Below are 144,179 nucleotides of genomic sequence, written 5' to 3' on the forward strand. Positions count from 1 at the left end.
AATGATGACTATTGAGCGAGAGTAGATTATTTCATTTGAATTGGAGCAATATTTTTTCACCGAGTCAAAGGAATGGGTGATTCAACTAATTCTAGCCACCTTCGGCGGGTCATCTCGACCTCATACAGTGAAATCCCATGAGAACGAATACCAATACAACGAAGTTTCCATTTCCACGAAATTAATTTTCAGACTCCATTTAATTTCCATTACATTGGTTGAATTCCATTACAACGAAATTCCCATTACAATGAACAAATTTTACGGTCCCTTGAAGTTCGTTGTAAAGAGATTTCACTGTATTTGCAAAAAAAAAAAGTCATACGTACTTCAACAAATACAGTAACGAAAAGGTTTGTAACTTTCTTGGTTAGATCATTGTTCTTGTTCTCAGATTCAATCTAATGTTAGAAAATTCCCAGCAGAATCTGACATGTTTACTGTTGGAACAAGTTATTATTTGTGCTCTGTCAAAGGATGATTTTCTTAAGAAATAAAATTTCAATTATTGCTGCTTAACTTTCTTTTTTGTTAAAAGTATTAGATTTGTTTCATTTGAATTATGTATTAAATTCTCCGTAAAAAATTCCTTGCAGAATCTTGCATGTTTAAAGTTCGAACAAGTTAGAATTTTTTGCTTTGCTGTGTCAATGGAAGACCTTCTTATGTAATAAAATTACAATAATTGTCACCTAACGTTTTTGTGTTACAAATAGATTTATGTTTATACAGTGAAGCACAGTTTTTACGTTTTTGAAGGGACTATATGAAAAAAGCGTACAAACGAAAAAACGTATAATAGGTATAGGTTAATGTGTATTAGACTTTACTGGGAGCAATTTTAAAAACGTATAAAAGAGAAACGTATAAACGGTGCTTCACTATATATATATATATATATATATATATATATATATATATATATATATATATATATATAATTCGCTATTAAATTTTCTTTAAAATGATATGTACGAGTTTGCTTTTCGCGGAATGTAACATTTTAATACGCATACAAAGTTTTAAACTTTCAAAAGTGTCCACAATTTTGGCAACCACTGTATATAAATTTGAAATTTATCAACTGATTTGAATTTCAGATGAACACACATTTAGAAATAACATTTTTACGCCATCAGAGTCCATAACTATAATTTTAAACACAGCTGAAATTATTACGACAAAGACTTAAAGATATAATGCATTCATTCCTCCCAGCTTGCAATAGCAGAATTATCTACTAAAAGACCTATATATTCATTAGAAAAACTGCATTCCGTTCTGGATTTCTAACAAACCACAGCAACAATTCTAGCCGAACTCCCCCAGCGTGCAAGCTGTTGCCAGCTTTTAAAGGTATCTTACCCTTCTGTTGTGGTGTTGTGGGAAAGGAAGATCCGGAATTTCATAAAATACGCATCATCAGGGGATAGTAGCTGATTTCGAGTAGTCCAGGAAGTTAAGTTTGCTTTTTGGTGTCTGAATCTGATTACTGCACTTTCAGAAGCAACAGGGACAACAAATCAGAGCCTCTGTCTGAAGAACAATTGTTTCTTGCAAGTTGCTTTAACCCTAAAGAAGCAATTCTTGTTTCCTCGTCTAAATGGTAAGTAAAATCACGATCAAAACCTGAACATTTAGCAGCTGTGCTTCGGAATCTCATTGACTGAATTTGGTCGCAGTTATTATTTATGGATTGAAGAAGATAAGTATTTCATTAATACTGTTCGAAACTGTTGAATTTAAATGTAGTCAGCACCTTTGAATGCAAAGTAATAAAAATTGAGAGCGAATGATTATTTACAGGGCTGTGGAGACTGAGTCGAAGAGTGGAAGTCGGACTGATTTTTGGGTAAAGAAGCCGGAGTCTGAGTAGGGAATTGATGGTTTAAAGTTCCGAAGTCGGAGTCGGTCATTTTCCCTCAAAGAGCGCAACTCTGGCAATGTTTGCGAAGTGGAGTCGGAGTTAAAATAGGACTGCTTTTGAGGTAAAGCAGTCGGGGTCGGAGTCGAAGGCTCTAAATTTTCCGGAATCGGAGTTGATCATTTTCGCTCCGACTCCGCAGTCCTGGTTATTTGGCTTTTTTTTTGCAATGTGTGCATAAACTGATAGAATATTGCAGTAATCGTAACTTAGTCATTATTATTTATTTTTTTTAATCCTAAATGATTCAGCTACTTTTAAAAAACAAATATCAAGTTTATGCTTTTTCACAACCAATGTACACCAATTATTTATTTATTTTAGTACACAATTAAGACGCTCTTATTGAAATTAGAGATAAAATAACACTCAGGACACCTAAGTAGTGTCCAATCCCACAACGCTAGTCTCACAGGCAGGGCACAAAGCAAGAGTTTTTACCGCTCGGCCATAAAGGCCAGCTTTCGTTTTGCCAATAAGAGTTTACCAGCTCTGCCCTAACGCTGATCTTTATGCATGCGCTTTGGATTCTACTTACTGCAGGTGGGACTTGACACAAACCATAGTGAAAGGTGCCAGCAACAATTTGAGTTTTTAAAATAATGATACTACACTCCAGAATTTATGTTACGTTACACACATTAATATACTGGTAAACTTACACAATTTTTTTACAGTGCATTAAATGCAAACGTAAATAAAAATAGGAAAATAATCATACTTCAAGTTGTCAAGATTTAATAAAAACAAGACTTACTGAAAATAAGAACATAAAACTAAACTAAAACCAACAAGCATTACATAGCAGTTTTTTACGCCACTTACAGTCAAAATCCAAGTTACATTAGATTCTTAACAATGTTCAAAAATTTGATATTTTAATGTTCACCAAATATTTTAAGAAAAATGGAATTCTTTATAATCCATCTAATCTATCAGACTGTTATGACTTGTAACATAGGCAGAAGCATTTAATTTTACAGAAAATTAGACTCATGTATTGCTTTTTACTTCACCAAAGATTCTTAAAACTGCATATTACTCGTGCTTATGCAATCAACGCAGCATTAATGCTCATGTGCATTGATCGCATTTTCTCAGAATTCGATCCAATTAATTTAAGTTTGATTCAATTAATTAAGTTTTAGATACTCCGAATCAATCCTTGGGTTAGAAACTCATTTTCAAATCGCATGAAATTTTTGTTTATTCGACGAAAAGTTTAATCGGAGCATTTTTTACGAAACCCTTTCCTAAATCATGATGAAAATTTCGTGAAATTTGAAAATGCATTTCTAAGCGTGCAGAAAATTGAACCTCCATTGACAGTTTATCTTACAATGAAAATAAATAAGTTTTTTATTTGGAAAAACCAAACCAGATGATTAAATATTAAGCCATTGAGTTTTCCAGAAAATTTATTCGACAATTCAGAAATATTTTTTCTGTGTTTTCTTCTTAAACTGGGTTCAACAGTGGCTTGACTTTATAATAACAAACCAGTTTTCAATAAACCTTAGATTGGCATTCAATTTTCAATCTTACTGTCTGAAAACGAAACGGTTATATCACGAGCTGTACGTTGATAACAAATTAACTTAGTTAGAAACATCTATCGTTAAACAACTCAAGTTCAGGAAAATTTATCATTTTGAGCAAGGTCACATAACTCAGCTACAAAAAAATTTATAAATAAGTAATTAAAATAAAAAGAAAATAAAAGTAAAAATAGAAAAAGATGAAACGAGTACAAAGGGGCTCTCCATATACATCTGTACCTGAGAGCCAGACTGACGTGAGTTCAAAAATAGCGATTTTGTGTTTATTAGTGTATTGTATGCCTATTCCGCATCCAGTCATGTCAACGTAATTCTTAAAAAATAATCCTTTTCAATTTTTTTACCAGGGTTAAAAGAGAACGCGTCTCATTCTTTGCATGCGGCAGAAAAAAGTTTTTCCTCTATCCTGTAAAATTACCATACGTCCTTCTGGCTCTGAGGTACAGAAATGATGTCACTCTTTTTTTCAACATTCCCCCTCCCCTCTTTGTCACATGTCACGCTATTTTTCACAAGCATATTCTTATAAAACTTGCGTGACGTCACACTGCTTGTTAACCCCTCTCACACCCTTGCTACAAATTGTCACAATTTCATGACAGATTTATCGCTTAAAGAGCGACATTATTTGTGGACAGCCCCAAATATAAATAAATGAATTAGTAAATAAATAAATAAATCTTTATTAATAATAAAGCGGAAAGTCTCTCTGTCTGGATGTCTGTAAGATGTCTGTGACGCGCATAGCGCCTAGATCGTTCTGCCGATTTTCATGAAATTCGGCACAAAGTTAGTTTGTAGCATGAAGGTGTGCACCTCGAAGCGATTTTTCGAAAATTCGATTTTATTCGTTTTCTATTTCAATTTTAAGAATATTTTCCGGAGCAAAATCATCATAAGGTGGACGAGTAAATTACGAAATTATCATGACGTGGAATGGGAGAGCGAATGAACATAGCCAATTGACGAGAAAAAAAATCATCCAATTATTTGTAAATATACAGACGGATTGAATGATCTTTTAATTTTCAACTACGGGCAAAGCCGTGCGAGTACCACTAGTAATAGAATAAAAATAAATAAATAAAAAAAATGTTTGAAAATTCCCTCTTTCTTTTTTCTTCAAATAGTTTTCATGCACAGTTAAAATCAAGTAGATAAACGCTAAATTTCCTACTCACAAAAATATTTCAGCAAAATTTATTTCGCTTCAAACTACTTTATGAGGGGCTGTTCAAAAAAGGATGTTAGGTTTTGAGGACGGAAGGGGCATGAAATTGTGAGTATGTGACAATGGGGAGGGGGAGGAGGTAACAAGAAGTGGGACATCGCGCATTTTTTATAGGAATATGTTTAAGAAAAATAGCGTGACAAAGGGGGAGGAAACAAGGTGAAAAAAGGCACTTTGTGACAACAAGGGGAAGGAGGAGGGTAAAAATGTTGAAAAAAAGTGTGACATCTCTTATGGACAGCCCTTAGAATTAAGCACACTTGAAAAATTATTCCATCTACAAAAACTTTTCCAAAAAAAAAATCAGGACACGTTATTTCTATATGACATTTACATCGTCAAACTACATTTCAAAAAATGTATATGGCCCCTAGCGTGCCAGATTTACTCGAAAAGAAGCTATGTTTAGCTGAGGCAATTTGTAGACATCCCCGGCTGTCGAACTGTCTTTTCCGTAATGGGTCACCGAAAAGATTTCATTTGAAGATTTAAAAATTTTTATATTACTCTTTTCTCCAAAGGCGCATATCTTTCCTGTTGCTCCCTAGAAAAAGAACATAAAAACTTTCGTACTTCTTTTATCTTTGCTATTTCTAAGGTGCAAAAGATGGGATTTCGAACTCCAGAACATCTATATGTATAGATACAGACACGTGCTTTTCCTATAGTTTTTCTTCGAAAAAAAAAAAAAAAGCAGACGAACTAAAAAGGGCATGTTGAAAGAGAACTTAAAATCAATTCTGTCCAAATGGCGAACAGAAATTCAAGTTTGTTCATCTGTTTGTGCTTTATTATGTTTGTTTGTTTCGGATTCCTGGAGTATTTTTGAACCGTAACACGAGGAGAAGAAATTAGGGCTAGGGTAGTGGGAAATTTCTATTTTATTTCTTCATCATGTGCCCTATAAACGAGTTTCCATTTGAGATGGAAGCTAATGGAAGATACTTTCTCTTTTCTTCGCAGTGGCGTTTTAAAATTTATTTTCTGGAATCGTGATAAGCAAAAATCGAATAGGTTGGTTATAAAACTGTGTTTAAGAAGAAATTCGCAACTTATTCTTTCTTCTTGATTATAGAAAACTTATGAGTTCTTGTACAAAAACTAATGCAAAAACGCTCTGTTATATTGCAAGAATGTTTCGTTTAATAGTTTATGGATTTATACCCAACTTTCTTTTTTGAAATTCAGAGGCTATTAATTTGATGATTAAACAATCATGAATGTTTTATAGTTATGCTTTGCAATGAATAGTGTTTTAACTAGCTTAAAGTTTTAATTAAAAGATATTTACTATGCATGTAAAACTTGAAATGCTCTCAATGAGCAATATTTGTTGTTAGCAAAGCAGATATTTCGCATCAAAAGTAAATTTTGTAAAAAAGAAAAAAAAATTACATCGGGCAAAAAAACTGCATCACTCAAAAAAAAAAAAAAATTCGCATTTTGAAGAATTTCTCGACAAATAAGAGATTTCACTTTCTGTAAAAACTTCCTTTTCTAGAAATTTTCTAAATTTCAGAAGGTGTATATATCCTCGAATCTCTCCTCCCTCTTCATGCCAACTGCTAGCCGCTGGACTCCACGGGACTTTTCATACTTAAGTGTACTAAAAATGTTTTGCAATTTAAGCTAATAATAATTTATGGTACTGTTTTAAAAACTTCAGGTTGCATATGGCACCTGAAGCATCGTAGCACCGGTAGCGTCCCTTAAGTGTGCCCTTTGGCTCCCTATGGCACCCTAATAGCACCCTTAAAGATGTCATTTGGTTCCGTATGGTACCATATCGCCGCATCAGAGCAACAGTAACATAACTAATCCCAGAAATAACACTAAGATATCTTCCTGTTGCTCTGAGGCGACGATATATGATATTCTTAAAGGTGCCATAGGTGACAAAATAGCACCCTTAAGGAAGTTCCTCTGGTGTCCAGCGTTTCACCCTAAAGGATGTCATATGCAACCTGCAGTTTTTAGTGTATATAAAATTCATTACAAAATTTTGCATCAATATATCCGAAGGATAACATCCATTGCACTGCTTTTCAAAAAGCAAACACACCACATCAGAAATTAAAACTATGTTCCATAGCCCCATGAAAGGGACGAATGAAAAAACTCCTTTTAATCATTTCTCCGAATTCCCCATGGGTCATAATTAAAAAGGGATCCGTTCTGGTTTCGCAGCGATAGCCCATCGATCACGCATTCGTGAGGTGACGTCAGTTCGAGTTTTCGTGGACTGCAGCTGCCCGTGAGAAAAAATTCGTTTCGGCTCGTGCAACACATTGCGATCTTCACCGCGACGCTTGCATTTCAAAATTGGAAGGAGAGTTTAAAGTATTTTTTCTTTGTTCATTGGCCTTTAATTTCTCTCTCGCAATGAGGTTTCACGATGAGGCTTTTGGTACAGGGGGACTAGGGAGGGTATGGAAAACTAAAACATCTGTCCGAGTAAAATATTCACTGAATTATAAAATTTCTTGAATATAATTTGCAAATGAAGTAAATATTATTCAGGATCTAGGAGCCCTTAAATTCTTTTATTCATCAACATTTGAAAATTCATTCTTTTGTACATAATTGCTTTTATACAGTTTTTCTTTTTGCAACTGTTTCGAGATTTTTAAACGTATGCAATAGTTAAAAGAAAATCTTCGCGACGCTTTCGTTTCATAATTGGAAATAGAGTTTAAAGTGTTTTTTTTCTTTGTGCATTAACCTTTAATTTCTCCGTCACAATGAGGTTTCCCAATGTGAGTTTTAGCACAAAAGGGACTAGGGAGAATATGGAAAACTGAAGTATGTGTGTAAAATAGTCACTAAATATTAAAAAACTTGAATATATTTTGCAAAGGAAATATTAATAATAATGCAAGAGCTCTTAATTTTTGTTTGTTTAATTTTGTTTTGTTAAATTATGTTTTCTTGTAGGTATTTTTGTATAGTTTTGCTTTTTTTAATGAAATATTTAAAAAAAAAAGTTATTTATCCGTAGTCTAGCTATTTGTAATTGTATACATATTATTGCTTGACATTTCAACTACGGATGATTTGACACTGGAACGTCATTCCAGTGCTGTTTTCTTGAAAAAAAAAAAATTCCCCCTTCATATAAAAGTAGTTGCGTTGTTTAGCAATCCGGCTAAAATAAAAGAAAAAAAGTGTAAAATTTACACTCGCTGTGTAGAAAAGAGCAATTTTAGGACTCAAATTTTAAATTTAGACTTTTTTTTTTTTTTAAATTTCGAAAATTCAGTCATTGTTATCAATATGAGTAAAAATTCCAAATTGGGAAAAATTCCGACTTGAACTGAGGATTTTTATAAAGAATGTGAATTCTTGAGCATCAAAGGATCTCTGAAAAATTAGGCAAGAATCCGACGTAAACTGTGAGTTTGTATACGGAAGCTCCTCCCCCCTCCCCACGTGAGCTCCTAAGCACCAAAGATTTTCTGTGCCAAATTTGGCAAAGATCCGACCTAAACTGGATTTGTAAGAAGAAGCATGAGCTAACCATTTTTATATTTATAGATTTTATACTGATTTATTTACAACAACATTAAATGTAAACAAAAGAAGTTGCTTTGCTTTTCATCTTAAACCTTTGTATAAACCTTAGTTTAAAAAAAACATTGATTATTATAAAAACTAGGTTGCTCCATCCCCCGCTCGATTCGCTAGCCAACCCCCAAAGCTTCGGTAAAACAGTTTAATTTAACCGAGATACTCAGCATGCAATGACAGTCACTAAAGGTATGGTAAGTACAACTAATAATGTACAACTCAGTAACATTACACTTTTACTTGTTAAGCGTAATGTAAGTACGCTTAACAAGTAAAAGTGTTGCCTTTCAATTTGACTAATTACTCATAAAAGCTCTCTTTCTTCTTTCTTTAATTTTTTTCCTCTCATTTTTAACATACTCAATAATTCATTAAAATGTTTTTTTTTGGAAAAAAATCCGATTATCCGAATCATCAAATCCCAATTGATTCGCATAGGTGAAGCAACTGTAACCACAATAAAAAGGAAAGAAAGAAAAAAGCTTTCCCACACTGGGAGGAAAAAATCCGTGAGAACGTTGAAACACAAATCAAACGTGATAAAAGTAAACATCTCTTAATAGTTTATACAAAGAAAGCATTTACTAAAGAAACATAAACAAATTACCGTACAATCATCTGCTTCTACAACCATCACATTTAGTTTCAATGATAAAAAAAACTGAGTTTAAACTTACCTACAGCATTGTTGTGAAAATGTCAAAGTGTGACGTTATGCCCAACTGCATTTCAAGCTAGGTGGGATATACGTAAGCTTTTTCCCACGAGATAGAAAGTTCCAGTTAGTTACGGCGGATACTAAAAGAGTTAAGCAGTTCAGTGGTGGTCAGGTCTACTCCCACGCTATTTTTTTATTTACTAGGGCTAACAATCTCTTTGCGATGACTGAGTAAGAGCTATTTGTTGACTATAGGTTATAGTTATTGAATTTGATTCTTAGAAATGTTTTCTTGTTTTCGACGCTTTTGGCAATTTTTTGTATATTATCTACTGTAAAAGCCATTTTTTTCCTTAAAAATTACGATACGAGATCGGTGTTTTTGCGCGCTGAAAATTTTACAAATTTATGCAAATAGATTTGAAAGTTTAAAAAAAAAGTAGTGTGGCTTAATTTTTTGCGATTACGACGCGCTAAAGAAAGTCGCAAAAATTAAGTGTTAAGAACTATTCTCCAACTACTTACAGATTACTGGTACGTATCAGGGATAGCTATTTCTTCTTTGCTTCATTTTCGAATGCATGATTTCCGTATGTCAGTGCATAAACCATTCTGAAACCCCTCTGGATGTCACTGGTGATGGGACAAGCCTTTAAGGATGCAATGCAGTTTTAACAGTGTACAGTAAACTCTTGATTATCTGCAAGCGGCCTTTCACACTTTCACTTTTTTTTTCCAGCGATGGTAAATTGAATGTAGATAAATGCCCACATTTTAACTTAACAAGATCAAAATCTATATTTTAGACATTCCTATTTCTTTTTTCCCCTCCCTTCCATCGATATTAAACTTTTCGAGGTCACCGAAACCTGACTATACTTGAAACCTGATTTTTAGATCTTCACTACTCACTGCTTTATATCTACACTGCTTACTGATTTTCAGATCGGCTCTACTTACTGATTTTTAGATCCGCAGTATGGTGTGTAAGCGAGCTACCAGATCAGTCTTGAAAAATGCCTCTGCCCTGTGCATTTTGGGTCTCACCTAGCCTGATACATTGCATTTAATTTGCTTGCACGATTTGCTCGCGTATATGTGTAATTCGTTTGCATTAAAGAGTGATCTTTTTAAAAAGTTTTACATGCATTTTTATATACTTTGTCGTTTTAGCTATAGTTTACATGTATGCGAGTGTTACTGAAATGTTTAAGCTATTGTATACACTAGTATCGCTTTTACCTAATTTGCTGACTATCCGCGAATTCACTTATCCGTGGTTTGCGTGCCACGCTATTCCGCGATTAATCGAGAGTCTACTGTAGTTAATACTGAATGACGCTTCCAAAAAAAAAAAAGAAATGATTATGTGCACATCACCCCAGTGAAAGAAACAGCGCAACGCTGCACAACGTGCGTCGCCAGGTTCTCGAAAAAGTCTGCAGACTATTTCTTGGGGGCGAAAAAACGATAATAAAATATTTAAAGCAAAAATAGTCTTACATTTCAGCTAATGAAGATTGACTCCGTATTTTCTGAGACATTATTCGTAGAGCTTATTTATATTTTATGATTGTCGGTTTATCTTGCAGAGTATCTTTGGGATTTTTAATTTGCGTAATAGACTGCTAAAAAAATTCTGCTGCTGTTCACACTATGATTTAAAAGTTAGTAGCTTACACTAAGTTATATGACATCTTGCTTCACTTTAATGAAAGAGACATGATTAACATGTGTGAGAAGTGAAGAAATATTCAATCATAAATTTTATATTTTAATCTATGTCATTTTACAATCACTAAAACAGTGATCTATTTTAAACGATTAGAAATAAGGAATAATTTACTCTCTCAAAAATAAAATAAAACCGGAATTAAATGAGCATGTTCTGAGACCAGAGTTAAGGCATTAGGAGAAAAGATTCGCAGAAAAAGCTGAGTGCCAAGACAAAGCGTGTAAAATGAGGTGTCACAGGCTAAAGAAAAGAGAGGTTAATGTGATAAAGGCACGCCACATACACACACAGCAACAGATTTCGTAGCTGACAATGCAAAAGGTTTTGAATAGAAAAAGCAGAAAGAAAATCCCGTGCAGCGCCAACCTTTAACAAAACTTCTTAAATAAGACTGATTAGCCTAAGTGTAACGCCTGTTGGCACAATGACAGAACAGTCCGAAAACCTTTGATCCCAGTCAACGTTAAAGCACCTCTCGGGGCGGGTGTGGCATTGCAAAAATCGAATTTGGGATGAAAATTTTCAATCTGAAATTAGGGATGAAAAGGGGGTACTTCAAAGTTGAGATTTGCTGGATTTCTAATACTCTTTGTTTGCAGAAAGTAAGGGATATTTAACTTTCAGTTGGTAGGCTAAACTTCGTTCCTTTAACCCTTAACTGATGCGGTAGAAATGGACTTCTGCATGCGAACGTTTTGTAATTTTTACAGATATGGTTTTATATTTAAATGTATGTCACTTATAGGTGTACTGTGTTAGTTGTATTTATAAATAAATACAAAAATCATTTCCTATTTTAGTTTTCCAAATTTTGTGGAGTACATGAGGAACATAATGTTGGGGTTACATACACCCCACCTCATCATTTACTTTACCAAAAAAAAAAAATCACCAATTAAGGGCTAAACCTTAGCCTTTATTATTCAGGGAGCTTATAAAGTATTGCACAGATGAAGAAAATGTATTTAAAAAAAAATTCATGTATAACTCTTTTTTTATTAAATTCTTACCTCATCAAGTTTTCTCCCCTCCTAGATACAGTCATAGCAAAAGTGATGTAGGTGGCGCTAACATCGCAAATTAAGAATATTATCTATTAAAGAAAAAACTCAATGCATTCATCTCTGAGAAATTTGTCAAACATTTGATCACTAACATTGACTAATTGAAGGATGATATTTGCGATATTATCGATAACAACAAATATGCTAACAAATACCTAGGGGTACAGCGAAGGGGGGGGGAGAGATTGAGGGTCAACCCATGAGAGCCTTTTGTTTTAACACATGATGCCAATACAGGAACATTTTGACTGCGATAGTACTCGGTGCAAAATTAAATATCATCTGCATCTTCTCAGAACTACGGTAGGAGTACACATTGAAGTGTATTTATCTGGGCTACGAAGTCGGAATCGGAGAGTCGGAATCGGACTGGTTTTCAGGTTAAGGAGTCGAACTGGGAGTCAGGAGTCGAAGGTTTAAAGTTCCGAGAGTTGGAGTCAGTCATTTTCCCTCAAAGTCCGCAACTCTGCTTTTGTACTTGTGGAGTCGGAGTCGAACAGATTTTGTGGTAAAAGAATCGGAGTCAAAGGTTCTAAAATTTCTGGAGTCGGAGTTGAGCAGGAGCCGATCATTTTCCCTCCAACTCCGCAGCCCTGGTATAAGCATGGTAAAAAATTGATGAGATAAGGATCAAAATGAAAAAGGATTAACTATAAATCTGAAGTAGTTTGTTTTGAATAATTTTTCTTTTGCAATGCACGACTTTACAAACACCCTGATTATTTGACACATTCTGGTTTCAGTTTTTATTAGTTGTGCTTTGTGCAAAAGTACACGTTTTCCTTTTTATTATTGAAGGATGGAAAAAATAACAAAACAAACAACTTGTATCACGAAAATACTTCATTACTACGCCCAGTGCTGCAGTTGGGGAAAAACATCTTTGGGGAAACGCGTAATTCTCTCTTTCTATTTTCTGTTTTTATCAAATAGATGTCATGATTGCCGGAATTTTGTAAGAAAGCAGAATCTTATTTTTTATAACTGTAGAGTTATAAAAGAGAGCCCAAAAAGTTACAAAACAGTTTCGGTTGCAGATATAGTTTATTGTGTGGGCTCGAAATTTTAGACCTGGAATCCAATTAGTTTTTGAAATACAATTAGCTGGAAACATCAAAGAAGTTTCCTGAGCTCTGTCAGCTCCATCGATATTGTGCCAGCACGTGTTATTTCGAATAAGAAAAAATGTATTCAATCACATTTAGTCAAATTGGTGTTCCATAGCGTTTTATAAATCGGGATCACAAAATTAGGACCTAACAAGCATCTGTGTTTTTTTTTTCATTGTGTGACTTTTTAAGGAGTTTTTCTCAGACTTCTGTTTTTATCAATACAAGTTTGTTTCTAATCCCTAAGGCCCCTTCTTCTTCTTCTTTTTTTTTTTTTTTTTGCTTAATATAGTTTTGAAATATTTTGCAGACGTTCCATACGCATGTAGAGCAAAAGTTATTATGTATTTAGGTCAAACATGTGAATAGTTTTTTTTTCTTTTTTTCTTTTTAAGAATTCAAATGTATTATTTAGTTTTCTTGATTTTCGAAGTTCATCCATTGACATATTTTCAATTCCATACAAACTTTTTTGGTGTCACTAATTCAAGAAATCTAATTCACTTCAATTCTTGTAAAAATAACTTCAATTTTACAAATATTTTTAAAAACTACGAATAAAAAACTACATCACCAGTGAAGGGATAGTAAAAAACTAAAAACTGCCTCGGCCGTCCCTGAACAAGGTCAAACAAACTTCAACTGCAAGAAGAATACGGGCACGTTGCAAAAAAAAAAAAAAAAAAAAAAAAAAGAAAGAAAGAAAAGTTTCACCCAACAAAAGCAGAGACAACGTCAATGATAAGCAATGATGATGCATCTGTCGCTCGATGAAAATCATCGATAAAGTATTATTTTCAGAAACAATTCCAGACAGGTCAGGGAAATTGAAAAATTAAAAAAATAGCTTTTCAAAAGTAAATAAATACATAAAATAATAAATAAATAATTAAATAAATAAATAAGAATAAATAAAAAAGAATAAATAAATAAACAAAGAAAGAAAGAAAATAGGAATAAATACATAAATAAATACAAATAAAAATCTCTATTTTAAAAGTCGACAGCAATCTTTGATTGTAAAAACTTTAATTTCTCAGAAAAAATATATATTTTTAATTTCTCTTCTTTTTCAGTAATTAGAATCTTGAAACTGTTATTGGATTCTTTTACAAGAATGAGTCTCTATTTAATAAAAAAAAAATCAAAACTTTCTTCGGCTGGCCCTGAATACGGTCAAACGCACCTCAACCGCAAGAAAAATGCGGGCACGATGTTCAAAAGAAACAAAGTTTCACCTAATAATCGAAGCAGAGACAACGTCGATGATAGGCAACATAACGCATCTGTCGCTCGATAAAAAGCATCGATAAAGTATCACTTTCCGAAACAATTCTAGGCAACATGCTAGATCGGAACAACACGCCACGATGCTCAGCCAAGTGCGGAAACAAAAACACTGAAACATAAGGAGGGAAAAAAAGCTCATTAGCAAAAAAAAAAAAAAAAATGAAACCCACCACCTTTCCTCAATGCACGCAATGCTAGTTGTTGGTTTTTGCTAATAGAAGCAACGCGATAAACCCTAATCGCCAACTACACACGACAACTGCTTTTGGCGTTATGCGGGACCTGCATCTCTTGCTGTAACGCACAGTCGGAATATCAACTCAAGGAAAACAAGGCTGAACATCTTTGCAAAAGCAAATTAGCTCTGGAGGTAAGTAATGGAAGCTTTTAAGCTATGATTTTAGTTTAATTATTTATTAATGCTGCTCTATTACTTCCAATCATGCAAACGAGTTGAGCTCTTATGTATGCTAGTATTGCGCAATAGTCCACTGGCAAAACGACGGACTGTATGATTGATAGGTTTTTACGATTGAATAATGACTACTATCTTACGTTTTGGATGTCGGATGACTTCAAATTATCTTAAAATGATTCAAAATTGTACACTATAATTTTAGCCTCGATGGGAAATTTTGTTTTAAGAGTTAAGAAGTTTCAAATATTTTTGTTTTGTATTTATGTTTGGAAGTTCCTAGATTTATAGGGAAGGAATAAATGTTCTGTTATATGCAATTATATAAAGATTTCCATATTTAATGTTGCCATGCTTGCTATTTCTTTTCAAGTACAAGGAATTATTTCGTAATAAGAAAAATAAAATCGGGTGTATGAAAGATTACTGCCCCCCCCCCGGGTAGGGTAGGTTCGCCAGGGAACCGGCACTTAAGCGTAATTTTAAAAATTGTAGTATTTTGTACATGACATTAAAAACGTTTTTATTGATGGAGGAGAATCGGAAGGAATAGAACACCTGTACTTATAAAATCTTAGAATTTATTTCTCTGTGGTGCAATCGGGAATTTCTCAAAGGGGGGGGGGGACAGATCGAAGGTCCACCATTCTCATATTACATTCCCACACGCATATTCTTTTGATTTTATCGATTGTCGGTAGCGAAAATCATTAAAAAAAATACTGAATAATTTCTTTGTATTAGTAAATAAAATAAATTTATTAATAACACATACTTAATTAACACCAGAAAGCACCAGAATGAATTATTTACTTTTCTAATAGTTAAAAATAAAAACAGCGAAGCAAAATCATCTTATGTTCTCATACAGTTCGATTTTGTAGGGGAAGAATTTTTTTTTCATTTATTAAATCTGAAATTATTGTTACCTTTGCTTGGAATTATTTTACGTTTTATATACATTAGGATTATAGTTACTTAAAAAAACTCAAGGACCATGGGAGGGGTCCGGACCCCCGGACCCTCCGCTTGTGTTTCCTCCACTGACTAGATTTTACACGAGACGGAACACCTATAAACTCATGCTTAATGACGAAGTATGGAACTTTTTGTGGTTATAATGGAAAACCTTGTTGAAAAGAGCAATAAAATATTGGTTGTAAAAGAAAATAAAGGAACGTGTGTGAATTAGCTTTAATGAAGGTTTCAAATTCAGCTTGCCCGAAAATGATAATTGTTTATTATGTTTGCAAAGTATGGGTATAGACGGTGATTTAAAATATTTAGAATATTCAGTATATGAGAAAAATGGGAAAGAAAAAGTTTCACTTTCAGTCAAAAGAAACAAAAAAAAGACTTCATTGTCACAGAGAAAAATAGGTTCATGATGAAACTATGCGCAATTAAAATTTTTGGGGGGCACCAGACGAGCACAGTTCTACTTTTCTTTCAATTTTATTTTAAAAAATACAGTATTTGTTAAATTAATTCTTTTCAAATTTTGTCCCACACCTCCCTCACATGAGGGTAGAATAGGATAAGAAATTACAATTTTAAAATATGCAAATAAAGTTACGTTTTCTGTATTTTGGTGTGTTTGTACGTGTTTTACATTTAAGGTAGCTTTTCTCAACCCTTTTTGACCTGTGGTTAAAGGTAATTCGGGAGTTCAAGCTTGTTGCCACAGACCCGTGGACTTGTTAGAGCTTGTCGAAAAAAAATCGTGGACCAGTATTCCCCCTCTCCCCCTTTTTGAATTTATTTTTCTTTTCTTTTTTCTTAAAAAAAAAATCTTGTGTTCGCGACCCGTCAAATACCAGTGAACTTTTTTTACAGACCGGTGAAGCTTTTTTTTTTTTTTTAAATCTTACTTTTTTTCTTTCCTACTTACTTTCCTCGCAAAAAAAAAATCTACTCAGAGACCGTTAAAAACATGTAAAAAAGTTTTGCGGCTAAGGTTTTTTTTTTACCCCACCCCCCTCCTTTTTTTTCAAAGAAATAATAACATATAACTAAATAAATAAAACTTTATCTGATATTAAAGAACTGTTGCAAAAAATACACAAAAATAATAAACACCGCTGAAAAATCATAGAGCATTACGAAAAATTATTCTCAAAATTCACGTAAAAGGCGTCATATAGGATATTATTATCATTATTATGGTGTTTTCTTTCTTCATTTTGTTTTCGCTTCCTCCCTCCCTTTCTCTCTCTTTTATTTTTTTATTTTTATTTTTAAGTAAGCAATTGGAAGGTACCGTGGACGAGTAAAACACCGGTTGAGAATCGCTAGCTGAAGGAATATACTATCGGATTTTTGTGTGCTGCACTCGTGGAGTCTATGTAGTTAGAAGAAGAAAAACTAAAAGAAGAAAACTTTTAAGAAAAACTAAAGAACTTTCATGGTTATGCTTCATTTTTTTTCTTTTTTTTTTCTTCTTTTTGGTATTTTAAAGGTGAAAAAAAATATATCACTGCCCAGCAAAAGAACACGTCAAATCAGTGGACAAATTTAATTCGCGTAGTAAGCAATTAATATTGCCAATTTACCAAAGCATAATTGAAACCATGTTTCTTAAAACAAATAATGAACTGTTCGTTCACAGGGGATACTCATTCACCTATCTTTCTATTTAAAGTACGGCACATCTAATAATCTTCCTTTCTTTTTTCGTTAAAAAACAATAATTTTATTTATTTTTATTTATTTATTTAGTTTTGTCTTATTATGGTTTCATGAGGCATTGACGAAACTGAGATAGAAAGGATCAATTACAGCCTGAAACCTATTTATATACTTTGCATTTTTCCGTTCATGCACTGAAAATCGTTAAGTTTTAGTCTTATTCGTCAGAAGCTCAATTTAATATGAGCGCACATCTGATAGCATGTAGAAAACGTTACTGCATGCAAAGTCCTTTTTGTTAAAAAACCACTTTCCTTTGTCTAAAAAGTTATAAAAAATTTCTTTCACTAACCGGCAAATCAATTTTTGCACGATCAAATATAAAAAGAAATCGAACGTTTTGGCATAGGTGGATAACAATAACAAGGTGGATAGATTGCTTAGAGACAAATCTCGGGACATTAAAAACCAATTGTTGGCGAACTGTGGCGTCGGATCGGGTCTGTAGGAAGAAACTTGTTTCTATGGCTTTTGAAGAAATAGCGAAAATTTTCAGTCTTCAAACTTTTGTAAATATATTTTTATATAATTGCGTGCAGTCACATGAGGGACTTAAAGTAAACAGTTTCGCGGAATGCAAACTTTTGTCGCCAGACTGATTGCACGTTTTTGATAGCGTGGAAGGAAAATTTCAATATAATGAGCCGACTTAATGTTAAGTAAAGAGCTCGGGGGGGAAAGACCACACACAAACTGCCCGTGGCATTTTTAGAAAACTGTCTTTCTTTGCCCGATGCCTCCAAATGTATGGTTGAAATGGTTGAGACGGAGAAGATTCCGCGTTAGTTATCAATCTGTCAATCATCACATGATTTTGCCTAAAAAAATAAAAAGCTACACTATCCGCATCGAAATGTAATTGCTTTCACATAACCCTACCGTGTCGTATATCTTGCATGCATATTCAATTAGATAAGAAAAAAAAAATAGTACCTTTTTTTTTTCGTTTCCTATAGAATTAGCGGAATTTCACAAATCAGCGCTTTCCTCTATTTAACAAGTACCTCTGGGTAAGGAGTTTTCTTTGAATTATGACTTGCCCAAAGGATTATTTAAATATTGATACTAGTGCACGCAGAGTCCGTGTAAAATCAGGTGGGACCGTGGGACGAACATTGCTTTGGGGCCCTTCCTCAAGGGTTGCTACCTCTCCGAATTTGATAATTAATCTTACTGTTTCAGTAAACTTTTTTTTTTTTGGATATAGAGTGTCTTTTTTGGGGGGGGGGGGATATGTAGGGAATCTTGATGACCCACATAATCTTTACTAATAATAAAGCTGAAAGTCTCTCTGTCTGGATCTCTGTCTGTCTGTCAGGATCTCTGTGATGGGCCTAGCCCCTAGACCGTTCTGCCGATTTTCATGAAATTTGGCACATAATTAGTTTATAGCATGGGGGTGTGCACCTCGAAGCGATGTTTCGAAAATTCGATTTTGTTCTTTTTCTATTCCAACTTTAAGAAAATTTTACCGAGCAAATTATCACAATGTGAACGAGCAAATTACCAAATTATAATAAAGTGAAACCGTAACATGGGCAAGCAAATGAACATAGCAAATTGGCGAGAAATTCTTCATAAATTATTTGTAAACATACAGGCGAACCAAATGACCTTTTAAATTTTCAACTACGGGCAAAGCCGTGCGGGTACTACTAGTTATAAATAAAAGTAAATAAAATGGTCATCAGAAATTATTAATTAGAAATTTAAAATATTATCTCATTCAAGTAAAGTGTATAAAGATCTAAAGCAGTTTGTAGTGAATGTGTTTCGTAGAAAATAGCTGATATGATTGGTAGAGTTATATAAATATGTATAAATAAATTATTTATTACAAAACACTAACTAACCTGGCATAATTTACGAGAACAAGAGCATCAATTGATTATTGCTCGACTGCCCGTTTTACATATCATACCTCAAATTAATTTATTTGACCCCCGTTTAAGAACTCCCGTAAAAAGACTTCTTTTTTTCTTTTTGGCGTAATTATATGTCCCAGAAATGATTGTTCGTAGAGTATTAAGTACTACCAATATTTCTTCAGTTTGAATGTTGAAAGTATTAAAAATATTTTTTATTTGTTCAAATTGTTTTATACTTAAGTCACGGGAGTGTTTTGAAACCCTCTTCAAGTGTGGGACTGAGCAGCTGTCCCGTTTTCCTTTGCAGTAATCAGGCACTGAGAGCCTCGTATCAAAGTAATGATATGACTTTTATTAAGTATTTTTGCTGAAATTAGGGAATAAACTGTGCAGAAAAGTCTGAGAGCTGTTTTTAAAATAGCAATCGCCAAATTAGTATGCTTTCCTACTTTGTCTAAATCTCCCCTCAGATGAGCTACTATAAGTTTTATCACAATGACTATTTTCCAAGTCGTTCTTGTATAAGATAGCTTGGAGCAAATCAATACATAACTGATGATTACAACCATGTTCCGAAGGTGCATGTAATCGAGTATATAAAACACTACATGTCTATATTGTTTTTAATTTTTTAATACACTTGACATATATGGCGCAAATTATCATGATCTTTTCAGTTTCAATCATTTTTCAAATACGTCTTGTCTATTTGCATAGTAAACGTGGATATAGCAAGATTTCAAACTATCGGATTTTAACATAACAATATTGCACATTTCTAGTAAAAAAAAAAATTCCGAAAATGATTCTCTATACGTGGAAAAAAAATTATTTAGAAAAAGGCTGCTTAAGACTATATATATATACACTGTCAAAACTACGGGTGCCTTTGACTAACTATTTGGCTCCCTGGGGTGAAAACACCGGGCCTCAGGGTGCAGTAGAGGCTAGGAAGTGTGATTAAGGTGAATGACGCTAATAAATGTGAAAACGGACCTCCTAAATGCATGGGTGAAACGCTGGCGCATGCGCTCTCCGCTCTGACATCATTCAACCACAATCAATGGCGGACGCAAGAATAACTACGCACATGCACTTTCCCATTGAATGAAGTACGAAATTGGATTAAAACTTATAAGTTTCTGCGATTTACTCTTCAAAAATTCGCGTAAGTACATGCATTTGATCATAGTGTAGCTTTTAAGGCTTTCGAACATATTTAAAATTGTTCAAAGGTACGTTGATTCTTCAGTTAGCCGTTATATACATTTGCTATTCCTATCATGCATAAATTTTACCTAAAAATAGCTGTCAGCACCGGATAAGTAACATTTAATAATCAAAACGCTTAAATTAGATGATATTTGAAAAGTTATTTCAACTATTAATTTTGACTATGTGGTTTTACTTGCTTGTATTATCAACAATCTTGTGGATTTTTAACTAAGAGATTCATTGTTAGCAATGTGATGCACTCAGCAAGTGAACGGAAACTCTAATTACGATGATGCAAATAGCAAAAACATAAAAGTACGAAAAAAAAAGGAAAGCGGATTGAGAAAAAAATTTCTTCTCCGTCTCGATTTTTTTTTTTTTTATTTATTATCTCGTGTCTAAGTTAACTAGCTTTCCTCGGCGTTATTGCTTAAAGCGAATGACTGAACTTTTTTCGTCACTCTAGTAATAGTAAGAATGAATAACTCGTTAGAATTTGTTTTGGCTTTTAATTTATCGAAAGACTTTTGTTCTTTTATATTCTTTACGGATATTCAAATGTCGAATCATATATACGTACGTACTAATATGCTGTTCTTTGATTAAAATTTCGAACGTGATGAAAGGTTTTATTTTTCCATGATTGCAACATAATTGAATATTTATTGTTCGTGTAAATGATTTACAAATAGTACCTACGTTCTTCATTTTCGGTACGATCGTGCTACAGTAAATGTCAATAACATATTAAAATTACTGAGCAATCCAAGTGGATGTACGAAAATTAGTGCACGGCAGACAAATTTAAGTCATGAACACTTTTAAACTATGTTCGAAAGTTGAAATGTGATCAAATGCCTTAAAGTACAAGTTTTAATCATTTTCAGAACTATTCAATGTGGAAAATGTACCAAGACTTAGCTTTTTATAACTCAAAACAATAAATAATAATGTATACAATTGTTTACGGAAATGCACACAAAACCGAGGGGGGGGGGGGGTGCTCAGCAACAGAAAACAGAGGGTGCCAATGTTCTGCCATAGGGTTCCGTTTTTCACCGCGGTGCACGCTGGGTGAAGGGTGCCAGTTTTTCGCCCGTGTTAAGGGTGCAATTTCGGCACCGTAAAGAGTGCCGCTGGTGAACAAGCTTTTCACCCTCGAAAAGTGCCAAATGCAACCTGTAGTTTTAACAGTGTATATATATATTTGCAGACCTAGAAAGCATCTTGTAGTCCGTAAAGGCGCTAAAGTCAATAGCACTAGAAAATTTAGAATTCCATTTTCCCACCAGATAGAGGCACCTGGGATCTCCCTTCGCAAAATTACACTGATAATTTAATTTAGCCGAGAGTACCTGAGCTAAGTAGGAACTCCAGGGATCTTAAACATTCCACATTATTTTTCGACATTTACGGTTTTCTGCATCTCAAAAATCTACCGATCGCACACTTGGACCGCAGGTTTAGCTCCCGCTGCTAAAGGCGTACGCAGCCCAAAGTGGGGCAAAAACGCCAAAAAGCGCTTATAAATGGCTTTTTTTTTCTCCCTATATGAGAATTATTCCCAATTGAGAATTAATATATTTGCACAGGCCTACCTCTTAGGCAATCAGAAATGGAATTTCAGAGCCCTTCGTCCACTACAAAGATGAAAGGAGCCTTTAGAAAGTTGTAGAACCATGAGTACGGGAATTTACAAAAATAGCTTTTCAATTTTACAATTTTTTTTCTACAAATCTACTACAATTTTTGTTTCTTATTAAAGGCGGGTATACTTAATTTCTCTTGTGTCCAACGATAGTAATAGACGAAAAAAAATGAGCAATCGAATTTTCAAACCGAAAATCGGTTTTGATCAGCACCGAAAACTTGGGAATTCAAGGTTATATTTTTTAAACACTCTACAAAAAAATGTCCTCTTATGTCCTCTTAGAAATTAATATTAATTAGTCATAAATGGTCTGTAGAAAGACCCTGAAAAGGGATTAGCTGCGTAAATCTGCGAACTTTGGACCCTGAGCCCAAACAAATTGAAAAAAAACTCCATAATAACATGCCTGTGTAAACAAGCTAGCGAGAGTGGTTAAAAAATTTTTTTAAGCGCTTTTTGACGTTTTCGCTCCATTGCGCGGCCTAGGCCTAACCACTATTTAACTTTACGCAAAATAATGTCGCAATAGAATTCAAAAAGTGCCTAGCAGTCGCTTAGACTGTCTTTATTCAAATCTCATGGTTTGAAAAATTTAACAAAGAAACACTTTTAGCATGATAGGTTCCATGTTATTCATAAAACAGGATTTTATTTTGCTCTTTTTCATTGAAAATGTCATAATAATCTCTATGTTACTCTAAAAAATTAGAGGAAGAGTCAGCACACATGCGAAGAAAAAGTTGCTCCCCTATTTTTTTTTAAACAGTGTAATTCAAATTCTCCCACTTTATTATTTAAAATGTTTGAATGGACATCATTTTTATTCGTATAGCATAGTTCATTTTTCACGACATTCACGTTTTTTTTTCGCTATTTTAAGTAGTCACAGCAAAGAACCAAAATACTAATGAACTCCATGATCAGGTAGAATATGAACATTTATGGGAATTGGGTGTGAACAGACTACCTGTTTTTGCGCCCACCCTGAAAAAATATTTTGGATCCGCCCATTCTTCGACTGAAACGAAGAAAATATTGAAATCTGTAAGCAGAGTAATCATACTTCTTATTCTAAAGACAGCGAAAGCTTTGCTTTGTCTTCTCCGAAAGAGTGTATTGTCATCGAAAGTTATAATTCTCGCTATTCTTTGAATTTTTTTTTCCGCGTTTTCATTCCAAAATTTAAAATAATTGTATAAACACATTAAAATAAATGAAACGAAATATATTTAAATACTTACTTTGATTCCTTGAAGAAATATTTTGACTTGAAATACTAAGAGGGTATTTGGTAGGAAAATTCGGAGAATGGTAATTTTTGATTTCTTGGTTAGGGGAGAGTTGAGTGGAATGGGACAGCTGCATTTAAGCCGAAATAAAGCCTAGTATGTCCAAGATGCAGCAGATTAGAATCAAGAAAATGTCTCAAGCATACTAAATACAGTTGTTCATCCAGGGGTGCCCCTTCCCTTCGAGCAAAGGCGCACCCCCCTAAAATCGCGAAGATCCCCCAAAAGCAAGAGCGCCCCTAGAATAAAAAACAGTTCCCCTCAAAACACCCCCTTAAAAATTTCAGTGGCACAGTCTGCGTCATGACCCCCCCCCCCCCCCCCCGTTCATCCCTCCTTCTCATTCCTCCTGCGACTCTCTTCTGTCCCCTGCTCAAGCGATTGTAAACTCAAAACTTTTTTTTTTTTTAGAATAATTATTAAAAAAATATAGATTATTAGCCTTTTGTGTTGAAGCAATAAATTAATTCTTCAGTGAAAAGAAAAACTCAGAATGAAAAAATCTTGTTTAACTCTCCAACTTCTTAATCATCATTTCGAGAAAGGTAAAGGACATATTCTTTACAACGAAAAACTGTTTCTTAAACAGTTTTTCGATGACTCATTTAAAAGCACTGCGAACAGTGCCTTTGGCGCTCTTTAGTGTGGACTTCTTACTACTAATTCATGTTGAACTATAGTTTAGAATTTCTTAATGTTTGCGATGAGCTTTTGTAATTTAAGTTGTATGTGTAACTTTATTTTATTTTGTTTACTTTTCATTATGTATGAGTGCGTTTTTTAATAGATCTTTATCTTATCTATTATCTATCTATCTATCTTAAATGCCGCTAACAACGAAATAAACTACTTTTCCTTACAAAACCTTTCTTGAAAAACTAGTTTGATAAAAAAAAAATTAAAAACTGTCCTTTTTTTAAACATTTTTTCATGTAAAATATTTCTACTTTCGAAATTAAACGAACATAACCTTCCTCGTGATAACATAACCTACTAATGAAAAAAAAAAACCTCCGAAAAGATTCCTCTAATAATTTAAAAACAAAATTCCTGTCCGACTTCCATGTTAGTTGAGACACATGAATTCAGAACTATCTGAAAAAGTAAAAGCTTAACGACATACAACTGTATTCTAGCCTTATTACTTTAGAACCATTTTAACAAAAATCTACATCACATTTTCTTCAACTAAACTTCGTAGGAAATTACAGCACATTGAAGTAACTTTTGAAACTTTAATGCCTCCATTTCAGAAGCATATATTAAGCAAATTCAGAAAACGGGTAGCTTCTTTAAACCCTTATTAGGAAACCAGTTATTTAAGAATGAGCAAGGGGTTGAGGGTAGTGCCAGATTAAGGCATGGACCCACTGGGCAGGCCATGGGCCACTAGCGCAGTCAGAAATGCCTTCTGGGTGGGGAGTAATCAAAAATACCTTCTGGAGTGTTTTTTTTTTTTTTTTTGGATCAAAATTACCTTCTGAAAGGGCTTTTTTGATCAAAACAGCCCTTTCATATGCATAAACTACTATATTAGAATTTGCATTATGTTAAAACCAATGACTCTGGGGGGTGTTTCCTCCCCCCCCCCCCTTGGCTGCGCCACTGCCCAGAGCACAAAAGCTTAAGGGGCACCAGATATGTTGCTAAAGCTTTAAAAAAGTCGAGTCATCGCGCTATAACAAGATAAAAACATTAAATCTAAAAAATAAACTCCTTATGCATGCATGTTTACCGTATATATGATCAAATTTGACCTGGTTGCCGTAACATGTAGGTATCAAAAAATATTTTTTGCTTCAACTATACATTACAAACTGTAAACGGCGTGGAGGTGGAGGGGCAAATAAAGCTCGTGCCCAGTGGCATCAAAAGTCATAGCCAGGCCCACCCCAAAAATGCTTGTCTCCAAACAATAACGTTATTTCTACATTTTCCCCACTATTTTTGAGTTTTGCAAAATTAAAACTCATGTGTGAAACAGGGTTGCCCGGCGGGAGGTCATGAGAGGTCACTGTGACCTACCAAAATTTACCTATTCAGCAAATTTTGTCTGATGATTCGGCAAAATTATCGTCATTCGGCAACATTTGGAGTTCTATTTGGAAATTATCGTCATTCGGGGAAATTTGGAGATCCATTCAGGAAATTGAGAATTTCCATCTCCCCAAAAATTTAGTTTAAGAGCGGCCCTAGTGTGAAAAGAAACCCAAAGTCAAAATTTACAACATGCAAAAAATCAGTAACTTCAGATGACATAGGGCAAATGACTAGTTATGGTCATCCAACCAGCAACGAGTAGGCTTGTCTTGTATATCAAAAGTACATTTTGCTACTAATTAAAACATTTAGGATCTTTCAAATAATGTGCTCATATCTAGTCAATTAAAAGTACGTATTTTAGTTACAAGCACAGTTTTGTAACTAGATGTGCATGTTGTCCAAGTTTTAAAAAGAAAAAGATGAAACTAATTTATTTCCAACACATTACTAAGAAAATAATATCTGTAACTCAGACTCCCAGACTGACGCAAGTCCAAATATTGCCAATTTACAGTTTAATGTACTGTATGTAGAATCATATTCCGCATCGAGCCATGTGAACGTAATTAAAAAAAAAAAATCCTTCGTAATTATTTACCATCATCGATAATAGAGCGCGCGTCCCATCTTTTGCATGCGCCAGCACCAGACAACCTTTTTCCTCTCTCCTATAAAATCGCGATTATGTGACTTACGTTGTTCTGGCTCTGAGGTACAGATATTGTGATCAAACATAAGTTAAATTTTACAGACGATAAATAAACGAGCTCATGGTGACCAAAAGGTTGGCGATATGTCGCCAAGTGTTTGCCAAATTATAGCACCACTTGAGTTTGCATTGATATTAACAATGTTTTCCCCCCATAAAGGTGTAAAAGACCCCCTTAGGAATATCCGAATGCAACCAAAAGGAGAGGTGCACAACTAGACCCCACTAGGAGTCTACGTACAAATTTCAACTTTCTAGGACATACCGTTTTTGAGTTATGCGAGATACCTACACACATACGTACATACATACGTCACGAGAAAACTCGTTGTAATTAATTCGAGGATCGTCAAAATGGATATTTCGGGTGTCTATACGTTCTTAGACATATATCCATATCCAAGTGTGGTCGGGTTAAAAAAGAAAACTCAACATTCATTTGAGGGCGAGCAAAATGGGAATTAAGGCCTAATTTTTGGTCAATTTTTTTCTCGTGAATACAATACTTCCTTTACTTCGTAAAAGGAAGTAAAAATGAAGCAGTTCATGCAGCAATGAGATAGTTCGATTTATTTTATTCTACTATCATTTTTTATTTCTTTCTTTCTTTTTTTTTTTTTTTGTTGTTGTTCAGACGAAGTCATTTCAATTTTAATGCTATCCAAATCAATATGGCAAGACACTTTAAATTTCTGATATAAAAAAAGATTTAAAAGATAAGATTGAAAGAAAAATAAGTGTTTCTTTGTATATAAAACTTTTTTGTATGTTTCGTAAAAAATAATTTAATTCTGCCAGAATTACTATAACGAGGCAAATGAGACCATAACTAGTTAAGCTAGTGTATTTCAACTTAAAAAAAAAAAAAAAAAAAAAAAGAAATCAAACAATATTTGAAAATTACCGAAAATATCAAAGTTGTAAAAGTGCATTTCTAAGTTCTAACGCTGTTAAAATTACTTTTTCCCACGAAATTGAGCTGCAACTTTTGAATCGAAATTAAAAAAAAAACTTAACCCTGCCTATAACCAGGACTGCGGAGTCGGAGGGAAGCCCGCATCCGGGGATTTTAGAGTATTCGACTCCGACTCTTTTTCTTCAAAATTAGTCCAACTCCGATTCCGACTCTTGGAGTTTTAAACCTTCGACTTCCGACTCCGCAACGACTTTTTTACCTCAAAAGCAGCCCGCTTCGACTCGCAGCCCTGCCTTTTACTACACATTTACCCTACATCCTTATTTTAACCTTATTTATGGTTCTGTTAGGGTTCTGCCAAAACCCGCTTCAAAACTTCTTCACTTTTTCTTCCTATTTTAACTATGTGGGAAATTACCGTTTCGTAAAGCAATTGTGATGTTAAAACGACTTAGTTTCAAAACCGTGTATTTACCGAATTCAGAAAACGGAAAGTTTCATTCCTTCAACCCTTTTCCCGAAACCAGACATTTGAGAACGAGCAAAGGGTCGAGGGGCTACACCACAAAAATAGACTCTTGTCTCTCACTGAGCCAAACAATTCTCTTTTGATGAATCAAAAGTTAGTTCTACATTTTCCCCACTTTAATTGCGTAATTGAAACACATTAATGCAATCGAAACCAAAGTCAAAATTCACAAGAAACAACATACAAGAAAAAAAAAATCACGAACTACAGATGACAAATATCCTAATTCCATCAGAATCCGTTTTCGTCACTTGAGCATCGTGGGAAATTAACAACACATTAAACTAGCTTTGAGATTAAAATGACTTAATTTCAGTAGAGTATATTTAGCTCAGAAAACGGGTAGCCTCTTTCTTTCAACCCTTTTTCCGAAAGCAGACATTTGCGAATGAGCAAGGGGTTGAGGGGCCTCCACCACAAAAATGCAGACTCTTGTCTCTAACCGAGACAAACAATTCTCATTTGATGGATTGCTGGGACGGGAAGGGACAACCTTTTAGCCCTCCATGCTGGGCACCCTCATACATATGAGTCAGTACTCGCTTAGCGGTTCCGATCTACGGTTTGTGGCTGGTTTAGGTGCGGAGAGATCAGTAGCAAAGAATGTGCAGAATCTCTTGATCGTTTAATTTTGTTTTAAGTGGTGCTTTCCGGCTGCCGTCATTTGTTCTACTTCAGCTCTCAGGTAATATTTTATAGAAATTTAGTACTCTAAAATCTCGAATTTCCGAAACTTTTCTCGTTTAACCGAAGTCAGTTTCCTTGAAATTATTTATTATTATTATTATTATTGTTATATTATTATTATTATTGTATATTATTATTATTGTTATATTATTATTATTATATTATTATTATTATTGTATATTATTATTATTGTTATATTATTATTATTATTGTTATTATTATTATTACTGTTGTTATTATTATTAATAATTGTTGTTAATATTATTATTGTTGTTGTTATTATTGTTGTTAATATTATTATTGCTGTTCTTATTATTGTTATTGTTATTATTATTATTATTATTATTTTAAAAATAAAGAATATCGATTTAAAGTCACCACATTAATTACATGCTTATGCTTAAAATTACATAATAAAATGCAAAGTCAATAGTATTATGATTAACACAATCAAAATAGTTATATTATGTCTTGCTAAAGTTGCAGCATTATCTAATTTGTATGACATTTTTTGGATAAATTTATTGCTTGTAATTATAGCAACGTAATTTAAAAGATAGAAGTTATTTTGTGAATGAGAAGGGGAAAAGGGGGCACATGTGAACAATTTTTTTCATTTCTTTATTTTTCAAAAAATATTATCAATTTCTCAACGTAAAAGTGTCTCTATCATTAAATAAACTTTTCTTTGGGTGATTTTTTTTGGGATTTTTTAGAAAATTATTTCTTTACTTTATGGTATTTAAAAAAAAAACGTCAGCAGTTGGTGACATGTCCCCCTAGTGGGGGGCGTATGTTAACATGCCTGAGGCACATATGAACACGGGTAAAAATGCAAGAGAAACATCATATTTTAACGGAAAATTCTTCAATATGAAACATGCATCTAAATAACAAATACGTTGAAGGGTTTGTAACCTATACTGCGTCAATTTCAACTGTACAGTTATTGCTCCATTAAGAAATTATTTTTTCATGAATATATAACTGCTAGCTCAGGGGGGACCATCCTCCTCTCCAAGTTCAATGGCGCAAATGCCTCCCCCCCCCAAAAAAAAAATCTCAACATTATTTCCCTTTTTTTTATTTAAAGCTCTCTTTTTTAATTTATTTATTTAAAAAAAAAACATTATTTATTTATTTATTTTTTTAAATGGTTTATTTATTTATTTATTTATTTTATTTTTTAAATTACTAGTTACTATCATTATGTTCTTAGAAAAGTTCTGACTTTTAATGACACACACACACTAAATAAATAAATGAAATAAAATATAAACAGAATAAAATAAAATAAACAAATAATTTAAATTAAAAATAACTTAATAAGTAAATTTAAATAAATACATTAAAAAAATTAAAAAATCCCCCCAACAAATTTTGATGGTGCAACTTGCGCCATAATCCCCCCCTCTGCGCACCCCTGTGCTCGCTGTCAAATTCTAAAGTCTCGAAGCTTGTTCTGATCACCGCATAGATTAGAAAAAACTTATATGACTGCATAATGTATTATCCTTTGCATTACATAATACATACCTTACATAATACAAAGAATTGTTCATTAATGTAAGGGGTTATTCTATATATATTTTGCTTTTAAACTTCATACATTGTTTGATAATGTATTTTGAAATGTTTTAGTTTTCAATTAAGTGAAAATATTTTGTGTATTTTTATTTCTTGTAAGTATTATATAACACTAAATTATTGATCAACTCATCAATAACAAAAAAAAAAAAAAAATAAATAATAATAAACATAAATAAGTATTTAATAGTATCTATTACAATTAACAAACTGATTATAGGAAAATAATAATAATAAATATTTACACATTTTCAACACTTACAATATCCTTCGCTAATAATAATATTACGGAGAGCGGCAATGGGAACTGTTCACTTGTACCCCTAGATGTTGTGTTCACAAGTAACCCATCGTCAACTAGAGAGCTAACTCATAAAAATAAAGAGTTTAATTTAAATTAAAAAATTAAACATTGTCATAAATTTACTTGAATGTTCACACAATGGTTTGTAATGCCCAGATTTAGATTAGTAGTTAGTTTTAAAAATGTTTTCACGCGAGGAAGACAGTGATAAAATTGCCACCACAGATACATAAAATGGCTCATTGCTCTAAATATTTGTCCAAGAGGTACAACTGGTACTGTCCTTATTTGAGATTTTTTTCAGTATTTTTGTTTGAAGTGATCTTAGTAAAACATACCGTGTTCACATGTGCCCCATATGTTCACATGAGCCCCCTTTTCCCCTACATGTGTTTTAACACCGAGTCAAATTTTCTGGGATCATCCGACAGCCATGTTCTTTTATCCGGTATTTTTGATTTGTTGAAGGTGGCTCAGCCCCGATCACTTCGATTAATCAAAATTCTACTGCGTTAAAAATCATGTATAATTTTAAAGCATAAACTACAATCTTTACTAATAATAAAGCTGAAAGTCTGGATGTCTGTGACGCGCAAAGCGCCTAGACCGTTTGGCCGATTTTCATGAAATTTGGCACAAAATTTGTTTGTAGCACCGGGGGGGGGGGGGTGCACCACGAAACGATTTTTCGAAAATTCGATTCTTTTCTGCTTCTATTCCAATTTTAAGAAAATTTTACCGAACAAATTATCATAACATGGACGAGTAAATTACCATAACATGGGCGAGAAAATTAACATAGCATATTGGCGAGAAAGTCATCATTCATTATTTGTCAATATACAGGCGAACCAAATAATCTTTTAATTTTCTATTACGGGCAAAGCCGTGCGGGAACCACTAGTACATGAATATTTTGGCACTAGTAATTATTAATATACTTTAAACGTTGATCAAATTCGGAGGTAAATACAAATAGTACACATTTATTTGATTTTGCACACCTCCTTTTCTTTAAAGAGTTTACATGCACTACAGGTTCTCCATACTTCATATTATATAACACCGAGTCAAACTTTCTAGAGTCTTTTGACAACGTTTATAAATTACTCTCTTTTGTCCGACATTTTCGATTTTGCCAGTTTCGATCACTTCGATTAATTGAGGTTCTATTGGATTAAAAATCATGCATAATTTTACGCATCAATTACAGTATAGAAATATTTTGGCAAAAGAAATTATCAACGTGTTTTAAATTGTGATAGAATTCGAAGATAGACACAAATAAACACATTTTACTATCTTTTCTCCCCTCCTTTTTCTTGAAAGTATTTACATGCACTATGGGTTCTTTTCATGGCTTCATGTTACAGCTCAGACGTTGAGTCTTCGACTGACACGAAACTGAAAGAAATGTCATACTTTTGTATAATTGGGTTTGGGTTTCCTACGTCAAAATAAATTTAAAATATCATATGTAAGGGAATGTGAGGCAAAGTGAAATTGTGAAATATTTACATTGCTTTTAGCGCCATCTATATAGTAATACATGTATTTTAACTAAGCTGCAATCAGGGGAGTGCACAAGGAGGGGGGAGAAAGGACACCTGTTGGCCCGGGCCTGAGCTTGAAGGGGGCCCAATATTTTTAAAACTAGGCGTGAAATATAGGGGTAAACAATATGGAGGGGATCCCGGATAAGTCATTTGTGACGGGCCCCAAAATTTCTGTGCACGCCCTTGGCAGTAACACATGTAGTCTATTCCAGTCAAGAAAAAATTACTTCTGAAAATCAAAGAATATAATAATATCAGCAATTTTCAAAAATTATTTTTGTTATTATTAAACGACAAAGTCCATATTATTAACATTTTAACCATTAATTGAGACCTACAAATAGTCAATGCAGTATTTATTTGTTTAATATAAGCTTATTTGTATTTTAAGTGCTTTTTACAGTTAGTCAAGTGCATGCGGGGCAAAGTAGGTGGGGAAAAGTGAAATAGTTCATTTCATTCATATATTCAATCTTTTATCAAATTACTTACGTATTTATTTATAAATTATTTTATTTACATTTCTTCATTTAAAAATTACCTTATTTATTCATTCAATCTTTTGTTTTCTTATTCATTCATTATTTTATTTAATGATTTATTTTTCTCATTTATTAACTAATTTATTTTTTTTTAAATTCATTTATTGTTTCATTTCATTTTCATTTGTTCACTCATTTACTCATTTATTTGATTAAAACTATCTTTAATATTCGAAAATAAAATATTTCATTAGAAAAATATTTTATTTTTCCCTGTGCCCCATTTCCACTTTCCTTTTGAGATACAAATTTAAAGCGAAAAATAAAAAATAATATTTCAATGCATTATAATGCGTTTTATTATAAAATTTATTGTTCTTCCTTTGTGCACCGTAATTTTCAGAACAAATTTCCCACTTGTTCATTAAAAAAAAAAAAAAAAAGTAATCTTAACTAGTTCACTTTGCCCTACGTTCCCCTAAATTAAATAAATTTTTTATGTGACGATGCGATCAAAACATTTCGAAAAACATTAACTATCTGGCTGATAACTTTCACAAGTTACTTCCATATTAATTTTTTCAAAAGATTTTTTTTTTTTTTTTAAGTCTATAAAAAGTCGAAAGTGCGTTTTAGAACGTTTTTGTACACGGAAATAATAAGAATCTATCACACGTTACTAATGTCGTTAATTAACTTCCAGTTAATATTCAAAATATTCAAGTAGACTTGCACCCACGAGAAATGTGCCTAAATGTATACATGAAAATTAATGTACAAATAAAATATAATGAAAAAAAAAAAGGATGAAATAGTATAAAATGGCTCGATTGACCGTTGGTCAATGAACTACTAAGTTAAATTTTATGATGAACCGAAACGATTTGGTCTCGAACCAGTGGAGCACCAAGAGTTGCGATGCTTTTTTTTTTTCGCCAAAGTATTTGAAAAGTAAATGATCCCTAAGAATAGCTGTAATCTAACTCATATAACATGAGCAAGGGTTAAACGATGTTACATCTAAGAAGCGTTGACTCATTGGTTTAAAAAGCATTACGCTTTTTGAAAGCATTCGCAGAAAAAAAGTTGATCAAATACAAAAATTTTTCGCCTTTCATTAAATAAATATTTGGTTTCTCATTTGAAAGCCAAGGATGAACGTAATAAGCGCTAGACTAGATAGAACGTAATGGACAGTATTCACCTGACGTCACTGCGGGTAAAAACCCTCACTGCAGTGCATTGTGGGAACTGTAGCAGACGAAAATCCGGCATACAGCGTATAACACTTGCTTTTGTGTGGCTTATAAACTCTTCTTTCTATTTAAAAATGAGAGGTTTTTTTACGTTTTTAACTAAGAAACGTTGTAAAAGAATGATGAACGATTCATTTGATACGAAATACTCTCTTTATTATCGTATTTGAATGGGTTTAAGCCTCTTTGGTTCCTTATCAGAAACATGGTGAAAACTCGAATTCACTTTTTATTTTTCCCTTTTCTCGGCATTTTCCATGCATTCGTAAGTCTTTTTAAGCCCTAAACATGTTCATCATGCGCATGAAGTCCAGAAATCCTTAAATAAAACGAGTTTTTTTTAGCACTACTGACACTACGTAATTGGTCAAAATACCCGCAGACGGACAGCTGATGGGACCGTTGCCAAACCGTGAATAAGGTCCATTCTATTCTATTCTATTCAAGAGTCACAACTGACTTCAACTGTATTTATGTCGAGGACTGCATACTAAGTGCCTTGCCTCCATTATTTTATATACCGATGGATGGCAGCACCATCACCAGATCGAACAGTTAGTGAGAATTTTGAACTAGTCCAGGAGCTAATAGCTACCTAGTACTAGCACCCCCCAAAGGTATCGTTTCACTTGGAGGACATTGAGACCACGAGCATATTTAACGTCGCCCAGTAGAACGTAATAGCGCTTTCTATCAGTCATGGATTTGTGATGCCAACAATAATTCGATTCCAGAGTAAAATCTGTAAATAAATAAGTACACCCAAACCTGTTTTTGTGCCTTTTTTTTTTTTTTTTTTTTTTTTTTTTTTTGTGCGGTATATGAAAATTTCAATCAGATTGAGACTCTATTGACAAAATTATTTTTAAAACGAATGCGAGGTAGTTCTTCAAGTGACGACATAAGCACCCCGATGGAAAGTCACTGTAAACCTCCCAAAAAATTCCTTATTCGGGAAATTTTGTTCGACTGCTCGGTAAAATTATCTTGATTTAAATTTACTTCGATTTGTTTTAAAGATAAACAATTCCTAGTTATTTTGTAAGTTTTTGGATATTTTCTACGTGAGACATTTTTCGTGTGGTCCCCATCCACCGCATAAAAAATATATATTTTTAACTGTGTTGCGGAAACAACTTTTTATAGCTATTCATGAAGTTTCGAACATTTTATTATTTTTTTTAATGCGATCCCTATCCACTGCAGAAAAACAAGTGTGAGTGTACATATAAAAAAAGTAAATAACATAAATAAAAATCAGCAGGTTAATACAATTAATTTATTGATACAAGAACATGCACCTGTTTTACGTGACACTAAGCTTAAAATTTCTTTAGATTTTAATTACGTATGCAAAAGTGCAAAAAAGAAAAAAAAAAAGGAAGAAAAAGTCACGTGAGTGATAGACAATTTGTTAATCCTAGGTCATTTGATACATCTGCACCGCAGAGCCAGAAGAACGTAAGTCACATTATGATAATTTTACAGGAGAGAGGAAAAACTTTTTTGCGACGCATGCAAAGGATGGAACGTGCGCTCTTTTAACCCTGGTAAAAAATTAAAAAGGATTTTTAAGAATCACGTTCACATGTTACGATGTGGAATGGGTTTCTAATACACACAATGCACTAATAAACAGAAAATCGCAATTTTTGAACTTGCGTCCGTCTGGCTCTGAGATTTGGAAGTTAAATTTTTCAGATTTACGAGAAATGAGTAAAGTGAACTGTCGAGACAACTTTTCGCTGCTCATGAAATCCGAATAACTGTAGATTATGTAATGCTATTCAAAACTAGCGCAGCCAGAAGTACCTTCTGGAGGGTTTTTTGTTTTTGATCAAAAATACCTTCTGAAGGGAATTTTTTGATCAAAAATGCCTTCCAAGGCCCTTTCATATGCATAAATAACTGTATTAGAATTTGCATTTATGTTAAAACCAATGGCTCTGGGACGGGGGGGGGGTATGCTTTCATCTGCCTCCCCCCCCCCCCTTGCTGCGCCAATGCTATTCAAGTAAAATCAATCAAAGCATCCAAATAAAACGAATAATCGAAAACAGCTGCTACGGTCTTCTGACAAACTAAATGTTTAATAAAACCATTTGTAACACTTAATTAGTACCAATTAGTGCCCCATATCAAATGAAAAATTAAAAACAGTTGCTGCGGTCTATTGAAAAATACAAGATATTAAAAACCTCTGTGATATTCGGTTAACCAAAATTTAAAGCATCAAAAGCATCAAATCAAACAATAATCGAAACAGTTCGTGCAGTCTACTTAAAAGCCTACTGGACATTAAAGCTCTGCCTAGTCTGATGGAAGAGAGTAAGAGGAGAGAAACTCATCGCGCGACAACCCTTTTGAAGGAGAAACTCATTATCCACAAAGATAAAAATCGCCCTCATTCGTCATCTGGGGATTTCTCCTTTTGTCCACCCCTGACCAGTGGTCTGTACTCACGCCTTCCGCCACCCTTGGTCGACTCCACCCATTCTACCCCTACTGTTAGGGTTACTGCAGATGTGTTTATCCAAGCATCATTTGGTGAAAAGGTATGCAAATTATCGAAATGTGTTTACAAACGAATTTTTTTTAAAATGAATTTGAAGAGTATAGCTCTGATAAGTTGAGCTATGACCTTGACAGTGTTTATCTCTTTCGGGGTGAAGGTAGTTGGAGCTGAATTGAGTTAGGTTACTTTCGTACTAGTTTTGCAGCAGAATTAAAACTCAGATCTGCGCCAATTGCACGTTCCTTTTTCACCGAACACCAATAGCGTAACTATGGGGTCTAGCGCCGTTGACGAACTAAAGAAATTGCGCCCTCCCCCCCATGGTCGCATACGTGGGAAGTCATCGGAGGTCATTGTGATCCCCCCCCCCCCCCCCAATTATTTTTTTTTTGGAAAATTTTGATGAATTGATTCGACAACTAGGAGGCAGCATTGTAATTTCTTTTCTTATTTTCTTTTTTAGAATTGTTTTCAATGATGCCCAATGTTCCTTCTCAGTAGATGTTATTGCATGTGTATATGTATATACATATACCACCTCTAGTTCTTTTTCTTGCGAGTTGTTTTTATGATTTTTTTAAGCCTTTTTCAAATTATTTGATTAAAAAAAAAACCTACAAAAAATAAAATAAAAATTAATTAGTCGAAATGTCGCCCCCTGGCTGCTGCGCCCCTGGCGAGAGCCAGTCCTGCGAACCCCAGATACGCTACCTGCTGAAACCCCCCTCCCCCTGAAAGGTAAACATTGTCGAGGTTATAGCTCAACTTATCGAAGCTACACTATTACGTAAAAATACAATAGAACTTCGATTAACAAGTCTGATTGGGACTGGATTTCCTTCGCGTAATCGAAAATTACGGATGAAAGAGATGAATTAAAAATAACTATTCAGAGACCTCTAAAAACGTTAAATCTGGGTTAAAACAAATATACATTTACATAATAGTTACTAAATGTGATGCAGTACATCTTCGTTGGACACGGGGGCTACATTCCAGTCCATTAAAATGCCGCATAAATTAAGACTTAATAGTAGTGTTGAAATAGGGGTTGGGTTTCACGAATAATAAAAACAATTTCGTTCTAGTGTTGGATAAATATTTAATAAGTTTAATGTGTACTTCATTCGATACATATGCAAAGCTTGAATAAAGAAAATATGAATTAATTTCATGTTTGTAAAAAAAAGAGCTGTTTGTGATAGTCAAATATGAATGATATTGTTGTCGATATGTATGAATGAATGCAGAGAGATCTGAAAGGGTCATTGGAATAAAGGCAAGAGTGCCAAAATAGTGTCAACAGACCCTATAAACCCTTGTTAGAATTTGGACAAAAATCCCCCCAAAAAATAGACAACAGAATCTCACCGCTCCCCAAAAAATCATTACTTGAATGAGCACAACAGTCCTTAAAAATCCCCATGGCAACAGTAACGACAACAGTCCCTAAAAATTCCCATTAGAATGATAACAATAGTCCACCAAACTCTACATTAGAAAAAGAAAAACACTTCCTAAAAATCACTATTATGATTAACACATCCGTTTCAAACAATTCCTGTTAAAATAAGGGTCACAGTTTTCAAATAACATCAACGGGTCATTTAAAAACATCTGAATAAGGAAAATAGTTCCAAAAATCCCTTTCAAAATGAGAAGAAAAAAAAGAAACAAAAAAAAAAAAAAAAAAAAAACACACATCAATATTCTCTATTAATCCCCAACAGAATTGTAACAATAGCTTCAAAAAAATCCTTTTTGAAAGAGTTCTCAAAAAATCTTTATTAGAATAACGATGTCAGTCCCTCGAAATTAATATAAGCATCAACCATTTTTAAACAACGTTACCGGGATATCAAAAAGTCCCGATTGGATTAAGGCAAATAGCAAAATTTTTCATTTTAATACTGCTGAACTCTTTGATTTTCTTCTGCCGTCAGTACAAAGAAATTAAGAAATTGAGAGGAAATAACCAAAAGGAAAAATTTTAATCCCCCCCCCCCCCCCACGATTGCAAGAAAAGCTTCAAAGCAAAAATTTTATTTATTCACTCTTGCAGAGGTGGGTCATGGCACAGACTGAGCGATTGATTTTTTTTGTGGGGGGGGGGGGGGATGTTTTCTTTCTTTTGGGGGTAACTTGCTTCTTTAGGGGGAATCGCGATATTTAGGAGCGTGCGCCCTTGCACTTAGGGGGTGGACACCCCTGCACTCTTGAGAAAAAAAAAAGTGGCACCAGATATTTCTTCTCAATGACTTGGCGCAAATTCTAGCAGACGATAAATTTACAATTTAAAAATTGGTTTTGCTTACTTAAAAATGCTTATAACTATTTTCCTGGTCAATTTAATCACTTGGAGTTTTCAAATCCGAATGAAAAAAATCCCCTATAGGGGTATTTTTAAGTGCTTTCGAACGAGACTAAAATCAAGACAATCCGGTAACTATTTCGGGTTGAAGGAGACATTAAGCCATTTTTTGGTTCTAAAATTCAAATTCGAACGGTTCTGTACTTTTTAATTTTTCACCCCCTCCCCTCCTCCGACCCTTCCTAGGTGCCTCAGTATCTCCCTACCAAATTAGGCCGAGATTCGCCGTAAACTGTAGATTTGTAAGAGGAACATGCACGCATACACACATGCATAGTCTGTTTTATTTATATGGATTGTGACAATAAATTTCTGTCGCGACAAAGGCATTGAACTTTCTAAAACTAAAAACTTCAAAGTCCCAATTTTCTACAAGAATGATTTTGACGCAGCAAGATTGATTTACCAGGAAACATGAGGCTAGATATTTGCGCGTCAACCGTCAATTTAACCGTTTAAAGTACGGAAGAGATCAATACTCGTGTTTATCTTACTAACAAGCACATCATTCAATTCATTCCGGAAGTAAATTAAAGAGAGAAAAAAATTAATCTACTTCACTATTCATTTTTCTATTCTGAAAGGATTTAAAACTTAACCTGGGCACCTCGTACTATTGAAAAAAGCAAGGGGGGGGGGGGATCTATCATTCTGAGCAAAACTTTAAGTGAGATTTTTTAAAACAGAAGTGAGAGGTTTTTTTTTTTTTTTTTTGCATAAATTGTTTGAACATTTTTAACAAAGTACAGTGAAATCCCGTTTCAACTAGTACCAATACAACGAAACACCCGTTTAAAAGAAATAAATTTTCAGTCCCGATTTAATTTCCATTACATTGATGAATTTCATTATTACGAAATTTTCATTACAACGAACAAAATTTCAGCCCCTTAGAGTTCGTTGTAACGGGATTTCACTGTATTTGCATATTATGAGCACAAACTCATTTAACAAACATATCATCGAATAAGAACATTTCATTTGTTTGCTATAGAATAAATATACTATATCTTAGTATTTTAGAGGTATCAACTAAGTTTTTAAAGAAAAATTAGCATTAAAATCTCTTAACACTCGCTACAGAGGCAAGATTTTTTTTCAATTTTTAAATCAACCATTTGCTACGTGAATATGCTAATAAAGTACTCTCAATTGTTATAAAAAAAATTTTCCATGTCTTTAAAATTAAAAAGAAGTCCAAAAATGGCGATTTTTCCGATGAAATCATTTTGGTGCAGCTTAACGCAAAATGTATGATAAAATATGTTTTATTTGATGTAACTAAAAGGGGAAGATAAATTCAAAGTTACAAAAGGTATTTAAGACGTTCAGTTAACTTAAAGAATAAAGATATTCTTTATTTTTTATTCCTGCTTCTTTGTAATTCCTAGATTCTTTCTTCTGTTCATTCGTAATAAGATGGAAATTCAAAATTATCGTAAGCCATTTCATTTACATTGGATATCTTCTTAAAAGAAATGCAGTGAAATCCCGTTACAACGAACTTCAAGGGACCAAATTTTTTTTCGTTGTAACGAAACTTCGTTGTGATAGAATTCAAGCAATGTAATGGAAGTTGAATCGGAACTGAGAATTAATTTCGTTTAAACTCATATTTCGTTGCATTGGTATTCGTTGACACGAGATTTCTCCATGAAATACAGAAAAAAATCCGAGATGAGAAATTTCGTGATCTTTTTGGCGTATGTCTGCTAAATGGTGATCAGCGGAAATAGCCCATTTAGGGATTTTTATTGAAGGGGATTTTCGAAAAAGCTATGGATATCGCGCAATCCCGCACACTAGTGCGAACCCTATGAGCACCATTATCACACATAAAAACTTGAATTACTAGGCAATCATTCATGTAAATAAACAAGAATCAAACAAGAAACACAGTCTCCAAACTGCAATAAATAATACCTCGGGATCCACTATGTGTAGAATTGTTTTTTAATGAGTGAGAATTAAAGACATTAATCGCAACACGTAATATTTGACCCTGCAAAACTTAGTTGTTGTTGTTGTCGGTTCCTATAGTAAATAAATACCATGAAAAGGTTTGGTGCCATTGCCTCCATCGAGGTTGGATATCTTCTTTTTACATATAAAACAACCCAAGAAAGATATACAGCACAAAGAGAGGAAATAACACCCAGGGCACCGGTGGGAATCGAACCCACTACCTCCGGCATTTGAAGCGAAGATTCTACTGCAGAGCCACGGAAGCCCCTTCAAAACTTAGTGCTGAAGATATAAAACTTTCTCTTATAGTTTTGAAATTTTCGGACAGATTTGCGACAGTTCATTGGATATTATTTATTCACTTATTTTCTCACACAGCTTTACTCAGAGACCTAACTAGACTATAACTTTTGATTTTTATTAATATGTTCTTCATTAAAAAGAAGCTTTAATGTTGGCGTTTTTTTTTTTTTTTTTTTGTATTTATTCTTTAGAAACGTACCTGTGTCTACAATAACTTATAGTAGAAGTGAATATTTTCCATCAAGGACTTCTCTTTAAAAAATAAGCACATATTCTTGAAGGTTAAAGTTTTGAAATCCTATGCTCTTTTACGGATTCCCCCCCCCCCTTCTTCCACTTTTTTTTAACTATATATATATATATATATATATATATATATATATATATATATATATATATATATATATATATATATATATATATACTTGTTGTTTGAGCACCCCACTGATTGCCAAAACTCGGCACCACTGTATGCGATACTGCACGAATACAACTCTACAATATTCATTCAGGGCTGTAGGTGAGGGGGGGGGGGGTTTAAGGGTTCAAACCTCCACTAAAAAAACTCAAAACTGTTCCAAAAATCCTTTTGAATATATATATATATATATATATATATATATATATATATTTTTTTTTTTTTTTTTTTTTTTTTGAGAGAGAGAGAGAGAAATATTACTGAACCCCGATTTTACGTTTCTCAAGGGACTGGGTTAAAAAACGTAAAATATGGGAAATACATAGCAGCAAAACTGATGGGATCCGATGAAAAAACGTTAAATGCAGGGAAAACGTAGGTTCGGGGGAACGTAAAATCGGGGTTCCACTGTATTATCATTTGCAAAATGAAATTATTGTTGTTAAAAAATTGTAAAAACTCTTGCTGCATCTCTGTCTTCTTGTGAGAAACGTCAGTTGTTTTATGAGCCATCAGATTGAAGCAATTTTGGCCTTTTCACAAATGTAAATTTCGCGATTTTTCATTAATAGAGTTCTGTATTGTTAAATTTCTGAAGTGGACTTTAGATGTTTTTGATTACGGCATCGTCAAAAGAAATTCTAAATCTTAATAAAAAAATTTCCATCACTGTCATTGTAACTCATTCTCATTCATCACTTTTCGAAAATCATGAGCCCCTCTGAGTGAAATTTCTTGAATTTTTTGCAAATTTTTTTTTTCTATATTAGATTAAAATTTTAGTTATGCAAGATGGAGCGTTCTCGGGACCTGTGAAATGTCGAATTGTTGTTCAGGTGATCGAAAATTGAAGTTGCTCAACCTGCACATTTGCTTTGCTGCAAGTCACACGTCCGGTAGTTCGCGTACAGGAGATGAGCTTCCGTGTTCAAGTAGAGATTGAAACTGAAATCTTCCTTAGAGGAAATCAAGACGCCTATCCATGATTCTTCAAACTTAGCTAGTTTAAACAACAAAAATCACTTACGCTAATTATCTTTTCCTACAGTTAATGTAACAAATATCACGAGTTGAAGATTTAGTTCAAAATGTACTGTCAAACTATTCTTCAGAGACCATTTATATTACCGCTTGTGAACTTCTCAATTTTTAAACGAAGAAAAAACTTCTATATAGTCGTAAAATTGAAGTTAAAAATAAATAATTAAAACATAGAGTAGTGTAAAATCAAAGAAAAAGAAACGAGACTCTAAAACAGTCAATGGATGATCAAATTGATGCGTTCTAAAAGGAATAAAATGATTTGGTTACCGATTTTTTCATTCATATATGCACCTGTATTTTTGTATCTAAATATATAACTATTAGCAAAACCAAAATTTACCTTTTACGAAAGGGTTGTTCAAATACAAAAAAAAAAGTACAAAAATTGGTAGTTGTGCTAAAATTAAGACTTTTGGAAAGAGAGGACCAGAAGTATAGGTTTTGACACAGCTGTTCAATGTGTCTGTTCAGACTACAGTTGCCTATACAACATAGTTGCCTCCCCCCCTCAACTCCCTTCGGTTCACCCCTGTCTATAACAATACTTATGTAAAATATGGTTACCTATCGATAACTCGAAGCCCCAAGGGACCAGTTAATACCTTCGAGTTATTGGTAGTTTGAATTATGGGAAGTTCCCATAGCCTTCTTAATAGCTTGGGACCCATTGAAAACTCTGAGATATAGGAATATTCGAGTTTTAGGCATCGAGTTATCGAGAGTTGACTACACAGTGGCGTTCCTGGCCCTACTGTGACCCGGCCATTAACTTGCGGAGATCGCCCCCTCCCCCCCCCCCACCTCCACTGTTTGAAAAAAAAAGTTTGATGTTTTATGTATACATAAAGTTCGTACAATTTTCAGAGACCTTTTTGTGGGGTAGCGAAAATTTGAATTAAAAGACAAGAATAAATTACGAATCACGAATGCATTTTGTATAAAATTTGGTCCATGGCGCACATGTAATCGCCCCTCCCCGCAATATTGTGCTCTATTTTCGCGGTAATTTGTTAGGTTAAACATAATTTAAGATATATTAGGGGAAAATGTTCGTATTTATGTATTTTAAACTTTTTTATAAACCATTCAATCCATTTGGGTGTGGACCCCCCCCCCCCGCCCCGCGAAGGGATGCCACCCAGCCACCCTCCTCGCCCTAACTCCCGTAGTGACGCTACTAGTACATAGTATGTGAGAAAATTATAAGATGAAAATGATGCAAATCTAGAAAATACCTGAACGCAACCTAGGAAGAAGTTATAACGCTTTCAATAAATCACTACAAGGAAGCTGAAGAGCATCCCAAACCATTTCCCCTAATCCCCCCATATTGACTTAACAGATATATCAAAGATAAAGAAGCCAATTATGGTAACCCCAAACGCAATCCTACACAACCAAACCAACCCATCCCTAAGCGCACGAGAGAACACGTGCGTAACCACCGTTCGCATCCTAACTCTCTCACTCAGACACTTTATTTCTATTCCCTCAAAACAGGTCCCGGCGCCTCATCATTGGCCTGACGCTCACCACGTGACGGGGGTGGTCACTGGTGGCATGGGACAGCATGATCCAGGAGCTCTACACTCGTCTAACAAATCTGCACCTAATCAAACTAGAGACCACTACTTCCTCGTCATGCCGACCGACAGGTCCTCTTCACCTTATACCGATACCAGTCGCTTCGCTGGACGAAAGGATTGCGACTCTGAAGATCCTCCTCGGATCATAGTTGATGATGACTCGAGGACCCTGGATGAAAGCTGTTTCCAAGACAAAAAGATGAGGGAAGAGGAGAAAGAGATCTTCTGTCTTTCCAGGAGTTTGTACCCGGATGGGAGCAGTTCCAACTCTTTTCCTTCAACCCCACAAAATTATTTCATACCTGTAAAATCGCACAGCCCCAGCCATGGATCCGCACCGGATTTCTCAGTATCTTTTAAGCATCTATTTCAGCGTTCTACTGGAACCCCAGCCTTTGATCCTTCGCAATTCTCAAGCAGTAAGGAAGGAAACACTGACAAGAACCCTGTTTCCGATAACGTGGATGTGTCTTCGCACCCCCCAAGAGACTTATCAGTGAACTGTACACAAAAGACTATCTATCCTTGGATGGTTGACACCAAGAATGTCAAGAAGTGTAACAAATCCCGAGTTCCAACCGGAGAAAGGAAACTAGGTCCCGGTAAGTTTGAAGATTTTTTCCTCTATTATTGGATTGAATCAATTGAAAGTATGCATCTAATTGATATTTCTGAAATCAATTAGAGTAGTATCATTTTCCGTTTATTCAACAGTGCCTAAAAATTTAATACAGCTAAGTATTCGCGTAGTTTATCACGAGTCTTATTTCATAAAAAATGTAAAATAATTTTAATTATGTATAATGGATTCGTGAATGAAATTTAATAATGTGTTCATATGTGTAAATATTTAGTTTGAAAAAAAAAATAAAAATCAGTTACGGAATCTGTATGGAATGTATAAAACTAAACTGATTCCAAAATATATAGAAGGTAATTATTTAAGCATGGCTCTATACTTTTCCATGCCTGTAAAAATAAATAAAAAAAAAACCGCATTTTTCAATAACTGATTTTTATTTATTTATTTTTTAATTGATTCACTATTCTTTGTTGTATATCACAGCCGATATAGAATAAATTTGCCTTCACAGAAGCAAAACTTAACAAAAGAAAGGCTCTTGTAATATTAAGTTTTGAAATTTATGCATATATTTAAAAAATATTTCCATTACTTTATACTACTTAGATCATCAATTTCCATTCACTGTACAATTTTTCGGGTAACATTTATATTTTTTTTCGTAATAAATTGAAAAATTTTAGTGTCGTTAAAATTTAAGTTTGAGGGATTATATAGATTTAAAATTGAATGAATAATGGATATTCTATCGTCTCTAATATGTAGCAAACAAGAAGCATATAATATTATTAAAAATATGCATCATTTTGCAAAAATTATTGAAATTAATTTGAAATGTACTTCTTTCAATAGCAATTATTTGTTACAAATTAATTTTGCTTAGAAAGCTTACTTTTCAAATACAGTGAAATCCTGTTTCAATGAATACCATTACAACGGAATATCCGTTTTAACGAAATAACTTTTGAGCCACGATTTAATTTCCATGACATTGCTTGAATTCTATTAATAAGAAATTTTCGCTACAACGAACAAAATTTCGGGCCCCGACAGTTTGTTGTAAAGGGGTTTCACTATAAATACTTTTTAAAATAAAACTACATATACTTGTGAACACGCCCTAGAGGTTATGCTTCTTAAATTCATAATTTTCTTATAAATTTGTAATTTGATTGAGTTTTTAGCAAAGATGAGATAGTAAAATTTGATATCTAAGGGCTTTTAACGAATTACACGGAAAAATTAGCTTTGGTGAAAGAAATACCATGAATTCTTACATTAGAATGATTAGATGAATATTTTGAGTACATACCCTTATTTGAAAATATGGTCTGTGGTTATAAAAAAGAGCTCATGCAAATGGAAAAGTAATTCCTTCTTGGAGACTAAAAACTTAAATTGTAATAATAACGTCTAAAAGGAATGCAAAAATATAATATGAAAGTAGCGTGAGGTGATAAGAAAACTCTTTGCATAAAATAGTATTTAAAAATTTAAAGATATTTTATGTTTTTTTTTTGAGGGACAGAAAGCTTAAATTGCATTAACAATAACAGAATGGAATGTGAAAAGATAAACAAAAACACGCAACGAAAATTTCTGACATAATGGACGCACTGCTGTAGCTGTAAAAAAATGTTTTTGGGGGAGCTCATCTTGGGGTTTGGGGGGTGGGGTCAACGGCCTCACAAAAAGAAAAGTTGGTTGGAAACCAAGTTAAAAAAAAAAAAAATCGAGGAGTACGGCGTCCCCCCCTTCCCCTCCAACTACAGCACTGGTGGAGAAAACTATTTTAAATACTTTCACCTTTTAATTTGTATGCATAATATTTTTGTAACATGGTATACAGCACTTCAAAACTTAACGTAACTGCAAAATACTTCTGTCCTAATTACTTTCATTGCATTTGGAAATTTCACTCACATCGCACGAAAAAAAATATACGTTGAAAAACAAAAATGTGCAAAGTACATGTATAGAAAAAGCATATATGCCACTTATATGAATAATATTAATAATTGTAATATTGCTGACAAATATTAAATGGGGATATTTAATTTAAAAAAAATAGAAATCAGTTATTAAATCTGTATGGAATGTGTGAAACGTAAAATCTAATCCCAAAATGGATAAAAGGTGGTACTTTAGGCATGGCTCTATACTTTTCCATACTTGCAGAAAATAACGCATTTACAAACCCTGATTTTTATTTATTTTTTAACTGACAATTTTTGTTGAATATCACAGCCAATATTACTGATAGTATTATTCAATACTGATATTTAATGAAAATAGTAATATCAGTCATAGAATTTGTATAAAATGTATAAAACTGAATCTCATTGGAATGCGGATAAAATTCGGATAATTAAGCTTGGCTCCATATTTTTCTATACCAGTAGAAAAAAAACCCTATAACTGTATTTTATTATTTTTAAAAATTAACAATCGGTATTGAATATTATAGTTACTGATGTCAATAATAGACTGTAATATTCACCAATGGTACTTAATTAGAAAAATATTAAAAAGCAGTCGCTAAATCTGATTGAAATGTATGAAAACCTGATCGGAATATGTGGATGAAATTGGATAATTTAGGCTTGGATTGATGTTTCTCAATACCTTCAGAAAAGACGTATTTCCTATAAATAATTTTTATTTATTTATTTTAGTTAACTATTGAATTGAATACCGCAGTTAGAATTAAATAATTTAATAGTAATAATGAATTCAATATTTAATACTGATATTTCATAAAAAATAATAAAAATTAGTCATACAATCTGTATGAAATGCATGAAATTCAGTCTGATCAGACTATGGATAAAAGGTGATAATTTAGGCATTATTCTAAATTTTTCAGTATCTGTAGACAAGTAGAAAAATGCAAAACCTATCAGAAGTTGCCTTTCAATTTTCAAAAGTCTTTTAAAATTTCACATTTTTTAAAAATATTGTTATAGAAACTCATATATTATAAAATCATAAAGTTTTTGCTTTACACTACGGATCGAATCAAGATAAAAGAAAAAAAAAAAAACTTTTTTGAGATTCAAACTCTTTAAGTTCAAGTTAACAATAGATTTAATTACCTAAAAATTTCAAAACATTGATGAAGTTTGCGAAGCGCTCTAAAAAGAGCAAATGTTTATTTCAAAATACGGACTAGCTCACCAATTTTTTCCTTCCGTTTGTAGCGCAATTTACAGTTGTAATTCAAAAAAGTATGACAGGAATATAAAACTAATGTTCGGCGGAGGGGGATGCAGGAACGAATCCAGAAATTTTTGTAAGGAGGGGTCAAATGCCAATCTTTCCAAGGGTAATGACAATCGCCCTCATATGTTAAGAATCACACGCCCCAAATGAGACCAAAACTCTTTCAAATCCACTCCCTCCCCCCAAAAATTTTCAATGACGCAACCTACACTATGGGCTCATATTCCTTCAAATATTTATCAAAAGTCTACTTCTTTAGCTGGTCACGTTATTCTAAGCTTTGAATATATGAGATTACAGTTATAAAATAGTAAAAAAATCAAGCACAACACAAGCACACACATACGGGATTTAAAGTGGAAGAAAGCTCTGAACAACGCTAAGCTCATTAGAGATTATTGTTTTTTTGAAAATGAACAAAAAACTCAAACTAACAATAGCTCAGTAATCGGATATAGCCAGTGCTTTAAATTATGACGCGTTGAGAAAAAATACCTTACTGATACAGAACCAAGCAAAACAAAAAAAAAAAAAAGATTAGCACTGATTCCATGTACTATTTTTTCGGATCTAAAAAATTAAAGTTTAATAATAACCATAATAAAATTCTTCTGACTGGGTAGTCGGCTGGTCCTTTGAACCTCCCCTGAATCCACCCTTGGGGGGGGGGATGAAAGTAGGGGTCCTGAGATGAGAAAATGTGTGATCGGTGTGTCTGTCGCACCTTCAATTCCGGCGAAAATAATCTAGGTAAAAGTGCGATTTAAAAAAAATCCTGTTCGAAAGATATCGGCAAAAACACATCATTCTTCCATCACTCTATTTATTTGTTTTAAATAGTTTTCAAAAGTTAGAAAAAGGGTCAAGGTATTAACACCTAAGGATGAACTATACAAATTCAGATGCAACAGTTGTAGATTTACCTTGAAAAGACATCTAAAAAATGTTGACCTTTTAAACTAAAATTTTGTGAAAAAGTTTTTTCTCGAAAAGTTTAAGTTGCATACCAAATTAAATTGCATATATATATATATATATATATATATATATATATATATATATATATATATATATATATATATATATATATTTTAATGAGCAACTTTACAATTCTGTATCTCCCATTTCCAACATTTTAAAATACTGCCGGCAATTTAGAAAGAGTGCTTTAAACAAATTTCAAATATTTATTACTCATCAGTTATGAATGATGGATTGGAAAAAATATGCATATACAAATATATATATATATATATATATATATGTCAAAGTGTAAGGTTTTAGCAAGTTTCATGAAAACTTAATATAGTCCGGTTAATGCCTAGGTTAATTTGATATGAAATGTCCCTTGAGAAAAAGAAGTATTTCACTAAAGATATACAAACATGTTGAAATTAAATGTGGTGCATCATCACATTTAGTTTCAACAATAAACCGGCTGAATTTAAACATACAGTGGCTCCCAAAAGTATTCGCACACCTACGACTTTCAACGAAATAGGCCCCAATCCATTGGTTAGATTTAATATTTCGGAATAGGTATTTAATTATAAGATCTATGATCAATTTTTAACAAAACTACATGAAAAGTTTTTAAAAAATATTAAAAAATATTTTTTTAAAAATCAAAAATCAAAAAGTGCCGGAAATTTTATCTCACAAAAGTCTTCGTACACTTTATAAAATATATATATATTATTGAATAATCTAACTTTTGATTAAGTTATTAATTAGTAGAATATCATACAGTATTCATAACACCTTTTAAACGTCTGGGAACAGATTTAATTCTTTTTCTTTCTTTTTTTTGCGTAATTTCTGAGTAAGTGTTCAACCACACTTCGAGCCTTACTGTTTTTAGCTCGATTTTCGTTTTAAAGCCCTATTTTCGTAATCTAGCCTCCAGATATCTCTAAATACGTTACATTAAATTAAAATCTGGAGATTAAGGGGGTATTTTCTAAACTTTAGGACAATTTTCGAGGCACTAGACGCAAACGTTGAAAACCGTGTGCTTCTTATCGGTATCTTGATAAAAAACAAAGTTGTTTCCAATAACCAAATTTTTGGCTAAGAGTTCAAAATTGTTTTTTAAAATATTTAAAGGAACAGCATGATTCATTATTTCATCAAAAAATTACAAATTACCAAGTCCCGATGCTGATATGCACCCTCACACTATAACACCTCCACCGTCCTGATTATCTGATCCAAATAAGTTCTTAAAATTAAGTTCCAAATTTTTTCTTCTACTTACAGTTATACAACAATTGATCCAAAAATGTTGAATTAATTTTTATCTGTAAGTAAGACGTGATTCTAAAACGATTTTAGCTTATTTATCATTAATTTTGTGACGAAAAGCATAAGCTTTCTGTTTTTCGCACGACCAAGAAAACTTCTGCGGGAAGAGGTCCCAGTTAATCCAGCTAATCAGAGAACTTGGCGAACAATTTTAGACGAAAACTAAATGTAAAATGTTTCATTTAACTCTGCAGAAACTTTTACAGCACTCAAATGTGTATTTTTCATGAATTTTTTAACTTTAAATCTCATATCACGTTTTGCCAACTTTGCCGGTTGACCTTTTCTTCCCTTGTTTTCGGTCCGATTCCTTTCTTTAAAGCATTTTATCAAGCACTTTACTATACACTGTTAAAACTACAGGATGCATTCGGCACCTTTCAGGGGAGAAACGCTTGTTCACCGGCGGCACCCAATACGGAGCCGAAATCGTACCTCTAAATAGGGTGAAAAACAGGCACCTTTTAAAACTAGACAGCCGGAGTGAAAAAAAGGAACCTTCGGAGAGAGAAATGGCACCTTTACTATAGATCCTTCTCTCCCCTCCCCCGTATTGTGTGCGTTTTTGAATACAGTTGTGTATTTTTTTTTCTTTTTTTAAGTTTTGTTTTGATTTATGATATTCTACGTTTTGGACATTTTCACATTGAACTCGGTATTGGGAATGATTAAAACATGTAATTACAGCATTTGATCATATTTCAGAGCTTTCAACATAGTTAAGAAGTGCTCATAGCTTTAATTCATCTGATCGTGCTCTAACTCAGTGTTTCTCAACCTCTTTTGACCACCGGAAGCGGTAAAAGCAAATGAAAAACTTTGCGGACCGGTGAAATCTTTATCGTTTTCTTAAAAATTCATAAAATAAATAATATGAATAATAACTCTGGGGCCGTTAAAAAACATGTGAAAAAATTCAGGGTTCTGATGGTTTTTTTTTAACAAAAAGTAATGTTAAAAATTAATAAAACAATAAATATCTACCCCTCCACTTGGTATCAAAGATCTGTCACAAATACGGTATAATTTAAAAACGAGTAATTATTTAAAACATGTGAGAAATTATACATTTACTAAAACATGACGTTATTCCGAAAATGAAGCATAGCTGTACTAATGGATTATTTACATGATGAGCCAAAAATATTCAGGGATATTACAATTACGGAAGAACAAAATCGTTTCATAAACGTTAATCAAGAATAACAAAATAAAATGCACATAAAGTTTTTCAACCAGTTAAATAAAAAACCAAAAGGAATTTCTAACGCTATCGAGCATCAACCGCTAACAGGAAATCAGAAAATGATTCTAACACTTGAATGAGAAAGCCAAAAGAAAAAGAGCTAGACTGAGAGAGATTTTTTTTTTCTCGCTAGCTTTCTGTTATAATTACGAAGCGCAAGAAACATTTTTATTAAGGTTCTTTTGGTGATTAATAAAAGCTGCTTATCGAGTATTCAAGAAAGTAATGACAGATATTTTTAGTAGCGTTTTGAATGATTTAAATTTCACGATAGTAACGGTAAACGAGAACTAGAAGACTAACGGTTACTGAAAAGCAATAAATGCACTTTTAAACACTTAACTATGTTTGAAAGCCCTAAAAGATACAAAGTGATCAAAAGCTGTACTTACTTGTAATTTCGGATAATTAATCCTAGAAAAGTTGTGTTTTAATCCAATAGTGAACTTCATTCAATGTGAGAGACACACAAACGCAATCATTATTTGTCCGCCATATTGAGGTGGTTGAATGTATGTCTAAGGCAAAAAGCGCATGCGCAATGAGTCTTTCTGCGATTGCATGCTGTTTTGGCTCCTCTGCTCTACACTGTAAAAAAAATTCGGAAACGTTTCTGAGTATATCGTGCAGCTGCGGTTCATGAAATTTTCAAAAACGTTTCTGAGTATTTCGGAATCCTCTTTCTGTAATGTCCGGAAACGTGTCTGAGTATTTCGGAATCCTCTTTCTGTAATGTCCAGAAACGTGTCTGAGTATTTCGGAATCCTCTTTCTATAATTTCCAGAAATGTTTCTGAGTATTTTGGAATCCTCTTTCTGTAATTTTCAGAAACGTTTCTGAGTATTTCGGAATCCTCTTTCCGTAATTTCCAGAAATGTTTCTGAGTATTCTGTGCAGCTGTGGTTCATGAAAGTTTCGAAAACGTTTCCGAGTATTTCGGAATTCTCCAAACAATTTTCAAAAACGTTTCTGAGAATTTCGGAATCCTTTTTCCGTGATTTTTTCTAAAAAATAATTCTTTTTTAATAGTATTGCATGCCATATCAGTTTCAATTCTTTCATATCTAAGAGCAATGAAACAAGCAATTTTAGAATCATTCGTGGATTTTTTTTTCTGAATTTCTAATGACAAATAGCATGGTTAACAGCATAACATATGCACAGTTATAAATTTTTGAAAATTTATGAAATAATATAGTAGTTTCATTCATAATCACAAAATCGTCGGGGGAGGGAAGGGGAGTACTTTCTCAGAAGTGGGATTGTTTGTTAAACAATATTAAACTTCAGTTTTTCTCTCAATATTTTCAAGACAAAATTATCAACATATTGTATTTTTAATGCAGAACTTAAAAACATATCTTGTATCAAACTTGATAGCTTTTATTTTCGGATAAAATTTGACAAAACTTACCTACACTTTTCGTTCCGAAATTCGTTCACGTCAAGTCAATTTCTTTGACGAACAAAGTGTACCGAAAAGTACCAACAGAGAAATTGATGAATTTAAATATGACACCAAAGTCCCCCTGCTGGAACCATTCGGGTTTATTCCTCTGTTCTTGCCCTTTTCCAGTTTATCACAAATATAGATACTTAATCAAAATAGGTTACTGATTTAGAGTGTGCGCAAAATGCATTATATATTTTATTTATTAAAACATTGAACGCTATCACATGCTTATTCCATTTCATATATACGAGAGTTCCCTCCCCCCCCCCCACACCATAAGAGTGATGGTGCACCCATAAAATGATATAAAGCGCCCCCCACCTTAAAAAAAGCAACCTCTTGAAAATGTCAATGGCACAATCTTTTAAAACGATGACATGAAATAATATTACTTTTTATTTCAGCATGTAAATGCAGCTGTTCCATTTTTGCCACTGACTCATTCCTCCTGACTGTCCTACATTAAACTAGTATATCCACGAAGGAAATGTTATTTTCGGAACTAATGTCAAGGAATTTTTTAATTGTTAACCACATTTAACAAAATGAATAAGCAGATGAATTAATTTCATAACTATGTTCTTACTAATAGATAACATGGTCATTTTCTAATGGTATAAATATTTTTAAATGAATGAATAAGTTATAATAAAAAAAGATAAATTATACCGGCACATTTTTTGTGAAGCATATTACAATACTAGAAAATATTTGCATTACCATATTTCTAATGAATTAAACAATTGATTTTTTTTCTTTTTGAACCAAAATGTATGTACATCCAAGTATTTCGAAATAACTTTTCTGTGATTGCTTCTCAAATATAAATCTTACTTCTTTTGCGTAATTAATCAGTTTCAGTTGGTTACAACAAATAGTACACCGCGCACATAGGTATGTAGGATAACTTTAAATTAATTCGATAAACCCAAAAACAGTTACAATTGGAGCCTCATCAAATGCAAATCAACAAAAATATAAATGTATATAACAACATGTTTTAAAATATTCATTAATACTTACAAGTGAACATAAGCAAAAGAAAATCTAAGTACCTCCATTACAACTGAATAAGTAATCCAAAGGGTTTCGTTTCATTAAGTATAAACACGGGTGTTAAAACTATTCACGCTTGAACACACAATATATATCTAATTATGGTCGCATTGGAAATTGTAAAGAAGCAAATGGTTATTAACTAACTTAATAGCTGCGTACATCGTCTAAAAAATCAAGGGCAGTCCAAAATGCAAAGGCGTAAAATTAGTTTCGACACATTTTACTACTCTCTAGACATGAAATACCAAGCAATCCAATGCTACACAGTTGCTGACTGCAGCAACCATAGATAAGAAAAAAAGAAGTTCTCGTTATTTCCGACTCATTGGCGCCTGTGTTGGAAGGATGAAATAGGTTTCGAAGCGTTGCGTCATCACTTCCGCTTCTAGATATCTTGAAATAACAAAAAGCTTTCTGAATATTGAGGAGTTCGCTATTGGATGAAGGATTCCTACTATTTCGGAAACGTTTCCGATATATCCAGAAACGTTTCCGAAATTTGTTACAGTGTATTTTCTGGCCTGCATTGCTCCTTCAGGCACTATGCTTTCACCTTAGAGGGAATATTTTCACTCGTCTGGAACCCCTGGTTATAACAGTGTACAAACAAATAAATTAACTAATTCAGAGACATTTCAAACCAATTTACCACTACTGTGGGGGAAAAAAATCAAATTTTGAATGGTGTTTGTGGTTTTTTACGAATACCAGCCGTTTTACAGTAATAAACACAATATTAAGGAATAAATAGACAAAAAAATTAAAGCCGAATGACTTATAAGGGTCAACACAATGAAAAAATATAAATAAAACGGCATGTGATCATTTTAATCATGCATTTATTCGAAAATATTTGAGTGTACGATGACTTTTGTGGCGTGTTATTTCTCTGTCTCTTCGTTTTCTGACCCATTTCAAAAAGAAGATCCGTCAATATTTTGAAAAAACCAATGGGTTGCATTGAGAATGACATAGAAATCATGTGAAAAAATATTGGAATTCATATTCGAATTCAGTTTTGAGTTATTTTGGTTTTACTAAAAAATTTCAAAGTGTACGAACACTTTTGGGAGCCACTGGTATATATCAGCACTGTAGTGAAGGTTTCGTGTAGCGTTATGCCTAATTGAATTTCAAGCCAAGCGGTCTATACTGAGAAAAAGGTTTTTTCTTCGAAACCGAAAAATCCAGTCATTGTTACGGCTGAACAGTTAAATACTGACACTGAACAATTAGATATTTCCACTGAGGAATTATTTCCACGCGTTATTATTATTATTATTATTATTATTTATTATTATTTTATTTTACTTTATTATTTTACGGAGATAATCAAATCTCACATTGAAAAGCACACATTTTCTTCAACATTTTTCACATTTTAAAGATTTTCGTGTGTGTGTGAGTTTTTCCCCCAAACTGTACTTAAAAATATATATATTTAACAATTTCAAAAAAATAAATAAATAAAATAATAATTTGAATTTTGACATCTTGAATTTAAATTATGTTTTTCGCAATCACGAGTGTGTGTGTGTATGTAGGCGTGTGTGGGGAGTATGTGTGTTTGTTTGTAGGGGGTATGTGTGTGTAGGCATGTGTGTTTGTGTCTGCGTGCAGGTGTGTGGGTAGTTGTGTGTATGAGCGTTTGTGTGTGTGGGGGGGGGGGGGGAATGTGTATGTGTGTGTAGGCAAATGTGTTTGTGTCTGTGTGCAGGCATGAGTGTGTGGGTAGTTGTGTGTAGGTGTGTGTGTGTAGGTGTCTGTATGTGTGTGTATGTGTTTGTGTATGTATGTGTGTGTAGTTGTATGTATGTGTGTGTGTACGTGCGTGTATGTATGTGTGTGTGTACGTGCGTGTATGTATGTGTGTGTGTACGTGCGTGTATGTATGCGTGTAAGTGTAGGATATTGACGCAACCTGGAGACTTTGCTCGCTAGAGGAGCAGCATCGTGAGGCGGCCGGTTGACAGGGGTGCTGCAGAGGGTGCTGGTGGGAAAACAAAATGATAGCACATCAAAACAGTCAAATGAAAGCAATGAGCAATCGTGATTGCTCAAAAAAAAAATTAAAAATGTATCTAAAATTGTAATTTTATGAAACTTTATCGCTTTTGCGAAACCTCAAGATGGAACGCAATATTTTTTATATTTTTCAAACTTTACACCGAAAGGTAGTGGTGGCTTTGGGGGTGGAGGGGGGGGGGGGCAACCGCCACCTCACTCTTTTTATGGTTTATTGATTTATTTTATTTTTCAATTTAGGAATCAAACCTAGAAATTATAAAAAAAAAGCAGAAATGTCAAAATTTTTATAACATAATTATTTGTTTACTTTGTATATCTGATTACAAAACATTGTTTAGCACAAGCAGTAACTTTTAGTTTAAGTATTCATTGTTTAGATATTAGTAAATCAATCGTTTTACTTAAAAACAGGCCATACTTGTTCAATGAAATTATTACCAAGTTAATTACCTGGGGTAAGTCTAATTCATGTCTAAGTGTTTCTTCGGAGAAAGTTATTGTGTACAAAATTCATCAAAATCTTAATAAAAACGTGAGTTAAGTTGCTAGATTTATATCAATTTCCACTCATCTGTTCTCAAAACCAGCCTTAACAAAATTTTGTACTTGTTGCTCTTTCCTTTTTGTTTTGCTACCACGAAAGTACTATGACTTTTATCTGCAGCTTCTTTTTTTTTTTGTTTTTTTTTCCCCTTCTCCCCCCCCCCCCAAACTTTTCAGTCCCAATCGCCGACTCTGCCGAAAGACAACTTTTCCACGCTATCGTAAATTAAAATTCAAAACTTAATTTTTTCGTTCCATCCTAGTGGGCATGCTGAAGTTTATGGGTGTCACTCCCGTACGAGTGACGCCCGAAGCGGGTAACACCTCACCACTCACCACTCACTTATAGCTACAAAACTTCTTAGGGTTCATAATAGTCTTTACATGCATAAGTCTTGCTGGGATTTTCCAATCCGTGAAAATGCTCCATGACTTTTATAAAGGAGTGAAATTCCTTTTGAAGGAGTGGAATATGTAGCCATAAAAGTTAAAACCATCAATTCAAAAAAATAAATAAACAAATAAGTAAAAAAATAAAAATAAATAAATTAATAAAAAATAAAAAACGAGGTTTCTAATGATGAAGTAAAAAAGACATTGAAGAAAGAGATGATCACTATGTTGATTTTTAACATTTACAATGTTCGGAATTTGCATTTGAAAATTTTTGCATTCAAAAAATAGTAGTTTTCTTGTATAAATTTTTATTTAAAATACAAGGCATGAAAATGCTCTTCATTACATTTTTGGTGCTTATTTCTGATTTTCAATGCGTGGTATACGCTTGCAGAAATGTTAGAAAATATTTCTGCATGTAGGGCAAAGTGAAAATACACTAGGGCAAGGTGAAATAACGGGGCAAAGTGAAATGGTGAAATATTTACTCTGTTTTTAGCTTTACCAATCCGGCAATATTTTAAATATGTAGTAAGATATGTAGTCTATTCCAGTCAGGGAAAAGTTTTCAAAGCACAGGATAGTGCAAGCAATTTTCAAAAATTTATACTGATATTGTAATATTTTGTTGTAAGTCGAAAACGGTTTTTGTTATTATAAAATGACAAAGTTTTTGTTTTTAACATTTTTTGTTAATATTTTTGAGACTTACTAATGTTCGGTACAGTATTCATTTAATTAAACTTAATGACAGTTTAAATTTAAATTGTATGGAAAAGTGTCATTCTGTCACCTAATTGAAAAACTTCGAAAACAATTTGATGATTTTAACTTTTATTTAATTAATTAATAATGAAAAATTACATCATTTAAAATTCTTTTTTATACAAACTTTAACAAACTTTTAAAAAAATATCTAGAATTTCTAAAAAAAAACATTTTCATCTTTCATAACAATTCTGAATTTTTTACACTACAACCTATTATGAATCACTTTTATATAGCCTCAAGCAGAACTACGCTTTAAACTATACACATAATGTTTTTATCTAAAATGTGTTGTTAATTTACAATCCTTTTGTGCTCGGGAACAGAAATTACAATAAAAATTTTTAAATAAAGAAATAGATCCGACTTCAAAAACTGCTGCTGGAAATTGCTCTAAAATGTAAAAAATGATTTCATTTCTTTGAACAACATCTATAGTCCTTTTTGAACATAATTTTTGAAGTCGGTGCAAAAATGATAGGGAAAATGATGTGTCACCATTTCTTATTTACATTTTTCATGAAAATTAGTCAAAATTTAAACAAAACAATTATATTGATACACAAATATATGCGAATTCTATTCAAGAACCTAGGTCTATTAAAATTTACATTTGTAATTGAATTATGTTTAAGTATGATTTTATCGGCTGCTTTTGCGCCGAATTCAAAAATTATATTCAAAAAGGACTACAGATGTTGTTCAAAGAATGAAATTATTTTTTACTTTTTAGAGCAATTTCCAGCTGTAGTTTTTGAAGTCGGTTCTATTTTATCATTTTAAAAATTTTATTTCTTTCTCTTTAATGTAAATATATTTATTTCAAAAATAGTATGTCACCATCACTAAACTTCACCCTATATTTCATACAAATCCTGAATATAAAGAATTTTAAACGACTGGCACTAAAAACTAATCTTAATAACAAATACCAGAGATTAAGAGGTCCACACTACCGTTGGCAAATAAAGGGCAGTAACTGCAATTTATTTATTTTTTGTTTATTATACAGTGGCTCCCAAAAGTGTTCGTACACCTACGACTTTCAGCGAAATTGGCCCCTATCCGTTGGTTAGAATTAATATTTCGGAACAGGTATTTAATTATAAGATCTATGATCAGTTTTTAACAAAACTACATGAAAAGTTTTTAGAAAATGTTAAAACTTAATTTTTTAAAAGTAAAAAACCAAAAATGTGCCGGAAATTTTATCTCACAAAAGCCTTCGTACACTTTAAAAAATGTCTATATATTATTGAATAATCTAACTTTTTTTTAAGTTATTATTTAGCAGAATAGTATGCAGTATCAACAACACCTTTTAAATGCCTGGGAATAAATTTCATTCTTTTTCCTTTCTTTTTTTGCGTAATTTCTAAGTAAGTGTTCAACAATACTTTGAGTCTTACTGTTTCTAGCTCAATTTTCGTTTCAAAGCCGTATTTTCGTAATCTAGCCTCCAAATATCTAAATATGTTGCATTAAGTTCAAATCTGGAGATTGAGGGGGTATTTTCTAAACTTTAGGACAATTTTCGGGGCACTAGACGCAAACGTTGGATACCGTGTGCTTCTTATCGTTATCTTGATAAAAAACAAAGTTGTTTCCAATAACCAAATTTTTGGCTAAGAGTTCAAAATTGGGCTTTAAAATATTTAAAGGAACGGCATGATTCATTATTTCGTCAAAACATTCCAAACTACCAAGTCCTGATGCTGATATGCACCCTCACACTATAACACCTCCACCGTCCTGATTAACTGATCCAACTAAGTTCTTAGGATTAAGTTCCAAATTTTTTCTTCTACTTACAATTATACAACAATTTAACCAAAAATGTTGAATTCATTTTCATCTGTAAGTAAGACGTAATTGTAAAACATTTTAAGCATATTTATCATTGATTTTGTGACGAAAAGCGTAAGCTTTCTGTTTTTCGCACGACCTAGAAAATTTCAGCGGGAATAGATCCTATTTAATCCAGCCAATCACAGAACTTGGTGAACAATTTTAGGTGAAAATTGAATGTAAATATTTTCATTTAACTCTGCAGAAACATTTACAGCACTCAAATGTGTATTTTTCATAATATTTTTAATTTTAAATCTTCGATCACGCTTTGTTAACTTTGCCAGTTGACCTTTTCTTACCTTGTTTTCGGTTCGATTCTTTTCTTTAAAGCATTTAATCTAGCACTTTACTATGGAATGGTATAAATTATCTAATTTGAAAACATTTTAAACCAATTTACCGCTACCGTGAGGAAAAAAAAAATCAAATTTCGAATGGTGTTTGTTGTTTTTTACGAATATCAGCCATTTTAAAGTAATAAGCACAATATTAAGGAATAAACAAACAAAAAGTTAAAGCCAAATGACTTTTAAGGGTCAACACAATGCAAAAATATTAAATAAACGGCAAATTATACTTATTATCATGAATTTATTCGAAAATATTTGAGTGTTCGATGACTTTTGTGGCGTGTTAGTTCTCTGTCTCTTTCTTTTTTTGACTCAGTTCAAAAAGAAAATCCGTCAATATTTTAAAAAAAACTACTCTGTTGTATTTAGAATGACATAGGAATGATGTGAAAAAATATTGGACTTCATATTCGAATTCAGTTTCGCGTTATTTTGGATTTACTAAAAAATTTCAAGGTGTACGAACAATTTTGGGAGCCACTGTATATATATATATATATATATATATATATATATATATATATATTTGCATTTTGTCATCTATTGTACGTTAGCTTTGTTGGACAAACTAACTTATTTGGTTTCCGCTGAAAAAAACGTCTAATTCCAACATTTCCTAATGTTAGTACTGAATTCAACACACATTTCTTCAAATATCTCGAAAACCCATTTCTGCAGACACTGCCGTTTATCAGCCCACGGCAGTACACACGAGAGACATACAGGTCTGAAGTTCATTCATCGTGAGTTTTTATTTATTTTTTATTTTTTTGTAATACCCAACTCAGCATCAAAAAATCTGTGAGTGAACAACAAATCACCCCCCTTTTCCTACCCTTAGGGTAGAAATTTTTTTTTTTTCCAAATCTATATGGGACCAACTTCAGGGCATACCCTTTCCAATTAAAAAAGAATTATCAAAATCAGACTGTTCTGTAAAAAGCTATACGGTGGTCATACATAAAAAAAATAATAATATATATATATATTATATATATATTGTATTTATTTATTTGTTTGTATACGGGTCGACTTGAGAACCTCCTCCGCTTTTCCGTCAGTTAAAAAAGAGTCACAAATGAAGATAAAGTGGGGAAAAGTTATAAAGTTCCTTTCCTCGTGTTTCAAGCCATTACATTAATTAATAACTACATATCACTTTCACATTTGTATCTTGTTTATTCAATTAAATTATCTATGATCTAGAAACGAGAAGACTTTAGCCTAAGTGGCATGTTTATATACAATTTCGTTTTTAGGAAAAGTTTTATCTTATTGAAGACTTCATAATGTTCTTAATTTATTAATATTTTTAATTTGACAAAAGAATTTTAAAAACCTATAACCAAATAAATCAAGCGCACTAAATGCATTCTAAATCGTTAGTTAATTACTTTCACCCCAAACTACCTCTAAAATATTGGACACAAATGACAAAACAATAGTTTTATTCCAACAGGTGAAAAATTTTCTTTCGGTAAACAGTTTTTTTTTTTAAACATACTTTTAATTTCTTAAACGATAACTAGGTAGCCAGAAATGACATTAAATAATACATGAATTTTTTAAGATAAAACAAGACTCAATCCCTACAAAATATGCTACTTCATTTAAAAGTTTCTTTTCTGCAGAGAAGAACGTTCGTCGAACAATGAAATCTATTTTATAGCCAATTAGTGTTACCTATAGAACTTCATTACTCTTTTATTTTTTACATGGGATAGTATTTACGCAAAACCTGGGGACACACACAAAATGATGTGGATAACAGAATGTTAATGTATGAATAATGTCAAGAATATTGATATGTTACATATAGACAGTTATACTATAACATAATGCATATTATTTACTTTTATAACACTTTCATAGTATAATAAATTTGCTGAAAAGTTGACAAATGTATGTTGAGGACAGGGGACAGAAGTGTCTTTTCTCCTATATTTCATTAAAAAAATAAATAATTAACTCAAAATATGGCTGATACACATTTTTAATGCTCTTTGCGAGTACTTTAAATAAAACATGCCTTTAAATGATTAAAAAAAAAAAACTTAACTGAAAGGTATAGCATTAGGGGGCAAAAATTAACGAATTGAAAAAATAAATCATACACACACACATGAACACACTTAGAACGACAGAATGGGAAAGTGGGGCAAAACCGTACAGGTGGGTCAAATTGATCCTTTTCGTTTTTACGTAATTATCTGACGAAAAGAAAATCAATTGTTAAAATAACTGCTATAGAAACAGTTGAAGCAGTATTTAATACCTGTCTACCATTTAGCTTAGAAGTATATATCGCTCGTTTGGAAGACGAGTGCCCCAATAAGAAATTTTTAATTTTCTTTTTTTTTTTCGCTTAAAGGTCTTCAAAGGATGTTATCTTCTTTGGAAAATAATAGCAGCTTTTTTTTTTGTTCTAATATTAATCACTGGAGAGCACAGCAAGCTTACTTTTCTTAATGCAAATTGCCTGAAGAGTTCAACTTCAAACGCTTCTCCTGAAAAATTTCATTTCTTCGTATTGTGGCACTCTTCTTCCAAATGAGCGATATATATATTTTTTAACTTTTTTTCTGACTTTAAGGTGATACAGATCTGCTTTTGTATCAGAAAGACTAGTACTTTTGAATGCAGAAAGTAAATACATTAATTCACAGTATCTAGTATTATATTTTAGCTTAGTAGTGAAATTCCACGTTTTTTGCATTGTTTCCCTTGGTTATAATAGGCAAAATAATTAATAAAAATAACAATACACATCAACACTCTAGAATTACGCAGACTAATACTTATCTCAGAAATATCATGTGTGTCCACCTGGGGGGGGGGGGGTCATGGCGCAGACTGCGCCATTGAAAATTTTAGGGGGGGGGTGTTTTGAGGGGTGTTTTTGTCATTTTCAGGTTGGGCTCTTGCATTGGGGGGGGGGGGGGGGTTCTTCGCGATATTTAGGGGGTGCGCCCTTGCTCTTAGGGGTGGACACCCCTCGAAATATCTCTAAATATCTATTAATTTCGCGCCAAAGCTTAGAAGTGCGGTTTTTGCTTCACTTTCCCCCTCATTTATTTATTTTACTATATCCATGTTCAGCAGTAAGGGAACATCTGATGAATAGCATCGAGTTTACGTGCGTGCTACACGAAATCTAATTAGCTCAACCTCACAAAAATACTAGAACTTATTAACAGCCAAATATTTTATAAATTCCCAAAATTTCAGGCTTAAATTATCTGAAATCTTTGCCTAAACACGGCAATAAGTCTCACAAAGCTGAACCCCTATTTGGAGCACATTTTGGAAGATTCTATGGACTTGGATCTTGGAATTTATGAAAAAGTTGTGTTCTGCGCACGAGGTCAAAAACTTTGATAATTTATTGGACCAATATCATAAACAACTCTTTAAAAAATCAGAACTACCGTATTTGACGCAAGGTCTGATGGATATGGTTACTGGACTAAAACGCTGTCAGTAAAAAATCAATACATAATTCAAACTATTTAAGACTGAGTGGTTTGAACTAATAAAAATCGCGGTAGAAATTTTTTTTTTTTTTTTGGGGGGGGGGGGGGGGGGGGGGGTAGGGATGCTCCAATAACCATATTGGCCGATTACCGATTACCGATTTGATAGGCTGTTGGTAATCGGCTATGGTCAATAATCGGCAGAGTCGATTCATAATCATTTTCTCAAAATAATTTCAGAATTCCATCCAATTTCTTTGGTCAATTCTCATATTATTGATAGTAAAATTACATTATGTTAACTAGACATGGACATTAAAAAAATATTAGGTGGGATCTTTTGGTCAGTGGACTAATTTAGGAGCATTTTTAATTTAAATTTATTTTTTAATTATTATACTTTTATTCTTTACAAAAATTATAAGGCTTTCTAAAAGCACTGTGCTAAAGGAGAAAAGTATCGACACATGAAAAATGTCAAATCACTACATGCATATGCATATTTTTTCAATTGTTCAATTAAAAAATTATAATTTGAAATGTAAGTTGTAAAGTGTATGATGTAATCATATGTATAGTTAAAACAAAATAACTGGGGGGGGGAGGAACGTTGTGTTATCACACATTTGTTTATTTCTGTTACATTTGTATCCTTCAAAAGTTAAATACTTTTGAAGGATATTATTAATAACATAAAAACAAAACGTAGCTGTAAGGCAAGTGATGTAAAAAGAGTGTAGGGATAAATATTGACTTCATATGGATATTGACGAATATCATATTCTTATTTTCGTCCCCTAGCATGAGTGGAGTAAAAAAAAATTGATACAGGGTATCCTATGAGCCAAAAATGCATTTTGAGTGGACCTCTTCTATCCATAGAGCAAGGAAAACACAAACTACAGAAATTATCCTAGTCAGTGTTTGACGCCAAATAAAAAATACCCGTGTGTATAATTAGCTTTAATATATGAAACCAGTTCTATAAGTTCAGTCTGCTGTTTGCCGAATAATAAAAAAAGAAATCAAGAAGTGAATTCGGAGTGAAAAAGAGAACACAGAAAATGTTCTTCGAGGACATGGCGGATATATTTCGAAGAAATGCTCAAGATCAGATAAGTTCTTGGAAAGAAATCCATACGGTGCTGGCTTATAAGTGCGGAAGTTTTCTTCAACATTTAATTACAGAAAAGCCTGGTAGAGAGTTAAATAATTATAGCTTTGACCACTAGCTTTAATTACTGTTGAAAGGAGAATGACTTTATTATAAGTTATCTAAACACTTTTTTTTAACCGTGTATAGAGGGCAGTAAAAGCTCGGTTGAAATCATTGCATCTAAATGGTTAAGATGAGTCAGTTATATAATTAACTCTTTAAAGGTCTTCTGAAAGCATAACGGTCATTTTGTGTGAGGAGAGTTAATTTTATATCTCATTGTAACACACATTTTTATTTTATTTATTTATTTATTTATTTTTATTTATTTATTTATTTATTTATTTTTATTTATTTATTTTATTTATTTATTTATTTATTTATTTATTTTGAAAAAAACAAAGACGTTTCTGCGTATAAGGATAAAATGCGATGAAAACCAAAGAAAAAAGATGCTTGAAAACTGATCGCGTTTAAGCATTTTCAGTGCATTAGGATAGTGATACCTCATACCTACGTTTTCAAAGACTAAAGTTAGAAATCCTTTATCACACGTGGTCATTTTGTGTGGGGAGGGTTAGTTTTATATCTCAGGATAAAACATCTTTTTCTTTAAAGAACTTCCTTCACATATTAGAATCAAAAGTGATGAGTATCAAAGAAAAAATATGTTCAAAACGGATTATGTTTGAACATTTTCAGTGTATTAGGGTACTTATGCCTCATACCTATGTTTTTGGAGAGGACTGAAATTAGAAATTTGATGTCACTCACGCGCATACTCACACATTAAAGAGTTCAATCCTAAGGGAAAAAGCCACTCGATTATTAAAGTTAACAAAACAAAAATTATGCATCCTTTTAAACTGATAAAAACACATCTCAGAAACATATCAAGAAATATAATACATAAAGTACGGGAAAGTAAAAGGATTTATGTTATTATATGTACTGTACAATAAAACAAATGACTAGATAAACTCAATCAAATATACTTATTCATTTAATTCACATTAAATTTACTGTTAAATTGGAATTAATGTGGAAATAAAGCTAGCATAGCAAGTGGCAATAAAGGCGATAAAAACAGATGGCAACCTAGTATCCCATATTCGATGCTTTACTTTACAGATAAAGTTCTCTAAAATGTTCTTAAAAAGACAGAACGCGTTTTGAGTTTGCAAAAAAATGGTAAAATCATTTACTTCAAAATTTACTGGAAACGTTGGTGACATTTTCGACCGAAAAAGCCAAATGTCATTAGTACTTTGATTATAGCATTAGTATATTAATCAAACACTTCAAAATCAACTGACTAAAACAGAGGTAGGTAACCCGTCGATTGACCGGTTGATCTTGAACCCGTTTGGAGTCAATAGCGACAACGTTCTGGACCGTGTTTTTTTCTCAGATCAACTTGAATAAAAGTTATTTTCTGGAAAAAAAAGGACTCAACTTCTTTATCAAAAATTATTTGAATACTTTTCAAAGCTGTTTTGTAATCGCTGGAAGAACCCTAAATTTTAAATTCCTTTAAAAACTTCTCTTTTTGCCTTTTGTTCTTGAAAAATCTCTACAAAAGTTACTATGGATTACAAATAAAATTTGCATGGATGTTTTACAAAATTTTAAAGTGGGAAAACGTTGTCTTGAACGGGACGTTGCCAGTTACCAAAAAAGAGGATCCTCCCTACCCCCCCCCCCCCAGACAAGTCGATCTTAGTGTCCGCCAAACTTGGGAAGTAGATCGGCAGTTAATTTAGGTTGCCTACCGCTGGGCTGAAATATGCACGAAGCAAAGCTTTTTTTAAAAGAAACGCATCCTAGGTATATTTGAGCTGAAAAAAGAAAGAAAATTTTCCCACATTCCAGGGGACACACAAAAGATATCCTACGCTATTGTGATGCACCAATGAAGTCATGACTTCAAACTAAGTATGGGTTGCAGCAATACGTTATCTCTCAGTTTTCTATCACTGCAAACGGATGTCTCAAATCACCTTCATGCACTGGATTCTAATAATACCTTGCCTTTTTTTCTTCTTCTTCAGGAAAAGAGGGGGAAATTACGCACTTGTTTGTAACAAAAAAATTTATACTCCATAAGGTGATTCGTTTTTAATTTATAGGCGCAATCCTGAAGGTCAGCTACGAAAGTTGAGTAATTTTGCCGGGACTTCCACAAAAAAAGAAAATTGAAAATCAAGGCTAAAAAGCAGAAGATTTAGGCATGAATAACTCTGATATCCGTGGATTTCTTTTATTTAAGTACTACTTGCAGTAATCTAAGGTTTCGGAAAAGCCCATCCATCTTTCTTGTATCACTCCCCTTTAGTAGCCCAGTTCCAAAAGCATCCTTCTCTTATTGCAATATGATCACGCAATAAAGGAAAAGTTTTTGGATCCTCCTTGACCTTGAAGATTCACAATTGTAGGGTATTTTAATTACACACAGTATTTGGAAACGGTCTAAAATGAGTTTATAACAGCTATATTTTTTGATCGAGAGGTTTCATTTCTCTGTTACGCGCTTTCATTTTTCATCATAACTCCATGATTTTGTCAAATAATCATAAAGTAATTTCAACTAATGATTAGCTTATCATAATTTTTTTGTGGGTAAAAATCCAGAACTTATTTGCTATTAAACTGCACTTAAACAAGGGGGAGGGGAGGGACGAACTTGTATAAAATGAAAAAAATATAAGAAATGTCAACTGGTAGAGGATTTTACCCACTTATCTTACCACCCTTCATCAAACACAAGGTCAGTTTCTAGGCCACCTGTGCCGCCATTTTGGGCTGCAGATTATGAGACGGCAAATTTTGTCTTGTCATACTCTATAAAAGTCATATTTAAAGATTTAAAAAAAAAAAAAAAAAAAAAAAAAAACATTTTTTTTAACACTGCAACAGTTTCTCCCAGATCAATTATCCAAAATATCTTGATTTTTCTATAAATTTCCCAGGTGCTCCTTATATTTAATTCAATTCAACATTTGTAAAAAGATGATTTTCGGTGTAAAAAAAGGGGTCCTTATCAAGAAAATAGTACAAATCATGTCTGGCGCTGTTGAATTTTGTTTATCAAATTAAATAATTTCCACCAGTTAAAATTTTTAAATTGATTCTTCACTTATTTGTATATAATAAAGTATTAATAGTTAGCACACAAGTAATTTATGAACATTTTAAAAATTTTTTGCCCCCTTAACACAGTGGTTGAATAAACATTTAAAAATTTATTTTAATCATAAAGCAAAGTTACATTTGCAGAACAAGCATAAAAAGAAATAATGTTCCTAAAACTGCTATTTTGTTTGAGATTTCCAGCAGAGAAAAACTTTTAAAAACAAATTATTAATGCAAATGTAAGAGAATGGACATTTAACATATTCAAATTAACTACAAGAGAGAGAAAAAAAGACCCACATTGTTTGTTGAACGTATAATTCAGTGTAGCTAACTGTAGCCATAAAAGTTATTCTACACTGCTAAAACTGTGGGTTGCATGAGTTACTTTTCAGGGTAAAACGTTGTTGCACTAGTGGCACCTTCTCAAGGGGGCTATTTAGCTCCCTAAGGCACTTTTAAAGGTGCCATTGGATGCCGTATGGTACCCTAGGACATCCTTGGAGATGCTCATGAAGTTCCATTAGGCACCCTTAAAGTGCCTTTGGGATTTAAATGGCACCCTTAAGTAAATGTCGTTGATGCTATAGAATTTTACCGTAGAAGGTGCCATATGTAACCTGCAGTTTTAACAGTTTACAATCTTCTTTAAAATGTTACGCGATACATTGTCATTGTTTATTCAATTTTTTAAATGGCTGTAACAGAAAAGGATAATGCGAGACATAGAAAATGTTAAGACATTGATAAAAATAACAATTTTTCCCCTTCAAGTTGTTTTTGATTTTTCTTTTTACGTAAAAGATACAATTTAACTGTTAATTTATACTGCTGTTGCATTCCAGCGCAATTTTAAACCACACTCTAACACCTAATGATTTGAAGCTGGGTCGCTAACATTCTCCTTGTAGCAGTAAATAACATTAGAATTTCATGAAAAAAAATAGGATTAATTGATGGGAATAATTAAAAGTGATTAACAAAAATCCGAAGTCTCGGACACGATCAGTGCCATTTTCCCAAGAATGAACCATAGACAAATGCAATCCGAGCGTAAATAAAAAAGAACAATAAACTGCATTTTCTCTTCTGTTGAGGAAATGTTGAAAAAAAAATCCAAGGTACTTTTGGTCACGTCGGCATCTTCCCAAACGAGAACTACCTCTCTATTTCATTCAAAACATTAAGTTACATCAAATTACAAACTTTTCTATTTTTCAATTTACCTATGAGGTAAATGTTTTATTTTTGGAAAGTGCTCGTCTCCCAAACTAGCCAACCGTTTGATCATCCAACCGTGGAGTCCAAGCGGAGCACCAGCTGTATCCCTTCTTCAGCCGATTTTTTGTCTTGGCCTTCGTTTTAGCCGTTTGCTCCCAAATACATCATTCATATACAGTCAGGATGCGCTGGCAAACGAGCACCAGATTGTTCTGTTGGGGGCGGGGAAGGCCCTCGAATTTTGTGACATCCGGTATTCGACTTTTTTTGTTTACGTCTGCGGGATGCATTTCTACGTGACGCTAAATATAGGAGGATGCACACATAATTATACATTGAAGGAGAGTTACACCTGATGAGAAGTTCTAAGTTCCTTGTCATTCACGCAAACGAAATGATATGTTGAAGGAGAGGTAGGGGAACGTGGGTGTAGAGTGAAATAATTAGGATAACTCGGTAATTTACCTTTTTCAACGTTAGCAATTGGACATTCGTTGTGAAAATTACAGTATATAAACAACAAAGAAGGAACAATGTTTTCAATTTGCATGAAAATATTATTTTACATTTTTGTCAGGAAATTTGAACCTTATTTTTTCTTTTTTTTTTTAATCAACATTTTCGCTTCAAAAACATGGGGCAAAGTAAAAAGTTTATTTTTTTTTTACACTGAAATATTTTTTATTTCATTCTTAAAAATATTTTTCTATCAAATGAGTTTACAAAAAAAGAAAAAAAAACTCGATTGAATTGATAAATGAATAAATAATGAAATAATAAACAAATAAATAGACAATTTATTAATAACAATATGAAAAAAAATGGTGAATAAGCTAGAAAATGAACAAGAAAATAAGTGAATTAATGAGTAAATAAGTACATTATTAAAAGAAGGAATGATTATGAATTTATGGATAAATGATTATACGTAAGTGATGTAACAAAGGGATGATTAAATAAATGAAGAAATGAACTATTTCACTTTGCCCCCGTGCACTTGGCAAATAGTATCTAACATTCAAAACCAAAACAGACCAAATAATAACTAAGCAAGTACTATTTCACGGGACATCAGTCGATCTCAATTAATCCTTAAAATGCTAATTGCAAAAACTTAATCATTTTATATTTAAGAAAATTAATTTTGAAAAATCAGAAGGCATTGCAATATGGATAGTAAATTTTATTTGAAAAATCATCAAAACCAATCTTTATTTTATAGAAGTTCGTATTGCAATTTTGTTCCCTCATTTTTCAGCATAAAATCAGAGTATAAGACACACTCCTATAAGCCCTTTGTTCGAAAAAAAAAATATAATAATAATCATGTTGTAATTTTTTTCCCCAAGTATTGGAAGCGTTGTATTTTACATAGTCAGAGTAGCATCGCAAATCTTCTATAAAGAATCTTCCTGTATTATTCAACATACGTTTATACATATATAATTAAAATGAACTTAAATATGCTTATACAATAATAGCATTAACGAATATTTATATTTCTGGGGATGCACTGCTCCCATCATTTTTTACTTTATCAAGAAGTGATAAGCAATGGAGCCGGTGCAAACACAGAAATATACATAGTATGTACATTAATGCTACTTTATAAGCATATCACATTATAATGCTACCTTTCCCTCCAGATAAAAATATTTGCTTTAAAACTGTCGAAAACTGGAAAAAAAATAATAATAAAAAAATAAATAAAATTAATAAATAAAATGAATAAAATAAAAATAAAAGGGGGGGGAACGGTGGAATCAGCAAGAATTATTCAGAAGTCTTATGAAGGATTTTTTTTTTTTTTTTTTGTTTTGCCGCACAATGTTATGAATCTGCTTTTTTTACCGAATGTTTTCAGTTTAAAAAATATACTACCTTTTCCTTTCACAAGTATATACTATTATTTAAACTTTCTGAATGGGAAAACTTCTCTGTGTAAAAGTTTCTATAAGTAGAGAAAGAAAAGTGAAAGTGTGCAGCAGAAAAACAAAAATGAGTTCAGCATTTCTTGGGTAAGGGCATGATTGAGACAGTTTCGGTTTCATTGATGGAAGATCATTAAATGCAATTCCCTGTTTTCTTCTCATTTTTCAAGGTCCTATAAAATGAGACGTAAAAAGCGTGTTTTAGGGCTGGAAACCATTTAGCAAGGGGACGGCAATGTGGGCATGGGGAAGGCATAACTATTAAGTCTTTCGTCAGTACTATTAAAGAGTAAATCCAAAACAAAAGCAGGATGGAGAATAACCACGACCGGTTTAGCTCGCAGTCTCGTTAGTTTAATGGGGAGAAAAAAGGGAATTTTTGAAAATAAACATCACTGGAGTTTGGGTGAACAATCAAAGTTTTTCTTTGTAATTACCTTTTGAAAAGGCAAGGGAAAAAAAACTTTCTAAAAGAGTGGAAGGCGTTTTTATTCCTATTTCTGTCTGAAGTATGGCACGCGCTTTGCACGTATTGTCGTAATTGCGCTTCCAATGCGATTTATTTTTAGTCTTCTAAGCAATTAGGGCTGTGGAATGGAGTTGAAGAGTCGGAGTCGTACTGATTTCGAGGCAACGGAGTAGGAGTCGGAAGTTGAAGGTTTAAAATTTCAAGAGTCGGAGTTGGTTATTTCCCCTCTAAGTACACAACTCTATCAGTGCTTGCGGAGTCGGAGTAGAACTGATTATGAGATAAAAGAGTCGGAGCCAGCTGCTCTAAAATTCTCGGAGTTGGATGCGGCAATTTTTCCCCCAACTCCGCAGTCTTGTAAGCAATGCGGTATGAGTATCCTTCAAATGATGTAAGTTTACCACCGCGTTGCAATTTCACAAAGTCTATTGCCATTTTTGCAATCCGCGCACTATCCTTGTGATAAACATGCGTAACACTGAACACCACGTGCTGATGAAGGGGTGAGTTTCAAGGGGTCACAAAGCTAATGGGAATAGTGTCTCTCTTTAAACTTAAAGTCAGGGAAAGATAATCCCTATACTTTCCCCTTCCAACTCTGTAGGGAGATCAATGAAGTTGTGATGGTACTTAGCCTGTCTATCATCTATATGGTAATTTATTGGTACGGCGATTTGTAAGAATCACGGGTGGCGATTGTAGTGACTTTTAACTTTTCATTCCTTTTCCCCCTTCCTGATTAGTAAATGTACCTATTTTTGTTTCATTCGGATTATTCCTTCAAGCTACAGACATCTCCATATAGAACCTATTTTACAACCACCTGGTATATTAGTTGTTGAAATCTTTTGAAACATAACACCAAACAATTTGAAAGAATGAAATTCTCATCATTTTTGCATCATTGTGCGGTTTTTTTAAATGCATAAAAGAGAAACTTATTTTCATTAAAAAAGTTTCAAATTTAAAACAGATAGGGTAAACCGGGGCACGTTTACGCATGGGGCATGTTTACGCAGTGCCCTTTTTTTCAAAACGAATTATAGCTGGAGGACCAACAGTCATAATAGATTGATACTACTCCCTAGCAAATATCTTCATAAATTTTTGAGCATCAGTCGAGCTTCGGTCTAGCATGCAGAAAGAATAATCTGTTTTTTACCAAGTCGAGTAAATTTTGAGTTGAACGTTTTGAAGTTATTTGTGAATAAAGAAGAATGAACAAAGAAGAATGAATAAGAAAGAACAAATATATAAAAATTAGCTGAATTTTATGATTTTTTGAGAATTGTATTTGTATGAACTATTTTTTTTTTTTTTTTTTTTTTTTCACCTTAAAAAATAAATCTAAACTTGGCGACGGGGCAAGTTTACGCGTTGACGTCTGAGCACCTTTATACGCACGTTCTTACTGTATCTTACTTCTAAACGTGCCCTGATGCTTTTTTCACTCCGAACTCTCTCAAAACCTTTTAGTATTTTCAGGCTATTTAATTTTTAAAATCACCAGTTAATTTTTAATATAGTTAAAAAAATATTCTTATTGCTTACAATCATGTAGTACTACTGTCTTTCTGCCCGTTCAGCTTTTACTTTATACACTATTCAGTCTGTAATAAATTTGCTTTATTTTAACGATGGTAAGACATTATGTTCAGAACACTAGCAGAACCACGTTAGCTGTCAAAATAAATATGCGTAAACGTGCCCCGTGTCCGGGGTAAGCTTACGCAATCGACTTGGACTCAAAAATAATTTTTTTAACGGTTAAAAACACAAACTGAGCAATAACTGAATATACCACTTTTGACTCCATTAACTGCTTCATTAAACCGCAATGTCTAAAATTTCCTAAGTTGAAACATAAAATTTAGAAAATTCATTATTAAAAATCCGCGTAAACGTGCAGCGGTCTACCCTATCTTTTAAATAATTTGAAATCAAAGCCAGTTAACAAGGGGGTGAAGCATATGTTAGCAAATGGATAGGGGAAAGATTATTTAGTCCTAGATAAACTTCTTGATCAACTAATTCCTGACCAACAGCTTTTTTTCCCCTTCATTGGAATAAAATAAAATAGGGAAAAAAAGCCTCACATTCTGAAATGTAAATACCTTCTTCACTTTTTGTTGAATAAGTGGAGCACATTTTTGTAATATTTTTAAAGAAGTAGGGAAATGCGGGTCTACCTTCTCCGCAGAATATTCTTTTTCATTGATTGATTGGTCATGATTATGAGCAGGGCTGCGGAGCCGGAGTCGTAGCAGAAGAGTCGGAGTCGGACTGATTTTGGAGTAAAGGAGTCGAAGGTTTAAAATTTCAAGAGTCGCGGAGCCGGTCATTTCCTCTCAAGTCCGTAACTCTGCCAGTGTTTTCGGAGTAAGAGACGGAGTCGAAGTTGAATAGTCGGAGTCGAAATGATTTTGGAGTAAAGGAGTCGAAGGTTTAAACTTTCAAGAGACGGAGTCGGTCATTTCCCCCTCTCCCCCCAAAGTCCGCAACTCTGCCAGTGCTTTCGGAGTCAGAGTCGGACTGATTATTTTGGGGTAAAGGAGTCGGAGTCGAAGACTCTAAAATTGTGGGTGTTGGTTATTTTTCATCTGACTCCACAGCCCTGCTTATGATATCGATTAATGATTGGCATTGACTGGTTATACTTATAAGAATGATTAATGATTAATTGGTTATACTTGTGAGTAAAAGCAAACGTATCTTGGCTGATAATTCAAACGACTTGAACCCCGTAACTTTTTTTCACAATGTAGCAGAAGAAGAGGATCGTAAGAAAAATTTCTGAGTAGTAGAAGGAAGAGAATTATTATTTCTCGGGTCAAAGATGAAACACGTTTCCGAAGTAGAAAGTGTACGGGGAAGTAGAAAGTGGAAAGACCAAATCTTCAAAAGCAAAGGCCAAGGGTAATTTGACCGAAGACGAGTTGAGATGAATGCATTTATAATTTTACGCCTCTTTTTGCAGCTTTTAGCTTTTTGTGGTCGCCTCTGAAAGCCTTTGAAAAGCAGGAAACAGGTGCATTTTCAAGCTAATAATGTACTGGTATGTAATCGGAGATTAAAAATAATAATAGATTATTTGAGTCATTTTTTTTCCTTTTCTTTTTTGAGGGCAAGACTTAAGGGTCTTTTTTTCCCGTAATTCAATGCGGATTTAAATGCAACAGGTTTAAACAAAGATTAAGAAACGCTCGCCTACATTATTAAATATTTTGGAAAATGTTATAACAACTAATGCACCCAAACTAATAAATTATCATTGCATTGTGACTTTTTTTTTTCAACTTGCATCAAAGAAATCATTCCGACCTGAAAATGTTATATGTGTTTGTAAATGTTTGTAAATGCATTGAAAATGTTACAAATGCGATGCGTCAAATCTGGAGGGATTCTGGGATCAGCTCACACGTGTTGGTAAAAAAAAATGTTTTTCGAAGAAAAAAAAAAATTCATACGTATTTATGTATGAGGATGAACTGGTAACGAAACGAATCAATGCAGGCCGTTCTCACTGGGACTGGCCTTTATTATTTAAAATATTCAGCTGCATGTTCCTACAAGCATAGCGTTAAGAACCCTGAAAAATCTTAAACCAATAATTTCTTTCTTAATGTTTCTTTCGGTTTAATGAAAGCATGATGTAACTCTGTAGTAAAAATAAACGATTCTGCTAAACTGAGTGAAACTTTTAATAATAAATTAAAAAGAGATAAAATCAGTTTTATTTTGGGATTTGATCTCATTTTTAACATATAAAATTTTAGAAATCCCAGTTTTTAATACTTATAAAAACGGCATAAAAACTAAACGTATTTTTTTCGTTAGTTTTATTACATACTATAGAGAATATTCAAATTTTTTCCAGTAAATGACTTGCATTCTTATATATTTACAAATTGACAATAAAAACTAAATATTTTTCACATTTGATTACGTATCAAGTATTAATTTTGTACAGACAAATTCCATTCAAAACTTGTACATGTCAGGTTTTAAAAAAAATTTTAACATAGAAATTGCATTTTGAATTCACACGGGATATATCTATATATTAATGTTTTGCTCCTGCGGTATTAGCTAGAAAAATTTGCCCCAATCCTTTGTCCCATCTCCCAAATGTAAATAAAAAGATGTGGTTCCTCAGGAGTGCCCATTCCCTTCCCCTCTCCCGAGGACGATGATACACCCGTCAAACGCTACGGAGACCTCCAAAAACTAGATTAATTCCCTCTAAAATTACCCCCCTCACCTCTAAAGAATTCAACGGAGCAATCTCTGCCACAAAGCCCTTCTCGGCTTCCTTACTTTTTTGTTTTGCACAAAATACACCCAAACCTGTTTTTGTGCGGGGTTTTTCGTGCGATTTCTTTTTGCGCGATTTCTTTTTGTGCGATTCTTTTTTGTGTGCGCGGTATATGAAAATTATTTATAAAACGAGCGGAAATTATTCTTAAAACGAGTGCGAGGTAGTATCTTCAAGTGACGGCAGGGGCATTCCGATAGGAAGTCACTGTGACCTCCCAAAAGTTCCCTTATTCGGGAAATTTTTCGGGAGTCGGCAAAATTATCATCATTTGGTTTTATTTTGATTTCGTTTAAGTATATCATTTTGGGTTATTTTCTACGTGAGGCTTTTTTTATGCGGTTCCTCTCCACCGCATTTATTATTTTCTTTCTTTTAATTGTGTTGCGAAAACATTTTTTATAGCTACTCGTGAAGTTTCGAACAATTTTTTGTGATGCGATTTTTTTATGCGGTCCCTATCCAGGGCCGCGTCGTCCCTATGTGCAAGGTCGTGCGGCGCACGACCGCGTCAGAGACAATAAGGCGTCGAGCTCAAAAAGCCAGAGTTGAAAAAAGTGCTTTGGACAATGTATTTGTTTTAGAATGTTGAATGCAATGCCTTTTCGACGATTCCGTATTTTATAATAATTGTTTTTTCTAGAAAAGATTTTAGTTTCAGATTTTAAAAGGTGGAATCTCTCTTCATTATTATACTTTTGGGTGGTTGAGGGACTCTATTATCAGCAGTTTTTCGAGACTGAAGTTCCAAAAGTATTTTTAAGATAATTTTCGATGAATTTAAGGAGCTCTCTACCGGAAATGTTTCGGAACTGAAGTTTCAAAAACACAATTGCGAGCCATTTTTGATGACGTTAGGAAAAGGGATGAGGTTTGGAACTCTCCTCTCCCGAATTTTGAAATTGGGCACTAAAAACAGAATTTCGTAGTTAGGGAGAGAAAAGGTTCTGGGGCTTGCAACATTTTGCAAAATTGAGTTTTAGAAACGCGATTTTGAACCATCTTTGGTAACGTTAGAGGAACGCATAAAGTTTAAGCACCTCCCTCTGCTATTTTTTCAAAAGTGCAGTTCCAGAAATGCAATTTTAATTGTTGTTCGATGATGTTAGAGAGAGAGAGAATTCCGAGACTCTCATCTGTAATTTTTTCAAAATTTATTTTCTAAAAACGCAATTTCGCTCCTCTCTTGAAGAATTCTTAAATACGCCCATTGATTATACTTTAATTTTAAAATATAATCAGTGTCTTGTTGTCATGTTTGAGCAGGCATAAAAGTTAGATTAATTATTCATCAATTAGAGATTAGAGAGGCATTTATAGCGGCGTTAACTTTGATGTTTAAAATAGCGTCTTTTTTCAGAACGGATTAGAAAATCAGAGGAGCTACTGAACTCGAAAGAACTTCGAGATAGTAAGTAAAAACGTAGATTATATTCCAAAATGAAATATTAACACATTGTTTCTTTTAAATAAATTAAATGCTAAACGTATTTTTTCCCACATGATACTTGTCTACAAAACCTCACTCCAGGTGCAAACTATATATTCCCTGAACATCACAGAGTAAAGGCACTCAAAAGACATTTGCACGACGACGCCGATCAGGCTTGGCGCGGGCCTGTCGCTATCCACCTCATAAAAACGGGTTTGGGTGTATGCGTAATCTGATCCTCTCAGAGATTGCAGTACCATATGTAAACTGCCTTTATTATTGTCAAAAAAAAAAAAAAAAAAAAAAAGAAAGAAAGAAAGAAAGAAAATTATCTCTGCTGCAGCAACTATGGGAAACGGAAACACATGAAGCTTGTTAAGTTTTAGCTACATGTACATTTCTGTTCATATGTCCGTGTGACAATGAGTATCAACGGCGGGAAAAATCCACGATTTGGGAAAAAAAAAACGTAAATGCTTCATAACTGACATCTTACCAGAAGACAGAACCACCTCCAACACAGACCACCAAAATGATAATGTCAGCAAAAGTGGGACAGAGAAAAAGTCAATTCGCTTATCAGCTGGGTGGAGGCAAAGACGCAAGAAAAGAAAAGTGACACAAAAAGAGGAATACATTTCTTGTCAGCAGCTTGTCGGGATTGACACTCCTTTTCCGCATCACAAGCATATTTTTAGACCGAAGTCTCTTGGATAACGCTATCTGATTGGAGCAACGTGGAAAAGGACACGCTGAAAATGCGGTAATGCTACTTCTTTAGAAGAAAACACAATAAGCAGAAAATACTGGATATGGGAGGGGGGGGGGGGGGTGATTAAAAGTCAATTGAGCATTCAGTTAAAATTAAAATTGGCGAATGATCACGTAAAAACTGAATCCTCCGTTCTCTTTTTTTTCTTCTTTATTTTTAAAATTTTTATTTGAAAGTTGTCAAAATAACTTCACTCAAAATATTGATAACAATCTTATTGCGATTTAGAAGGGAAAAAGAAGCTTTATTCGCAATACACTTTTTCTTATTCTTAAGGATGTACTAAAATCAAAAGACAAAGGGTTTTACTAAAGATTGCCCATCCTCATTTGGCGACCCCCCCCCCCTTCTCTTAAAATGCAACGGAGCACCCTGCTTAAGAGAATGCCACCCCAAAATGAGAAACCCTGTAACATTTCCCCTCCTTTTAAAAATGTTAATGGTGCAGTCTGCCCCATGTCCCCGCTGTTTATTAATCTTATTTCAAATACTTATTACCACTAACCTTTATTACTTCTTTTAAATAGTACTGACTTATTAGTGCTACGATATAGACAAGTGTTATCAGTTTGAATATTTAAACATTTTCCCAGATAGTCAAATATTGTACGTTGGAACCAACGGAATTCGTTCTTGCATAGAAGATGATAAATTTGTCAAGGGTTTTAAAAAACGGAAACTATATTAAAAAAAATCTCATCTTATATGATTTTTTATTATTGTGGTTTATTAGAATTTACTATTTTTCTTTCTTTAAATTTTTGATGGTTTAATTCTTAAAATTTTCTTTTCATATTGTCAATCATTGTGACTTTTCGAGGTGAATTTTTCGTTTAGATTGAAGAAACTGCACTGAATGTGAGGTTTAATACTTACGCTTGTTGTCAAGCTTCAGAAATGATACAGACTAACGTTTGAAAAGTGGGCAAATTCCCCCGTATGTGAATAAATAAATAAATAAAAATGAAACCTTTAAAAATTTAAAGGAAGAGAAACGAGAAATAGATGTCTTCGTCGTCAAATATCATTTCTGAAACTTGCCTATACGAGTTTTTACGTATAGAAGAATTGCACTGAATTAAATGTTTAACCCTTACGTTTTTTAACAGCGGGCAAATTTACACCGTACATAGCAAGTCACCCAGGTTAACGGTAATACAAAATTTAAGCAAGGAGATAGATGCTTCGCTTTATTTTACGCTAAACCAGATTTTTATTGCATTTCTTATCATTAAAATCAATCGTTAATGAAAAAGAAAGTTAGCGGATTACGACCAGGGCTGCGGAGTCGGACAGATTTTGGGGTAAAGGAGTCGGGGTTGGGAGTTGAAGATTTTAGATTTCCAGAGTCGGAGTCATTTCCCCTCTAAGTCCGCAACTCTGCCAGTGCTTGCGGAGCTGGAATTGGACTGGTTTTAAAGGAAAGCAGTCGGAGTCAGAATAGAAGATTCTGAAATTCCCGGCGTCTGAATCGGTCATTTCCCCTCCGACACTGTTGCACGGCCGCAGAGAGCAAAGCCGGGTCCTTCGTCAGTTATGTCGCCGACCCCATCCCGCCCTCCCCCCCCCCAAAAAAAAAGAAAAAAAGAGAAAAAAAAAAGAAACGGGGGAAAAGAAAAAAAAATGGAGGGAAAAGAAGAAAAAGGGGGGAAAAAGAAATCTTTACGTTTTGTCTTATTCGGAGTCCCCCCCCTTTTTTCTTTCTTTCTTCCTTCCCTTGTTTTCTTTCTATCGTTCTTTTTTTTTTTTGCGTCAATATCGCCGGCCCCCTTCCAAGACCCGGGCCCCTAGTTTCCAACTAGGCTGACAGGGCCTCTCGTCGAGCCCTGATTACAACAAACATCATTTCGGCGCGATCTCTTTGTATTGGATATGAATTAAAAGAACCGCTGCTGCATTTCCCCCACTCCAGAGTGATTCACGGGTCTTTCCATGTGATGTCATCGTTCTCCCGCTAAAGCTCCACCCCATAGGGAGAAGTGTGTTGATGTGCGGTGACGCGTTGTTTAGATGGTCACCTGATAGATTCGCTTTCAATGGAGTCGTTTCAAACGCGCGCAGCAAGAACTCGTGTCAGATGTCAATCTTGGTTAGAGATACGAAAGCGAATCAATGTCAGAGGGTGGAGCGAAAATTGATTTTTCCCCCTCAGACGTCAATCATTGAAATCATCATAATTTATGTGAAAGCAATAATTTAATGCGCTTTGTTAAAAGTATTCTAGCTTCTAGTTATTTTTTTCAAAGGGTTAATTGTTTTTGTTTTGTAATTCGAGTTGTATTTCCTTCATCAATGCAAATTTTGAGTGATTTCAAGCAAAACCTCGCTTTAAGGATTATCATGCGATTGTTTTTACCGTTTTGCCTTAAAATTTCAAACACACAATATTTCTTTCCTCTATTCTTCAAAAACTAGAAATCACAGTTTTCGTCTAGCAAGTATTGCTGAATTTACAACGTTAAAAAAATAATCAGTTGAAAAAGCGCATAAAAAAGCAGCCTAATTTGCTATAAAAAAAAAAGAAAGAAATTGATTTAGCTTTTTGGAAAACATCATAATAAATCTTATATTTATTTCTCAAGGATGTTTTCTTCTTCTTCTTTTTTTTTTTTTTTTTTTTTTTTCGTGACTACGCCATAACTTCCTTAATACTCGTATTTCACCAAACTTCATAAGTAAGGCAACATTTTAAAGACGCTTTCCCCCGCTATCGGCAAAAATGGGTAGTTCACACGTCGGCTGTTTTCTTGATTACTACACATAAAAATTACACATTGAAAAAAAAAAAAGAAAGAAAAAAACAGATTTTTAAAGGAATTTTTCAATTTTTATTAAGTTGAAAGTTAAATTTTTTGATAATCAATTGAAAAATCATTAAAAAAATTCTGTTTTTTCTTCACTTGTCTAGAAAAAAATAAATAAATAAAAGAAACTTATAGAAACGTGGGAGAAAAATGGGAAATTAAGAGATGGCCGCCTGGTCACACATAATCGATCACTTACCGGGAAATATCGAAGTAAAACCAATGCGATTTGCGATGCGTTATCTCGTTTATCTCGCATTTAATTACGAAGAAACGGTACACTTACTATGTTAACTAATCGCTGACTGCTTGGAGTGCATTTAATTGCGATTGCTTCGAACGGATCAGTTAGCTTCATTAATGTTATGACACAGAACGTATTTATACACAGAACGTTTAATGACACAGAACGTTTAATATATGACACAGAACGAATTTTTAAAAAAAATACTATGCATCTGGACTTTTGCTTTCAAGTAACATTTATTAGTCATAGGTTAATGAGCCGAATGATTGTTACAAAAGAGGAGCGGTCACCTCGCACTCCTATTATACCCAATGTCACAGTTATCGCACATTCAATTTCCTTATAATGGTCAACACTTTCTTCTCCCTCTCAAGTTCGATGACTATCATCTTTATTTTTTGCTTCGCGTAATCAATGAAGTTATGTTCTATTTTCTTTAAATTTTTAAATCATCCAATGAACCACATTAGTTATAAGGATGCAATTATATATTTCTTAAGCCTTCAGTTACACCACAGGCGGCTCGTACGGAGGGGGGGGGCGGAGGTAACTGCCCCCTCACTTCTAAGAGTAAAGGGGACTTGCCTCCTCACTTTTCAGATTTTGTTTTATTTTACGAAAGTAAAAACTAAAAATTCAGAATAAATGGACTTTTCTCATCCTATTTCATAAAAATGGAACTTTAAAATGGAAGGGGAAAGTTGTTGGTGGCTATCCTGTCCCGAGTTTTAAAACAGTGTCCTTTTTCTTAAAAGTTATTTAATCAGTAATATCAAGAGCCAGTAATATAACCCATTTTAACCAAAAAAAAACCAGCCTCAGGGGCCACGCCCCTAACCCCTCACTTCGTTTGACCCCTCCCCCACCCCCTCTTTTGGTGCACTAGCTGATGCCTATGAATTACACAATTAAAAACTCAGAGGTGAGCATGCACTGTTACACCAGTGGTACACTCTTAAGGTAATATCTGGCCCTTATGCTACAGTTATTGTTGCCATTTGTGGTCATAAAGTGACATAAGGATGCCATACAGAGTCAAAATGGCACCTTTTAAGAAGTGCCGCTGGTGCCACAAGCGTTTGACCCTAAAGTGCCACACGCAATCCTCAGTTTTAACAGTGTATCCTATATTGGAAATGCGTTGTTATGATTCAGATAGAATTGCATGCATTGCTCCATTAACTATTCTGCGCTTCTAGTTTTTTTCAACTCAGTTTCTGCTTTTTAGTTCAGCTTCTTCAGTATAGGATCTTGAAGAATGCATTGGAATTTCTATTAAAAGCAAATAAGTTAGACAGACCAGTGAAAGAATGCCACCAATAACTGAACACTGTGTTTTTTCTTTCTTTAATTTTATAAATGAGGTTTGAAAAGTTTTTTCTTAGATGAATTGACAACCGTAACTTCTTTCTGTGCACTTTCCAAAATAAAAATGTTTAGAAAATGCTGTGGTTTGTCCACTGGTTGGTAGGTTTACTGAGTTAGTGTCCTTCAAACCCCGGAAGCACTGACGCAGAATCGTAAAAGTTCACCCATTTTGTTTAATGATAAAATATATCATTCAAAATGTGTTTATTGTCGAGTGCCAAATGTTATTTTTTTAACAATGTTAAGAATTTTTGAGCATGGAATTTCGCTTAAGTGTTTATTCACTTGTCGGTCTACCCTACATCAATATTGTCTGTAACTTCACCTTTCAATATTTTCTTGTAATTTCGATGTTTTAACTGTAAGTGATTTAGATTTTGGGGAGCTAAAAATAATGTAATGCTTTTTTTTTATTTTGGATAAAACTTGTTCAAGGCTTAAATTTTAAAATCAGTTATAGTTAACTTTCAGTTTTCTGCTATAGTCCTATATTAAAAATTTATAAGGTAATAAGGTATAACTGCGATAAGTCCAGTTCATAACTTAATAATGATAAAAGAACAATAGTATTGATAGACATTCGATATATTTTTAGCAGGGGCGCCCCGAACCTAAATTTTTGGTTAGGGTAAAAATTCTCAATTAACCGAATGAAGCATTGAATTTTGCCGAATGATTTAACAAGAGAAAGTGCATAAGAACATATACCTACATCATATGAGGCAGTGAGAAGCAAAGGGATGTAAGTGGACATTTTCAAGATTTGAGTAAAACGCGTTTTACAGATAACATCCTAGGTCGGTTTTTATTGAATATTTTTTCTAAGTCATTCTGTACAGCAGCACCTACCAGGTTTACTAGTACTATCTCTTGCCCCAAGACAGAGGAGATGTACCCCTACTATTTTTACTGGTTATCTCTAAATTTTTAATTTTGGCATTTACATCCCTTTGCTTCTCACTGGCTCATATGTAAAGAGATATTAGACATCACTAAAAATAATTTTAAAAAAGAAAAGAAAAAAAAAACATCAAAAAAATGCACTACTGTCTCCAAATTTTCCGCACCGCCAGTCAATGCCGAATAAGAATGTTTTGGGAGGTCACAATGACCTCCCATCTGAACTTCCCTGATTTTCAGCTTTTGCATATACAGTCGGACCTCCATATATCGAAGTAGCAAATTGCCGGAAAAAAATTCGATGTATAGAAATTTCGATATATAGAAACTATCTTATTTTATCGTACAAATCTCATAAAACACTAAAATTAAAGCAAATTTTCGTGTTATGAAACCCAATTTTCTAATTTATACGAGCATCAGATGAAATGAAAGTTGATAATTGAAAAATTAACAAAAATTACATTTTTGCGCAGTCATACATCTTTATTCTTCGGCAATTAACTTGATTCGCAACATTAGGGTTGCTTCGTTTTGACAGTGTAATCGAGCGAAAAATAAAAAATCAATCTACTTAACTTGAATGATTTTTACTGAAGCTAAAAAGACTAGAAATCATAATCAACAGACAAAAGGAATAACTTGAAACTGATTTTACAGTGTTACTGGTTACAACTTAGATTTTAAATAAACTTGAGGGAATTTAAGGACTCCAGAACGGAACAATGACCTATTTAGACACCTCTCGACCCCAGATTCCTTATGAGTTTCGCAGCAACCTTTAGTGAACGCAATTTTCTCCCCTAATTTTCATTTTTCATGAGACAAACAGCCTGAAGTTGAATCAAAATCTACGAATGTCTCGAAATTTTTTTCGATATATAGAGATTTTTTTTCGATATATAGAAACAATTTTTCTCTGTAATGGACATAATAATTTGCTGGGATTTCGATATATAGAAAATTTCGATATGTAGAAGTTCGATATATGGAGGTTCGACTGTAGTTTCAAATTTTTTTCTATTCTTTTTATGGATCGACAAGTTCGTTACCATTCAAATCCGATACCACTGACATTGACTCCACCAATACTACACTGAATAACAAAATGAACTTTATAACAAACAGTGTCAAATTTTACTCGGTTCAATTTTTGGCTTCTCAACGTATCGCTTTCAGAGCAGCATGAGTTGATAAATGAACACAACAGATTCGGTGGATAAACAATTAGCAGAACAAGAGTCATTTAATCAAGCATGTTCTTAAAGTTCCCCTCCCGCTTAGTTCACCCATTTGTCCTTTCACATTTCCCCGGAAATAATTCTCAAGCAGAGCGCTGAAAGATAAATATTTATCTCAGCCAAGCAGAAATAAAGATCATTTTGTCTTGCCCAGTTTTTCCCAGCGCTATCTCCAGCATCATAGTCAAAGAGGAGCTAGCGCGCGTGATTAATAGTCGTGGCGATTATCGCCGCTGGGTAAACAGTTATTGTTCGGCTTGAGACATCATCGTGACGATGAGTCCTCGCTCAACTCTGTCTTCATCACTTTCCGCACGCTCCCCATGTGGATTCGAAGCACCAACACGTGCCTTTGGCTTCCTTGGCGATTTTCGACGTCACCTTTGATGCATTGGTATTAGTTAAGAACAATCTGAGCCGGCGTGTCAGACATTGTTGTCCACTTTGTTGATTTAAACTCTTCACTTACAGTCTGAATGCCTTGGAAGGGGTTGGATCTAATGCTCTCGGCAGTGCAGTCCCATGTGTCCCTGGACATGGACACCTTAATTATAGGGGGCCAAAATAGCATCGATTTCTGTCTTTCTCTCCCCTTTTCTTTGTGTGTGTGGTTTCTCTCTTCTTCTTTTGCATTCTCACCTTATAACCACTGGCGGCTGGTACAGGTGGGGCAAAAGGCGCAACTAAACATCCTCACATAAGGGGCTTTGCTCCTCCACTTTTCAGTTCAAAACTAACAATCCGTCAAAAAATGATGAAACTGATCCATCCAATTGCTTAAGGACTTAAACTCTTGAATTGACTTACTAAGTGTTGGTTTTTCTTTTTTCTTTTTTTAGTTATTATTTCATAAAAAGTAAAATGGAGTTTTAATTTGAAATAAAAGATACTACTACTGTCCACCCAACCCGATTTTTGAAGTGGCGACCGAAAGTTTTTAGAGGTCATTAAATCAGTAATAACATTAAACTTCAACTCATGAAAAAAAGTTAGCTATAGGGGCACCGTCCATCTAACCTGCGCCCTCACACACCTCTTTTGACCCCCTCTCCCCCCCCCCCGCCCTTCCCCGTGAGAAATGAGTAACCATCCTGAAATCAATTTGGAAACTTTCTGAAAAAATCAGAGATCTTCTCAATCACAGTCAGGCGTGTTTCTGGAATAACGCAGGAACCTTCAGTGAAAGCTTGTACTATATGCCTATGGTAATAGCTTGGCACCTTCCTGAATTACCGGGAAAGCTTCTAAAGCAAATATGACCGAAGCTAAGACGGAACTGCAAGCAATTACTCCAAAGTAAAAATATCCGGAGCAGCACTTCGCTTTTGAGTGGAGCTCAGTCAATCCGGAGGAACCGTAACTAAACTGAAGGAGAAGCACTTAATAAAGTCAAATTTTTTTTAACACTTGTAGCTAAAAATGTTTTTCAGTGCAGTGTAAAATCGTCATTCATTGAACTTGTTGCGATTTAGGAAACTTTTTCGCAGAAAAATTTGTTTTTAACAGGGAACTGTTGTAAACCCAAGAAATCCTGGAACGTTACCCGAAAGTAATCAGTGATGTTTCGATTTTTCTAAGTGTAATTTTATTAAAATGACGAGGCGTTAATATGATTCGTGGACTAACATCACTAGAATTGAGAAGATATCAGATTTAAATCCACGATTTGCCTACGTTGTTGGGAGAAGTGACTAGTGTGTTGAATTTTGTATTTTACCAGTAAACAAGCTACCTGATCTCAAACAAAGTCATCGTTGATGTTTGCCCATTAAGATGAATCCATCTTTATAAATTCTAATATTCACTACACATATAATAGACACATAGCAAGAAATTCATTGTTGGCGTAGATTTATTTAGCGCTAAATGCCAAGACCGGTAACCCGTAAAACAGCTGTCTGTCATATGAATTTCAGTATTCTTTTTCGATCTCAGCTTGGACGTTGACACTTTATCTTTCGGCAGATCTTTTAGAGGACGTTTAAACATCTCCCGCGCTTCCCTTTCGTCGGATCATTTTCAAAGGATATTTATGATATGGTTCAAGAGAAGGATCGCCAATTAAAAGAGATTTTAAATGTCGATGAAATTTCGATGGAGGGAGAATGATGTTTTAGATTTTTGATAATGTTTAAAAAAAAAAAAAAAACAAAGTTGGGTTTCGATTACAGTGAATTGACTGATTAGATTAAAAAGCTTAATTATATAAATGTGATAAGCTATGATTTTATATTCACTTCGAGTAATTGATAGCAGTAAAAAATTTAAGTTCTAATCATAAAATTCCGGCCATTGTTGAGGGTTGGGAACTTTTTTCCGACAATCAAATACCATGTTATGTAAAGAACTATAAGCCCTTTACAATAATGCTAAAAAACAAGGTACATTAACTGCTAACACTGCTGCAGCTCAATTAGGATATCAATTTAAAAGTAATTAATTCACTCTTGGCGAAATTTCTTAAATTGCCATATAAGTTCCGTTAAATCCCTTTAGTTAATGTTTAGTTACGGTTCCGCTCAAGAAGGGAAACCCCCCTTAGAAAATCCCAGTAGTTGATACGAATGTTTACGTCTCTAAATAACGAGGGGGCAGGGGATAGGGTTACAGACAGACATGCGCAGTTTTTATTAGTATAAAATGTCTGAATTTTTAGAATAAAAAAAAAAAAGAAGAGGTCTAAATTTAAAGTTTGAGCTATAAAATGGCTCTTTTTTACAGGTGGATGGGAAGTTTTACACTATTTTTGCTTCCTTTTATTTAAACCTGATTGTTGAACATGCGTCACTTGACACAACTTTTATTTTCGGGGTAGACAGTGCATCACCAGGCAGCGCAGCAAGTTTAAAATGATTTTAGTCAAAAATTCATACAATGATGAAAGAAAACGGAATAAGGTTCAGCACATACACGTATGATCTCTTAGGCAAAGGAAAACAAAAATACAAATAAATAAAATAAAATAAATAATAATAATAATAATTAAAAAGATAAAATGAAATAAAATAGAATAGCTTATTGCACGCTTTAAAATTAAATACAGATATGTCATGTACGGCACAAAATCTCGGTTTTATAGTGGCATTGCCCTTTTGAAGACGAACTTCAATAGTAAAAGCTGGAATAGTTCCGTTGTAAACTTCCAAAAGCATAGGGTCAAGCAGAGCGGCTAAATGATCGCGAGAAAAACTTTCACCGTGAACATTACTTTGTTCAAACTTTACAAACACAATTCAAACATCACATAAGTCTTTAAACTCCAACCAACTATGAAATATTTGACTATGGGCAATGAAGCATCGAGTAATGTTACCTAGAGCACAGTTCAGTAGAAAACAGTTGAAGGAATAACCCCGTATATTGTTTATATTGATCAGAGTTTCAGATTCAGTATTTTGAAACTCCGATCGTGAGATCATTGACTATGAGCTGTGAAGCTTTGAAAAACGTTTCAGTCTGCAACCTAGCCCACCACTAAAAAAAAAAAAAATGAAAGAATTTTTGTTAAGCAAGAGCTGTTTTGAACTATTAAATGAAACGGCACTAAAACGACCATAAATTTCCTGTGTGTCAATGGCTTTTAAAACTTGTCAGGCAAGCGTGTCAGCTTCCAAAGTTGGAGCTCCCATGCGCAAATCTTAATGACTTTTAGGGGGCGGACGTAAATCAAAAGCTATATGCTTTTCTATGCTTGAGCTTGCACACCAAAACCTTCCTTATGAGGAAGAAAATAAATAAATAAATATAAATAAATGAAGTTTTCTTGCATAGCGAGAAAAAAAAATAGGGGAATTAGAGTTTGAAAGGATGTTATTCAGTACTTTCATTTTGAACTTTTTAAAATTGATATAAATTCATTTTATGTAACTGATATTTAGACGACATTTAGGATTAGCCTGAGATATAAATTCGTCTCAAATGAAAGTTTTTTCTAGAAACCGTATGATTTCAGCATTCAAATAAAGCTTCCAACATAAATCATTTGGTGCTAAACATGTGCCATTTAAGCACCACAATTATGCATTTCAATCGAAAGAAAGTTTTCCGCCAATTGATTACTGTGAATGTTTATTAATGTTAAAGCTCCTGTTATTGTACTGATGAAGAAATGATGTTTCACCCGGACACATCTTCTGCAATAATATTTTGAAGTACGTAGAGTATTTAAAGAAAACCAGGTTAAGGAGACTGAGCATTGCAACTGAAGTATTAGGTTTTAAAAAACGTACGTCATAAACGTAAGATGTCTTGTATTTTCAAAACGAACAAAGTAAAAATTTGTTCTTTCTCAAAAAAAACAAAAAACAAAAAAAAAAAAACTTGCATTTGCGGACCGTTAAAGACATGTTTTTTCTTTTTTTTGTTTTACTGGCCGGTGACTTTTTTTTTCTTTTCTTTTTTTTTTCATTTCTCTCTCTCTCTTTTTTTTTTTTTTTGCAAAGGGGGGAAAAATGGATTCGAGGATCGTTAAATAGTTATGAAAAAAATTGATGTGATTGAGGATTTTTCTTTCTTTTTTATAAAATATAATAATAAATCAACTAATAAATATATAAATAAAACTTTCCTTGGTATTAAAAACTGTTGTGCTGTTACAAAAAATTTAAATGTTAAGAATAAGATCAACAGCTGTTGTAATAATTATACCGAAATAATAAACATTGCGGGAAAATCATAAAAAAGTACGAAAGGGAATCACAAAGGTCACGTAAAAATATCGTACAGGATGTAATTTGAATTGTGGCGTTGAGTGAGATTTCCTTGAGTCCAGCGATTCTTCCTTGAGTAAGGAAGAATCGCTGCTCCAGATGAGACGGTGCGTATAAAACCAGTATTAATAAAAAAAAATATGCATTTTGTCAGGTCTTTAAAAACAACTTTCTTCTCAGTTATAGAAGCACTATCTAACATGCAGACGAGAAAGGTATTTGTTTTGTCTAGTTTCTTACAGAAGTTGCATAAGCTTAGCTTTTCAGAGGCACCAAGTACTTGATGACAACGAGTTTCAAAAAACACAAATACATTCGCTCTACTAATTACGCGGTTTGAAACTGCACGAATTTCGAGCAATTCCTTTGAAAATAATAAAATACAACTGCTATTTGGTATAAAACTGTTTCCTAATATGTCGTATGATAAAATAGAAGCTATCATCAAAGGCAAAACTTTTCAGAATAATAAGGGGGTACACTTGAAACGAAATACCGTTGTTGTGAGTCTCGAACAGCACGGTTTCTGAGAATACGGAGCCAATTAAGGGAGTTAGTTGTTTGGGGGATTGCCTGTATTCTTTTGGCGACGCTGCATATTTTTGATATTTTCTCATTTTGCGCTTCATGCGTGAAGAACAGTGATTATTACTTCTTTTCGTTTTCAATGCTCGTGAATGGCAAGCATCTTATTTTCAACAGGTTTGGTTTTTTTAGGGGGGAAGGGGACAGATGATGATGTATTTTTAAATATGTCCTTGCGCAGCCAGTTATTTCCTGAGTATGAGTGAGTGTTTGTGGGGGGGGGGGGGGCATCAAAAGCCAGAATTGTTTCTATCGTGGGGGTTGGTAATAAGTCTTTTTATGAATGTATATAACCACCATGGTGGAAAAAGCAAAAGAGTTGCGTAAAGTATACAAGCAAGCGAGGTAAAAGAAGCTGCGGTGATACTCGGTTTCTTTGAATTATATGTATTAGCGGTGGAGATGAATACATATTTTTGAGTAGTAAATCTGGAAATAGAGGTAACTTACATTAATGGATGGTATGAAAAGTACAGAGGCTACAAAACTTGAAAAGTTTTTAAGAAAAACTAATATATGCATATAGACTCCCACCCCCTCCAATTGCAACACTAAGCAGAAGCGGCCCCATTTTTAACAATACAAACACTATGTGTGCTTATATATATATATATATATATATATATATATATATATATGTACATTAAACAGAAAACCCGTAAAGTTGGTCACCTGTCTAAGTAGTCTAAGTTGAGTACTAAAGTACGACACCGCAAGTGGTCAACGCACACAGGTTTCACTGTATATAACTGTTCATTAAGTAAATATTTCTATGCTAAATGAAATATTTATAGTTGAACACTAGTCAAATTACAGAATTCATGCAGTTTGCGCTATCATACATTATTAACTGAATGCTCTGCGACACAACTTAAACTGTAATCAAGTCAAAGCAGTTCAAGTGAACTGTTCCATGTTCATATGGTTCTTGTCAACTGTACTTCTGTCCATACGGATCAACTTAACTGTACTCACGTCAAATAAATTTAAGTTAACTGTGCCTATGTTCATATGGTTCATGTTAATTATACACATGTCCATACAACTCAAGTTAACTGTACTCATGGTCATGTTCATATAGTTCAGATTAGCTCAACTCATCTCAAGGTCGCCGAGAGCCAACGCGGGCCCTTGTCAGTTTGATCACCGGGCCCACTCAACTTCATAACACATTAAAAACTTATACTACTTCGATTCCTAGTCCCCCCCCCCCCCCAAGGCCAGGCCTCTATACTAAGTTCATGGAAAAGATGGAAAGGAAAAAATTTGCCATTTAGAGTCCTTAATCACATGTTTGGCTTGGACAAGAACAAACGGTGGGCGAGTGAGAGTACTATCGGTTAACCTTTTTTTTTAATTCCAGATAAAATCCCGAAAAGTGGCCATACTGGCAAACCTTCTGTAAACCTGTTTGTTTATTTTCGGTCTACCTTTTCCACGAACAGAGTGTAGGCTGACTTACTGACATGGTCCCTCGTCGGCCCTGACTCATGTTAGCAGGGTTCCATTAGTGCGATGCTACATGTGGACAAGATGTCCTATCAACACCGGATGAACTTTGCGCCACTAGACGGCGTCGGCCACTAGACGGCCACTTGGCATCGTAGATGTAAAATTCCGAAGCAAATGCATTTTTACGACACATGCACCCACAGTTTTCGAGAAAAATGCGAGAGAAACATCTGACGTTATACGTTATATGACGAAAAGTATTGGGACACTTTCAAAAATTCACATTTCTACGGATTTCTCAAGAAATAAAAGACCAATAGCTCTGTAATATTTTTTACATAAAAAGTATACTCTAGCTGTCATTTTCTAATAACAATTAAGTCCGCTATTCATATAGGGGACCAGCAACAAATTGAGGAAACAAAAAAAGGTTTTTGATCATTTTTCATTGTAAATAGCTGGGAATAAGCAACAAATTTCAGAAATAAGTTATAAATCTTTCAAAAATTTATTATCTTTAAAGTATCTCTAATACCCACGGAGATATAAGCATTTCTTTCAAAATGCAATTTTTTAAAGGGTTTTCGGCTCATATCACGCAGAGTTTTCCGTCAAATGTTACTAAACTGTAAGAATTTTTGACAGCATATTAGAGAAACATACTAATAAAATTTAAAGTTAAAATACTGAAAATTTAATGAAATATGAACGTTTAAAGCAACTAATTTTTCACCGCGCATGTGCGAAAGATAGCAATTTATAACGTTTGTAACCCAAAGCTCAGATATATCCTACATCTCATAAAAAATTTCACCTTGATATCTTTAAAATCTAAAAAGTTATCAGCGATCTAAAAATCCAAATTTCTATACTTCTTGGATAGGCGACGAATGGTAAGGGGTCGTTGGCAAACTGGCAACACTTTCCTGCTATCGTTGCAGAGTGCTTCATGATAAGAACGGATTATTTGCGAACGATCCCTCACGATTCGTCGTCTCGCCAAGAATTATTAAAATTCGGCTCATTAGATCGCTGATAACTTTTCAGATTTTAAAGATATCAATGTGGAATTTTTTAATGAGATGTAGGATATATATGGGCTTCCGATTACGAATATTATAAATTGCTATCTTTCGCGCATGTGCAGTGAAAAATTAATCGCTTTAAACGTTCATATTTCATTATATTTTTAATATTTTAACTTCAAATTATATTATTTTGTCTCTCTAATATGCTGTCAAATATTGTGAAAGTTTAGTAACATTTGACGGAAAACTGTGCGTGATATGAGCCGAAAACTTTCAAAAAAAAAATTTGCATTTTTGAAAGAAATGCTTATATCTCTTTGGGTATAAGAGATATTTTCACGCACATATAAAAAAAAATTCTCGATAGGTTTTAAACTCATTTCTGAAATGTATAGCTTATTCCCAGCTATTACAATGAAAAATGATCAAAAACCTTTTTTTTCCCTCAATTTGTTGTTCGTCCCCTAAATGAATAGTAGACTTAATTTTTGTTGTAAAATGGCGGCTGGAGTATACTTTTTATGTGAAAAAAATTGCAGAGCAATTGGTCTTTTATTTTGCGAGAAATCCGTAAAAATGTGAATTTTTGAAAGTGTCCCAACACTTTTGGTCATATAGTGTATCCAGCATACGAAAAAAAAAGTTTAATTCAAACATAAACATCGGTATTTGTTTAAGTTAATATAAGAAGATTTTCAAAATATTTATTGCTCGTACAGAGGTATACCATGGAATGGTTCATTCCACTCGTTTTTTACTTAGACTGGATATGTCGTCATACTTTTTTATGCATTCCGAGTGAACAATCCAACGGTGCAGAGTTTATTTAGTGTTGATTGAACGTCCTAGATATACCAGGGCTGTGGAGTTGGAGGGAAAATACCATATTCTGACTCCTAGAATTTTAGCGTGTTCGATTTCGACTTCTTTACCCTAAAATCAGATTCCAGAACCCCGACACTGACTCTGCAGATATGCAGATTCATAGTGAAAATGATCGACTCCGACAATTGCAATTTGTCTTCAACTCCCGATTCCGACTCGGCAGCCGTGGTATGTACTCGATATTTCAAACAGATATTCCTCATTTCATCAAAAAGGTAAGACCTGCAACACTACTTTTTAAAGGCATTAATATCAAGCTTTCTGTTATAACTAGTCTTTGAAGAACATCGTGCAGACGGATATCATATTTCAGTACTCGTAAGCTAAACTCTATGGGGCAAATGTCTTCGAAGAGAGAATCAACGCTTCTATTTTATCGGTAAGTAAATGTATATACATATTTTTTGAAAATTTATCTATATCTTTCAGTGCTCATAAAATTAATTTTGCAACCATGATTTTTAATTTAAATATATACAGTGAAACTCAAATTTTACATCCCCCTGCGAATCTACTTCTTCCCACACTTAATGTTTTTTTATCGGTTCTCACCATCCGTATGCATTTTCCGTTTTTTTTTTCTTTTTTTTTTAACACAATCCCTTGAGAAACATAAAATCGGGGTTTCATTCTAGTTACATAATATGTTTTATTCGTTACATATGTGTTTTATTATGTAACGTATTATATGTGAATAAAACATATTACGTGTAGTTATATAATATGTTTTTTTCGTTACAAAAATGCATTTTGCGCGAAAGTTTTTGTTCCCCTAAAGAAACAGTCAAAACACTTGTTTATCTTTATTTCAAATTCATTATTTTATTTTTTAAATGATATACTTCTGCCATCCAGTAACTCTGTTCATCTGTAATCTCTTAAAATTTGGGCAGTATTTCACTGGATTTATCTGTAACAAGTGAAACAAAAAAGAAAAAAAGAGAAAATATTGCTTTCCCAATTACGAACAAAGAAGGTATAATTACAGTTTAAATTTTTATAAGGATAAAATTTTTTAAAGAGATGCAGTAATAAATTAGCTTAACGAAAAATAAGTATGCTTTTAAATTATTGTCAATCGTCTTGTTCTGAATTGCGTTTAGAAATTAATCAAATAGCTATATTTTCAATTATTTAATTGAAATGTTTGCACTGTTATTTTGTTACGAACGTAATAAGGAAAATTTTATAGGATATAGATTGAAAAATAAAGTTACATTGCACTGATTACTGAAAATTTAAAAAATCCTAAACACTATAAACTTTTAACTTTTCATGTTCATAACCCGTTGCTGTTCTTGCTGTAGGCTGAATTGCCATCAAGATGTTTTATTATTACATGAATTCCGAAACAAAAATGAAAACTATATGATTGATTGCTCGCAGCCACGGTCGGGCTCAAAATTTAGTTTCGCAATTTTTCCCTACTGAGAACTATTTTACGTCATGATTTCCTAAAATATCGGGATTTCCATCTTCAAGACGGAATGTTTGTGAGCTACATTCCTTTTAAATTAAATTTAAAATTTCATACTGTATATATTTAAAAGGAAAAAATTTTTTTTATCCAGATTCGTCGTTTCTAATTTTTCCAAAAGAGTGCACACAATGTAAATTCTAACCAAAAACAACTACCACACCAAAACAAAAAATAATTTCAAAGTCGGGGGGGGGGGAGCAGTTGACTCTCTTGAGCCCCCTAAATGATGGGCTTGATTCTAAGTTTTATATTCTTAGCACAGTTCCTCTGGACTTTTCATGCCTCAAATATCGCTACAAAAATAATAAATGAAAAAGTACTACTTCTGAAACGACAGCAAAAAACAACACAATCCGAACATTTTAGTAGATTGTCATATTCAAGGACATTTTTCGAGAAATGGGATTTTTAGACGGCTAAACATGTTATTTCATTTCAGATATTTTTCTTTCTTTTTTTATATATTTTTTTGATAACCTTTTATTGACAATAACTTAATTTGAGTTAATTTGAATAATAACCCCAAATTAAAGGAAATGATTTGGGAAGGACCACTGACACTGGAATAAAATTAACACATAAAAAATTCAAAATTCACAGTGACAGCTTCCTTGTATCGTCAATACAACGTGGAGCAGATTGCGACTCCGATTGCGTGAAGTGAAAAAGACAGAAAAGAAAGTTCTTAAAGATAGTTTTTTGAGTTTCGCTTATCTGTCACTTAACACGTTCTTCAACTAAATTGTGCTATTGATGTCACAGAGAAAAAAAAAGTCTTTGAAATTAACTCAATCTTTAAAAAAAAAAAAAAATAAATAAATTACAATGGAAATTTCCTCCATTTTGATCAAAGTTGTTGAATTGTCGCATTGCAATATACTGAAAAAAAAAAGAGTTAAATTAACTTTCCCTTCGGGACTAATAAAAAGAAAAAAACCTCTCTGATGCTGGGACGCTACATTCTTTCTCGCAAATATTTCTGCTGCTTCATCTCAAACAAAAGCCATTTTAATCTCTGACCTTTAAAGGTGTCATTTGGTTTCATGTGGCAGCCTGTAACATCTTTAAGGTGCCATTTGGCTCCTTCTGGCATCCTTAAGTCTGGCATTTGATGCCCTATGACACCGTTAAGGAGGTGCCGCTCGCCTGAAAGTGCTAGACAGAGGGGTGCCCATTCCCCCTAAGAGCAAGGGCGCACCCCCCTAAATGTCAGGAAGACCCCCCCCAAAAGGAAAAAAATAAATACCCCTAAAAATTCAATGGCGCAACCTGCGCCATGACCCCCCCCCCCCCCCCAGGTGGGCATCCTTGGTGCCAGATGCAGCCCGCTGTTTCTATAGAAAAGTAAATATTTCTTCTTCTTAAGGAAAAAAAAAGAACATTTCAACCCTCTATATTCTTTCTACTGATGCTCAGAAACTACACACTCTCTAGCAAATATTTCTGCCCCTTCATAAACCGCTTATGACTGGCTTTACGTAGAGCGCTGACTATTATTTAGGTAAGTCAAGTGCAAAAATTAGTACCCATGACGTCAAGACTATTTAAGCAAGTAAGTTACTTCTGCAGGTAGAAATCAAGCGAAAAACTTTTTTTTTTTTTTGTTTATTAGCCTCAATCCTTTTTGACACGGACGGTAAGAATGGACTCTTTTACAACTATCATTGCATCTGATCAACCTTTACCGATAGAAACAGCAATGAATTATAAAACATGTAAAAACAACGTCATTTTCGAAGAGGACACATAATAACTTTTTTCAGAATAAGTCTGCTGCTCAACAGTTAACGACTTTCATCTTTTTTTTTGAATCAGTAGCTGCTTCACTTTTTCTCGAAAATGTGTGAAAGAGAAGGAGGGTTTTGGTCATTTGACTGAAGTAAAATTAATCAATAAAATTAGCCGCTGCTTAAGCATTATCAAACTTATTTTGATTCCAGATTGCTCGAAAATTTCTTTTTAATGGTTTATAATAACTTTTATTAAATTTTATCTATTATTCATTATTTATTTTTAAAAAAAATACAAAAGAGTTGTACTAAAATGAACAAACAAAACAATAATAACTAATGATAATGTAATAATATATCTAACTAATAATAATAGGTAGCATTAACAATCCTTAAATTCAGTCCGTTTATTCTTGTATGATCCGTTCAGGATATAATTAAGTACAATTATTTCCTGTAGAGATGGCAATGCTGGTAGCTCACTACAGAGATTTAAAATTAGTGGTTACCATTTTCAGCACTTCGCTACCTATGATTTTTAATCACTGTAACGAGCTGCCAGTATTGCCGTTTATAGAAAATTCTTGCAGTTAATAAAAACCTGAACAGAGGATACAAGAAATTCTGATTACGATTCAAAAGATTATTAATGTTGCATATATTATTATTATTTTTTTATATTGGAAAAATTCTTTTATATTTGTAAAAATGTAAATAATGGATGAAATGAAGTAAATGTTTTTAAAAATCATAAAAAGAATTGTTCAAGCAATTGGTCATCAAATGAAGGTTGACTTATACGTAAGCATCGGACTTATTTTATTGCCTTGAGACAGTTATTTTCAAAATAAAAAAAAAGGGTAGCATATTTACTTATTTAAATTGCAAGAAGAACGAAAAATAACCTGAAACTGAGTAGTTCAAATACTAACAGCAATACCAATGATCTTGATGATGATAATAATAACAATAAGTATAATAATATATTTATGAGAAGCATAAGATAATCATATTAGGATTCTATGAAAGTATTGGGGAGGGGGGCGGAGAGATTGCTATATTGCTGGAAAAATATCCTAACTCTAATCATCACAATTTTTTCATCTGATATTTTTTTGATATGAAGTTATTCTATACACATAAATCCACAAACACACATACACACACTTATGCATATTATGCATTGATTATGTAAACTTAAGAAACTATGTGTGTATGAGTATATGCACGCACATATTTTTACCGTAATCATTTAAAATGCTTGTACTTAGTTCAGTACTATTAACGGTTTTTCTTTTATTTTACAGGTAATGTCATTCGAATTGTAGAAGAAAAAAATAAGCAAACAAGTTTCTGAAAAGAAAAAAAAATCTTACCAGTGCAAGTTTAAAGCCTAGTTTACAACTATTACCAATCTGGAAGAAAATGACAAGGCTTCTTTCAATGAAAAATTTTCCATCAAACTCCTATCCAATCTTTATTACAACACTAGAAAACCGTAGAAGACTTTCTCAGGACACTACAGTCGAAGAAAATGGAACTATATTTAGCTGATCTGTATATTTTATTTCATCAGGAAATAATATTTAATACTTATCGAAGTGGCATTAATATTTTCTCGAAAGCAATATCGAAATATTTTGCCCTACAGCTTAAGAAAAGTTCTTTTAGCATAATAAAAACTAAAGTAAAATAAAGCTACAAATATTTACCTTTGATTAAGTTGCGGAGGAGCCATCCATTTTTACACGCTCAAGTAGATCACTTTTACTCAAGTAGATAAGTATTTGCAATACTGATCAGTAAGATCAGTATTGCAAACTGTTTACCGTAAGCGTCAAGGAAGTAGTAAATGAAGATGTTACTCTATCAAACTCAAAGGTTTTAACTAAATATGTTTCTCTTCAAGATTTAGTGTAATCCAAAGATTTCAAAATACCTTTTTTTGGCTCGAAAGCTCTTTATTGGGAAATCAGAGAAGTGATTCACCAACAGCAAATCATAATCAAACAGCAACGAGAGGGATCGCATGAAAACTGGATCTTTATTGCCATCATCCAAGTGAAATCCAGAGCCTCCCATGTACTCCGTGTGATGTGTCTGAATCCAAGCATTTAGCTGAGAACAGAGATTCATGGCCAAAACTAATACTTTGAAGTAAATAGCATGAAATTTGATTCAGTAAATTTCAACTTATATTTTAAAAGACAGTTAAATTTTCAAATTTTTGAAAAGTATTTTGTATGAAGCAGACATGTAAGTTTAAAAGCACGAAATATCATTGAAAAATGTATTTAAAAATATGACTCAAACCATCTCCTATTTTTCTGACTCTTGTTCATACGATCAAGACAAGAATTATTGTGTCTAACAAAAACTTCAAGCGATATTTATTCCTTTAACTTCAGGAAAAACAAGTAGAAAAAAAGATAACGTTATAAATAAATAAACAAATGGCATTAAAACTCAAAAAAAGATCTGAACTGTTGACTTTATTGGGAACTCAGAAAAACGATTCACCTACTGCAAAGCATAATCAAACAGCAACGAGAGAGATGGCAGGAAAACTGGATCTTTATTGCCATCATCAAAGTGAAACACCGAGCTTCCCATGATCCGCGTGATGTGTCTGACTACAAGCATTTAGCTGAGAACAGAGATTCATGGCCAAATTTCCAGGGCATTAAGTGAAAGCCTATCTGCCAAGCAGTCACGCCTCCGACCACCAGATAAATCAATTCCCAGAGATTTACAACGGGGAGCCCGCTCTTTCAGAGAGTGGTTAACAGGTAGTTGCGACCTCTTATCGCTACAAATGGTTCCACTGTCTTAATGACAAATATTCCAAGATATATTTTTTTCACTTCGCTTACGATGCGATGTTTGAGAATTACTATACTGTTGCAGCGCTCGTTTTATTTTAGAAGTGGACTTGCGAGGATCGTTACTGACTAGTTAATCTTAAATCGTACATATTAACTTGCACACCAGACGAGCCTTTTATTATGTAGTAGTAACAGTAGTTAAATAATTAATATAATTATTCAAAAAGTAATAATCAAATTTATATACTGATAAAACTGTTGGTTGCATATGGCATATTTTAGGGTGAAATGTTATAGCACCAGCACCAAGTCCGCAAGGGTACCATTTGGCTTCCTACAGCACCCCATAGCACCCTATAAAGATGGCATTTAGTTTCGTATGGCACCTTTGGAGATGCCGTAGGTTACCATACTCCACCCTTAGAGTGCCAAAGGGAGCTAAATGCACACTTAAGGAATTGCCTCTGATGTGTTACAACGTTTCACCTTAAAAGGTGCCACATGCAACCTGCAGTTTTAACGGTGTTGAGCTTACTTTTACTTGCATATTAAATACATAAATAACTTTTGATTTTCAGTGATGTTTTTGAAATGAAATAATATCGGAGAAAGGGGTAAATTCTATTTGAGAGTGTCTTAACAAAAATGACTCCCTATGCCCCAAAAGGGATAACTTGGGAGGAGAAGGAAGAGAATGGAAAAAGAATTTTTTTTTTTTTTTTAAAAAGGACCAAATAAGTGATTACAAAGGCTTTATTAAAAACGTTGTGTTGGCTTAAACAAAAGAAATTATAATTAATACAATTTTCCATGTTTTAGATCTTAGTTTAAAGACAAGAAACAATCAACTTCGTTTGCTCAAGGACGAGTCAGAAAAAGACAAAACAAGTCATAAATGAAATTTTACAAGCATACTGATGTTAAGTGCTGTGAATCGTTAGCACTAATGAAAAAATAGCTACCAGATTCAAAGTGCAAGCATGCTTTGTGCCGTGGGCAGATAAACGGCAGTATCTGCAGAAATGAGTTTTCGAGGCATTTGAAAAAACGCGTTTCGGATTCAATACTAACAATAGGGAAGAGTTGGAATTAGACGTTTTTTCTCGCTTCTTTTCAGCGGAAACCAAATAGATGACCGGAATGAAACAAAAAAAAAAAAAAAAAAGAAAGAAAATTTCGCAGTTACTGCTCTTTAACCTGCCCACGGCAGCAGTGGCGCACTCAGGATATTTTCCTGGGAGGGGCTAGAATTTTTTTTAGGAACTCTGATATGTGAGTAAAGAGGTAAAATTAGTGTTTTTTCTACCTGTCCCAGATTTATGAATTTATGTAGATTTGTTTTAGAAATTTCGTATCAATAATGTTTTATTACTCAGTTTTTATTTTAATTGTGTAGCAACTTTATAAAATTTTAAGGAAGAATAAATTGCGCTCTCCTGTTCTCAGTGCCTTCTCTCTCTATTTATCGAACCACTTCTACAAAATCAGTTTAAATTTGCAAATCATAAAAGACACACACCGACTTAATTATGCTCAAATTAAGAAAAAACACTGAATAAAGAAAGCTGCAACAAATGCTTTCTTTTTAAAAAAAGAGGCTGACTTTTTTGTGGAGAGAAAAGTCGAGTGTTAGGAAAAGAGTTTTACAACAGCCGTATTTTAAGAGGAGTATTTTTCAAATATTTTGTAAAATCCCCAAAATTATAGGCCAAAAGACGCAGTTTTAGCCTTTCTTTTTGGTCTGGTCAAGGAGGTTATGGCCATTTCTGAATTTCATCTGATCTCTGGGAGGGGCTTAAGCCCCTTCGCCCCCTCTGTGGGTGCGCCACTGCACGGCAGTGTTACTTAAATATGTTTAATTGTTACTTCATTTACCTTCGCTTATGGGAATCAGCTTCTTCCCTGTATTTTAAATGCAGTAATATTGCTATTAACAAAAGCCCTTATCATCGTAAAATCGACGCAATGCATTCTTTTTCTTTTTAAATCTGAAAAGAGGAAAAGAAACCAGATAGTTAAGGTTCCTCATTTTTGATAATTATAACTAACTTAATCCAGTAGACAAACTAACAACACATATAATAAAGTCAGGAAACAAGGTATTAATTTTAACATGGCAAATCACGGTATAACTTTCTTAAAATATTTTAACAAAATAGAGGGATAGAGATCGATTTCAATTTATTTTATTGCTTTATTACCCACTGCTTCAGTGAATAGCATCCCCAGATGGACGGTTATCAGCTCAGTTGGTAAGAGCACCCGAGAGGCAAGAAAATGTAGTTTTTGAATGACTGATTTTCCTCAGCTGTATTCTGAACTAAATATTAATATAATCTTAACCCCTTGGGGGCAGGATCTTAAAGCACAGTTGTGTTGCGTTACTGTATTAAAAAAAAAAATCATACGGTTATTTAACTCTAACATTGATAGCAGTTATGCTTAGCTTGAAGGTAAAAGTTCCGGTTACACAGTTTTTAAAACATTTTTCATAAGCTTCTTTTAGCCTTAATTCTAGTTATTGGTTCTTCAGGTTTAAAAAGCAATTGTTCATTTTTTAATGAATCCGTTAGAAGCGGCAATTTCAACTCAACGCTTCTTTTTTAAAAATCTCCATCCTTACGGAAATTGGTGAATACGTAAGGAAGTTTCATTTTTGTCGTTAACGGTCGCTAACCGTCTTATTATATGGCTCCATCCTCTTTGCTATGACTTAAAATTTTAACAGTAAAATATTTTATGAAATATAAACATGACATATGCGAATATTTAATTTCACCTAGATAATCATTCATGCCGAACTTAAGGTGTTCCGGTCACTCAGTTTTTTTTATACTTTTTAAAAACTTCTTTTAGCCTTAATTCCCGTTATTGGTACTCGTTCAAGTTTAAAAGGCAACTCTTCATTTTTTAATGAATCCCCAAGAAACAGCAGTTTCAACTCGACGCTTCTTTTGTGACAATCCTCGTCAAAAACGGAAATTAGTGAATATGGGAAGTTTCATTTTTATCATCGACGGCCGCTCATCGTCTTATTATGAGGTTCCATCCTATTTTATATGACTTAAAATTTTAACATAAAAATATTTCATGAAATATTTATCTGCCACATACGAATATTCAACTCTATCAAGGATAGCATTCATGTTTTGAAGGTACAAGTTTCGGTCACACATTTTTTTTTTTTTTTTCATACTTTGAAAAACCTTCTTTTAGTCTTAATTCCCATTATTGGTACTAGTTCAAGTTTAAAAAGCAACTGTTCATTTTTTAATGAATCCGCAAGAAGCGGCAGTTCCAACTCGGCGCTTATTTTGTGACAATCCTCTTCATTAACGGAAATTGGTGAATACGCAGGGAAGTTCCATTTTTATCATTAACGGTCGCTCACCGTCTTATTAGAAGGTTCGATCCTCTTCTTCCGATCATCAGGAATGAAAGAAAGCCAAAGAAAGACTCAGAAAAAAAAGAAGATAGAAAGAAAAAAATCCAGCTACCATAGCTCATTCCGCAATACTAATTGATCCCTGTATGGGTAAAGCATGTTGTTCAGGTGCAGCAACTATTGAGCTCTTCTAATTATCCGACCGAGATAAGACAAGAAACCTTTAAGAAAAGGAGGGGGTGCCGAAGACAACTTAATTAGTACTCTCAGCAGAGCTTTAATCAGCGGATGCACCGCTCTCATTAAAATCGGACGGGCCCCAAATCTAAATACGCGCAGCGCCGATACAAGTTTGCTTGGCTGGGAAACTTTCCCTTTTAATTGATAAGGCGTTCATTAATAAAAGACTTTTAAAGGAAGCCGACTTTCTCTGCTTTCTTGGCCTAATTACGCGGCTTAGCTTCTTTTTCTGTTTTAATCAATTCTGGCTTGGTCTAATATTTTGTTTTGGATAATCGAAATGCCGGGTTATTAACAGTTTTGTAAACCAAGTAATAAGGGAGAGCCACGGGGATTCAATAATTGGCAAGAGACCATTTGTTGAACGCAAAATTAAAATCAAACTCCTCGTGACTTCAGATTAAAGTTCAACTGAAAAGTTGGGTATGGTAATTTGGGAGGACTTTAACCAGTATGGATCTGCGCTATTAAAACATCTCGAAGAATGTAATTAAAATGCTTTCTATATATTACTCCAGCGAGAATTTTCTTAAGAACTTAATATGGGAACATATTTACTTGATGGCTTTGTTCAGAGTTATATCTTGATTATTAAAATATTTTTGTTCATATGAAGGAATTAAGCGAGCTTTCGAGTAGAAAAGAGAAAAAATATCAATTCCATGTATAAATTAAAATAGTTTTCTCAAGTACTGTATTGTTTGAAAAGTTTGTTTCCTCTTAGGTAATTTTATTTGAAGTTTTAAGATAAACGTCTATATCCTTTTCAATTTTCTAATTAATGGGGCTATAGCAGCATACGTCATACGTCTCTTTAAAGAACGTCCCATCATTCATTGTTAGAAAAAATCATGAAAAATTAGAGCAACATTAAAAACTAGTATGTTGTGGCCATCACGAAACTTTCTTCTATATCTTTCTTGTGAATTCTGATCAATCCCTATGCTTGAAAAGAATGCAATATTCCCAGCAAAAAAAAAAAAAAAAACTTGACGACCGTCCGAATTCCTGAATTCCCGCAAAAGCAAAGCAAAGAACGACTTGAAAGTTATTTTAAAAGCCTTGCTTGAATTAATTAGATGTTTTATTTGTTAACAAACATAAAATGGCAACAGTTATTAATTTTAAATCATTGCGATAACATTTCCGATTATCTCCCGAAAATTAAAATCACGTGAAATAAGCAGACGAGAATATTGTAATTTATCTTTCTTATTGTTGCATTCATAAAGCTATTTTTATTAACACAAAAAAAAAATCAGACTCCCATGGAGCGATTGGCGCCAAAATTGAAACAACGCCTATTTACAAATAGATTCACATTTATTCCAAATTTCATCCAGAACGTAGCATTACTTCTTGAGAAATGGCACTCACAATGAAAAAAAAGAACATTCGATTGCGCCACCCCCTTTTCAGCTTTTGACACCAAAATAAAATCAGCTCTTATACCCACTAAGGTCTACTTGCCGATAAATTTTTCTTTTATTCCGTTAATTATTTCTTGAGATACAGCAGTCACAATTGACGACAAAAAACGTTCTATAGCTCAACCCCCGTTTGAGTTATTGCCACCAAAATTGAATCAGCACCTGTTCCTGTTAATGGCAACATATGGTCCAAATTTTGTTTGATTCCGCCAGTTACTTCCTGAGGAATAGCAAGCACGCGTAACTCAAAAAACGTCCCATTGCTCCACCCCCCTTGGAGGAATTCGCGCCAAAAACCAATGGGCACAAGTTCACATAGGGGCACATATGTGTACCAAATTTCGTTCGATTTCGTGCGGTAGTTTTTGCTGTAGAGCGGCCACAAAAAACTGGTCACACACAGACGTGACACACACACATACACACATACATACACACACACATACATACACACACACAGACAGACAGACATTTTCCAAAAATAGTCGAAATGGACTCAGCACACCTCAAAACGTTCGAATCCGTCAAAATTCGAAATTCGAAAATTTGCACGAATCCAATACTTTCTTCTATATATTAGATATAGAAGAAAGTAATTAATGTAATGTCATCAGTCATCAATAAAGTGTGGCGACAATACGCAGTCGAGTTTGAGAGCGAAAAACATCAGTTAAATTTAAACAAAAATAATTTCCTAAAGTATTGAACAATGATTGGGGAAACTCGTTTTAGCAAAGTTCGACCGATTAATAATAGTATAGTAAAAGTTAATCTGCTTCAAAAAAAAAAAAAAAAAAAACCCGCAAATGAAAGTACAGACAAAAAATTTGTCAAAACATTCAAAAAATAAATAAGTGTTAGCGTTATCTATAACTGGCTCAGACAGTTCTATGTGACAAACCTTTCGATTTGCCAATGGAGCATATGAAATCATGAAAACAGCTTTGGAAAAATCAAATCAACTTTCACCCATAAATTATGTAATTTAATATTTCCATTTCACTCATAAATTATAAGTTTATGCTTTAAGTAAATATTAGGTAGTACAATGAGCAAATGATCTTCACAAAAATTTCCAGCTAAACTATGTGGAAAATTAAAGAATCTAAAGCTTCTGAAATTAGGTTTGAGGTCTGTTCTTGATCACTTAGAACATCCAATGAGCGTACTTATCGATCATAACCTTGTATATTAGCATTTAAGGAAGCCACTTTTGGTCAAAACAGAAAAAAAAAAAAAGACTTCAGTGTCTACATCAAAGTATAACCCAAAAAGATAAATACAGACATGAGCATGGTCAAATTTTATTGATACCAGCATAACACTTCTGTTTACAATCGTGAGTAACTCTCTGTCCGAAAGTTACTCACGGTTTAAAGGGAAAACTTTTTTTTTAAACACGTTAAAGCAAAAACAACTGGTCACGTTGACTGGTTTTGCATCATCAAAAGCAGAGGCGGATTAACTGGTTTGGTGCTCGTCGCAATGTCTTTTAGATGGTTTCTTAAAAATAAGCCCCCCTCCAAGAAGAAAAAACTACGAAAAATATTGTTTCTGTTCTTTTTTTGGTTCCTCTTTGGAGCCCCAATGTCATTGGGGCCCCTCGCAATTGCTACATGGTAAATCCCCCACTCACAAGCATGAACTCAAGACTACAGATTAAATTCGAACAGTAGCTTCAGAGTTATTGTATTATATAATGATTATATAAGTTGAGGTATGACTTTGACAATGTTTACCTCTTTTTGGGGTACTAGAGAAGGGGGATAAGCACGGAGTTGAGCTGGGTTACTTTTGAAGATGTTCTTTGAAAGCATTCTAAGTCAATTCGTGCTGATACTACGTCCCTTTTTAACTGAATGCCTCAAAAAAAGTTAAACACTACCAAAATTATAGCTCAACGCATCAGAGCCCCATTATATAGTGTTTCTAGATTATTTTGCAAAATAAAGAGTAAGTATAACCTGCAGCATCGGCACTTCTGCAGCTTTTGATTAAATGTACAAAAAAATATGAACTGGTGCAAATTTAACCTACATACTTCAAAGTCACCCTAAATGACTATTTGGTTTCATTCATAGCTCCCATATTTTATATACAAACCATAATTCGTTTAATAAATATCATGCAAAGACACAAAAATTCAAATACACACACACACACACACACACACACACACACACACATAAATATATGATTCAGGTTCTACAACGAACAAACATCCGTAAAAGCTTTAATAAAATTTACAGCTTTGAAAGTGAAAAGCTTCAGTGTGTAGTTCATCCCTTCGCTTAGTGGTGCCATAATTCCAGGTTTCAACATTCTAAAGTTCATTATTCGCAAAACTTTTAAGTCGCGGCATACAAAAGGCTCTTCTCGTGCAAGAGACACTGAAAAGGTACCATTTCACATAAGAATAAATAAATAAATAAAAGCCTCCTTTTCCCTGCTTATAAAACTCTTTCTAAATAACAAAAACTCTTCCAGTTTCATTGCAGGGAAGGCTGGGCTTTTTAGATCCGGAACACTGATGGAAAATTTCCAATCGCTAAAGATGCGATTTAAACCCTATTGGTTAGCTTCGAAAAGTCAAGCGAATATTTAAATTCCCTACGTCAAGCATCACAACTGAAAGAGAAACTCTTTTCCAAGAGCTTCTTATTTCCCAGTAATCATTAAAATTCCCCTTTGCTCGTGTCTCCCGATTTGCATATTCAAGAACAAAGACGAGTTAAGTAGACAGCTGGGAGTTAAAGACTAAGATCCTATCCTTTTACCAGCAGCTTTCATTTGTAGCTCTGGAATTCGACGAGAGCTCCAGCTTACTTGGAGTTCGTCTTTTTTTCACCTTTCCCCACTCTTAAAGCTGCCATCCCCCCTAAGGGATTTATGCAGTACTTTAAGAAAAGAAGAACTGAAGATTGGAATATTCTAGCTTTACAAGGACTTTCAGTTTTCTTTGGCATTTTAAGATGGGCCTGCTCGTCGGTGTCTTCGGGGAACTGTTTCTGGGACAAAATTTAAGAACACTGGCATAAATATGGTACGGCAGAGTTCAGATATTAAATTCATTTCATCTACAATATATATCGAACTCTTTCTTTGGTTATATTTTTAAGCAATTATATGAAACTATAATTTGCATATTTGAAATATTTTTTTTCGGAACAATACTACATTTTTCTGGTGGATTAGGGAGCTCATTCAACTCAATTTTGTTCTATTCGATCGAATTACGTCTACTAGTAGCGCAGCTGGAAATTTTCTTGTAAGTGGGGCAAAGGAAACTTCTGGCTTCGCGATTGGTAGATGCAACTGATCGTATTTAATTCGATCGAATTCTGTTAGAGTTGAATGAGCCCCTAAAACTCGTTCACTACGAAGATCAAAGTGTTGTTACACCTTGAACATATATTCTACAACCTTAAAAGCAAACTTTAGTGGTAACTGTCAACTATTGATAAAACTTCGACAAATAGTACTCGTTGTTGCACTTTGAAAACTTAAAATATTTAGCAGAAAAAGCTGGTTTTTATTTGAATATGGATTTCAGTTTACGAGGATATTTTTAGGTTCACTTTTAATGCGCCCCTGTAAACTGTGATCATTTACAGTGTTAATGAACGACTTTAACTCTTTTCCTGGTCTTTTAGCTTTGGAGGGAGTCAAAAACAAACATTTACCAAGATGTCTCTGGATACAGTTAAAAAAAATAAAAAAAACACATAAATATGACGATCCTTTGTTTTTTGAATGAGAAATGATTATCTACTATTGGCTTTTCAAAGCGATATTTTTTCTGAATTGTTTTCTAGCATAATTTGATTTACCCTTATAATAATTTTTCATATAAACATGTAAGACTTTGCTGTGATTTTCTGATAGCCCATGCTATTTATCGGCCTTCATAACATATCTAACCTAAACAGTCTGAATTCAGTCTCATTTGTAAAAGTTCCCGTAAAACTTTTGAAAAGCATAGGAGCTTAGCTCTCGTGAGCTCTAACGCAAATTAAGCTATATATATAGTTAGAATTCCGCAATCTGACTTGCAAAAAACGAAAAAGAAAAAAAAAAATCATAAAAATCTTTCCGAAAGCTATAAAGACCTTTTTAACATTAGATCCTTCAATCGCATGTATACAATGATTATAAAACTGAATTAAAAAGTAGTCAGACGAAAGAAAGTGATAATTGTTTTATAGAACTAAGTTTTAAAATAAAACTATTATTACTTTGTATAAGTATTTGATTTATCGTATTCGGTTTTATTTTAAATTTTGAACATAAGAGGTAATAAATGATTATAGAATTCAAACTTTTGGAACAGATATATTAACTTCCAACACATTTCTCCCAAATATACATAAAAACGCAAAATTATTTTCTTTTCTCACATATTTCTAGTTCTTCCATTAAGAAGCTCAATGAAAAGAATCAAATTTACATTTCTATCAACATTAAAATTTAGGATAAACAGACAAAATCATTCAATAGCCTCCATCATAATAGCTCAATGTCTGCTGTTCATTAAAACAGCGAATATTATTTCATCACTTGATATCATGTAAAGCCAGAGCACCAACTTTTGAAATCGGCCATTTGCGAAAGTTTGGGGGGAAGGGGGTCATCGCTGATAACATTACGGAAGGGGATGGGGGGAAGGGGGTCATAGCCGATAACATTACGGAAGGGGAAGGAGGGGAGGAGTCTCCAGATAAAATCTACTCTTTTCATAGAAATTAAACTCGAAAATAAATCGCTAGGGAGGATCAATCGTTTTATGAATAAAAACATGAAGCAAAAATAAAAAATGGCGAAAATTGCGAAAGTTTGGCAAAATTTTATGCACCCTGGTGATAGGTTCGAAGAACTTGTTACACTCCTTCATTAAAGCCCGGTCAAACATTAAATGCGCGAAAAAAACTCAATTATTTGCATGGGAAAGTTATTAAATCAAGTATTAAAAGTTGAAGGAAATGCCTTTCTCCAACAAGAAGTAAATTATAAATGAAGCGGCAATTTTTCTTTCGTTTTTTCTCCTTCGCTTAATAAATTCATTGACAGGAATAAAACGAACTAAATGTCACCTAGATTGATATGTATTTTGGAGAAAGCTCCTTTTTTTTCTTCTCTTTTCTTCCTCTTCGCCGGCTTCCTATTTGATTCGCGCGAAGCATGAAAAAATATCAATCCCCAAATTTACATTTTAAACATATTAAACACAGTAATCCAAATATGACTGTGGTCCATTTGGAGCGGCGGGGAAGTATGCATAAAACATGTCTAAGGAAAAGAAAAGGGACATAGAATTATCCTTGAATGGAAGATGCAGGTATTAGTCTGATATATGCACACGAGAAGTCGGATTGCATAGAACGAAGGGGAGAGAGAAGTACCGTCAAATGATGTGGATTCACCGTTTTTGCTGATTCCATTTTCTCCATTTGAACAAAAACTTGCTGGGATGATTTATATTTGATAAGACACGCTGGATTTACTTTTCCTTTTATTTTGCTCCGTTCCCCCACTTTTTTTTTTTCCTTCTTCGGGGCCTGCTTTTTCTCCTGTCGGAGAATTTTCGATCTTAGTTATAATATTATCTGGCCCGTCTCCAGTTTATTCAAATTTGGCGTGTTACGCTATGATGAATACGAGGTCCATTCTTCAATTTCAAGCACTGTGTTTCAAATGCAAATCAGGTGGGTTGATATTTGAATGCGGCACGCACTTTGTTTACGATTCACTGCTTCGTCGCTCCATCCTCCTCCTCCCCCCTTTCGAACCCGCCAACATTCTTAACATTCGGAAAGACAATCTCTCCCATCCGCCAGTTGGCTTTCGGGCCCGAACAGTCGTTTATGCAATTCGAACAAGTCGCTCGACCCACGGACACCCCAACAAAGACGCGGCTTTTATAAATGATCGGAGATTATTCTTCAACCGCGACTTCGAAAAGAAATTTAATTTTAGAATATCATCTTCAGACAGCTTCGCCAAGTTTTATTTTTTCATTGCTTGCTTCTTAACCAAAGCCCAATTCCCCTTTTAGTTTAGCAATCGACTTATATATTCAAATCAATTTTTTAGTTATTGTTTGTTTTCAGTTTAAACCTTCTCAATTTTTATTAGACATCTCTTAATTTTAGTTAATTTGCAAACAGTCTCTAATTTCATCATTTTGCAATCACTTTCAATTTTCTTCATTCATCAATTTTGGAGATTATTCTTCAACCGCGACTTGTAGAAGAAATTTAATTTTTGACTATCATTTTGTTTTGCTAGCTTCTTAACCAAAGCCTGATTTCCCGCCTAGTAATCGATTTATAAATTCAAATCATTTTTTTAAAATATAGATATGTTGTTTTTTTTTTTTTTTTTTCATTTTGAACCTTCTCAATTTTCATTAGACATTTATTAATTTTAATAATTTTCAAACATTCTTTAATTTTATCATTTTGCAAACACTTTCAATTTTCTCCATTCACCAATTTTGGAGATTATTCTTCAACCGCGACTTGTAGAAGAAATTTAATTTTAGACTATCATTTTGCATTGCTAGCTTCTTAAAAAAGCCCGATTTCCCCTTTAGCAATCCACTTACATATTCGAATCATTTTTTTATATTGATATTGATTGTTTTCATTTTAAACCTTCTCAATTTTCATTAGACATCTCCTAATATTAATAATTTGAAAATATTCTCTAATTTCATCACTTTGTAGACACTTTCAATTTACTTCCTTCATTCATCAATTTTGGAAATTACTCTTCAACCGCGACTTGCAGAAGAAATTTAATTTTAGGCTATCATTTTGCATTGCTAGCTTCTTAACCGAAGCCCGATTTTCCGTTTAGTAATCGACACACATATTCAAATCATTTTTTTAAATATAGATATTGTTTGTTTTCATTTTAAACCTTCTCAATTTTCATTAGACATCTCCTAATATTAATAATTTGAAAACATTCTCTAATTTCATCACTTTGTAGATACTTTCAATTTACTTCATTAGTCAATTTCGGAGATTATTCTTCTACCGTGACTTCTAGAAGAAATTTAAAATTTTAGACATCATTTCTCATTGTTAGCTTCTTAACCAAAGCCCGATTTTCCGTTTAGCAATCAACTTATATATTGAAATTATTTTTTTACAGTTATTGTTTGTTTTCATTTTAAACTTTCTCAATTTTCATTAGACATCTTCTAATTTTTACGATTTGCAAACATTCTCTAATTTCATCATTTTGTATACACTTTCACTTTTCTTCATTCATCATCAATTTCATAGATATTCTCTACTTTGAAACTGCTAATGGATTTTCTCTATTCTTGACATTTTCATAGACATTCTCATCGTAAATAAATCCATAAAATACTTCCATTAACCACTAACGATTCCCGCTTGATTCCGGGGTGAAATATACAGAAAACTTCGAAGAATTGAGCGGAAAATGAGAGAAAATAGTGCAACGAAAGTTCTCGCAACCGCTGGGTTAAAAACTCCATAGTGATAATTTTTATTAGACTCTCCGTTTTCAAATTTTTACATAAAATCTCTATTTTTTTCATTTTTATAAGTATTTTTCATTTCTATCACTATTTGGAGTTTACACTCTCAGAAATGCATAGCTCAATTTTGAGGTTTCTTCAATCGTTAGACAAATTTCATCATCTACGACGCTTCTTCCTCCACTGGGTCCGAATCTCAATGTCTAATCTCACGAAACATTCGTCAATTTTGACGAAAAGTGGACTTGGAGCAATTTTTATTAAGCCTGTTCGTCAAATATGACGAAAATTCCGTAAGTTTGAGCATGCGTTTCTGAGAGTAGGGGAATGTGGGGCAAAGTGAAATGGTTAAGATGACTGAGTATTTTCAAAGGGAAAAAATTGGAAACTTGTTTTGAAAGTTACAGTACACAAAGAAAGAACATTTTATTTTACTATAAAACATGCGTTTGAAACAGTATTTTTTGTTTTTAGCAGTTAATTTGAGTCTTCAACAAAAAGTAGAAAATTTTCACTTTTTTTTTCATGGGGAAAAGTGCAAAATAAAATATTTTTTCATATTGAATATTTTCTATTCGATTTTTAACAATTTTTTGATTAAAAGAATCAGTAAATAAAAGGTTGAATGAATAAATGAAAAGATAATGAAATAATAAACGAATAATTTAATGAATAAATCAATTAATATATGAAGAAAAATAAATGTGCGAGTAAAAGAATGAATGAATAAGAAAAAAGTGGATGAATGAATGAATAAATGAGTGAATAACTAAATGAAGGGTTGTAAACGAACTGATTAAAAAATGAAAACATTAGTAATTTATATTAAATGATCGAGTGAGCAAATGAAACAACTATTTCACTTTGCCCCGCATATGCTAGGTCTAATTGTGCAGTTTATTTAAAAATCAAATAATCTTAATATTAACTACATTAATACTGCATTGAATATTAGGAGGTCTCAATTAATATTTAAAATGTTAATATAACAAGAACTTTATCATTTTATAGTTACAAAAATATTTTTTGACTTACAACAAAATATTGCAATATGAGTACCAATTTTTTAAAATTGCCTATATTACCAAATGCTTTAATCTTCGGCGGTATTTTTTCCCTGACTGGAATAGACTACATATGGTACTACATAATTAAAATAATACCAACTAGGTGGAGCTAAAAGCAGAGTAAATATTTCACCATTTCACTTTGTGCGTGTCCCATATGTTTCCCTACATATATTCATCATTTCGTCATTATATGTATAATAGGAGTTAAAGGCAATTGCATATGCTGATATGCAATAACTTCTTTTGCTGTTAGTACTCAAATGCATAAAACAAGCATTTAGATAAATTAATCTTATGCCGCAGTTTTAGATTTTGTTTTTCAACTTAAGTAAATTCTAAACAAATCATTTTATTTTTCACAAAGGAAGAAAAATCGGCGACTCGTAGAAAGCGATTTCGTGAAAATGAATACTACCCCTTTTCGGTAGCCAAGAGGGAAATAAAAAGCGTGTCCAGGATGAAGAGAATCACGAGAAGACCCTGAATTACTACTCCAGTAATTTTTTTGAGTAATTTTTCGACACGTTTGACTCACTGAGCGACTGAATTCTTGAGTTGCGAGATTATAATGTCATTCGTTAAATTATTTGAATTTCACGTATAAATATATTTGAATCAGTATCAGTACACTCCTATAGCGTTCAATTTTCGATCATGGAAGACATTTGACTTCTTATCCAATTTATTGTGAAAAAAGAGAAAAGGTTGGAGCGCGATAAACTAAAACATTTCAGTATACAATAATTGCCCAAAAGCAACTGCAAAAGTTGAAAGGATATTTGCACCTATTATTGAAAAGGTGCAAATATCCTTTGCTAGAACTAGATAAAACCTGAATAATACATTGTGATGTATCATAGTAAAAATATTTCATGTGTATATTTTTTTATTTTTTGTGATAATTATTATTTAAATTTATATTTATCCTTTCAATAACAAAGTGCAAAAACAAAAATTTCAATCAATTTTTATTCAGAAGTAACAACTTTTCTCTACATAAGCAAAGGATTATTAGTGTATACAGTAAAACCTGTGAAGTTGACCACCCTTGTAAGCTGACAACCTGTCTAAGTTGACCGCTATATTCAGGCACAGAATTAGATCTATATCATACAATTCAACCTCTAAGTTGACCACTTGTTTAAGTTGACCACTAAAGTTGTGCAAACCAAGTGGTCAACTTACACAGGCTTCACTGTACTATTTTATTTTCACTGCATATTTTGGATATTTTTAACGCGTAAACTACATGCATATTTTGATGAATTTTTGATCTATACTTCGGGTTCAACTCATATGATTTTTTTAAATAGAAATTCCATATTTTTAACAGCTATATTAGGCAATGTTCATTATTTTTTTATTATTATAGCCATTATCCGTTTTAACTGAATTATTTTTCAGGCTTAATAGTCGGATTCTATTCAGGTCGCTGAAAAAGCTGATCTTGAATTTTTCTGTGGCTCTTCACAATCAATGACACTAGTCTATCTCATCTAACTATTTTAACTCTATCTCATCTCACTCTTTAGAAATGCATCGCTCACTTTCGAGGACTCTTTAATCGTTTGACAAATTTCGTCATCTATGACGATTCTTTCCTCGCTGAATCAAAAACGCAGGCTTAAAGTTCACGGAGTTTTTGGTCAATTTGACGAAAAGTTTCATCGGAGCATTTTCCATTAAGACTCTTCGTCAAATACGATGAAAATTCCGTAAGATTTAAAGACGCATTTCTGAGAGTGTAGATTCTAACTCATTTGTGTTCTGAAAAAGTCTGGGAGAGTTTGAAATGTTAGCCAGAATTATTACGGATGGACCATCGCCTCCTGGCGGAGTCTCCATAATTATGTTAGCGACGAAAACCCTGAAAGCCTTAATTCATATGTTTCCATTACATCAATTCTTATGGACTTCCTAAAGTAGCACTAATCACATTCTGCATAAATTATAGCCTTTCTTTTTAACCTAAAGATAAGTTATTACAATTACACACACTTTCACTTTGGAAGCATTATAAAGCTTAATACCATCATCACAGGTTTTATTTCAATCATGAAGTAACAATCAAATCGCAAAATATTGAATCTTATAAGTGTATCCTCAAATCTCACGAAATTTTCATCTTATTTGACGAAAAGGCTTTATGAAAAATGCTCCTAATTAACTTTCTATCGCATTAAGTCAACTTTTCGTCAAATGGACGAGCATTTTGAGAAATTGGAGCATCTCTTCGAATTTTAACTCTCTAAATTCTTCAAAAAATGGCGAAAAACAATAATTTGTTGAGTTTTCCTCGAATCTGTATGAAAAAACTGAACTGTAGTTGCCTAATACTTATAGCATTCACCCCATGGTATATTTTAGCTTTAAACGAAGTAAAATCTTTCAGTAAATTACCACCCATTAGCCAGGGCTAAAGCAGAAATACGTGAAATACACCACCAGCTCAGTCATTTCCAGCCGAGGACTGCAGTTTCGTGCTTATTAGCACTCATCAGCCCGGCATAGGAAAGTGACTGAACTGGAGATGGAAAACCTCTTAAGGATGCCAAGAGTGCGAAACAAACTGGTAGCTAATATAGAATTAGTAGACCAGACGAGTGACCGAAGCAATGGTTCGGTTCAACTCGAAGATTGAACGCGAGGCCTCGCTCACTTTCCTATGCCGGGCTGATGAGTGCTAATAAGCACGAAACTGCAGTCCGCGGCTGGAAATGACTGAGCTGGTGGTGTATTTCACGTATTTCTGCTTTAGCCCTGGCTATTGGGCGGTAATTTACTGAATATACCTTGCCTCGCGTTCAATCTTCGAGTTGAACCGAACCATTGCTTCGGTCACTCGTCTGGTCTGCTAATTCTATATTAGCTACCAGTTTGTTTCGCACTCTTAGTTTCCTTAAGAGGTTTTCCATCTCCAGCTCAGTCACTTTCCTATGCCGGGCTGATGAGTGCTAATAAGCACGAAACTGCAGTCCTCGGCTGGATATGACTGAGCTGGTGGTGTATTTCACGAAGTAAAATCTTGTTACAACGAATGCCAATGCAACGAATTATCCGTTTCAACGAAATACATTTTCAGTTTCAGTTCCAATTTCACTTATACTACATTGCTTTAATTCCATTACAATGCAAATCCCATTACAACGAACAAAATTTACGGTTCCTTGAAGTTCGTTGTAACTGCATTTCACTGTATTAACCAATAATATTTTGCTGGGATAGCTCAAACTATGTTCTTTTCAAAAGGTAAAGTAATTGTATGCAAAAACACTAATTTCATTTATTTTTTCTTTTTCCTAGGAGATCTACCCCCAAAACGAGCTAGAACAGCCTACACAAGTACTCAGCTTGTGGAGCTGGAAAAAGAGTTCCACTTCAGTCGCTACTTATGCAGGCCAAGGAGAATAGAAATGGCAGAAATGCTGAACCTCACCGAGCGACAAATCAAAATATGGTTCCAAAACAGGCGCATGAAGTACAAGAAGGAAATGAAGGCGAAGGGATATCCAGTCTTAGAAAAAAAAGTTTTCAATCCTGTCATTCAAATTCCAAAATCTTCACCAGCAGTGATGCGATCGGTTTCTCCAGCCATTACTTCTAGTTACAATTTTGTGCCACCCGGTGCAGCAAATCCTCGCTTTGAGTGTAAATCTCCATCGTCCTATGAACCAAATTCAACTTCGAGTTCCTGTATGAATTCACGTTCGATTCAGTCTCATTCCAGCCCTTTGTTGGATTCTTCTGATGCATTAGCCGTTAACCATCCGTCCATGACATCCACTCCTGTCAGCAAAGCATACACCCCAGCCAGTACCCCACAGAGTATTAAAAACGAAAATGGATATTCAGAAGAATATATGCTAAATCGTCCTATTGCATTGCAAGACGCTTTATATGATACTGATTCGGAAAAGAAGCTACCTATATCTTCACCACCAGCATCACCTACTCAGTCCCACTGTCCAAGTTTGATTACTCCACCTTCACCAGTTTCACTATCCCCCATAGATTTCTATTTGGCAGAACATGCTCCTGGTTTTTTCTATAGTCAAGGTACTCATCCAAAGATAAAAAGCGCTATGTATTCCGATATGGTGTCGAGATTCGCGGCGGCGACACAACATTCCGGCTGGAACGAGACCAATATGCACATGCAATTCCAGAACAACTTACCAAGCTCGGTGAATCTCTTTTCCATGAATTACAATACTCCCAACAGCGCTCGAACTATAGTGAACAATTCTATGAACAGTATGTATCAACCGGCCATGCATTCTGGATCCTATTATTACCCTCCCTCACAGCAAATAATTAATAACAATCAAGCTACTCATGATTGGTGCATCTCGCAAGAAGCAAACAGAGGTCAGAGATTTCCTCCTAATTTTTTATCCCCATAAGTTTCTCAAATGTAAGGTCTTAGCCGGATTTTCTCATTTAAGTTTGAAAGTTCAAAGGATAACAAGTATTTTTGTCATTTAAATTTAAAAATCCAACTTAACATCAGTATGTCATAAATGGTGCTGGAAGATTGCAACTTAGAATAACATCTGTTGGACAACTTTGGTTTATCATCTAAGCAAGAAATAAGTGACTATGCTCAACATAATCTGCCTACGGAACTTATTACAAATCGTGCCTTTAAAAAAGAACGAATCGGGTAAAAAATTGCCTTAAAAGCTACCTAAAACCTGCCTAAACAATTGTCTAACATCCATGGAATGCCTTAAGAAGAAACAAAAACTTATGGGCATAAATTAGTAAAAATAATGTAATTTTAGTCTGTATCAAAATGGTAGAATTTTTACTTGCCATATGAATACGCAGGTATAAGTTTTAAATGAAAGCAAACAAAGCAATAACATCATGCCTTTTGAAAGTTGCTGAAAATTCTTTGGCCAGTGAAGTTAATTATTTAGTTTTAAAATACTTTACGATTCAGATTGATGATAAACTGGACAGTCTGTTAGGTGAAACAAACTGCAAGTATGCACATTTATTTTACATATGTGAAGGGTCCACTGGAAAAATGATTTAAGTCCGCTTTTTGATGAAATCGTTGTTTTATGATTTATTCATTCATTTTATAACATAAATGACTATTTTAACGAAATCAATTTTTGTAATTGAACCAATTGTATCAAAAAAAAAAAAAAATCCTTTTGAAATTTTCATTTTAATTAGTAAGTAAACTTACATTTTTGTTTTATTTGAAATCGGGATGGACTTTAACTTGTTTTTCCAATGACTCCTCGAAATATTCTGAACGTCTGCCCTGCTGTTTTGTTTAAAGGAAAAAGACTGTAAAAGAAAAAAATTGACACTTTCTTCATTTCAGAGATCAGATTTCAAAAGTTTCGAAAAACGGACAAAATGATGAGACTTATGTATTGACTGCTGGAAAAACAAATTATTTAAGTGTTTTTACAAAACTTCAAATAATGCTACAACAAAATCTACATACAGCCGAATTAGCGTGTAAATGAACTGTGGGACTTAATCGATGAAGTCTTCTTTTCTTTACAAAATCCTTTCAATTCAACTGAATTGTTTAAGTGTATTCGATTAATTGAAGTGTATTCATTGTTTTTTGTTTATGTAGCTATTTTTGTGGTGTTATTTTTCAAAACATTACATTTTTTCGGAAAATATTTTTTAAATAACTAATTATTTATGTTGTGTATCATGCATAATCATTTTTAGGCAGTCTTTTATGCCACATTTTTCAAATACATGCTTTTTTTATTCATGTTTACTAGTCTTTAATGGATTTGTATTTGTTGAAAAGGCATAACAGTTCGGTTTCCGTTTTGTATATTGCAATCATAGGTCAGAATAACACTTTAGAACGCAATTTCTTCAGTTCACTAGCTGTTCGAACATAATGACAGAACGCAACCATAGATAAGAATAAATAGAGCAGAGTTATATATAACAAAAGAAAGCCAAGAGAAAAGAAGAAATTAAAATAGACTACAACAAAATGCTTCAAACATCCATTGAAAATAACAATAAATAGAATATCCAACATAAATTAAACTTTGAAAATTAATCGAAAGTGTTTTCCCTTTTTTTTTTAAATTTTCCTTAGTTTTTAACATCAGTGAACTATTTGAAAAAGTTATTACTCTTAAGAGAGTTAATGATGTTATGAATAATTAATATGTTTTTAAACAAAAAATAATTAGATTCATGATATTATGGTATATGTATTACCTACATAATAACCTCAACTTATATGCAAATTGAGACACTTGAACCAAAATCAACCCGATTAAAAAAAACTCAGTTTAGATTAAACCAACAAAAATCTATAAAAGTCGACTTCAAATGAAAACAGATGAGATTCACGGTCAAGCCCTACTTCAAATTCATCATCATTGTTGAAACAAATTTTGGACGTTGATGACAAGGCACCATTTTGAGGTACTTCACATTGTAAGACTCACGTGTGACCCATGGAGGTTAAAATTGCCATCTGTGGGCGCATATGGTTATGTGTCCTTGGGTACAAAGGTACGCCATGTTGGTTTTGCAAGCCAGTGACATCGACACGACCACAGTTTTACAACATTACAAATCAGAAACATAACCTTCAAAATATAGGGAATCATGATACCTACAACAAAAATAAACGAGCTGATGTGTGCATCACATGACTTCCTTTTACTACAGTTTAATGTCATTTTCTCATTATTGGCAGTTTTAATGTGATTCAATAGTTTACTCTCTAAATGTCACTAACAGTGGCCAAATTGAAACCAGATTAAAAAAAAAAATAAAAAAATAATAAAAAAAAATCGCCAAATTTGTCGCAAAGTTGGCGACAAAACTTAACGACCAAAAGACTGGCGATATATCGCCGAGTGTCCGCCAAATTATAACACCACTTAAAATTATATCGAAATTAACAATCATTTCCCCATAAAAAGGGGCAAAAGACCCCCTTTGCAGCATCCGAATGCAACCAAAAAAGGAGGTGCACAACTACACCCCACTAGGAGTCTACGTACCAAATTTCAACTTTCTGGGATATTCCGTTCTTGAGTTATGCGACACACATACGCACATACATACGTACATACAGACGTCACGAGAAAACTCGTCGTAATTAACTCGGGGATCGTCAGAATGGATATTTCGGGTGTCTGTACGTTCCTAGGCATATATCCACGTGTGATCGGGTTGAAAAATAAACTCAAAATTCATTCGGGGGTGAGCACAATGGAAATTAAGGCCGACTTTTGAGTGAAATTTTTTTCGCGAATACAATACTTCCTTTTTTGTAAAAGGAAGTAATAATACAACCCACGACGGACGAAAAAAAAAAAATTGTTCAATGTTTGTTTTTACTTAGATCCTACTAAAACCGAAAAAATGTGATAGAATCTTAAATGTACGTTTGTTGGCGTTGAAACTTCCTGGGGTACTGGAGAGGGATTGTGACACACACGTTAAACCCCAAATAGGATCTCTCTCGACGATACCCGGAATTTCCTGAACAACGTCTGTAGGTACAACCGTCCGTGGATACAGCAGCTTCCCCTATTGTAAAAGTAAGCAGACAAGAACAAAACGAAAAAGAATAGAATGAATTAAATCATAATAAAAAATAGTATAATTCTGAAAGGTAACTAAAATAAAAGAGAGCAAGGTAAAATAAAATATAATATACAGTGGCTCCCCCAAAAGTGTTCGTACATCTTGAAATTTTGAAGTAAAACCAAAATTAAGCGAAACTAAATTCGAATAGGAAGTCCAGTTTTTTTTTTTTTTTTTTTTCACACCATTCCTCTGTCATTCTGAATAAAACCAAATAGTTTTTTTTTTTAATATTGCCAGACTTGATTCTTGAAATTTTTCAAAAAACGAAGAGACAGAGAAAAAATATGCCACAAAAGTCATCGTACACGGAAATATTTTAGAATAAATTCATGATTTAAATTATCATACCTCGTTTTTTTTATTTTATTTTTTTTAATTATAATTTTTGCATTGTGATGATACTGTTAAGTCATTTCGCTTTTATTATTTATTTATTCCCTAATATTCTGATTATCAATTTAAAATGGCAGGTATACGTAAAAAGCAACAAACACGATTCGAAATTTGATTTTTTCACCTCACAGCAGCCGTAAATTGGTTTGACATGTCTCTAAATTAGTTAATTTATGCCATTCTATAGTGAAGTGCTTGATAAAATGCTTTAAAGACAAGAATCGGATCGAAAACAAGGTAAGAAAAGGTCAACTGGCAAAGTTAACAAAGCGTGATCGGAGATTTACAGTTAAAAAATTATGAAAAATACACATTTGAGTGCTGAAAAAATTTCTGCAGAGTTGAATTAAACATTTTACGTTTAATTTTCGCCTAAAATTATTCGCCAAGTTCTCTGATTAACTGAATTAAATGGGACCTCTTCCCGCAGAAATTTTCTTGTTCGTGCGGAAAACAGAAAGTTTACGCTTTCGTCGTAAAATCAATGATAAATAAGCTGAAAACGTTTTGGAAAAAAGTCTTACTTATAGATGAAAAAAAATTGAAGATTTTGGGTTAAATTGTTGTATAATTGTAAATAGAAGAAAAAATGAGGAATTTAATCTTAAGAACTTAGTTGGATCAGTTAATCTTGACGGTGAAGGTGTTCTTGTGTGGGGGTGCATATCAGTATCAGGACTTGGAAGTTCGGAATTTTTTGATGAAATAATGAATAATGCTGTTCATTTAAATATTTTAAATAAACAATTTCAAACTATTAGCGCAAAATTTGGTAATCGGAAACAACTTTGTTCTTTTAATTTTTTATCAAGATAACGATAAGAAGCACACGTTTGCGTTTGGTGCCTCAAAAATTGTCCTTAAGCTTAGAAATATCTCCTCAATCGCGAGATTTAAACTTAACGGAAAATACTTGGAGATATCTGGTGGCTAGATGACGAAAATACACCATTGAAACGAAAAGCGAACTAGAAACAGTAAGACTCGAAGTGTGGTTGAACACTTACTCAGAAATTGCACAAAAAAAGAAAGAAAAAACAATGAAATCTATTCCCAGACGTTTAAAGCTGTTGTTGATACTGCATGATATTCTACTAAATAATAACTTTGTAAAAAGACAATTTACTAATTTTTTGACATTTTTTCAAAGTGTACGAAGACTTTTGTGAGATCTATTTTCTGGCACTTTTCGATCAATGATTTCTTAAAAATCAAGCTTTATTATGTTATTAAAAATTTTCATGTAGTTTTGTTGAAAATGGATCATAGATCTTATAATTAAATACCATTCCAAAATATTAATTTTAACGAATGGATGATGGCGTATTTCATTGAAAATCGTAAGTGTACGAACACTTTTGGGAGCCACTGTATATATTTACATTGAAATAAAACAAAATGCATTAGAATGGAAGGAAATATAATAAAAATTAATAGAAAATAGTGTAATATAACATGATTAAGCAGGCAAATATAAAATAATACAGAATAAAAAATAAAAATAAAACATAAAACTAAAATAGAGTGACTGAAAGGCAATCAAGGAAAATAAAACAGAGAAGCACATAATAAAATACAACATAATAGAACATGATGAAATCAAACAAAAGATATTAGAACAAAAGGAAATACTATAATAAAAGCAAATATATACTCTTGTAAAGTGTAACTAAATATATATATATATATATATATATATATATATATATATATATATATATATATATATATATATATATATATATATATATATATATATATATATATATATATATATATATATATATATATAGTAATGAAACTAAACGGGCTAAAAATAAAAGAGAATAAAAATAAATAAATCATAGTAAAGAATGAAATGACTTGAAGGAAACGAAAGAAAATAAAATAAAGTAGCAAAAAACAAAATATCATATAAATGAAATAAAAACTCAGTATATTATATTAAAATGAAAAAAAAACCAATGTAGTAAACTATACTAAAATAGAATAAAATTAAGAATAATAAAGCGCATTTGAATGAAATTAAAATAATAATAATTTTAGCATTGAACGAATAGATAATGAGTAATTTCTCCTTGGGGGAAAAAAAAAAAACACTATCGTCTAGTTCGAAAAATATATCCTACTGTACGAACTCCAATGTTACTTTACGAGGCAGGTTTCGTTCCAGTTTATTTTATTTATTTATTAAAAGTATTGCACACTACAGAAAGAATCCAGTTACTGTGGTAACAATATAAAAATAGCAATTAAAACAAATTATACATTTAAAATAATAAAACATAAAGACTTGAAATTGTAAAATGACAAGTTAAAAATAACTAAATCACGACAATAAATGTTAAAAAGTTTGCAAAATTTAAAAAGACAAACATTATCAACATAATTTCATCTGTTAAAAATTTTTAAAACAAGAACGACTCTTAAGAGTCCTACTTCGGACAGCAAGTAGGCAAGTTATATAGCTCAGTGATTTCAGCAAGAAATCATGGATTTTTATCGTTTAGCTCTCAATGATGTGCAATTAAATATTACTCTAAAAGATTAGCATTTAGTAAAACTATAAGCATCTTCGTCGTTATGTAAACGAGCTGATGTGCATCACATAACTTCCTTTGTAGTCGGGGGGCTACGGGGGAAAAACTGCAAATTGTGATAAAATTATGAAACTCGGCATGCTTATAGACATTGTATAAACGAAGATTTTAGGAAGGGGAGGCATTCCAAAATCCCCCCCCCCAAACCCCCCTGACGGAAATTTTTGGTCCAAAACCTAAAACGGCGATTCTTTTTAAATTTTCGTTATTATAATTTTTTAAACATTGGTTGTGTCATTCCATGGATGTTTATTGCATTTTTTTACTATTTAAAACTCCAAAAAATGTCTAATTTCAGAAATAACTTCACAAAAAGTGTTTTTTTTTTTTATCGATATTTTTAAATTGTGAGTTCTCTGAAGTGAATTCCCCCCCCCCTAATAACAGAATTACAGGTTTCTGAATTTGAAGATACATTACATTAGTGTTATATCAATATGGGGTTCCTGTTATCCGAACTCTAATTGCCAGAACTGTCCAATTATCCGGTCATGATGCCCCTCGTTTTAAATGACTGAGCACGCATAATTGAAACTATTTGCGAAGGGTATAATAGAATAAGGACTTGAAGAAAAAAGGGAGAAATTAATTTCAGGACAACATAATTCTAATAGAAATAAATTTAAAGTTGAATTTTAAATTTCTGTTCATTATTATTATTACTATTGTTGCTGTAGTTAATTCTCCGTCACCCAATTGATCATCAGTAATCTTTTTCTCATTTTATTTAAAAAAAAACATTATCTATCTATATATATATATATATATAAACAAATTGAAGTTTTGAAGCACTGTATTAAAGCTGATGCTTTTAAAATTAAAGTTCATTAGATCATAGATTTCAACCAACTTTAGTATCTTTACTGAAACTTTGAAGGAGTTGATTTTGTGTGTGTGTGTGTGGTTTTTTTTTTTCATTTTATTGCTATACGCTATACATATACTTTGGTAACTATGCTGGATGGTTACCAGTTTTTATTCAAGATTTCACCACACCAAGAACCACCCATCCCTGATGCTGGAAATTTGGTATGCATAACCGCTGATACCTTATCAGGGTATTTACACAGCCAACGATCTTTTTTTGTGGCTCACCTTTTGGTATTGAACAAAGTTCTTCTCATCCGAAAAAAACCATAGCACTTTTGGCTCCTCGGGATGTTTGAGATTGTTCAGAACACTCTTGGCTCTAGTCAAGTGGCTAACCTTGGTCCTGTAGGACATGAATTGTCCTCTCCGCATCGCGTATGATTTTTAACGGAGGTCCTCGTTAACCACACGTCGGATAGTAGCCTCATTAACCTGCTGCTCATTAGCTAGTGCCCTCCTCGCTTTCCAAGGTTCCTCATCGATAGCAGCTTGGACCGGCTGAAGAACTCTGGTGTTCTGACACTGTCGGAACGTCGACGCCTTTGTGAAACTGCTACCACATCAACCTTTGCAGCTCCCAACTCTCTACGAACTTCGTAAACAAATGATTGGGCCACCTTCAAGAATTAAGACATTTCTTTATCGGTCTGCCCTGAAACCAAGGAGACAACAACAGCATGCCTCTTCACTTCCTGAAAAAAAATAGGGTCTGCCATGTCTATCTCCAACAAAAAAATCTATGCTTTTGTAAAACACAGAAAAATGTGGCTCCTATAATGCGTGTCCTCAAATAGCTGCCGCACCCTGTAGATTGATGCGATGGTTTCTAGAGTGAAGGTTGACCCGTTAAACCGCAAACCCCCTATAATATACGTTTTCAAGGTTTGAAAGAAAGCATGCTCCGTTGAATACATAAGCATATCTTAATAGTAAATATAGTAGATTTTATTTATTGGAAAAAGGAAAATGATAAGTTCAAATACGTAAAGGTATATTTTTTGAACTGAATTCTTAAAATATGTTGATTAATGAAATGGAGTATCTAAATGTTACGAAGAGAAAGAGATTCAAATGCATTTTTGCACATTGGAAGCAAAGGAGGGGGGGGGAGGACAACTGAAATTTGAAGAAGTTTTTTTATTAACCTGCTCTCAATATTACCGTGCTCCTCAAGAAGAGAAAGGAAATAGACAATTATTGAAAATGGAATTTAAGTTTAAGAATTGTTTACGCTACTGAACCACTCCTTAAAGTAAAGTTTGAGAATTGTGTAACGTGACTGAACCACTCCTTAAAGTGGATTTCTGTATTAGAGGGAGGATTGAATTGGGAAACACGGGAAATTTACTCCTTTTTTTTATTCACCTGAACGTGAGAAAGACAATCTCTGCCTCACGAGAAGATTAAGTCAAAAGAAGGTGCAATTACTGACAATGCAGTTTACATTTGAAAAATTTTAACCTCTTCTAAACTGCACCTTGAAAAAAAATCTGCTTTTAAAAGCTTCTAAATAATTGAAGGTAATTTCTTGGGAACAAAATGTTCTTTCATGAATCTATTCACCTAAAACTATGCAATACATAAAAGTTTTTAAAATGTGCTCAAAATAAATAAATAAATAAAATGAAGTTAAAAACGAGTGATAGGAATGCGCAAATAATGATTTAAGTCAGCTATTTTAAAGTCTTAGTTTATTTTGCGACGGTAGAGTTCAGGTAACAAGAAAGATAATCGCGAAATTATTGAGGTTTCACTTTTAATTTTCTCGTTATTCCAACTTTTTCACTGAAAGATAATAACGCAAAATAAAATGGAATAGTGGAAAACAAAATGAAATAAAATGAAAAACTCAATACATGAGTCGCTGTTTTTGAAAGGGGAACAAGTCCATTGTTTGTTATTGCAAGATATTATTAATATAAAGCGTTTCAATAATCGGTTTTATTAATGAAGAGTCACAGTGCCGGATCTTCGATTTTTCCGAACAGGGGCAAATCTTGAAACTGCCGCCATTACTCATTTCCCTTCAAGTTTTATATCTAGTTTTAATGAAAAAAAAAAAAAAAAACACACAGAAATAGGTTGAATTTGCTACCCTCTCCAGAAGTTGCCGCCCTACACCCGGCATTGAACTTCCATCTCCCAAATATTAAAATTCTGAATTTTTATTCAACAAAATTGTTACTGATGAAAAGATAATACTAAGTTGCATCTGTAATTATCACTACTTTAATTGTTTTTTTAATTTACTTGTCCCGATTTCAAAATAAACTGCTCATATGAGATGTAAGAAACAATAGAGAAATTAAAACAGAATCAGCAATAAAAGATAGAATAAAAGAAGTATATTGTACAAAAATGAATAAAATAAATAAAACAAGAAAATAATAGAAATTGAATGAAATTTTAGAAAAACTGAAGAATATCATCATTGTACTCAATAGGCGATGCACGACTTCTTATTGAAAGTAAAACTTAATGTTATCGTTCGACAGTGTACCCTCTAGGCCTCTAGCTGAATTTAATCTTTTTTCAATACATGAGCAGTTTATTTTAAAAATGGGGAAAGTCCATTTATGAAAAAAAATATGAAGATAATGAAATTATAGATAAAACTTAGCATAATATTTTTAATCTGTAACAACTTAGAACCGAAAAAAAAGGAAAAAGAAAAAAAAAATCAGAATCCTTATATTTGGGAGATGGAAAATTTAACTAGGTATTCATTAATAAACTGATTATTGAAACACCTTACCTTGATTTCTCCTTACTAAAAAGAATGGTCCCCAAGAAAAGCAAATCTGGATAAGGATTACCTCATGCAGTTTTCAGGACAAAAAAAAAAAAAAAAAAGACTAAAAGTACTACCAAACTTCAAGAGAAAGATAAGAAAAATTGTTTATATTCAATATAAAAGCATAGTAGCACAAATTTGAAACTCTGAAAAATTCCATACTTAGGGTGATTCACTGGTGGTTGACCACCAGCCATTAGTTGACCACTCGAGCGCTAATATGTACAAAACAAGAATAAATAACTAAATGTTTTAAATTTGATTGCTGGAACTAACTTCTAGCTTCTCATGAAATACTCGATTATAATTTATAGTTAGAACTCAAGTTTTAATTGGAGGTTAGGACGGTACACTTACAAAAACATCGGGTAAATTTCAAGAAAGTCACTTTTCTTACTAGTGAGAATTGTCATGAGATGAAATGTTTAATCGCTTTTCCAGATGTTAAATTTATACAGATTCATTTACTGCGATAAGTGGAAAACCCATGTGTGCTCTAAGTAAATAAAAAAAAATGCTTTTAATAACCAAACATTTATGCTGGGGTTAAGGGGTGGTCAATTATTGGTTGTATAAAATGCTATCAATGCCAGTAATTGACCTGAACAATGAAGTAATTAACCTATATGGTTTTAAATTTTTTTCCTCAAAACCAAAGTGATTACAAACATTCTTGTGCTTAAGATAAAATATGACGGAATTTTTACCCAGAAAAAGAGTATTTTTTACCAGTAACTGGAGCCTGGTCTATGGAGAGGCTCGACTCGGAAATGGAATAGTGTTGATTCTAAAGGTTGAGGGAAAGGGGCTTGGCGCAGTAACTGACATGTGTATTACTACTGTTAATACACATGTCAGTTACATACTGTCGATACTGTGATGATTTTAAACAGCACAGTACTCATGGTTACGGTTACAATAATAAAATTTTGAATTACAGCACCCAATTTTATGCGCAAATTGATCAGCGTATTGAAAAACCTCGAAGGACATCAGAGTTATGCTAAGGCGAGTCATAGCTTTATTAGACAAAAATCTACTTTTCTAATTCTAGGTAAGCAAATCACAGAAAAAAATGACGGTACACAACAACGTTTTTCTTTTTCAATTCGTCAACTACATACATTAGGCTTCAAGGACAATAAACAAGTTTTTTGTACTGATAAACAACAGTGTACCTTGAAGAGCCAAAACTTATTGTGAAATAAGATCCGGAAATCTTAACAAAAATCTTCTGTTTCTGTTTGTTGATAACGCTCTATCATCAATTAGGCTTTCTGATGAAGGTGAAATTATGAGCCAATTTTTGTTATAATACATCGAAAAGTGGGGGATGACGTTGTTCGTTTACATGGCTTTATTTGGTGCAACCACCTACGTTGGTTAGAAAATGTTGATGATTGAAAAATTTAAACATTATAAGTGCCGATATTACTTCAGCTGCAAAATGTAACTTAAATCGGAATTTTTAAGACAGCAGAAAAAAACTTTTTGCACTATTAAAAGTTATATTCGAGGTGGTTTTTTTTTTCTCTGGTTCTCTGAAAGAACTATTTGCCATTGTATTTTTTTAATCTCTCTCTCTCTCTCTCTCTCTCTCTCTCTCTCTCTATATATATATATATATATATATATATATATATATATATATATATATATATATATATATATATATATATATATCTCCTCCTTTCACAAAGGAAAAAAATGTTGCGTGTATTTAGTTAATATAATATAATATAAAAAATGATACTGCAGCTTTAAAAGCAAATCCAAAATAAATTTGAACTTGCTGAAGGATGAAATACATAGTTTACTGTCGCAATTTTAGATACACATTTAGATTATACTCTGAATGAAAAAGCAGAGAACACTCACGCTTGTTCATATTCAGGACATAATAATAAACTCAGTCGAAGTACCGCTTTTTACAACTCATTTTACAAGACATCTCGGCACTTAAAACTATGATGCAAACTCCTTTTTTCCGTAAAGTCCACAAAAAAATTCTTCTTAGCCTTTCAATTTATTTGTTTTCAACACACATTACAGAAATGATACCAAGTACCAATGCAATATTATTCAAACGCAGAAAGCGCGTCCACATACTTCAAACATATTTAGATTCGTCAAGGTTGAGCAGCTCTCAGGCTGCTCAACACATTAAGAGGAGCATTTCACACTATAAATGACACGGCCATATTCTGTTTCACAGATTTAATATACTATCGTAATAGTGAGGAGATTTATGCAACTGTCGCCATCTACAGGTTTCGAGACTCTTAATGATAGGTTCCCACGACTCGTGTATTAAAGGGGAATTTCCCTTCCCGGATAAATTCCTCCCGATTCGGTTCAAATAACATGCTATGATTAAAATGATTTCTTAAAGAATAAAATGGGGTTCTTTTGCACTGCTCGGACGTGTAAAATTAACCATTAAGTCCAATGGAATGAGAGAGGAAATATTCTGATAGTTATGTTTGAAGGTTTTGAAATGTTGGATTATTGCGAGTGCAGTCAGTCAAAAGGCCAAAATATTTTCAAGGTCATATCAATAGGCAAATTTAAAATGGATATGGTTCGTGATTCTGTAGCGAGCATTTAGTGCGTGTCTCATGTTGTATTAGAGGGCTGTCCCGAAATGATGAGACGCTTTGAGGAGGAGGGGGGGGGGGATCGTGAAGTTGTGACAGTTTGTGACAACGGTGAGGGAGGCGTTGCAAAAAAATATGACATCACGCATTTTTCATAAGAATATCTTCATGGAAAATAGCGCGACATGTGACGAACGGGAAGGGGTGAAGTGTGACACTTTGTGACAAAGGGGAGGGAAGGGTCACAAAAAAATGACATCAAGCATTTTTTATAAGGATATGTTTATGGAAAATAGTATGACATTGGACAAACGGGGGGGGGGAGTGAAGTGTGACAAGAGGGAGGGGTTACAAAAAATTATGACATCACGCACTTTTAATAAAAATATGTTTATGGAAAATAGCGCAACGCGTGACAAAGGGGGGGGGAGTGTGACACTTTGTGACAAATGGGAGAGGGGATCAAAATTGTTCTTAAAAAGTGAGTCATCATTTTCGGACAGGCCGTTATCGACATCTATACAATCTTCCAAATATTCAATATTTGTTTTGCAGTGATTAAAATATCACTTATAATCATTCATAAAAATAATAACATTTCTTTGAACAATTACAGCTTTAACTTTGAACAATGTTATTCATATATGTGTTTTATATATATATATATATATATATATATATATATATATATATATATATATATATATATATATATATATATATATATATATATATATATATATATATATATATATATACAGTGGCCGCCGCTATATGAATCACGCTTGTTCTAAACAGTTTTGATTCAGTAAAGTGGCTGATACAATAAAGCGGCCATTTCAATAAAGCTGGATTTTGTTCTGTGGATTTTGTTCTGTTTTTGACGATTTGATTCAATAAAGCGGTAGATTTAATAAACCACTGATTCAACTAACCGGCGTCCATTGTAATGTCAAAAGTTTTCCTTTATGATGACAGAACTTTCGGGACACATTTTTTTAAAATGAAAATCACAAGCTAAAGTTTGAAAAGAAACTATTAAATATAAAATAAGATACGGGTTGTTACAGAAGATAAGTTACCACAGAGTATGCAAAACAGTGACTAAATCGTATTTAGCAATTTATGTAAAAGGTGCAATTAGTCAAAACAGTTACACATTTTTCCAAAAAGTATTTTGTATAGCTTTAAGTTAAGACATTTTAGACTCATAATTACTATTAACTTTTGCAAGAAGTTGAGCTATAAATCATTTGTGATCATATGCTTAGCTACGTCTCCTGCGCTGCAAAACTATTTAACCATCAGCAAAGAGCGCTCGAAACCAAAGACCTAAATTCCTTGAAGTCAAAAATAGGTATCGTGTTCTTTAAAACTTCAGAGGAGAAAGCTGTTGTCCCCAACTCCAATCGTAGAAAGAAAAATGGTTCGAAATGTTAAGTTTATCAGATCGAAGATAAGATCTTTGTCGCTGTGGCAAACCGAGAATAAATGTGACATGCTGAAATCTTGTTTTGATTCTTGACAATTGTGGTTAATGTGAGTGGCAATACGAGAAAAAAAAAGGCTTTTTCTCTATTAATCAAAAAGCTGTTAAAAGTCGATTAATTAACACTAAACAAAACAGGTATTTCGAAATTTTTTCTCCGCTTAAATCTTAAATAGAAAACTCTCTTAATAAAGTAAACTACTGTGTTTTTAACCAAGGAAGGCGCCCATATGAAAATTTCAAGTGGGGGGGGGGGTGCTCAAATATTTTCCCCATGGTTTAGCAGGATATTTTCAACATAGAAACCGATTTCAGCACAGATTGGAGTTATTAAAACTTGACATTTTTAATAACTTATTCATTAATTGCTGGAAAGGAAATGTTTTTACATTTTTGGAAAGAAAAAGCTACTAAAAGCAGGGAAGTTCGAATTTCAAGGGGAGGGGGGTCTTGAGCCCCCACTTGCCCCCATAAGGGCGCCCTTGTTTTTAACCTCTTCAAATTCGGGAAAAACCATTAATTAAAAAATTCACTTTGTTGTGTATTGGTATCTTTTGTTTCTAGTAAAATATCCAAAAAAAAAAAAATTGTGAAAAAAAATTCACTTTTTGACTGAAAAAAGGATGCACCGTTATTTAAACTAAAAAAGGAACACAAAGAAAAAAAAAAACCCTTACGTAAACTTACTTTACTTGCTTTGAAGTCTGAAACTTTCTTAATAAAATAAAATACTTCAATTTTAAATATTAAAGTAGAACAGGAAAATAACTTACGTTTTGTGTCACAAAAAGGGACAGTTTTTAGGAAGTTATCATATACAACTATTGTTTGAGAATAACCTTTTAAGAAATGAGACCTATGCTGTCTTTTACATGTATATATATATATATATATATATATATATATATATATATATATATATATATATATATATATATATATATATATATATATATATATATATATTTTTTTTTTTTTTTAACGAAAAGTTGAAACTAGTTCTGATCGGAACAAATAGGAAAAATTGCAGAATTTAAATAAATACTGATGAAAATACATAATGTAAAGTTGCACAATTTATTACCAAAATAGTAAAGTGAAGAGAAAGCATATGCGTTTAGTGATTTTCAATAAAATAAATCAATCACAGAAGCGTAGGCAAGGGATGAGGTTTCAAACTGTAATCGGTCCCAAATTCGGTCTGAATAGCGAGATTCTTTTGAATTTACAATATGTCTCATAATCAAAAGTAGGGTCAGTTGGAGTAAATGAAAACTAAATTTCAATGTATCAATTTTTCCCCACTTCCGTTTGAGTGAATTGAAAGATTAAAATTTTGAACTTTGTATTCAAGACCCATACTCTCTGTGAGAGTATATGGGAATGAAAAGTTTGATTTTGGGGAATATTTATGAGTTAAGCCCTGTTATTATTTGCCCCCCGTGTTTTCGTTTATCCCACAGAGACTAGGGATAAATGGAAACTATGATGCAAATAATTTTTTGAAGGTAGCAAAACATTTTCAACAAACTGTTTTCTCCAAAACGTTTCTGCACAAATTCAATTGTTTTAAAATGGGATATTGGAGCAAAAACTCGCTTAATAACAGTTTGAAATTCAGCTCCAGAACAAAACAATTTTAACTAATTTTCTGTGATGCGTATTGGAAACTGGTAGCTGCGTATGTTCTTCTGCTGAGTTATGCACATCTGAAGTCGAGAGTGTTAAAAAACGTTGTAGTCTGCTCATTTTATGCCTGATTTGTAACACACTGAAAACTGCTAACCAAATTGAAGTCGTATAACCAGTGTGCAAAGATCAGATTGAGGTGCAAAATGACTTAAAATTTAATTTTAAACGAGTGGATGAAGAATTAGCAGTATCTGTTAAGCTGCCTATATCAGCTAATACATAATTCAAATCATATGACGTCTTCGGAATAAAGTAAGAATATTTATGATGTTTCTATCAAATTAGCGACTCACCTCATCTAGTTAGCGATAAGAAAATCACGTGCTTTCTATTTTCATTTTGTATTAAGGAAAAAGTAACTGAGATTAAAGTGCTAAATGGCCACACGAATGAATTCAAGACTAAAACCATGAGCATTTGACAAGAAAGTGTTTGTTCAGTGAAATCCCTTAAAGCGAATACCATTACAACGAATTTTCCGTTTTCAAAGAAATTAATTTTTAGTCCCAATGTGATTGCTGTTACTTTGCTGGATTTCCATGACAACGGAATTCCTGTTACAACGAACAAAATTTGTGGTTCCTTGAAGTTCGTTGTAACGGGATTTCACTGCATTACAAAAACTCCGTTTGCTAAAAATTACAGCGAGAGCCATTGTAATATTTCTTCACGGTTATATCGCCACTCGCTATGATTTCCACCAGTAGTCCTTTTTTCCATTTTAAACTTTAGTATATTCGATAAATCAAACATATCAAAAAGGAAAAACCGCGAAAGTAGCTATCAAAAAAATTTAAATACAGCCCGGCGAACAAGTGAAATTTTGTTCCAAAACAAGAAAAAAAATCCGCTTACAAAGATAAACATGGACTTTGCGCTGAATAAACACTTTTTTTTCTATATTCTGCCGTTAGATCTACCATTCTCTAAATGATAAAAAAAAAAAAAGAAAAAAAAAGCATGTAATACCAAAGAGAGGTAAGAGAAAGCATGAGAAAACGCACATCTGATTTCCATAGAAGCTCCTTCCTCCCTTGCTTTCTTGGTATTTTTGAATATCTACATACTTAAACAAATAAGCCAGGCAGAGAAATATAAGTGAGCTTTGTACAGGAGTAAATTGCTAAGCCCTGAGTTGTTATTCGGAACAAGGGAACATCATAATGGAAAAAGGAAGGCAGAAAAGGAGGGAAAAGGGGGTACACACAGAAATGGCAGACGATGTTCTAAACTCCTACGTAATCTACTGAAACCCATTCTCCAATTGTTACTCGGTGCCTTTTTTATTTGAATAAATGTAAAAAAGCATTGAAAAAAAATATTCTTGAAGTTTTTCCAAAAGTGAGAATATGCTGCGGAAAATAGCATTCTATTTAGGATTAGGAGAAATAACAGAACTAACTTTTGGAAATTGAAATTGTAAACGTTTTACGTTTAACAAGGCATTAATTTCGGTTTAAATTCAATTCTTGTCAATTTGGTAAAATTTGGGGAACTATTCGGGAATGGAAAAGCATAAACAAGAGAGGAAAGTGTTTTGAAATAGTCTATTACATATTTATCTTTTCGTGAAATTTTTTTAAGCATGTAAACGCTCATGTAGCATTTGTATTTGACGGAAATTTGAACGATACATAATATATTAATGACAACATACTGAATTTAAAAATTTTCATTTGATACAGAAGATGTGTTTCTGCGAAAGGTCAAAATCTGGTAAATGTCGACATTAGCCAGAGGATATATATAAACATTCACGTTACAATGACATCGGTGAAAGACCGAATATATCTGATGAATCACCGGCGAAAGTCTATATACACCCAAACCTCTTTTTGTGCGGTGGATAGGGACCGCATAAAAAAAAATCGTTCGTTTTATAAATAACTTCGTCCGTTTTATAAATACTATCGTCAATTTAATTCCAATCTGATTGAAATTTTCATACACCGCACAAAAAAAGTTCACACAAAAAAAAAAAAAAAAAAACGCAGAAAAAGAGGTTTGGGTGTATTCAACAGTTTTGGTCTTTCAGAGTATAGCATATATTCTATAAAACTAATGCATAGTAAAATAAACTGCTGCCGTAGTATTAATTTATGTATTAGTTTTGATTTTTTTTCCTTCATTGAAGCAATTTCTTGGTCAAATATTACATTTTCATATGTACCGTATTAGTGATTTCCAATAACTAATTCCAATAACCAATAACATTGTAAGCAATTACACTATTCTTACGAATATGAAATAATATTCGGTTCTAACAAGAAAATGATACGAGTCTTGTAATATGAAAAACATTTTAGTTTCATATCAATACAAAGAAATCGGTGAAGTTTTTCTTCACTTTCTCCTGATACGTAGCCTGTTACAGACACTTTTCTTTATTATCTGATGCAAAATTAGTAGGAAATGTCTCGAGTATTTCAATGTAAAGCAAAAAATCGAATAAAGAGCGGAGCTGCACTCTTCTTGCAACAAGATATACACTTTTTGAGATTCAGAAGAAAAAAAACGGCTTTAATTTTAACAAGCATGGTTAACTTCATATCCTTAACGTACAATTTTGAGTATATGTTACCGTTAAAGTGTGAAATCGTCATTTCGCAGAATAACTAGATATTTCATGAAATAACTCGACAAGCCAGTTCAAGTATAAAACTATTGAATTCTTCTATTTAGCTAGTAGGTATTCTATTGAATAATCATTACTTAACGTTAAAGTATGAAACACGAACCGATTCTAGCTGCGTTTAATGAATTTTGATCCGCTTATAGCAGCTTTGCAGTGACGTAGAATTTAGACAGTACATTTTTGTTGGCAGTATGCGCAATATATCATGTGATTTTCCGGTATTATTTAGCAATTAATATCCGCATTAGAGATAAAAATGTATTTTTCGAGAGTTTTAGATTTTATGATCAATTTATTCAAAAAATAACTTTGAAATTGTTTATTTTTTCACTTTAATGGTCTATCATTAATAATTTCATAGAATGACTAGTCATCTATTATGTACTTTGACTGACTTTTTTTTTTTGTTATTTCATAAAATACTTAGTTATTCTATGAAATAACTGATTTATACAGTTTAACGGTAACATATGCATTTATTTATGAGAAGCGTACAGGTGTGAAACTAGGAATTTAATTATTCACGTGCGATCAAATCTTCTAGTGGCTAAGACGAAGAATTTATTACTCAAACTAAAAATAAAAGCCAAAGCAAATCGGTAGGAAATGCAAGTTATTTGTTTATTTATTCAATAAATTCAAGCGGAAGTTCAAAACTGATCCTAGTCATTTACAAGGTGGAACGATGCGCGAAAAGTTCGTGCCAATATTAACGATATACTGAGGGAAATTAACCGTAATCAGATCCATTATGGTAATTGTTATAACGCAACAGATGTCATGTAAGCGGGAAGGTGAAATATAGTCCTGAAATGAAAGACTTTTTTTTTTTCTTTTAGAACTTCGCTCACCCTTGGTTGAGTAATTTCCAGATATTACAACAGATGAGAGTTACTGTCTCAGCGTGCATCTATATTAAAAGGCAAATATTTCCCACTTTTGTGTCTCATTTTGTAAAAATATCGAAGTACTGACGGATTAATAATGCTTCAGCTACCAATATCGTGACTTCCGTGGCATCATCAATATTGGGGGAGCTTGGTAAAGAGGAGTACTATGCAGAACACTGCTCCAGAATCTCTGCATTGATTAGTATTAGATACCAAGGTTTGAAACTCTTTTTGAATCTGAAGGTCGTTACTCATGCGAAAATTTGCTTTATAGCTTGGAGGGTTTTTTCATGCATTCGTTATTTAAAATATTATTTAAAACAGTTGAAGTAACATCATTTAATAAACTGCCCTAGGAAGGTAAAGTGCAGTAATCTCTGCATTTTTTTTTTCGCATTTTTGTTATTTAATGTAATTTAAGCTTTATTGTACGAAGTTGTTTATCTGGTTTCGCTGAAAAGAAGTGCAAAAAATAAGCCAAATTCATATGGAATCAAAAGCGCGTTTCTTGAAATATCTAAAAAACTATTTTTTGCAGATATTGCGCTTTACCTTCCCACGGCAGTATAAGGCATTTATTATAAAAACCAACACAATCCATGGTATTTAAGAACTTTTTTTTTTCTTTTGTAATTTTAAACTTTTTGGTCGATACTATCGATACTACTTTGGTCTACAAAGCGATGCTTAATGAATCCCCCTCAATCAGGTCAAAAACTGCTGCTAAAAACCGGCTTTTATTCAAAAACAATTCAATTCTTGCTTCTACTGAACCCCGGAGATTTCTGATGAACCCCCGGAGCACAGCCAGATTTTTCTGTCAGTGGGAGGGGTTTCTCAAAAGAAGTCTGATTTTTCTCCTGGAAAGCGGGAGGGGTTTGTTATAACAAACCTTACATGCAAATATGTTACCATACTTGGATTGGTAGAATAACATTTCTTTATACAGGGTTCATACTCAACTTAGAAAATCAAAAGTATGGAGTTTTTAAGGAGTTTCGCAGGAGTTCATTTTATTTTTTAAGGACTAGTTTCTTGTTTAAAGATGTATTTTTTTAAACTTATCTCAGGAAAAATATGTACAACTCTAATATTATTTATTTATTTTTTCATACAAAACATTGAACTCACGTAAACATACTACATAAATTTATAGTAAAATATGCATTTACTGCATTTTCTTTGACGTCAGCAGCCTCGGAATCAAATTCAAATACAAGGGGGGGAGGGTAAATAAAAGAATTTATAGAAGCCAAAAAAAAAAAAAAAAAAAACTTGAAAATGGTACTTTGAAAAATCTACAAGATGTTATTTTACAAATAGCTATATACATAATCGTCATAAATTTGGAAAAAAATTTTGGATGTGGGGAAGAAATTTGTCTAACGAAAAAATCGGATTTCCGGTATTAGCAAACGAATAAATAGCGGAATTTTGGTAAAATTAGGTACAACGTAATCACTCATATCGGATTGGCGATAGAAAAACATTTTTAAGGTCATGCAGAATAAAAAAATAAGGAGTTTTTAAGGAGATAATAGCAAAATTCAGGAGTTTTAAGGGCCCTTATTTTCTTTTCTTAAAAAGCAGGAGTTTATAAGGAGTTTGTAAGGAGCGTACGAACCCTGTTATATGTAAATATGTTACCGTACTAGGATTGGCAGAATAACATTAAACCGGGGGTTGAAGGGCAAAACATCCCAAACCCTTCACTGTGCTCCTGAAAGGCGTCACTTTCGGTTCAAGCACACAGTGAGATCCTATACAGAGCGTAAATCTATCCTAGGTACTCGTTTGGATCACCCTACTTTAATTAAACTTGTAACAGTCAAACGAGGACAGAGCACGGTTGTTAAACTTCAAGCATTTTAATTAACAAAGAGAAAAGCAAAAAAATATTCCGACTAATGCATGGTTTAGGCCTATCTCATACTCAAATTGAAAAATAAATAAAACTTCATTGCGTGAACTCAATCCATCTTTCTAATTGCTCAACACTTGTATGGAAGTTACTGGGAGGACAGGGTCCTTATGGGCTAAACATGTTACTTTGTGATTTTCTTGGTTTTTCTATTTTATATCTACGCTAATAGTGTTCTTATTTTCTCTTAGTTATTATTATTTTAATAAATAAATTTATTCATTTATTTATAAAGAAGCCTAACACCTTCACATTCATAGAGGTCTGCGTACAAAGCGCCTTGTCTCAAGAGACACACAGAAAAGATTTACAACACAATAGAAGGAAATAACACTCAGGGCACCGATGGGAATCGAGCCCATTACCTCCGATTTAGAAGACGAAGCGACCATAGAGCCACGGAGACCCCAATAAATAAACAAATAAATCAAGCTATGAAACTTTAACTGTGATACGCTTCTATAATTATTCGATTATGGAAATAACAGATGATTCAAAAAATGCCTTATACATAATATGTTGAAGGAGTTTTGTGCCTTACACATATTATGTGTATATTAAGTAATTATATTTAGAATACATATTGTATATAACTGAATATATATTATATATTCTCCGCTTTACAAAGGTTTCATCAGTAAATGAAAGTAAAAAACTCGATGTGAAACTAAAAAAATGTATCATAGTAGTAATTTAGGATCGCATCATGAGTGTACTTAAATATTATTTATCAAAAACTTCATGATAAATTATTTGTTATAAAACTTAGCATATGTTATTATAAAACTGAAACTTATATTCTGTTTTAAAAAACAGAAAGACGGCTCTTCTTGAATACCTTCGCCCGTTTAACGTGGTGAAAAAATTTACTTCAAAATTTCATTTGAAATATATTACTGTATTCGGCGTTTACTAAACTCTCATACATAGCATCTACATTAAACCAATAATAATATCCTAATATAAAAATACCATCATCACCAACTAGATCGACTCGTTTCCTTTGCCATATCAATGAAATCGCATTAGTCTCTTTCAACCCTTTCGGACAGTCAGGAAGAATGAAACTGAGCTTATACTCATCGTATAACTCTTTTCACGAGACATTTCTCGAATGCTTCTCGCGATAGCTCACGCACGTTAAATGAGTCACGCACGTGATGCCACACTCCAATGCCAGAATTCTCTTCCTGTATTACATATATGCATGGCATACATTTCTTCCCTTTTTCTTTCACGGGGAACAGAAAAAAAAGGGTGGGACAGGGAAAATTTTCATGCATCAGTTCGCTGCTCGCACGCACTTTCTGTGGAGCGAACCTTGTCATTGCTATAGGCGGTGGATGCGGCTTGAAAAAAAAAATGGAAACCCTATTTGAATGAATTTTGCATTTCTTTCTTCTCATATACATAGATATATACATTCTTTCTTTCACTCTCGCATTTGAAAGAGGAATGGACGAAGGGTGGGAGTAAATAGCACAGCAAGACCGGTAGTAAGCCCGTTGGCAAGAGCCGTTGTTAGATATTGGTTTTTATTTCCGATTTCAAATGCTAACAAGAGCTCCGGCCAACCAGAGGGCGGGCGGGGAAGAAACAGGGACCCAACGAAAGAAAGGGATCGGAGAAAATAAAATAAAAAAGGGGGAGGGGAAAACTATAAAGAAAGAAAGGGAGAACCGTTTCCAGAAAATGAAAGAAATGAAATGGTCGAAACTAAAATAGGAATGAATGAAAAAAAGGACATAAAAAGAGCGTAAACGTTTTTGCGTTTTCGGACGCTGATCTCTGTACAGCAAGAAAGAATGAACTGCAAAAAAGTATGAGCAGAAACAACACACACAAGTAACCGTTTACCAGAACAGAATTCAAGAAAAGAATACCAGAAGAATGTGTTTGCGGTTTTAGCAATGCAAAAGATTCCTTTTTTTTTTTCTGGGAGGGAGGGGATTCTTTTAAACTACCCAATGCCGGTATTGAAGCTTTTTTACATAACAGCCTCTTTCTTAAAACAGCGGTCTTTACTACGAAACAATACCTTCTTTTTGTCGGCGTTCTGTCTTAAAAAACATTTTCTTTCTCTTAAAAATATCTTGATGTAGGCAAATTTGTTAGCAGCGGAGAGCATAAACTTGCAGAAGCTGCATGTTTTCAATACTGAGCTGTTACCACCGTTTTTTTTTTTTCCTTGTAAAAAAAATCACAACTCCGTACGTAATCCGCTGTTTCTTTCAATCTGTTTTCCAGGATAAGACTAAATTCTTGTCTGGCTTAAGCTTGGAAAGTTTTTTAATTTCCATTATAGCATTAACTTTACAGTTGGCTAGAAATGATTACGCATTCACTTTTGATGAATTATTCTAAACGGTTAAAACCCCCATGTGCTGAACAGAAAAATAATATCATTCTTTTAAAGCAAAAATAAAGCTAATATTATTAGTATTCTAGCTATGTTTTTCTATTTTTTTGGTTTGAAGGTAAAGTTAAAAAGAAAGAAAAAATCCTGTGCAATAAATGCTATTAAATAGGTCTTGTTTCATTAAACAATGTTTATTTTACCGATAGCAGCGATTGTTTTTCGCCTATTGCTGTAAATCCTTCATTTTCGATTGCTTCTTGTACGTCAAAAAAGGATCATCTCCTGTGATAGTTCAGCAGCATTTGGCGAGCATTAACTCAGCCAAATGACCCTGTTATCTGCTTTCAATTGTAAAGATATCTTGATGATACCTTTCCTCATTCTCATCGTTCATAGCTTCAAAATTTTTAAGCAAAATATGCTGGGGAAAAGGAACGAAATAGAGTTTCAGAGACGTATATTTCATCAATGGTCACAGAAGTTCTGTATAATTTTTAACCAATTATTATTAGTTCTCGTCTTTTCTGCTACTTAGAGATTCTTGCAATATGCCATTAAAGGCTTCCTAGGTGTCTTGCTCTTCCCCTTCAGAATTTTTCTCAAAAACAGTGATCCTCAAAAATGCTCGTATTTGAAGGGCCGTTGTAAAAGTTTCTCCTTAACATTCGATACAATATATCTTAGAAACCCCCTCTATCTTGAAAAAACTAGAGCTAATCTCAACTTTTTATGATAATTTTCGTGTTAAGCGAGGCAAAATACTTCGGGTGGAGCTATTTTTGACCCGGATGCATTTTTGGTGTCGGATAGTGTTATCGCAATATATAATGAGTATATGGTACAAATGATCAGGGCTGCTGAGTCGGAGGGAAACTGACCAACTCCGACTTCTACGCTGTTAAAACTGCGGGTTGCATCTGGTATCTTTTAGGGTAAAATGTTGTAGCAACAGAAGTGCCTTCTTAGGTGCGCCATTTGGCTCCCTATGTCGCCCTTAAAGAGGCATTTGGTTCCGTGTGGCACCCCAAGGCTGGCTCCCTCTGGTATTCTTAATTGTGCCATAGAGAGTCAAATGGCACACTTAGGGAAATGTCACTGGTGCTACAACATTTCACCCGAAAAGGTGCAACTCGCAGTTTTAACAGTGAACAATTTCAAAGCATCCGTCAATGCCTCATTTACCCCGAAATCAATCCGACTCTGGCTCCGCAGCCCTGAAAAGGATGTCTAAGAAATAAAAACCTGCTAATAAATACAACTCGCCTATATTTTAGCAGGTTGTAGTTCGGTTTCAAGTATAATAAAGCATGCGGTTATGAAAAATTACAGGACACAAATAGCTAAATCGTTTTTATTTTTAAATTTTTTTCATGAATTTCACATCCTACCTAAAGATGACTCAATGGATCTCAGCTCTTTGTTTTGAAGCAAAACATAATTTTGGAAAGAAAGAGCACAATATAAGAGAAAAAGTGCATGAAATATTTGAAAGCGTTGTCGGAAAGCAAGATATACGAAAGATAGATGAAGGCTGTAATTGTGCTGCTATTCCAGAAAGCCTCTCTTGTAGAAAAGAGAGAAATGGTGTGTGGGAATACTCTATCGAAATATTATTGCTGTAGGGCGATAAGTTTCAACATTTTCCGATAACCAAGACCATTGCTAGCTAATTACGACAGATATGCGTAATAAAAAAATGCAGTTTAGTTATTGGAAGCGAAATGTTCCAGCTGAACTAATTAGCAATCGTCGAGCTTTTACTCGGAAGACTATTGCTCTGCGTAGGCACTAATTTTCCCACACGAATTATTGCTTCCGGTGCGGGGACGAACTCAAACTCAGCAAAATGAGAAAAAGAGCACTTATTCTCCAATTGATTGACCAAGACCGAAAACAAAAGAAAATGGAATGTTCGGGAGGGGGGCAATGGTGGAGCAATAACGAACGTTACTAATGACACGCCGGACGAATTGGAATTAAATGAATAAGCCCACGATCTAAGCAAATCGCGACAAACTTATTATTTTCGCCTGTAAGGATCATTAGTCATTCTACCTTTGTGTTTTTGTTGCTGGCGGGAGGGTTTAAAGAGACTTGTTTTGCGTCACTCAAAACAAATTTGATGATGGTCTTTGATTTGGAGCGAGAGAGAGAGAGGAATTGCTCCGGTTTCCCGATATGCCGCACCCAACCCCATTGTGCCCCAGTCCCCCATTACCTGGACTTGGTTTGGCAGAACAATAAGGAGTCTCCATCATCATAATTAACCGTTTCTATTCGAAACTTGTCCGAGCTTCCGTAGTGCCTTGTGCGCGTATCAATGCAGATGCGCGGGGGAAATTTTCTGGCTGGATATGCCGGGAAAGGTTTTCCGGAAATGCAAGATCTCCAGACAAAGAAAGAAGTATACCGTCTTCTCATCAAGTGACGCATGGAAATGAGAAAGCATAATGAAAAGGAGGAACAGGGGATAGATTAGGGAAAAGCCCTTTCCTCACTCCTGGCAAATGATAATTACCTCTGGGAGACTACCACTAGAACGGCGCATTATTTTCAGTTCCCAATTCGCACCAGCCCTTCTTATTCCATGTATTCTTCATATTTACATAGCGCAAGGCACAAATATGATTAAAATAGCTATAGTTAACCCGATTAAAGTCATAGAGTGGGGAGGAACTTCTGATCATGAGTCACCCGATGTGACCTTGCTTACTCCTCTTTTCATTAACTCGAAACCTTTCTTTCATATTCCAGAAGAGTTGCTGATCTATGACACTGCTCGAACAGTCCCGTTTTTTTTTTTTTTTTTCTAATTTTTATTCATTTATTTATTTTTCTACTCATAATATTTAATCAAAATGAAATATATATTCTTTTGATACTCTATTGGGAACAATTGTGGAAGAGAACATTTACTGTCTAGACCAGTGGTTTCCAGCATTGTTTTGACCAAGTCCCACCCATGTGAATACCACTATAAAACGGCACATTATGTTCATTTCCCATAAAATAGCTATAGTTAACCCCATAAAAGTCATAGAGTACGGAGGAATTTCTGATCATGAGTCATCCGATGTGACCTTACCTTCTCCTCTTTTCGTTAACTCGAAGCGTTTCTTTCACAGTTCAGAAGAGTTGCTGATCTATGACATTGCCTGAAAAGTCCCGTTTTTGTTCTTCTAACTTTTATTCATTTATTTATTTTTCAACACATAAGATTTGATCAAAGTGAAATATCTGCACCTCAAAGTCAGACTAACTTATGTCCAAAAATTGCAATTTTCCGTTTATTAGTGCATTGTATGTAGAATCATATTCCGCATCGAACCATGCGAAAATAATCCTAAAAAAAGTCCTTTGTAATTATTTACCGTGGTTAAAAGAGCGCGCGTCCCATCCTTTTGCATGCACGAAACAAACGTTTTCCCTCTCTTCCGTAAAGTAGCAATTCTGTGGCTTACATTAGTCTGGCTCTGAGGTACAGATATGTTTATTACCGAACAATTGTGGAAGAGCACATATACTGTAGACCAGTGGTTCCCAGCATTTTTTACCATTCTAACAAACAATCTTTACCATTCTAAGCAATAACAAAATTAGTAACAGGTAAAATGGAATGGGTTATTCAACGGTAAAACACGTGAGACAATTTTTACTAAATTTTCCTTATAATTTCACAGGTTAACACAGTGACACATTCAACAGTGTCCAAATTAATAAGGGCTGAAAGTTCCGTTTGTAGACCTTTTGAAACTATTTGACTCGTGTGATTTAAGCAAAATTATTTTTTCTTATTTCTTTTTTAATTGAAATTTTTATTGAAGTTAACCTGTCACGTTTGGGACACGCTTTTGAACATCAACTTTAGATTTTTTGATTCAAAGCAATACGTCCATAAAATATGTTGCTGCAAATTCATTAAATATATACTTTGCTTTTGTACTATTTTTTAAAATTTTTAGTGTTTGTTTCAAAGAGAAGGAAAGAGTGGGATATTCAACAGTAAATCAGACATTTGTCCCCCAAGTGACAGCTCTATATTTCGCATGAAAAGTAATATTTAAAAAATGTAATAAACAAAGAAGTTTTTCTTTAGAAACCGCACATATAGACGTGATTTCTAAACGAAATATCTTTTTTTTTTTTTTGGTAGAATGGAACAAATGGAATTTGCTGCAAAAGGGTAAAGAAATAATAATGC

At 33.4% G+C, this 144,179-nt stretch overlaps 1 protein-coding gene across 1 annotated transcript; it reads left to right on the forward strand.

The window, feature by feature from the left end:
• Nucleotides 1-14,355: 14,355 nt before the first annotated feature.
• On the forward strand, nt 14,356-97,303 carry LOC129231486 (uncharacterized). Its single transcript, XM_054865815.1, has 3 exons — nt 14,356-14,507; nt 43,449-44,136; nt 96,975-97,303. The coding sequence occupies exons 2-3, from the start codon at nt 43,509-43,511 to the stop codon at nt 97,022-97,024; spliced, it is 678 nt and encodes a 225-aa protein (XP_054721790.1). The 5' UTR covers nt 14,356-14,507; nt 43,449-43,508; the 3' UTR covers nt 97,025-97,303.
• The last annotated feature ends 46,876 nt before the right edge of the window (nt 97,304-144,179 follow it).

The sequence above is a fragment of the Uloborus diversus genome, chromosome 10, assembly GCF_026930045.1.
Source record: "Uloborus diversus isolate 005 chromosome 10, Udiv.v.3.1, whole genome shotgun sequence".
In the NCBI taxonomy this organism is placed as follows: domain Eukaryota; kingdom Metazoa; phylum Arthropoda; class Arachnida; order Araneae; family Uloboridae; genus Uloborus; species Uloborus diversus.

What these genes read in the sequence shown, in the direction of transcription:
- LOC129231486 (XM_054865815.1), top strand. Translation starts at nt 43,509, where the DNA reads ATGGGACAGCATGATCCAGGAGCTCTACACTCGTCTAACAAATCTGCA. An exon ending in AGAAAGGAAACTAGGTCCCG is followed by an intron (nt 44,137 to 96,974) that starts GTAAGTTTGAAG and finishes TTTATTTTACAG; the next exon opens with GTAATGTCATTCGAATTGTA.